Here is a 140599-nt window from a genome sequence, read left to right on the forward strand (position 1 = left end):
CCAGTTTAACTATGTTTCTTAGTGCTATGGGTTCTTGTGTTCAAAGTTCAACCTCGTGGGTGTTGATTGTATTCAACCTTTGCTGGGTATTAATTTCGAGTTTGGGTTTCACCTTGGGTTTCACCTACCCGGTTGTAAGTTAAGGGGGAAATTTAAACTCGACCGTCCATATGGATCCAATGGTTGTATTTTGTGTCCTCATTTATTCCACTCAAATAAGGTTCCTCAAGAGTATTTGTCACTCTCTCGCAACATGAGGAGAGACATGCATCAAATATTAGGGTTTAGGTTTTCACATTCATTTGTCATTCCCTCCTAGGCCTAATAACGCTCGTTTTCATCCACGTTCAGCCGTCGTCACCCTCATAGACTTGACAGCATCAAGTTACTTTTCTTCCACATTGAGTCGCTGCTATCACTCCTCCCTTCGACTCTAGGGTGCTAGCCTCATTGTTGTCTCTCTTAGATCATGGGCATTGGTTTCGTCGTTCACTTTCTTCTCGGTGTGTTAGCGTTTCTGGTGGTTGCCTTGGTATGGTGGTTTCAGCGAGTTTGCTATTGCTATTGCTATTGTGCCGACAGTCTTCAAGTCAATGGTGACTATAGTGCAAGCTGCTTCATTGGGGTCGGCGGTCACGGTGGAGGTGGCTTTTCTCACGCCCCTTCTATCGTTCGATCTGCGATCTCAAGCCTTACATTTATGAGAAGACAGCCGTTATCCAAAGATTTGGCTTGGGTGGCTCTTCACCTAGGGTCTATAGGTTTGGTCCTCCTTTCTATAGTGTTGGGCCAAGTTTTTGGCAACTAAGGTTGTTGGGTACCATCTTTTTACCTATCTTTACGGGTTCAGCTGGTTACTCTACAATGAAGACTGCTAATTCGGGCGATGTTGGTGTCCCTCTTGACAAACCTATGTAGACTGGACAAGTTGAGTCTCTTGGGTGCCTTCCTTAATGTGTTCTTGGAGCGTTGGTGGGCTTGGCATCCGGTGAATGCTCTTATGCCTAATCCTCGTGTTCAGGTTGAGTGGCTAGGCCAGTTTTGTTATTGTTGTGTGGTGTTTTCTTCGTTCTCCCCTTAGCTGATCTTTGATTCTCTTTGTGTCTCAAGGACTATGTTTTCATAAGAGGTTTCTTTGTCGGTGTTGAGATGATAAGGCGTACTTGGGGGCTTTTTTATTTTATTTTCTTTCCTGGCCTATTTGTGAGGTTAGTCTCTTTTTTTTTGTTATTCCTTGCAGATTTCTCTTCTTTCATCGCCAATTGCTATTAGAGGTGGCTGGAGATGGTGTGCTTAGTGAATGTTTTCTTTCTTCTTGGCGTATTTTGTTCTTTGTCGGATGATCTCAATGTCTTGTGGCTGTGCAAAGGACTATGATTTCATAGCAGGACTCTTTTAACAGTTGGATTATGTTGTAGTGTTCTCGTCGGAGGTCTATGTGTCAATTTGCTGTTTTATTTTATCTTGCTCTAGCATTGGTCCTGCTTGACTGTTTCAGACTCTCTTGTTAGTCAATAACATGTGTGGTACTCTTTCATACCATTGGGTTTGTCCCTTATGAAGGTTTTAACGAGGCTACTGTTTCGTGTTGTTCCATGTACGCTACTTTGATTCTATAAATGAACTTCATTTCTCCCAACAACAACAACAACAAAACAAAACAAAAATAAAAAAACAAAACAAAAGGAAAAATTACCATGGCAAGAAGTAGGCCCCATGAAATTGGGCAAGCTATAACGTTAGCGGCCAATTTAAATACCAAAAAAATTGAAAAAAAAGAAAAGAAAAAATACTAGTTCCTAAATTTTTTTTCTATAAATACCTAGCCATATTCTTCACTTCTCACGCCAAAATTCATACAAATTCATCTCCTCATATCTTATGTGAATTGTGGTTGTCATGGTAATAGGTAGGAATGCATTAACAACAAGAGATATATAGTCATATACCTATTCTTAGTATTAAAACTATAAATAAACCCTACATCATTTAATTTCTATAAACAAACCCAAAAAATGACAATTGGCCATATTGAATTTAATTTTAATTATTAAATTACTTTAATGCCCTATTGAGTGTTTTGAGCTTTTTTATGAGGTTTTGGGGTTGAGTTTGTTTTAAGAAATCAATGGCAGTTTTGTAATTTAAAATAAGTTTAAAACCTTTTTGTTATGTTATAAATGGGCTTTGGATGTATTTCTAAAGTCCATTTCATATAGGTTTTTTTTTTATATATAATTTGAGCTCCTACATTGGGTATAATAGTGAATCTCCCTAAAAACAATTGCTAGGACAAATACTATTCATGTGAATAGTAAATGCCCTTATCTTTCTTTGTCTTTTTTCATGACAAATGGGTGAAAGTGCTCTAAAAGTTACAAACTTTTTCAGATAAAAAATTACCTTGAAAAAAACAATATTGACGGATGACGAAATCAAATGTAAGAATTCAAATATAACAATGAAATCTTTTAACCACTTAACTCCAAGTAACATGTTCTATTTGTAGCTATATATGTAAGAATTCAGCTGGAACTACTTGGGTAGGACTTTTCTTTAAGGGAACATGTGGAACATACAATAATTTATCTCTGAAACACGAAAAAACCTCATTTGGTACCTTTATTTATTGATATTTTCGATATGGAAATGTAGGTGATATTAATTAACATATTCTTTTTTCTTTCCTTTCATTTTACTTGCCTTTGAGACCTTCCTAGGTTAGTTCCCATGCACGTGACCATGTGATTAAGTAATGTGATCACTACTATAATGAGCTAGTTCTATCCATGGTTCCTTTTTTTCTCTAATTTTTTAAGATACTAGAAAAACTAAAAAGTCCAATCTAACGTAATGTTGAAGATGTCTTGCTTCTCAAGTTTATTATATGGGTAATATCATAAATAAGTAACAGTAGAACTTGCATGTAACGGATGTTATATAATCTCTATTTTCTGTACGGTTACGTGATAACGAGAGAATAAGATACGAAACTTGATGCAACTAATTTTATGTGTACGCGTAGAATTTTACCATTTCAAAACTCACCTGTTAAATTAAGACCTCGTGTGCTGGCTGGAACATATAGTAGGGTTTTTTCTTGGTAAATTTTTTTATTTAGTAAATTGATAAACATCACAATATTGAGAAAATTATAATACAAGAGCCAAGCAGTAAGTCGTAATTAGATTGGAAATTGAGGATGAGCCAAGGAGTGCACCGTCACAAGTTGGTCGATTTGGTCCACTCTCCCACCGACAATGACGTTCTTCTAAATCACTTTCCCCAGATAGACAGACTATGAAATCCTCACCTTGTTTTTTGTCTCCTACCATTACATAAATTTATTCAGACAAAAAACATTAAAATACAGAACCCACCACCATTTTCTTGTCACCTTATCATCTTGTGCGCAAAAAGAGAACTGTTCCTTTCCCAGCTTATCATAGCATTGAATGGTAGGGTTGGACTAGGAGAGCACTTTCCAGTCCATGGAGCACACAAAAGAAAAGAAAAAAACAGAGAGGAAAAATTAGGGTTTCATTGAAAAATGAATCAACATTATAATATATATTATCAGATATGAATTAACACAAGGCCCTATTTAATTCACGGAACGAATTTGAGGGGAAATGACTTTTCATTTTTTAAGGGATGAAAAATGGAGATTCATTTTTCATGTTTGATAATCGTGGGAAAATAACCAAGAAATACCACTTTATTTCGTTTCACATGTTTGGTTTGTGCAAGGATATAAAACAAAATTTGTTTAATTTTCTAATTATACCTATATAAAATCAAATAAAAATATATATATTTAATGCTATATTGCAATTCTAAGTAGTTGTTGGGTTGAGATCTAGTCAATTTGGGTGCATTATAAGCTACTTCAAAATGGAGCAATGTGAATTAAGTAAGTTGACTATAGCAGTACGGGATCCTTATCTTTACCCAAATCTGAATACCATTTCCGTATCTTAGAATTATTTTGAAAATTAAATTTTTTTTAAAAAGAAAATTCCAAAGAGGAATTTTGTTTTCCCTAAATAATTAGTGTGTGGTTGAGATGGTGATTTATATTAAACATGTTTATTTACCTCACCTGAATTATTGGGTGGAAGTGCTCGGAAACCCCAACTAATCCTTAATCCCCTCACAAGTCTTGCTTAGATCATAGGATTAAATTTTGTCATTGTTGTAGTTTGTTATATATGCTTGGTTCATAAATCATCGTCACCCAAGGTTTTCAATTATTCTTATTATTTTCAAATAACTTAGTGAAATCTATCGTCACTAAAGTTGGATGTGGTGACTAGAATCTTTCACAAGATAATTTTCCTAAGTTACCCTTGTAAATGAGCAACAAATCCAACATCAATAGAGCACAAGCGTGTAGGGGCAGAGATATGTATTGGCCTAGAATAATTGTGACCTCTTGAAGCCTCATACAAAAGCATTTTGTCTCTAAAGTATATGAGTAGAAATATGACCATATAACCTTGAAACTACGGTACCCCAAAAAGAAAAGCTATTAGCTCCGCCACTGTCGGTGTGATGCTTAACACACGTATGTTATGATTCAAAAAAAAAATTGATTACCAGTATTTTTATCCTCTCTTATTTTGTGAACAAAAGTTTAGGAAGAGGGGAGGCTATCTCATCTCTAAGCCGGGACATACTAAAACCTCTTTAAGGACTTACAGAATAATTTAATATGACTTGAGAACTGTTTTTAAGATAAAAAAAATTTAAGGCCCGAGACCTCTTTTACTGCACAAGTGGATTTGTAAATTCTCATGCCCTAATTTACAAGTCAATATAGTAGACTGCTATGGTCCATCAATAATTGTTTTTTTTTTTTTCATTATAGTCTTGAACAAAACAAGCATCAATGCATGCATCATGATCTGCTGGCAATGACATTAATTTACTTTCAAAAGACAAAATGCATATGCTTATGTCTTTTGGGGCTCACAAATGCTTGGAGTTACAGATCAAAAAGTGCTACAACAACTGGCATGTATCTTTGAATATATTCTAATACAAGAATTAATTCTTAGATAGTAAAAAAAAAATATAAAAAAAAGTTACAAGGAATTGGTTTAATACATGCGTAATACGAAATCATTCTTGATCTCTTGCTGAATAAATTTCTGCATAAAATTAAACATGTGTTTGAGTACCCTAAAGCTTCTTATAGAAGGTCATTTTGGAGCATCTAGGCCTTTTTTTATATATAAAAATTCAGCAGTTAGTGATTGCTTGTGATTCGAATTGAGGAACCAACTCAGAGCTTGGTTGCTAAATAACTTAAAAAGTACACATTGTTCTTTACATGTCTTAGATTTTTGCACGTCAACTGTTCCTATTTCTTTTTCTTTTTTTGTCAAAGTTACGAAGGGGAAGGAAAAATTCACACACACACACAAGTATTATGGGGACTTTGAACCCAGAACAGCCACTTCAGAGCACACCAAAGGCCTGAACTAATCCAACTAACACCCCATCGGTCCAAACTATTTGTATTTCGACAGACAATATTGTCTAGGGATCCAACCAACTTCATTATTAGCATAGCCTCAACTCTCCCTAGTGTCAAATAATGGTATTGGATAATTTTTCTTATTGTCCTTGTGGAGGCAAATATGTAAAATTACATTGTGTAGACAGCTCTGCATCACTACAATTGTACAGGTTAATAACTCTTAGCTTCTCAGCTAAACAACCCCAGGAAAAGTGAAATTAGAAAGAAAAAGGGACCGTACGTTGAGGGACTAAAGGGGAAAAGAAAAGGAACCAACAGCCAACATCACTCTTTGTAATTTAGCAAGATCATAATATTTAGTAACGAAAAAAAAGAGAAGATTTAAGAAAAAAAAAAAAAGGTTAACAGTGAGCTTGCGTGATCATAATCTCTCACTCCATCAAGTACAGGCCATGCTTCTTGTCCCCCAATCACTTCTGCTTTAAACTCCCTATCATTCCATAACTGCAGTATATTTATCCATGTACTTCTCTTGCAAGATAGAAAATCTTACCTGAATTGTTGCCATTTTCTGAGAAAGCAGAAACTGAAAGAAATCATGCATTCCTATTCTTGGCTAATAACACAATGACATGTGTGATAATTTTTTCATTTATCATTGTGTTATTAGTCGGGGATGGCAAAACAGTGCTATTCCCGTTATAAGAAATTTTTTTTCTTAGATAAGACAAAATTTATTAATAAAGTTATAAAAATAAAAATAAAAATTCAATAGCAACCTACATGTCGAGATTAGAATTCAAAAACAAAAATGTTAGTCATGCATACCACATTATGTACCATCTCTTTAATAAAAATATGATACACAAGGTGGCCTGTCATCACAAACAAGTGGGGGGGGGGAAGTTAATAATTCCGTTGAGTTGTACAACTACCCTGTGAACAAGTGGGGTCTTAACTATTGAATCTTAATTTCTCAGAAAAAGGAAATTAATCCACAGGTTAATTTGGTACAGCTGAATTCTGTACCTTGGGACTTCATTGGGCTTATTATTGAATCCGCAAAGAAAGGCCCAATTGCTTTTAAAAACGAAGGAAGCTTTATCCCACATCGGAGAATTGTCTGTTCTACAAGTTCTTTATATCCTTGCGCTTAAGAGCCTTGTTTGTCCCTTCGGGGACATCCGATAAAATTGGAACGATACAGAGAAGATTAGCATGGCCCCTGCGCAAGGATGACACGCATAAATCGAGAAATGGTCCAAATTTTTTTGCTCTTTTTTCTGCCAAATTTTTGTGCCCTTTGAAGTCTTCGATGGTTCGGTGGCTTCGTCTTTGATCTTCCAGGTGTGAGTAAAAGTTTGAATTCAATCTACTTTGGTCTTCCAGTATTTGATGCTTCAGTGACTGAATTTTTAGTATGGAATCTTTTGTCTTGCAATTTAATCCATGTAAAAAGCTCGCCTACTAACTGTTTGATAAAATGACTCTGTTACCTTTATATCATAATGCGTGAGTGTTCCTTTGGAAGCTTCAATCTTGGTTGTGTGAGAAATTCTTATATCATAATGCTAGCAATTTAGGTTTAGGATTATAGACTGCAAGGATAGAAACACACGGCAGTGCTGCTACTTTTAAGCACTGCGAGAAACATAGTTTCTAATGCCTTGCACAAGAGTTGCGGTTTTCCACATTCGTGGTGGCGCCTCTCGTTAGGGTTTGTTCTGTCATCTAAATAGGTGCTGCTGCATTTGAGTATTTTTGTTACTTGGTTCATGGATAGCAAATCAACCCATATTTGATTGTTAGCTTGCTGTAACTTCCTCGCTGTTTGTTCACAATTAGTAATTAGGGAAGACTATTAGAGGGATGAAGTGTTGCTCTCAAGTACGTGAATTGAATGTGAATAATTTCTAAAGACCTGCCTAGATCAGTTTTAGAACATTCGTGGCGGCGCGTCTCATGTTATGGCAGTAGTTGTTTCATAAAAGGGGGGTTTTGAATAAGATGCTATCTGCTGTAAAGCAGTACGTTGTCGATTGTACTTCTGTAAAAGAAGTTGCAGATCCCAATGGTTTCCTTTGAATTTTGAGGCGAGACGAGCCTTTGGTTCTAAGGAAGACATAGGCATAAGACGAGGCAAGCAATTAAAGCAGTAAGATTGAATTCCAAGCAAAAACTTAAATGTAAAATCAGTAAGATTGAAGAAGACATAGGCATAAGAGGTGGCAGTAGTTTTTCACTTTCATAGCAGAACAGATAGTAGAGGATGTTGCTATCTAGCCTAGCCATAGAGGAAATAATTCAAAGTAAGTTAAAACAGATGATGCTCATTAGCAAACTAAATTTAAAAGGTTATTCCAATCCAAATTCAACAGATTTATTCGATATTCTTCATCGCCAGCACATCCACACCACCAGTTCAAGTTGAGTCTCAATCAGTCGACTACCTCGAGAGTTTGATAATCTTGAGTGATGGCTGCTTCCATGAGATGGTGAAGCCTGGATGTTGTGTACAAATCCAGGGATCTTGGTGCTCGTTGAAATACAGAATGTGTGGCACCACATCATCCCCGTACCCTTTGTCCCTAAACTTGCTGCGGATTGCCTCAAAATTGCTCTGTAGTGCGTCGTACTGAATGCCCCAGATGCGGCTATCAGGACGTTCTAGAAAGTTGGTGAACATAATCACCTTCTTGATCATCTGCTCTGCATTCAAGTACTCATTCACAGCCACTTCCAGAATCAAATCAAACACTTCAAAAATCCTACATTCCTCATTAAGTTGCACCCGATATCTCATAAATTCGAAGTTGGACATAAGATCATGTCCTATCAAGTCTAGCTGACATTTTCTGGCGGGGCAAGCCTTCTGGCGATGCTTTCAAGCAGAAAAATGGTGCCGGTCCGGTGCTCGTGCCCGAGTCGTGTGGAAGTGCAACACTCTGCAGGCCCGGATACCAAAAGATCCGAATTCATTTTGTCCATATCAGACTTCAAACACTCCACGAAAATATCAATAACTCGATCATGTAACAACCTATAATCCGGGTGACGATCGTACCTCTCAGGATGAAGACGCAGATGCGCAGCAGCGTCGTCATCTTGGTCGTCTGATTTCGAACAAGAACCTTGTAGAGAATTTGGACAAGGTTGTACCACCAACCCCCATGGGGGGATAGCGGACAAGAGGCAAGTTGGCAATAGAGTGGAGGTTGCGTAACAGTCTTGGGGTGGTTGTGGTGGAGCCAAAGCACGGCCGTGTCGAACTTTGTGTCAGAAAAATCGATTCAATCGAAGGTGAAGATGAGCTTGAGGGTGGTGAGGGGATTATGGGACCAGGCCAAGGGGAGCAGTTGCTCCAGTTGTGTAAGGCAGGGGTTAACATCTCTCCATTCTGGTCTGAGGGCGTTGAAGAAGAGATCAAGGCAGGGGTCACCGTAGGAGGAGGAGGGAATACTAGGCCAGAGGCTGTTGTTGTTGGCAATGTCAGCGTTGGCGTTGGAAGTAGCCATTAATCTCCTTCTTTCTATTGGTGTGGTTGGAGCTACTACTAGTTGTGAGGGTGAAGAAATGAAAATATTGCCGCCTAATTTTCGTTTGCCAACGTCATTGACAAGGTTTCGGTTTCGGTGGCATCCTCCTGCTGATCCTCCTGCTGCTACTGCTTTGTACCGATTCACACTCGTCAAACACACTTGCCCCGGCTCCACAGCTTTATTCATCCGAATCATCATCTCTCAGTGGTTGGTTGTTTGGTTGGTTGGTTGCTGGTTGAGCCTTGAGCCAGGATTAATTATAGATTTGATTATAGATTTGATGCCTGCTTGCTTGGACACCAAGGATGTTTCAGAGAGTCAGTTGTATTGTATTGATGTTTATAAAACATGTACAAGAGTCCTATGAAAATAGAGTGATATGTAAGCGATAAAATATAAGCAGATAGGCTCTCTCTCTCTCTCTCTCTCTCTCCCTCCCTCCCACCCTCCCTTCAGCCCCAGCACCCCCAACTAACTTCCTTTTTATACTTTTTCTTCTTCTTCACAATAGGTAACTTATAATTGAAAGATTGGTGACCCAACAGGAAAATTGGACTCCCCTATCGATCGAGGAGAGTGTAGGACTAAAAGAGCATCTTAAAATGATTATTCCAATGTCTTAAATATTAAATATTGTATTCAAATTAATTAATGGCAATTCTATTTGCAGCTAGCTATGATTTTAATGAAGACAAAATAAGTTGGAATGTTTGTCAAGTGGAAAATGGGACGGTTTAATTTGATGGTTGCAAAGCAAATTTGAAATTGACAATTACTTGACAGAGACTGCAGTTTGAAGACAGACGGATAGGCAAGAAATCATGGCAGGAAGGAGATTTCCAGGGGAATCGTAGGAAGGTGGCCGGCAGCACTGGGTGGAGGTGTCGGGTATGTGCCGGTTTGTGCAAGACCATCGCGGTGAAACAAACTTACCTGGTTCTGTACAAGTATATCCAATAAATACAAGGCGGTAAAAATCCCCTTAACTACGTATTTCTATCACAAAGAGTTATTGCTGTAGACTGGAAAATGTACTTTTATTTTTATTTTTTATTTTTTATCAGGAACAAAAACAAAATTTAGACTTCAATTTCTTACCACTAAACAAGTCAGCGGAAATAACCACTAAGCAGGTTATATCAAGAATAAATTAAAACTCGTCAAAATCAGAAAAGATCCCATAAAACACACAATAATCACAATCGGGCAAACTCTGCTATGCTTTTCTCAAAAATACAGATGCGAAGATCAGTCATCTCTCCGGGAACCATTTCCATGAAAACAAGTAGAAGCAAGTGACTTTTAATGATAAAGGCAATGCCTAAAAAATAAGGAAAGATAATATAACTCTGACCCATTTAAAGCCTGGTAGATGATAATATCCCTGATTTCCATGACTGGACAGAACAAAGAGTTTATTAAAATCTTATAATGGAGAATACACTGACCCTCAAACTACAGAATTTCAAAGGATATGTAAAATCTATTTCCTGACATGTAGAAGAAACAGATGTCTTAATCAGGTTTCAGATGCTACACGGACAAGTAACGCATTTCTGAATATAAGCAGCATCCCACCAGAAAGGTTTCTAATAACACAATTTCAGTACAACGCTAGCATTGTGCCTGAAAGCTCCCCACACACCCTACTTCCTGACGAAAATAGAGACTTACTACCAATAAATTGAGCACCGCAAGATATATAAGAGTGACTAATATAAACTCAAACTCATGGGTTTGAGATGATCTCACAAAGGATTAAAGCCAATAAAACTCACAAGGTTGGGCAAAAAGCCTCCTCAATGACAACTCATGCTGAAGAAAAAGAAATGCCTGGTATATAAAGAATGAACAAATAGCATCTTGGTACTCAGTTCCTTCCACATGAGGTCCATGGCTCTCCTAAGTATTTTCGAAAACGTACTTGAACCCTCCTTGGTCCAAGGTAAGGTAGAAAACCATCCAGCATTAAAGGTTCAACACATACTTGAACCATGCAGAACAACTTAAATTCCTTTTCAAGATGATAGATTTGATTAAAATAAATCCAATAAGAAACCCAAGCCAAAACCAAGTATATGAAGGATGAAATATGAATAGCTACTGCATCCCTTTTTAAAATCCAATCTACGTAATAACACTTATTCATCACACCATGACCTTTGTCTGGGTTACTACGTTGGCTTTATGGCTGAAAAGCTCAAAAATAAAAACACAGAGGCAAGAAAGTGTAAATTCTAACAATTCATCAACTCCACGTCTCAACCCTTGATTTTCTAATACAAAAAATAGGCGCTAAAATTTAGCAAAAGTATGGAGTGACAATACAGCGAAAACTTCACTTTCATGATACCAACGAAATTTATGCATGTAAAAACATCTATCACATGTCAATGATAGGTAGCAAAAATAAATGCTTGATTATATCAAATTGGCATTCACATTCTTTTGCATCTCTCAAGGGTATTCAATTGAAGCATAACTAACCCTTAATGGAAAACATGCCAAACATGTTAAAGAGCCAGTGCTGAGATACAAAAAGACATGTGGTGAAACCTAAAGATCCCCAAAGTATCAAACAAGTTTTAGAAGATGAGACTACAACATAATCCAAGAAAATAAACCAAATGAATATTCATTTAAAAGGGTCAACCAACCTCCTTAATTTTATTATGTCACTGAGACTGCGTTCATAATACAGTATTAATAAAAACCTTTGACTACAGTGTTATTTAGCAACCCAAATACTTCTAAAACTTCAGAGAAAATTTTCAATCGGTGTCCTCCACACATTTGTATTCTTAAGGTGATTTGTAGAAACGCATGGCAATCACAACTCCTGGCTCCAATGCCATGATTCAGCACTTTAACCATCCCCGCTTATGCTCTATACGACACAATTATATGAAAAATAAAAATACTAATGCACTCAATAGTTCGAGAATGTTTAGTTTAGGAACTGACACTAGAGCTTATACACAATAACAAGAACATTACACAGCCCCACCCTAAAGCATACCCCCAGTAGCCGTCCATGTAAATAGTCACATCATTTAATAGAACTTTTTTTACACATCGAGCATCATTCTAACCAAAAACTATAACAAATTTGTACCATTTATGGTCTTCAACACAGACCAATAGTCAACACTGTAAATCTGTAAGCATAACAAAATGGTTCCAGTCCAGGTGCCCATTTATGCACATAGATAACATCCAAGTCATAGAATTTCCACAAATGTATCTATCCTATTCCTACCATTTAGCTACTGATACCACTAGATAATTGAAATTATAAACACAAAAACTGTAATTAGAGGCAAGAAAAAAATGAACTATTTGAAAACATTAATCAGTTAAACATTCAAGCAATTAAAACAGCTAAATTATGAAGTGATCAAGCGTCACATGAAAAGCCCAATAAAACATCCCCAAACCCTTATTTCAACTACATATCATATCAACAACCGAAAACCCATTTCAACTCAAAAAAGAAGGATCGATCTGAGAACGAACGAACCGGCATACCCAGATCGAATTTCAGTCAGATTCAGACGACCCAGCAACAGAAAGGCCGGCCTGCTCGATCTCGAGCCGTTCGAGGGCTTTCTGGTGGGCCCAGGTCTCGATGGTGAGATCGGGCTTAGCGTTGAGGCCGACGCCAAGGATAACGATGGTGAGGAAGCTGGTGACGTAGCAAGGGAGCTCCCAGTCCTCCCATTTTCGAGTCTGGCCTGGGGACAGCGGGGTCCGGTTGAAGAGGTAACCTTTGGGTTGCTCCTCGTGGCCCGGGCTGGTCCACCGGCTCGGACCTGTGGCTGAACCGCCGCGAGTTCGGAGAGTCTGGATGAGGCGCTGGCGGAGCATTGTGGAGGCGGGTATGGTAAGACTTTCCTCCCAGCTAGAGAGAGAGAGAGAGAGAGAGAGTAGAGTGAGCTTGGTTTGCTGTCGTATTGCCTGCCTTATTAGATGGGCCTTGCAAGTATCTAAAAATAAGGGCCAGGACCAACCCAACTCCACCCACCTGGCTTGATCTCTTTGGTTCTTTAGAAATAAAAATAAATTTAAAATCTCGGTTTTTTTTTTTTTTTTTTTGGGATTTTTTGTAAGCATACGCTGGTTTGATAATTATTTCGTCTTCAATTTTCTATTTTTCTTTTTCATTTTTTGAAAACTGATAACATGTTTAATAATAGTTTTTTCGTTTTTTGTTTGAGGACAAATTTAAATCAGTTTTCAAAATGTTTTTTTTTTCTTTTTCTTTTTTTTCTCATTTATCGTTCATTAATTATACATCACTAGAATGTGTTGCACTTAAATTCTAAAATTCGGTATATGAGACCTCCAAACTTTGACTTGGCAGCTCGACTCTTGCATTCGGCCACCACTCAATCATAGCCTCAGGTAAGGACCCTCAAACCCGCCTTGAGACGTTTAAACTAAAAACTCACAAAATTCATTCTAACTTTGAATAATTCATAGCAAAATATTACAAACTTTTTCTAATGTGTACTTTCGTTCTATAGACTCAAATTCATAATTTGACACCAAGAAAAATTCCATTTTCAAGTTCAATCTTAACTTAACTAAGTCAAAATTGAAATTATAATCTCGAACTAGCCACCCAACCCAACTAGTACCGGATTGGCACCGCCGGTTGTACACCTCTACTTTCTTGTTCCTTACTTTTGTTTTTGCCTCTTCTCTCCCTGAATTCAAAGCTGGGCGCCCAAGCTTTGTTGATCAATAGTAACTTCAATCACTCATCAAATTATCCAAGAGCAGTAAATTACTATTTGGCCAGACAGGGAGTGAGAAGAAAAAAGACAAATGATGTGAAAATGCATCAAAGAAGCTATTTTCATGATGTAATACATAATTAGAACAAACAAAACAAGTTGAATCATAATATAGAAAATCATTGAGATTCTTTTCTGACAAGAAAAATAACTTACTGCTCTTTAAACAGACAGGAATTCAAGCCTCGAGAAGGCCTGCATCATTATATCTCATATATTCACAAGCTTCGGAACAAGTTCTAGCAGGAAAAACTTGTACCCCTGAGAATTCGTTCTTTCAAAATAAAGCGTTAATGATGCCTTGGTGAAATCATGTATAGGCATGAAGTGTGTAGCGGCTAGACAGCTATTTGCCTTTCTGTTTCAGTGCTGAACAAAAATATGAACTCCTCGAATGCCCCCGGTTCAATAATAGATAGTCTTCAAAAGAACTCAGAGAGTATGAAAGAGGGAATCGTGTACTTCAAATGATCTTCAACCGTTCAACCCACATAGAAACCAAAACATTCTCCTTTATGCCAATACTGAAGTATGGTTTCTCAGTTTTCTACATGTCACTCCATGTTTTTGGCCTATGGTTTCCATTTCATGTAATTGTTCCACGATGACCGAATTTTGCTTGTGTCTCATTGTTAAATCAGATATTTATATCTGTAAGAGGCAGTGCAAGAGTCTTCAAAACTCACCAGTAATCTCCACAAGAACAGGTTCCTCCGACAATGTGATGAAATCGGTTTTTATCTCTCAAAGACACTTCTCTTCCATAAATCTTTGAGACAAGTTTTGCAAAATTATGGCAATCGACACAAATTCGAAGGTTTTTTATCACACGTACAGGCACTCCTTCAGGTGTTGCAATCAGCCCAAAAGCCAAAGCCATCTTTTCACTGTGGCCTAGGAGTACTTTTTCCTTCTGCTCCTCATCCACATCATATAAAACGCAACCCAAATCAGGAACATAACCAGCTACCTGTAGTTTGACTGACAATTCTATTCACCTTTGCCGACACCTCTATGCCTTCTTGGATGGGAGCGATCACTTGCATGAAAAGTATGAAGGATTTGGTCAAGCTCAATCCAACTTCTTCCTGGCTCCTTTATCACGGCCTTCTCTACCATCAATTCCCTTACATTTCTTACACCTTCCCATCTCCCCACAGAAGCATATAAATTAGAAAGAATTACGTAATTCCCAGCATTTTCAGGTTCAATTTGTAAAAGCCGAAAACCCACAAATTCACCGATCTCAACATTTGAGTGAACCCTACAAGCACCTAAAAGTGAACCCCATATAGCAGCAGTTGGTTCAAAACGCATTTTTTTGATAAACTCAAATGCCTCTTCAACTCGACCAGCACGCCCGAGAAGATCAACAACACACCCATAGTGCTCAAGCTCTGGCTCAGTACCATTTTCCCCTTCTGCCATCTCATAAAAATATTCTAGCCCTCTATCTTCCATTCCTCCGTGACTGCAACCAGATAAAACAGCCAAAAAAGTGACACTGTCTGGTCTGACTTTATTTTCTTCTTTCATTAGTTTGAAAAGCTTAACCACCTCTTTTCCCATTCCATGCTTACTATACCCTACAAGCATTGCATTCCATGATATAACGGTTCTCTCTGGCATGCTATCAAAGATCCTTCGTGAGTAACTTAGGTTTCCACATTTAGAGTACATATCAATCAGCGAGTTCTGAAGAACCACATATGAGGGCAGTTCACGACGAAGGACGTGGTTGTGAACTTGCCTGCCAAGGTCCAATGCAGCAAGCCCTGATAATGCTGTTAACACACTAGCATAAGTGACATAGTTTGAAGTCATTCCTTCCCTCTGCAACTGACGGAATAGCTCCAAGGCCTCTTCATCAAGGCCCAGCTGGGCATAGCCAGAGATTATAGCAGTACAAGAAACAACATCCCTCTCTGGCAAGCACTCGAAAACTCCTCGGGCTTCATAGATTCTACCAGCTTTGGCATACATGTCAAGAAGTGAGCTTCCAACAAATATATGTGATTCAAACTTTGTTTTTATTATGAGAGAGTGGATTTGCCTTCCTAAGTCAAACCCCCACGCACCACCAGCACATGAAGTAAGTACTGTTGCAAAAGTGAACTCATTAGGCTCCGTACCTGCAAAGTTTACAGATAATTATCAATACAGGAAGACCCTGTTAAACAAAGAGAAAAAAGAAATCACCATGACCAAATTTTATTCTTTCTGAGGGACCATGACTAAATTCAATTAAGCAACAAAAACTGACAATTTACTCACAATACAGGCCATGTCTCAATGACCAACTTATATAAACAGGAACTAAAACCAATAATACCTGATCTTAACATCTGTAGAAAAAGATTCAAGGCTTCGGAGGCACACCCCCTCTTAGAATAAGCCGAAATCATTGCCGTCCATGACACCACATTTCGTACAGGCATTTCATCGAGCACCCGCTGTGCATCATTCAAACATTCACAGTTATTATAGAAAACGATCAACCGTGTCCTGAGGTGCATAGGCGGAAGGTAACAGGTTTTGGTCATGTGGGCATGGACTCTTTGGCCTTCCCTGAAGGCCCTTCGGTTTACACACTCGTTTAACAGCGTGTAGTAGCCTTCAAACTTCATCTCAAGGCCTTGAACGGCCATTTCCACCAAAGCTTCTCTCAGTTGACCGTTGGAGCATAGAGAATTTAAATTCTGTGAATTTGGAGGGAATGAGGTAAGGGAGAGTTGGCGGGCAAATTGGTTGGACATGGAGGAAATTACTTGATTAGCATCATAAAATAAGCTTAATTTTCTGATCATATCAATTTTAAGAGACCAGCACCTCTATTATTAACCTTCAAAATTGTTTGGACTGCTTGAAGAAGCATAATCGTCTTTTTAGCTTTTATATTTACCAAAGAAATAAAAAGAAAAATTTAAGATCTGCCACAACTCATAGAGTGGGCCCACCTAGTACTCGATATGTCCATCCTCTTGCCTATGAGTTGGATCTAGCTCTTCATACATTTGATACACTAGAGTAGTTTAGAATATCGTATTCTAAAAAAAATAAGATTGGGTTTTGACAACGTTAAATTGCCAAAAGAAGGGGCTTTTTTGGAGTGCGAGGAATGAAGCTATACTCTCAGGAGAGCAGTAATTACAACAAATTTCATGCCTTCAATCTCATAAAACTTTGAACCATACTGTATTCTTTATTCACAATGACCTGCATTCTTACAAACGGGGATACACATACACTAGAAATGAAAACATGTGGCCGGCCTTTCGTCACAAAATTTCAAATCCATCCCAAATGTACAATCAAAAGAATGACATTATTCAGTGGATCTTCCTAATCTCTCTCTCTCTCCCTCTTTCACTGGCTGTACAAACAAGCTTGAATGGAAATTAAGCAGAGATATGTTATTTACAGTTGAAGACCTGAAATCCAGAGGATCATTCCACTGCCTTAACGGTTCATCAGACCATCTCATGTTAACGTTGTCAATCACCAAGCCATCAATGTGTTCCATGATGATGCCGGCTGTGCTGTGATTAACCAGTCCCTGGCATCCTGGTCTGTAGTCTACCAACCCACCAGCGTAATTGGTCCATCTTCTGTAAGTCAGATTCAAGTTAATGAATCTCAAATCACTAAGAAGCCCCCCTTTAGAGCCTGATAAGAATACACCATTCTCAGAAGTTGAAGTGATGTTGACGAAGAGTAGGTTAGAGATTGAACCCTCTTTTGAATTTGAGTTTCGCGGACAAGTAGTCACGTAGATAGGCTCTGCTCTGCCCCACCAGGACGGGTCATAGTATCTTGTGCTGATGTTTATGTTTGAGAAGGTAATGTCACTCACATTTCCTGCACAAGGTGAATCGTCAGTAATCTCGTGACACACAGATTTATGAGAGCTTGCGAGCAATGAAAATTTCTAATGTTCGACATCACCAAGTCCAGCTGCTACTTAGTTGAACCAATTTCTTAGTCATTTTCAACTTTTTAACCTGTAAATCTTTAGTCTGAACTCTGAAGACAGACATCATACAAGCCACAGAAAGAAGAGGTTTGCTAAACAGAAGCCAGTCCCAAGAGATTAGTCTGGAACTTTTACATTCAAATTTCTAGCTTGGTTTCAAGCTATCTCATCTGTAACTTTGATAAGCAGTTTATCATATAATAATGGGATGTCATTTTTTTTTTCTTCTTCTGCACAAATAAGCGACATAAATATAACACAAGAGAAGCTAGACAAAATTATTACCTCCGTCGCGGATTTGGAATCCCAGGCCTCTATGAGAATCTACAATAGTGATGTTGTCGAACACAAGACCCTTGAAATCGAACCAACTAGCACTACCAAGTTTGATTGCAGAAGACTTTGTTCGAATCCAAGAATTTGTTACGGTTAAGTTATAGAGGGGGCCAGTGTTTGTCTTTGGACAGATAGCATCATCTCCAGTATCAATATGACATCTGGTAATGACTGTGTTATTCGAATCCTCAATATCTATTCCATCATTATTGGGTGTGTTAAAGTCTCCATAAATCGAAACATCTTGAATCAGTACGTTCTCACACTGCACAATGTGCAAGCTGCAATTATGCAATGTTTCCATCAGTTAAGTTAAAGAAATACAATAGTCAAATGATATAAATTAAATAAGAAAAAAAATAATACCAGTTAAATTTAGCTATACTATACTGAGTTATACTTGTACTTGTAACCAAACCAATTGTGGGCAATATAATTTTTTAATTTGTTTCTTTGAGATCGGTTACAATTATAATGTTTGGAAGAGGAGAAAGAGGAATTCAAGTGATGTGGTAGAAGCATATTTCAAAGGAAAATGCTAGGAAGACCACATTTATAAACTACCTTGTGTACCACCTCTCCACTTCTATTAGAGAGGTGCTATACAAGGTAATCTATAAATGTGGTCTTCCTAGCATTACTCTGTTTCAAAACTAGCAACAGTTGGGGTCATTTAAAGCAGGAACCAAATGCAATATAATTTGTAAAAAGAAAAAGAAAAAAAAAGAAAAGAAATGCACAATATAATTGTATTTAAAAAATAAAAATAAAAACAATATCTAGAGTATTTAACAGAATTTTCTCGCAGACAATGTTGACCTATCTTCATTAATCAAATGAAAGCAACAATTTGGCAAAGCTGTTAGTCAAGAGTATTGGTGAAGTATTGGAGTATGCCCACGTGTTAGAATATAAGCGGATCTTTTTATGGTTCATAAACCTAATCCATTTGTAAATTCTTTTTTCAGTGAAATTAGACGTTGCAGATAAGCTTTAAAAAGTCAGTGACAATAATTGAACCATAAAATCATGATAATTTATCCATATCCATACCTATATGTCGAGTATTGTCATTTTTTCAAACCAAATTTAGGATGAAAATGAAAATATATATTATATTATATTGGGAAAATTAGAATGCGCACCACCAGTATGCCGGCTGACGCAAGCTGAGTTTGGAGAGGTTGACATTTCGGCAATTGATGAAGCCGACGAGCCTGGGCCGGCACTCGTCGCCCAAGCAAGCACCGGTCCAGTTCCAGCTCACCATCACATTCTTCCTCTCATCGAACCGCGTCACGAACTTCAAGCCCTGACCGTCCACCACTCCACCGCCGCTGATTCCGACGTTGCTCGCGTTCTCCGCCAACACCACGTACCACTTGTTCTGCTCTTTCGGGTAGTCCTCGAGTCTCGGGCCGCCCAGGAGCGTCGCGCCTTCTTGGATGTCCAAAATGACGCCGGATTTGAGGCGGATCGTGGCGGTCAGGTACGTGCGCCCCGGAGGGAAGGTGACGTGGCAGGGGGAGAGGGCGGGGCAGCTGTCGATGGCAGATTGGATGGCGGAGGTGTCGTAATGGACGCCGTCTCCGGTGGCGCCGAAGTCGACGACGGAGATGGTGGTGGCGGAGAGGGTGTGAGGGAGTTCGATGATGGGTGACGTGGCGGGATTGGATTGGAGGGGAGGAAGTAGGAAGAGGAAGAAGAGGAGTGGGACTGTGATTGATTGGATGAGGGATGGAGGAGGAGGAGATGGAGCAGCCATTTGGAATTGGCCTGCTTTTTTGGGTTTCTGGAGTCAAAATTTACTCTGTTTGATTTTATACTGCAATGCAATGAAACAAATGGAAAATTTTAAGGAGGGTATATTCAATTTCGTTTTTAAATGATTTTAGAAGAGTTATAAAGTTGATGGAGTTTAATTAAATTTAATTGAGTTTAATGGTGTGTTTGGATAAAGGAAATAAACTTGGGATTTTGACAAAGATCAGAATTTCTAAATTGACATAAATCAATTCTCGTGTTTGGATTAAAAAACATAGAAATTTAGAAATTTCACGTGAGAAAAAACATGGAATTTGGAGATCATCAATCCCAATTTTAAATTCTATATAAAAGTCGTCATTTTTAAAAACTCAATAATTCCAACAGAGATTGAGTTTTTAAAAAAAGATAACTTTACAAATAAAGGTTAAATTCCGTGTTTTAAATCCGCCACCCAAACAAGAAACTTTACAAATTTTAGAATATTAATTTCCGTCATTTTAAATTCCATCATTTATGAAATCCTTTGTACTTTTAAATTTCATCATCCAAACGCACTGTAACTGAATTCTACAAACTCCTCGTACATTTTCACTAAATTAGTGTATAGATTTTAACTGAGTTTGTTATAGTTTTATTATTGATTTTAATGGATTTTATAGCACTCAAAACAGAAAGGATTTAGGGGTGATGACGGTGGTGGTGATGGCGATGGCGGTTTGTGGGTGATGGTGGGGGAGGTAGTGGTGGAGGAGGTGGGGGTGGTAGTGGCAGTGGTGACGGCAACGGTGGTGGTGATGGTGATGATGCTAGCAGTGGTGGTGACGGTGGGGGGTGATGGTGGGGCTGATAGTGGGGTTTGGTGGTGGTGGAGGTAGGGGTAGGGGTAAGGGTGGTGGTGATTGCGGTGATGGTGCTGGGAGTGGCAGCGATGTCGGTGGTGGTGGTGGTGGTGGTGGTGGTGGTGGCGGTGGTAACGGTGGTGACGATGACAATGACTTTGGTGGTGGTGGTGGTGGTGATGGCGGCAGCGATGTCGGTGGTGATAGTCATGATAAGACGGTGGTCGTAAAAGTGGTGAAATCATATTTTGATAATAAAAATAATATGTCTATCAAAATCTCTAAGGGAAACAAAGATTTTTCATGGCCTAAAGTTAGTCTATAATCAAACGAAATCCACCACTTTTGTATTTCCTTTAAAATCAATGAGTTTTTTAAGACACCCAAACTTTTATGAAGTCTTTTAAAGTCATGATTGAATACATCCAAATTTAAATAGAGTTTAAAAAATATGAATTGAATACACCCAGAATTGTATAGACTTCTATAAAATCGTGATTGAATACACCTGCAGTTTTAAACTTTTTAAAATTCTTTTAAAATCTAAATTGAATATACCCCTTGGGGAAACTTCCCTTCTATAATTCTCCTTGGATTCACTTTAGGTAGTAGGGTTTAGTATGGATTTATCACCCCTTTTTTTAACATGATATATACTCTAATTGAAAGAAGATCGAACTCAGGTGCAAGAAAATGAGCACAATATTCTAATCAACTTACCAACCTCACATTTTCAATTTATTATAAATTATTGATAGTGTATTATAAAGAATTCGTTGGAATTCAAAGTAATTTGGAGCTAATGAAATAGGTCAATTGCATATGTTAATTAGATCAATTGGTTAAATCAGTGTGTCTATCCCTTACATCCCAGTTTGAGCCTCCTCCCACATTAGACTAATGTGCCAATCTAATTTTTATGGCATTATTGAATCTAATTTGATACATTGAAAACGCTTTGTAGAAATAAAAACATACTATTTAGCTACATTACATCTTTTGGGAAACTGCATCAAATGACTCTAGACCAGAAATCTACATATAGATCCATCTATTTTGTCCATTTGGCTCCCTTGGAATCTCAATACCATCCTCTTGGGTTGCGTACTTTTCTTCTTTTACAAAGGAGGGCGAACAAAACTAACATTACTCTAGCTCTGGGTCTAGAAACCCTGAAAAAGTATTTAAATAGTGGATTCTCATTGGAAACAAAAGGGATCTCAAAAACATGGATCTCCCAAACTCCTTCTACAGTGGGTGTGGTGTATCCATGCTCCATTTGTTGTTTATGAAGCATGTGCAGTGCACATGCCAATTGAGTTGTAAAAAAATTAAAAGAAAACCTGCTATAACAGGTGGAGGTAATCAATTTGTTATCTGATATTTGAGTTCGCAGCTCTCCAAAACCAGAACAACTCTACTGCTGAATATTTTAGCGCGCTGCAAAAAACTCTACTGCTGAATATTGGATCTCCTCCATTGGTATCTCCTGTAGTGGTTTTCAATTGTTTCCTAAGGGTTAAAACATTAGGTATCAGTTGATTTGAAGCTTTCTAAGGTTAGTATTGAGCAATCTCAATTATCTCTTGCTAAGCCCTAACTCATCTCACCTCTTTTTTAAGTTAATTATCTTTATAGGTAAACCTTAATCCCATCTCTCTCTTGCTAAGCCCTAACTAATCTCAAGAATTTTTAAGTTAATTTCTGTTTATGGGTAAACCTTAATCTCAACTAAGTTTTGTACCAAATATGAATTGAATATTGTGTGGGTGGTAACCTTATTCTAAATTGTAAAATTTGAATGAAATTTAGTAGCATTGTAATTTTATATTTTATACAGAGAACAAGCATTGTAAAATTATGCATAAGAATTTCGTTGGATGTATAGAATATGATTTATTGGAGCACGAAAATGCAATTGCATAGGGGTTATGCAATTCATAGCCCTCTGTTTGTCAATTGGCATATGTGTTGGCATATTACTTTCCAATTGAGTTTGTTTGGTACGATTGGCGAGAATGCAATTTCATATATGGTTCAATAAAAGTCCGTTTGATAATTGGAATATGAGTAGATATGTTATTATTTTAGTTTATTCTGTATGACTGACTAATATGGAATTATATAGGGTTCATGCAATTTGTTTCTATGATTTGGCAATTGCATTTGAGTTGACATATGTTATGTGGTGAAGATTCCTCCATTGATTGGTAGGTATTTACTTAAGGTTTAAAGCACTTAGTTTGAAGTTTTGTAAGGGTAGTATTGAATAATCTCATTTTATCTCTTGATAAACCCTAACCTTTTGTAAAATTAGTATTGCGTAATATGACTTGTGTTTTGCTAAACCTTAACCTCACCTCTTTAAGTTTATTTTTGAAAACGTAATATGAATTTCATTTTTGCTGGTGGGTAACCTTATTACAAATTGTAAAATAGTCTTTATAGTCAGTAGGCTGAGAACAACCATTAAAAGTGTTTCGTGATGCCTCATAATTATATTGGATATGTAGAAGGTGATATAGTATAGCGCGAAAATACAATTGCCTAGGGGTAATACAATTTCATAGCACCTGGTTGGCAATTGATATATACATGTTATTTTTCGATTGTTTATTTGATAAGACTACTTTTTTTTTTGTTTAATATGTTGTGTTCTTGGATGTTCGAACTATGGAATGGATTGAAAGATTTAAAAAATGCTGGGTTGAAGTTAATTTCGTTCACATATTATTAAAAATGGTAAAATTTCCATGAAAGTGGATAGCATGAGAACAAGCATTGAGATTGTTTTGGATGCTTGAGAATTACGTTGAATGGGAATTTTATAATTTCATATGCAATGCGTAAGGTTCCTGCAATTTCATATCTCCTTTGGCCATTGCATATGAGTTGAAATATTATTTTTCCATTGATATGAGTTGACATGTTATTATTTGACATAGTTTGATAATTTGCATATGAGTTGACATATTATTATTTTCTATTGAGTTTATTAGATATATAAAATGTTTTTCTTGTTTAATGCAGGCTCATCATTAGTTGGAATTATAAAATGGTGAAAAAGAACAACGATGTGCATAGTAAGGGCAAAAATCCAAAAACAACAAAAGACGAGTCCAAGATGGTGATTCCTCGGAAGACGGGTTATTTTAACTTTCTGTAAGTGTTAAACAACTGTTCCAGTATTTTAAGTACTTTTTATAGGACTAACTAAATGTGAATGTTTTAAATAGGAAAATAAAGGGCCATGAAATGAAGAAACAAAAAATAGTGGACAAAGTGGATACGAAGGTGATAAATTGTAAACAATACATTTAAATAGAGACGTTACAGCTCACAACTTATAATGAAGTGATTGAATTTATTATTTTCTTCCTCAGACAAAGAAAGAAATTGCTAATATGTGGCAAAAGTTGGATGCCACTCAAAAAGCAGAGTATGATTCTAAAACACCTTCAACGAACGCCTCGAACAAGGGTTGTTTGAAGATAAGCACACGATGCAGTCCGAAGGATATCAAGGACACTATAAATGTTTTAAGCGATGAGAAAAAAGCAGCCATTGAAGAAATGGGATTTGTTTCGTTGTTGGAAATGAAGTGCGGAAAATTGTCTCATTCATTGTGTCATTTTTTAGTTGATAAATTGGATCCTGCTGAATCATCAATTGTGCTACATGGAAAAACATTTAAGATATCTGTGGATGACTTCGTGCGCATAATGGGTGTTAAGGATGGAGGAGAGGAAGTTCACTTCACCGGATCCATGGATGACCAAGACATTGTAAATATGCGAAATTCTTTTTTGGGCGGGAAGAAGCTTTTAAAAAATAATGAGTTGAAGCAGATAATGGTGGGGACAGAAGAAGCAAGTGACTTTTTCAAAGTTGGTTTTGTCATGTTTGCTCTATGCACATTGCTATGCCCAACCACTTCCGTGTATGTGAATCTAAAATATCTGCTTCCGTTAAGAGATAGCAAGGCAATAGCAAGGAAAAATTGGGCGAGTTATTCTTTGAGATTTTTATTAGACAGTGTCAGGTCATTTAAGGAGAACAATCAAGTTTACATCGGTGGTTGCTTGTTATTCCTTCAATTATTTTACCTTGATGCTATAGCTCATGGTAGCGTACTTGTGGATAGGTCTGTGCTACCACTTACTGTGTGGGGGAAAGTAGAGACCGAAAAAATGAAGAAGTGGCTACAAAAAAAAGGGGGGTTTGAAAGTGATAAGGTAGTTGTTATGAAAACTGAATATGGAGGCCTCGGAGATGATGCCAAAACAATGACTCACTTTGCTGAAGAGTTAAGTTCAATAAAAAAGGATGTGGCAACTTTGGTGGCCACTGTTGCTCGTATGGACAAATCCCTCTCCAAGATTATGTCTGAGTTATCATCAAGAAATGAAGAGAAAGAAAGAACATTGCGCACTCCATGCCCTCATTAACTGAAAGTTAAACTGAATAAGGAAGATGATAACATGTTTAATATGGGGAGTGATGGGGGACAAAAAGACCTTAGAAATGCTAAACCTCCAAAAAGTAGGGCAAACAAAGAAGATGGAACTCTCAACGAGCAAGATGACAATGGGAAAAGATTTGCAACTGTTGATAAAACTTTGGCTCCCTCTGTTGAAGTCATCCGTGAGAGAAAACATGCAAAACAACCTCATAATGAGGTATGATGAGTATTGGTTATAGCTTGTTTGTATGCGTTTTCATATTTTCACTTGTTAGTTTACATGTTTGGATGATGACAATTATCGAGCATTTGATATGCAGAAATCATTGTACTATGGATTACGTTGTATTTTTATTTGGTTTTCTCCCAATGTAATAACAAAGTTAGGTGTCCTTATTTTATGCAGATTCTTTATATTATCTAATATATATTTGTTTCAGTTATATTGATTTGTAAATGCTATTTCATAATGATTTGTGGCCACTAGGATAACGTGGGCCACAACAACGTAAAAGGTTTGTTCTTAGAGAATTATAGTTCAACTTCAACAAGGGATCCAATAGTGACTCGTACAACAGCGATTAGAATTTATCTTCTAAAAGACTTATTCATCATTGCTAGAAGGCTTACCTTTGCAGGACCAAAGTTAGCTAGCATCTATGCAAAGCCTGTCAATACTTTGGTATTATTTAAATTGTAAGGGTGATTGGTTATGTAAATTTTTTGGGTAATTATTAATTTTTTTTTTCTTGTAGTCTTTTAAATATTGGTGGATCCGCCGCTGCGGGTATATATATATATACACAACTATACATATATGTCTAAAAGACATGTATATATGTACATTATAGTATATGTATATGTAAGTATAAATATAATATAATATATACATATAATAATAATAAATAAATAAATAAATATTAATAATACTAATAATACTAATAATAATATAATATATACATCTTATACATTGGTGAGCATGAGATCAGTTAATTCTCCCTTTCCACATGGGTTTAGTAGTACCCTCCTAAGGAGGTGTTTTGGTGAGCTCGGTATTAACAATCTCATATAAGACTACGACTCGATGAAACAAACATTGTACTAAATTTAGTGAAGGCGAAGCCAAGCCAACCTTGTATAACAAACGACCTTTACTCCTCTCATATTCCAAATGAATCTGGTGAGTCGGACATAACTTAAGGTAGTCATGAGCTTTAGTTTTTTTTTTGAATAACATTTAAAGCCACATTGTAATAACTTTATGCCTTACCATAAACAATACAAATTGATATTTACAGAATGTTGTGCGAAAATATTTGTTTCAACCTAATTAATAGATTCAAATTATTCAAAGTTAAACGCGCAAGTGCACATTGTGAACAATAACGCACATATTGAAAAATAGTAAAGCGTGCAAGTAAAGGATTTTGTCCACAAAGATTGGTTGTTAACTATGTCAAATTTGTAGTTTAGCAAACACTAAGAATGGCTATATCTGACTAAATTATGAAAGTTTGATAGTGAAAACATTCTAAATTGGACAATGAAAGCGACACACAGACAATGTGTAATTGCCATTTCATGTTGCAAAATCATATTGACTGTTCAGCAATTTCCAAAGAACTCTGCCATATCATTTTTCCCATTTTTCATTTATCTTCATAATTAAGCACCTAAGCTAAATATGAAAAACAATGGAATTTATTGCATCTAACCATTCTAATCATGCAAAATCATAATAAAATATCAATATTAATGTATCAAAACTCCTACATGTAACATTAACATAGATACAAAATAACACTAATGATATATGTCATGCCAAAAGTTGGGGAAATACATGAACAATATGGTTGTAATGAATATTTCGTACATAAAACCTAAACCATATATATTGTGGAAGTACTATAATCCATGTCATTTTATTGGGGTGAATGGAACCCAAAATCTATTACGATCTCTAGGTGGCGAGGCTTGTGTGTCAAATTGTAATTCCAATACACTATACTCGGGTGTCTCAAAGGTGAAACCATCATAGGTGTAATGAGTGGAGCCACTAGACACTTCGCCACATGAGAAGCCCGAGTTAGGGGTTGTATAAGAAGAGGACAACGTCTTAGTCCCATGCACAGCACTCGAGGAGGAATAAAATGTTTTGTTCCCAACAGTTGTATCATCTTCTGGTCCAAAACTAGAAAGAATATCGCTCCTGTCACTTGTATAACCCCTTTTCCGCTTACCTCCATCACCAACAATGCGATTTGGACAGTTTCGTTTGTTGTGACCAGTAACCTTGCACTCTCCGCATTGTGGGGCCTTTTTGCCTTTGCTTCCTGTTGTTTGCTTTCCTTTTGTCTTAGCAACTATGGGGTCTCTTACAACATTATTATGGCATCCTAGATTAAGACTAGTTTGCTCATGTTGCTCCTTCCATGTCTCAACCAAAGTATTTAATCTCCCACATTCAGCCTTTAGCCTCTTGTAAGCGACTTCTGTTTGTGACCCATAAAAACAAAGCTTGTTAAAATCAGCACTTAATGACCCAAACCTAGCCATTTGAATAGTTTCGTTGGGAACATCATCCGACTTGACTACAGTTTGACTCCCACGTCTTGCATCCTTTGTCCATCTCTTCATTATTAAGGTCGGAAGTATTTCATCCATATGATCACATTTCATGACTCCAAACATATGACAACACGGAATTCCACTGGATTCAAATAATTTGCACGAACACTGCAGATGTTGCTCTTTCTTGTAGTACACTACAGTTCATTTCTCAGCGGGTCTTCCAAATTTGGAAAATGTGTAAACACGAGGATCTTCATTGTTTCTTACGGGTTGCACGAGAATTAATTTTGCCTCCTTGTTTATCTCATTTCTTATCAACTTGTAAATGTCGTGAGTGAAAATAGAAGTTGCATGTTCCTCTAGTGATCGGAGGTGCATGCGAAGGAGTGGGTGTGAATTCTTGGAATCAAAGTCATCCTTCACATTCTCATTTCTCAACCTCAATAACGGTCTTTCAATCCGTGGAATACACTCCACTAACCTCATGCCTCTGCCAATTCAATCCTTCAAGTTCTTATGCATACCCTCGACACGTTGTGTGGTGGTATTCCCACCAAAAAAATGCCCCGAGCAGTACGCTTCAGCCCATCGTTTCCGTTTACGATACATCATCTCAATCCAATCGCCTTTTAGATCATACGTATCTATCATTTGCTGCCAATGTTGTTAGAACGCCACTGGTGTCAAACCACCATGCACACAATAGCTAAACTCCCTTACTATTTCTGGGTTATTCACATTGGTGTTCACATTCCTCATGATGTGCCATGTACATAAACGATGATGTGCATCGGGAAAAACTTCATCAATTGCTACGCGCATTAGGTCATCCCCGTCCGTGACAATAGATACAGGCTTCTTGTCCTTCATAGAAGTCAAAAAAGTTCTGAGTACCCAACGATATGTATCAGCAGTCTCATTAACAAGAAATGCACAACCAAAAACTGTGGTCGCGTTATGGTTGTTTACACCAACAAACACCACTAAAGGCTTGTCATATACGTTGGTTTTGTACGTGCTATCAAGTATCACCGCATCCCCAAAGCAACAATAATCGTGTAGAGATTGAGAGTCTCTCCAAAACAAATTTGCCAATCTATTCTTCTCATCTACACTAAATATGCAAAAAAATTCCAGGTCCGCTATTGCCTTGGCATTCATGTAGCTTATTGCTGCTTGTGCATCACCATCCAATACCACTTGTCGACGCTCGAAATCCATCCTCTTATATAGATCCTTACTAGTGAACCCCACATTTATGTATCCACATGCTTGGTCAACCATATAGTCGTATGTCCTATTGGTTTTAATAGAGGCTTTTCTCATAGACATAGATTGTGCTATGTTAGATTCCGTAACACACCGGTGTGAACGAAGAAAAGGCACCTCATGTGAGTTAGCAAGTCGGTGGCTGTGCTCCTTTACAAATTTAGTGACAATATAAGCATCCTGGTTAGGACAATACTTCACAGCAAATGTAGCGTGACAATTCTCTCTAGTCTCTTTCCTTGGTGTACGAACCATATCATCTCTATTTGTCCATTTCTTTGATCTACTCCCTTCTTTTGAGCACACCCATTGTCTTCCCATCACAACCCCACCCTCGCTACGTCTTAAATGACTTCTTCTTATGCTAAAACCAATTGCAAGAGCATAGTTGCAGTAAAATCTTTCTGCTTCCTCAACTTTTGCAAACTCTCTCTCCGCTAAATCAGCAATGCTCATATTTTGGAAGTTTAACCCATCATACTCAAACTGTCTGCTTTTCTCAGTACTTTCTTCTGTTCTACTATCCAAAATATGTAAAGATGGGACATTTTCAGTTTCTTCAAGTGACTCAGCCTCTGCAAAATAACCTTCACTGTTAGGGACAGAGTTTTGGCCCTGAATTCCATTCGTTTTACTTGCTTCTGCATCCATTTCCTGAAAATAGGCAACATGTCTTTCATGGCATAATTAATATGAAAATAAATGGATACACATCAATTGCATTTAGTAGAAATATAAACATACAATTAAATCATGAAGGAAGTCCTTACTAAGAGATTCTACATTTCATAATTGTGCTCATATAATGGCGATTGCACGACAATAATGCAAATACACTGTTATGTTTGTCAATTGCAAGACTATAATGCAATTAGAAGAAACTGTTTGTCAATTGCATTGACAAAACACATATGTTCTCAAAATGTAAGAGGCTATCAATAACATGGCAATATGGATACAATAATTGCAAAATAGGACTACCTAATTGGTAATTGCATTCAAAATGACATATTGAAGTACCTCTTACATTTCCATTACCAAAAGGCAAGGCTACAAATATCATGGCATTTGCAATACAATTAAGAAATTCTATCTAATGTTTTTCAAATGAGTCACAAACTTTTCAACATTAACAATATGCCCAACATTAAAGAAGAGAAAGATATTGACATTGATCATATTGTGTTTCTTGTCTGTGAAATAACTCAAACTACAATGGTTTTCTTTTCATCAAATCAAAAACCCATTTACTTCTGCTTAGTTGCTTCCTGGGCTGCATTAATTTCTGCTTAGTTTTTCTGGTTTTCTTTTAATAACATAATTACTTGATTTCATAGAGGGAAAATTACCCATACAAATAGCTGGTTTTCTTTGAGCAGATCAATATAGCAAAATGTTATATTGCTGGTCTTTGGGAACTCAAGTGTGGACAAGGATGAACTACTATAAAGCTATTAATTTTACCTTTGCAATGGCCACTTCAATACGTTTCAGCAACAGCAACTCGTTTCCACTGGTTTTTTGTGAACCACGCAAAATGCCCAGCCACCGAAATTTAAGATCTTCTCAATTTCATCTCCAGAATCAAGAGATTCACATGTAGGGGAAGAGAGGGAGAGATGAAAGAGAAAGTGCCGTTGGTGGGATTGCCTTAGCAGCAGTTCACGATCTTCTATTCCCTTCTCCCTTTCTGTCGTTCTGTTTTTCTTTTCTTGTTTTATTTTTATTTTTGTGTTTAATTTTTATTTTATTCACTTTTACCTACACCAACCCTTTTAACAGGTTACCAGCATTCAATGGTGTGGATTTAACCCTCATCTCCACTTACCCATCCAATGGCTGATATTTTGGGCGCATGGATACACCACGCCCATTGTAGAATTTTCCCTCATTTGGGTGCCCATTGCAGCATGTCTGTCAACGGCACAATTTCTTTTCCTATAACTGTATAGAAATTAGAATAGAACAAGTGCATAAGGGCAATCTGCAACTGCTAATCAAAGGCCCGAGTTGGGCACATGGATTATGTTAGTGTTAGTCGCACAAGGCGTGCGGCCTTAGCACAGCTGTTGATGATTGCAGATCCTATAGCGAAGATCCAGCGGCTGTGATAGCATCATCGCATGCCCATGCGTTACTTAAGCTAGCACAGCTCATTCCACATTCTGTAATCGGTACAGGAATTATGAAAGAGTAAGGAAGCACTTTCAGAACCATATTAAGCTTTGTTTCAGCCCTTGTTATGTCTTAAAAAGAAAAAAAAGTGCAGAGAACTTGATGGTGCATACACTGAGACTGAACAAAGAAGTCTTCCAATAACAGTTGTTAAGCAATGGTTCATTCAATGATTTTGCAATAGGAACCAATCAAAAAGTTCAAAAAATAAGTATTTGATTGAATGACCCTCAAAGTTAGTATATATATATTTCATAAGGATAACATACCAAACCTATTTCCCTCTCTAGACAGAGGGAAATCAGGATTCATAACTGACCCTGAAAAATAGAAACGCGCCATGAATACCGAGGCATTTCCTCTACTTCCTGCTAATTGCTAAAATACTATACTTGATATATACACTTCTGCCAGTAGAACTTAATTACGTCGTCTTCACATCTCCATCTTCAAATGACTTGTCTGCAGAGTTGCTGCACAACAATAATGAAATGAAGAAGTTAAATCTCATTATTCCATGTTAAACAAATTGCACCTCATGTATATTTTTCATCAACAATATGACTGCTTCGAGTGTGAGGATAGCACACTATATCAAATTCTTGTATCAATTGAAAAGTTGGCCTGAAATGAGATATGAAAAGCACTCTGCCAATGGCAAAGGGTTTTGGAGACACATGAGGAGATGCGTGAACAATAAGACTCATATCAGTCTACCTGAATTTGCTGAAGAATCGCAACTGATAAGGGAGGTCTCTGGAGTAATGAAAGTATGAGTTTCTTCTTCCCTCCCCCAACCAGGGTGATGAGTATTGAAGTGCCATTGCTGATGATACGGTTGTCTGTTTCCATTAATTGGGACTTCTGGCCACATCAGAGGTGTAACCATATTGGCGAAGTTAGCTTCCATTAGAGATCCACTCTGAAAGTTGTGGAGGATAGCCAAATATATCAGTAAGAGCATCTCCAAGGGAGATGTCAAATACCAAACATCAAATTTAAATTTGATGGCTGATGTGGCAATTTGACATTTACACAGTTTTACAATCCACCCGATATGTCAAATAAATAATTATTGTAACAATCAAATCATTTAAGATAAAGAAGAAAAAAAGGAAAAAAGGAAAACAATAAATAAAAGTAACAGCCAACTATCTTTTAAAAATAATAAAATATTCATTTGACATCTTGCTTTTGGGATGTCAAAAATAACATCTCAACCTCCAGCCTTCATTCCACATCAGCTTTGACACATCGGTTGGAGTGATGTGAGATGTTATTTCTAGCCGTTAAATGTCTATGTGGCACTTTTGACACATCGGTTGGAGATGCTCTAATATGCAATCAATATGACACTAACTTAAGGGTCGAACTTGCTCCATGAATTAGTGTAGCCTATCAATTACCACAATTCTACTTCAAACAAAGAGAAAAAGAAGAAGGAAACAAAACTCATTCATGGAACCCCAATTGCAGTGGTCCCACTAAATGTAAACAACCTTTAGATTGCCTGGTTGCTGATTGTAACTGACAATTATCTATCATAATCTAAAAACCATTCAAAATAAATAAATAAAAGTAGCCAGGTAGTAGACAGAAATAGGGGCCTCCAAAACTCATCCACTGGCCTGACATTTGATCGCTGAGTAGCGTCATTTAATATTTGGCTAGCAGTCTTTAATGATGCAAACCCAAAAACAGCATAAAACTGTTTGCTAATCTACACTGCCATTGTTAAGTATATGATTAATGGTCAAACCATGAAGTGACTAACAAGTCTAATATTTTTGCATAACTTGCAAATGATGGCAACAGGCCCCTAAGCAGCCAGGTATGCATCCACACCCCCGAAAATAATACTGAACCACTGATAAAACACGAGGACGCCTCAGTAGCTTCTCAATTTCAAAATAGAATAGTATTTAAAGGAGCTGCGTGATACTTACTTCAGCAGCCAATATACTATCAAGGTTGAAATCAATTCTTGGGTTGACTGCCGCAAGTCTCATTGATAAGAACTGAAACAAATGAAATTTTACCAGAATCAGAACATGGCAGTAAAAGATAGTTGGAAATAACCAGTATGATAACTTCATTCCCTAGGATTGCTTGACTTCTCTCTGGCTTTGTAACTAAAAGAGGGGGATAACTAAAGCATCTAAAAGTAGCTAAAACCAAAATAGATGTATGCACGGACAGGATGAAGAGTCTAGATCCATAATGATGGAGAACTACTTGGCAAATAATTTCAGACTTTCAGGGGGTAAAACTTTCTTAGACCTTTGGCAAATGGAAATGCTATACCGGGAAAAAAGCACTGAAACAAATCAGATAGTCCCAATTTTACATGAATTTTTTTAAGCTAGGGATTTTAGAGGACATATCCAACTGTTAAATCACATATCCCTGGATACATTTCCACTAGCCCACGTACGGTGAAGAAGAACCCATCAGTTAGTTGAAGCTTTATTCAAAGGAACAAAGGAATAAAGGATTCTCCAACCAAATTCTTCAAGTCATGCCTTTTCATTTCAGTGCTAAAACTATTACTTAAGATGTATGAGATGTGCAACAGGTCTGACCTCAACTTGACGTTGTAGGGACTGCACGTGATTGATGATTTCATCCAGAACCAGTGCCGTGCCTGAAATCTGCAAAGCAAAATTGTTTTAGGTAGTGATTCTGGAAGTGGTAAGAGTGATATTTATAAGAAGATGCACGCAAATATTCAAATGATTCAAGGTATTCGTTAAAGAACATTTAACAGAAAAAGTTTGCTCAACATACTCAACCCAACAAGATGGAACGAATTCTGTAAATGGGAGAGCCCTCTCATGATTGAAATATCAACTCCTCATGTAAAATTTAAACCCATAAAGAAAAGTTGGATATCTATTATTTTCTTTGTTATATTCATTGTAAAGAGAATTTACAGATCAGACCAAACTTAGATAGCACATAACAAGAGTAAATAGTTTTTTATAATTTTAAAAAAAAAAAGTCAGATATCTAAGAAACGGCACAATCAGAATCTCAAACCAATATCCAGTGATGGATTCACATTTCCCATTTTTCAAAAGCATTGTCATCATGTCAGTTTGAACTACCAAAGAATTTGCATGAACAATGGGATGAAGTGAGGATTGACATTTGAGGATTGACATTTGAAACTTGAATATTTTGATAGCAAGATGCAGACGCAATTGGCGGTCGTAAATATGGATGCATGTCAAGAACAATCAATCAAAAATACACTCTTTATAAGAAACATTTGACCTTTCCGCAAAGTAAATATCAAGATGGGGTTAACTATACTGATCTTAGGCCTCCATCAATAAAATTTTATCACTATCCCTCAGCTTCCAGCAGAGTACAGCTCAATGGATCCATTGCAATGTGATTTCCTTTAATTGAATTAGAAAGCTGGTAGCAATTAAGTCCAGTTATTTTTTTTTATTCATTCAACCTACGTCCCAAGAAAGGGTAATTTGCAGATTTTTCTTCTAACAATTTTCTCCTGGACACTCTGAGGTCATTTCACAAACTATCCCAGAAAGGCCCAAAAAACTTGCCATCAGCATGAAGGAATCTTGGGAAGCTTAGATCTCTGGTTAAGCTCAATCAAGTGAAATTGCTAGTGGACTCTCACATCAATACACATACATCATGCTCCACGCAGTTAGGTGAGGGCAGTTTGTTAAAGGAGGTTTTCTTTTGTCTTCCTTTTTCCGTCATCCAAGTAAGGATGGATACCAAACTCGTTAGAGATTGATAGTACTATGCGCCCTCAGAAGAGGGTTTAACATTTAACTTGTGCCTGGCCCACCGTGGCTGATGGGAGATGCCGATGGGATGGGATGGGACCCACAAATACCTAAATCTGTAATTCTATTCTACATGCCCACTATCTTATGTGGGTCTCTCTGCCCCCAAGCCAAGCACCACAACCTCAGTCCAGCTAGCTTTACCCCATGACAATGTCTTTCTCTATGAGGGTATATCCGTCATTTAAAACAATACTCAGCTATTTTATAATTAATAGATATCTCCTTAGTCTAATTTGGAAATACAGCAAATATGGCCATGGCAGTGAGCCTGCGCGATAACTCAAGTTCGAATATTGTTCCATGTAAATTAGTTCGAATCTCGTTTCCGTAAATTAGATTAATTTAGAGTAAATTTTGCTTATATAAACCTAAAAATAAAAAATTTGGAAATACAATTGTCATTTGACAAAAAAAAATGTACAAATTATTTCTAAAAGAAATTGCCTGATAAAAATAAAAGAAATTATTTTTTGGTGCAGAAATTAAATAAAAATCTAGATGACAAAATTAACCCTTAAAAAGGACTCCTCACCAAACCCAGTACAACCCCCACCACTACCACCTTTTCTTTTTCCCAATTGTCCTCCAACTTATTGAAGAAGAAAAAAAAAAGTTGTATTCATTAAAAAAATTAAACTGCAGTGAAATTACGGAAATACCACTGGCACAAGCCAGCAAGCCCTTTTCTTGGTCGAAAAGCAAAGCACTTTTGTGAAAAAGTTGACGAGGACAAAACCGTTATTAAAGAACATAATCCGAAGACATGATTGCACTTTTTCAAGAGACAATAGAGACATAAATTCAATTATATAATCCCCAAAATCTAAATCAACCAATTAATCCAAAGATTAAGATCTCACAAAAGTTAATCAAACCTTATTGCATCCTGGGACCAGCTCCTGCAGCAGCTTCATCCTCGCATTAATCTTCTCTCTCCTCGCCTGCAAAATCCCAACAAAAAATAATTTTAAAAAAGTACAAGTGATGTTGAATTTCTTAATTAGCAGAAAATATTTAATTATGAGTTTAAGTTTAATCAAAGACATTACTCGCTCTGCTAAGCTATGGTTGTCTGTGGCTTGCCCACGCCGAGCACGAACATGAACATAGGGAACCTTGTTGGCGTCTTCTTTGATTTCGCTCTTGCTCTTCTTCGTCGAGACCTTAACCTGAATTTCACAGAGTGAGGGATTGAATTCAGTTCGTGTTTCACTTTGAAAATTCAGCAAAATCACGAAAAGGGGAAAAAGTAAACCCTAGAAACCCTAATTGATCGGACTAGTACCTTCTTCTCTCGCTCCTTTCTCTTCGCCGAGGACCTCTGGTTGTTCTTGGTCGCGTCAAGCGTCAGCTGGGATGAGTTCGGGTTCGAATCGGTCTCGACCGGCTCGGTCTTCACCTTCTCCAAATCCGCGCCGGAGTTGGACGGTATGGAGCTTGTCTCCGGGGAGCCCTCTCCGGCAAAGATCGAGAACTTGGCGGCGCGTTCGATTAAGGCGGGGTTTGTAGGGAAGGTGAGGCTGGAATTGAAAGGGTGTTGGACGCGCACCTCTCCGGAGATGGCCACCGGAGTCGGAGTAGAGTTGGCCTCCGGCGAGAGGTGGAGGAGCTCCATGGCTTGAGTCGGCGGAAGTTCTAGAAGCGCCGTGAAGGAGCTGGCGTTCTCCGGTGGCACGGCCATGAGTCGGTGGATTTCTTCTCGGAATTGGAGGGACTCGAACTCGGGTCCTGGTAAAATGGATCCGGGTACGGTTGCTCCGGTTGGGTCCATGGGTTGCTGGGAAATTGGGCGGCAAATTGAACCAAAACAGAGCTCAATTCTGAGCTAATTTCTCAAAATTCTGAGCTCAAACAAAGAGTGGTTGTGTTAATTAAGCAAAACACAGTAACTGGATTAAGGTTTTGAAACGAACTGTGCAATTTCGAGAGCGAAATGAGTGAGAAAGAGAGAGGAGGGAACAGGAAGCAAATGTGGGCAAAATGGCCAAATGGATAGATAGAAATATATATAGAGAGAGAGAGAGAGAGAGAGAGAGATAGCTATGGCGGTCAAAATGTTTCTGTGTTTTTCTCTGAGAGAGAGAGAGAGAGAGAGAGAGAGTGTTGGTTTTATGAAGAGAGATTACTTCTCAACCATTTGAAGTATAGAGAAAGCAACTTCGCTTGTTTTGGGCGTCCTGTTTAATTATACGGGTATTTGTTACCTCCATTTGTACAGTTCGTTGAGAGCTGAGTTGAGGTGAGAGAGAGAGAGAGGTAAAAGGAGGAAATGAACAATGGGGACCACCACCCTATGGCAAACGCTGCCTCCATTTTTTTTCCTTTTTCGTTGTTTTTAAAGTTTTACCTTTTAACTATTTTTTTCTCTCTTTTGCACTTTTAATTGATATTGTACATGCATTTCATTTTCATCTAACATCTTCTTGATAATAGAAAGGTCTTGCTGGTCACGGAGACCAGTGCCAGTGACGATTCACTTGATTCGCGGTGTGTTTGGTGTCTAGAATTGAATTAGATTGAAAGAAGAAACGGAGACCAACTTTGCGGAGAAAATTTGGAAGTTGGCATCCAAATTTGAAAACTTATCATTCTTTCATGACTAAGTCATCATCTACTTTTAATTTGGACAAAATTTGGAAGTTGGCATCCTCCGTTTCTTACTTCAGTATACTTGAATTTAGCGAGCTATCTAACATATATCTCATGATTATTCATATTCTTGTCAAATATAATATTTGAAAGAATATTGTGTGTTAGTCAGTCACCTAATTTAGTAAATGAAGGTTAATATCTTACGCATATTACAACGAAAACAAAGAAAATTAAACCAATAATGATACTTAAGTCCTCACTTGTTAACACAGTCTCATCCTTACAACTTTTTATGAGAAAAAGTAGCATAAACATTACAGTCAAACGACAACGATACCTTACGTAGTTTAGACTATTAATTATATTTTAAAAAAAAGTCAACGACACTTCTAACAACTAGAGAAGATGTATGTTCAAATTTAAGTAGTAACATATAATTTTGAGTCCAAGAAAGAAGCATGAGAATGTCCCGTATTCGTAGTCGCATCCGCAACAAAATCAGCCTCCTTGATGATACATGTTTATATCATTGATTGGCCAATCTTTTAATCACATGAAAAATAAATAAATAAATAAATAAAATGTTTAGAATGGGGTTTCCGTTGGGCCGTAAAGTTGATATTAGAATCTGTTCATAGGGGGCGCGGCGGGGACCCCCCGCGAAGCAAAGGCCCGACAGAGTTAGTAACAGCGAGAAGATGACCCGTCATTTTCTTGCATTTATAATTATTTAGACCCAACAATAATAATTATTATTATTATGCCCCAATTGTCCATCCACACACAATTTATTTACACAACTAGCAAAGCAGTAGCCTTCCTCCTAACTAGTCAACGTAGAGGGGGCGAGTCAAACTGACTCACTCAGTAAATTATTTACTGCTTGCTTGGCTTTTTTTGTTTTTTTATTTTATGTACGAGCAATACTGAGATAGGAAAATTGAATCTAAAATTTTCGGGTGTATGGATAAATGCTCTGAACTGTTTAAGATACAAGTCCTTTTTTAGTTGGTTTTTTTGGTGCAAAAATATTAGGCCTGACATTTGTGTCTACTTAGGGCCGTAGGCTACTCGGTTTTCCAACATCATCTCCCTTTTGCTGCTCTAAGAAGTTAAAGTGCTCTTGGAATATCATATGAGATTATGTTTAAATTGCTTTATTGCCTCCTAATTTTGATATGTTTGGGAGAATCTATAATATGTCACAATCTAGTGATAATGATGTAATTATTGTGTTTTGTTTATTGATATTGTGATTTCGTTCAAATAACAATGCTTTATTTTCCAACTAACATGATATTGTTCTGTTAAATTTTCTATCATGGTTGATTTTCAATGTAATTATACGTTGTGCACATCAAGTGTGACATAAGTTCGGAAATAAAAGTTGAAACTTTAAGCATTTTTCATCTTTGCTAAAAAGAACAAAAGTTTGGGAAACAAAAGGACAATGTTACACATAAAAATATGCCATACACATTACTTTTGTAGAAAAAAACAATACCATAACTTTGATTCATCGCATTCACATTTCATATTCCATCTTCAATAAATGTGATATTCACTTAATTTGATTATTCACACTTCTATTCAATATGTGATCTATCAGTAGATGAGTCAATTTTCTGAATTGGAAGAGCTAAATTTGAAAAATGGGTTGAAAATTTGACTATAACGTGATCAATAAATATTGTACATAATAGTCTTTTTCGTATAAGAAAAAAAAAAGAATATTGTTTTTTTTTAGGACATTACTTATTGAGAGGGACGATAGTATACTAAACTCACACACACTACACCGATGCTAGAACTCGAACCCAGAATCTTGCCTAGGAATTAATTACTCTAAACCACTACACTGAAAAAATATATATATATATTGTTTTTTTTAGGACATTTCTTATTGAGAAAGACGATAGTATACTAAACTCACACATACTACACTGATGCTAGAACTCGAACCCAGAATCTTGCCTAAAAAATTAATTACTCCAAACCACTACACTAGTATATCGTTTGCTGGATATTATTTTTTAATTGTTTTACTTTGTGCCTCCATTCACATGGAAAGAGTTTGTACTTTACACGATTGGATTAAGCAAATGGAAAGCAATCTAACACCAACAATGAGTGGTTGTGATCAGATCAACGGCTAATCTTATCTTTATGTCTTGCAAGAGATCTAAGTGGTGGGGTTCATTGGCCGTGGATGATCCAACATTAGAACACAGAAGCGACTTCATAGCCGTTGATTAAATTTACAGCATATATACAGGCAGGCCCAACCCAGGCATCATTATGTGTTTTGGTCCATAAGTTCAAAATTTTAGTTTGGGCCCATACTAGCTTCCTTAGGCTCTCTCTCATTCAGGCTTTTCTGAACCCCTACCCAAATTAAATTAATAAAGAAAAGGTTTTCTGATTTATCACTGTCAAGTTAGGCCTAGTCTGAAAGAAAACGCAATTAATTTTTGGGAGATTTATTATTATACTCAATATAGAAATTCAAATTATATAAAAATCATATATGAAATGGACTTTAGAAACACACTCAAAGTCAATTTATAATATAATAAAGAGACTTTGAATTTCCTATAAATTACAAAACTACCATCAATTTCTTTTCTTTTTTTTCTTATCAAAGGAGGGATTTCATTAGCAACTGAAAACAGACATACAACCCAAGTAATCAACAAGTGAGGGAGCTATATGTGGCTTCATTAAAACTTTGCTATAAAACTCCAAGGGGAAAATCCGGTTTTAAAAAAAAAAGAGTACCACAGCGCTTTCCGTAAAAAAAAAAAATTCAAACCTCAACCTTATCAAAAGCTAATGTAGACGCCCACACAAACCTACGGCCTTCTCTCAACCCAAATTGTGCCAATAGATGAGCCACATTGTTCCCTTGCCGCGGCTAGTGGATCACTTCCAACAACTCACAAGTCACCAACAAACGCCGTACATCTTCCACAAGATTCCTTAGATTGCTCCGCCACTCCTCCCGCTCTTACAATTCCTTAAAACAAGCCCAATTCCAAAATCTCATTAAAAAAATTCAAAACACTCAATAGGATATTAAAATAATTTAATAATCAAAATTAAATTCAAACCAGATAAAAAATTGTTGCATTATTTGGTCTAAAAAATTTTATGTATCTAGTATTATTGAATAGTTTTTGTCCATTGGTCGGCGTCTAGGTCTGCAAAACACTTAAGACTCTATGTTGGTCATGTCATCAGCCACAATTGTACAAATAATTCATTTGATTCAAGTAGTAACTTATAGTTAATGACAATCATTTAATATATGAAGCGTTAATGGTTTCGTAGGAGCTTATTGTAAGTCAATTGAGAAATACTTGACCAGTACCCCAGTTGCTTAGACCATGGCAGGGCTTGAGCCATGCCTTTTTTCAGTGCCTCCAAAGGAAATTAATTGCTTTTAAGCTTTGTGCAAGTTGACTTGAACACAGAGTCTATGGCTGTTGGACTGTGGTCCATATTTTCATATTCAATGCCCTTCAAAACTTTTTAATTTCAACTGGTGGTTCTATTCTACCTCAACTGAATTTGTTTTTGAGCATAGAACGGTCAAAAAAGGTTACCTTTGATCTTTGTAGTTTGTCTCTGTTTCATTTTTGGTCTTTGTAGTTTTAATAAGGTCAATTGTGCCCTTGTAGTTTCATAATTGTAGTAATTGAATGACAAGTCGAGAATTTCGTCAATTTATTTCACGGAGTTAGGGATATTTCCGTCCATTTTTGACATTTATCTCACTCTTAGATTATCCTCAATCCAAGCCCTCGACAAATTTCCCCAAATCTTACAACATGAACCCAAGTTTGGGAAAAGTCCTAAATGGAAATTCACATTTTCGCACCTTAACATGAAATAGGGAGTTTCTACTTGGCCATGATGTTTAAATGACATAAATGGATGAAAATACCTTTGATCCCGTGAAATAAATTGACTACAATTGTGAAACTATAAGGGCACAATTGACCGAATTGAAACTACAAGGACCAAAAGTGAAAAAGAGGCAAAATACAGAGACCAAAAATGACTTTTGACCAAGAATAAATGGTCACACACTACAATGGCCTAATAGACCAAATCAGTTGTGGATTTTTATCTCAAAATGTCTCGGAGTAAAGAGTACTTCTCCAAAATAGGATCATAGGATCATATGGCTACTCTCGCATCCATGACTTGTATCAAGCCACACAACTCCAACCATTTGAGATTACTTGCTTCCATAATCCATTTGTGTGATTATCACATCCATACAAATAATGAAGGTGAATCTGTTTTTAACCCATGACTGAGCCCTAGAGGAAGTGAGATGGGGAACAACAAAACATAGAGACCAGAAAAATGTCAGTTCGATTATGGCGTATGTATGTACTTGAACTTCTGTAGGTTTTTGTGTCCTCAACAATCATGCAACATTGAAATAAACAGTCTCAACAACAGCCCTACCATATTTAATGTATGTGGGCTTGTTCTTCAACAGAGTTTGTGTTCTCACGGTATTCCTCTTTATTTATTTATTTTTAAATTTTCAAGATGCGCTTAAGACTCAAATTACATGAACTGTTCATATTTGCAAGTAATGATTGATGTTCGGGATAAGATGTTGTACGATAAACATGAATTAACATGTCAAGCACCATGATTGCCATTATGATTTGTGTTTGGTCATCCATATATGCAATTTGAAAATGACTAATTTTTTTTTAAAAGAGTATTGCGCTTCCTATTTGTAATTTTGTTCTTAACTTGATCATGAATTGGTCATGATTTGTTAGGGAAATCTATTGACCAAATAACTTGATCATAAATTTGATTCAAATTTAGGTTTATTTATTATTAACCACTAACAAATAAGATATTGACCTGTACGCATAATTTGATGAACATATCCAAACTCTACTGTTTGTGCAAAACTTTTGTTTTTTAAATTGTGTAGATTTATAGACAATTTATTGTCCGGTACTAGAATTTCGACAAATGATTCTACTAATTCGTGCATTATAATATGAGTGAATGACAAGTTTTTGTAGTTTATGATATAATATTAACAAAAACATATGTATTAAAACATTAAAATAAATTTAAAATTTTCTAATTTGTTATAAAAATAACCTGGAATATGTACGAATATTGAGCTACATGTAAAGTAGATGAGACACAGCATTTAACGAGGTTCGGCTATGCCTACGTCCTCGGAGAGCAGCAGCAGTAACTTTTCACTATATAAAATAATATGGCTACAACTTTTAGTGTTTACAATATGTGTGCTCACTGAATTTTCTCTCTAGGAGAATTTCTCTCTGCTCTCTCTTTCCTCTTTCTTCCTTCTCTTCCTCTTATCTCTTTCCTCTCTTTGTTTCTTTCCGTTTCCCTTTCTTTTCTTTTCTCTTTTCCCTTCTTTCTTTCCTCTTTTCTCTTCTCTTCTATCTCTATCTTCTTTCTCTGATGTGGTCTTATTTATAGGCTGAGAAAGGATACCCGTGAGTGTACCCGTGAGTGTGCAAGTGATAAGCTTCCAAAATATTTTGCTTAATTTCTTTGTGGGCCCCATACATGTGGGCTCCACATGTTTATTCTTTACAACACTCCCCCTTGGAGACCACATGTCCCTAGATTGGTTGCCTCATTAAAATCTTGCTTGGAGAAAACCTAGTAAGGTAGAGAACTGATGGAAGGAAGAAAGAAGAGTACAACAATCTGTATAGCATATTTCTAGATGCTCCCCCTGATTAATATCTCCCCCTGATGTCTTCATGACTATTTTTTGGAGTGAGAATCTTTCGAAGTGAGTGGAGGATGTAGCCATTAACAATTCTCGTAGTTGAGTAAGTAAATATATTTCCAGTGAGCTATTTCTATGTAAATCATAGAAATTTTCAGAGTCCGCGTTTCTAACAAAACTTGAGCTATTTGTAAGTTCACTTGAAAGAATATGCCCGTACAAGGTGTTATGCGGAGATAGCATCAAATATACCTCACATCATTCCAAAATGATGGTGATGGAGTTGAGCCCTATCTGAAAAATATGATGTCCGGTCGAATATACTTCCGAAAATCATTAAAGTGTCCAACGGATAATCCTCATAAAAATGCTTCAATACTTTCTTAGTATAAGCAAGAATCTCATTGGCATAATGCTCGATCCTTAAGTCGAGACAAATATTTCTTGAACTCTTGAGAAGCTTTAATGTGTTGCAAACACATTATAATCAATATACTCACTGATGTAATTTATGTACATTAATATTGAGTACAAATTTTGTGCTTCAGGCACATGTCATTCAGGGACTTGCTTCATGCAATTTCAATCCTTTCAAGGATTTTGTTTAAAGGGATTAAACTTTATGACACATTATATAGCTTTAACCCAGCTATTTATACATCTTTAGGGAATCACTTCAGGTGATATGCTCTGTGCATTTAATAACCCTTAAAGATAACATGTTGGTCTCCGTAAATGTGCAATAAAGGGGCACAATTGAATCTATAAATATGGAGAAAACCCAACATTCCTTGTTTCTGCCAGAAACATTGTGTCATACAAAGTAGGTATATTCCCTTTTATTCCGAACACCCAAGTATAACATTCAGTATTAACAAATTTTGGGGTTCGTACTGTGGGTTGTTCCTTCACGTTCATTATTATCTATAATGGAATTACCTCATTCCATTTTGGCCAATGATATTGTCGACATTTAATAATTGAACGTGGTTCCAATCAATACAGCCCATTGATGATTTGAGTAGCTACTCCAAAATCAAAATTTGTCATTCATCAATTTATGATCCCACCATTCTCATTTGCATGCGCATACATCAATTATAAGCATTTCTTTGCTTTTGGGTACCCAAGCCACTGCAGGGGGCTTTTATTATGTGAGAATGTGGATTATAACCTCCAATGGAGCGTTATTTTATAGTAGGGCGTGGATAATCTCCATTTAGGGAGTTAGAACATTTAGAACCCATATATCTGTCATGTTGCAGGCATGCCACAGATTAATACATACATGTCAATTAATTTATGGGACTTTAACCCATACAATTTGCTACGCATTAGGCGTGCACAATATCAATATTGACATGTCAAAGGATTGTCCTTTCGGGACTTCAATCCACATCATTTGCTACGCAACAGGCGTGCATCATATTGATCACTGCTATACCCATATTCTGTTCTTATGGGACTTTAATCTGTGCAGTGTATTATCAATGTATCCAACTTGCAATCTGTAAAATTTACATTAATAATTCATGGATACATACAAGCCATTCTTTTGGAACGGACTTATCTCCCCATTTGGTTACCTTTCAAGATAAAATATCAAATAGGTATATAAGCATAAAATAACACAAGTATTGCTTACATCCTTAGGTGGGAGAAACTTTTCTCAAGTATCATTCAAGCTCATATCGGCCCAGTAAATATAATGTAGCGCTTGATGATCTAGTTATATCCTGCAAGAGCAAAAATCACAACTCTTTTGCCTCTGTCAAAACAAATAGCCCTCATAGTTAGGATTACTTCATGGATTCATTCTTCAGATGTTCATTCTAAAGAAATAAAATCTCTTATGAACAGAGAGTTATAAAAAGAGAAAAAATGCAAAAATAATGTGATATTGATTGCAAGAGAAGGTAAGCAATCAAGGAAGGAAGCTGGTGGGAGCAGACAATAAGCTCTCATATCTCCTAGTCTAGAAGGACTTCCGGAGATTAGAGCATAAGATCGCCTTCACAGTTTCCTGATGTAGCGGAAACGTGATCAGGGATAGTCTTGCTTCCTGAATGGATGATCAGAGATAGTCTTGCTTCTCGGGCATATTGAGTGCTCATTGATAAGAAAAATAAGTAGATATCGCATCACTAGGTATGGAGTAAACTGGATGTCTTCTGCAAAGAAAATTTCGTTAGTAACACATTTATACACAAATACAATGAATAGATAGAACCGGTGAATTTCAAATTAACCATAGGAAAATTGCGAGATTCTTGGGATACTTTTGAAAAAGTAGCTCCGTAAAATCCGTAAAGCAAGATCAGCTTTGACGAAAATAATACTTGAAAACGCCGAAAGTGCCGACAGGCATTATCAGAGGCCACGTGAAGTTTTGGACTCTGGGAAAGAAAAAGATATTATGGGGATCCGAGAAGATATTGGGATCCTGAAAAACTATAGCCATATTTCCTCCTATAGATATTGCCTTTGCAAAACTTGATTGGAGCAACTGCGTTTCAACTTAACTTCCTTCATTTTCTGAAACTTTAGTTTTTCTAAGACTTTCTTCAAAACCTTCTTAAAAATGGCTTCCTCTTCTTCCTGCCCAAATTATTTCAATTTAAATGATACTCCCACAACAACCAGTGACGCCCAAGTTTGGCGTCCATCCTTTGTATCCAAAAATCGTCATCTCACAGTTAATGATTCTGTGATGATGAATGATGCTACTGCTGTCATAGTAGCTAGGAACTCCAATGGATGAAATGTTGTTGACAGGGAGATCAGAGGAAGAGGCTGTTGATGACTCAATGGCTTTTAGCATTCAGAGTGCTGCTTCTGTTTCTAACATGGCTGATCGTTTGCGTGCCAGAGCAAACGAGGTTGAGAGGTTAACAACTGAAAATTCGTCTCTCCAAAGAATGCTTCATGAGTCTCAACAGGAGGTTGAGAAACTTAAAGGAGAGAATAATGCCTTGTTGAAACTAGTGAGTTCGTACTCTGTTGATACACTGAGAAGGCTAGACATGCTGCAGGTCTCCAATGAAAGAATTTTGGGAGACCACGAGAAGCTCATGGCTAAGTTTAAGAGGCGTCGTCCTCTTCCTTCAGAGGCTTCCAGAACATAATGTAATTTTATAGATTTTACAGGGCCTGCACCTTCATTGCAGGTGGAAAAAATCTATCTGTTGTATGTTCCTGTAATAATAATTGCGCACATTTTTAAACTTGCACCTGTGGTTTTTACGTCTTTTCAAAATGACGGTTTGGAACCTTGTGCCTTATAGGTTCAAATAACCACATCGACTCTCCCAAATTTCATATTTCAACGTATGAAACTTTTGGCCTGGGCTAAACACAAACCTCAGAATTTATTCACCCTTTTCAAATGGACATGAAATATGAATTGAGTAAAAGCCATGCTAATATCTTATATATTTGGGTTCATGAGCTTCCGGCCCAGATATAACAAAATATGTGGGGAGCCTCAATTCATCATTCTCTTATGCCAAAGAAATATGTGGCGTACCACAATTTGCAATAATACCTCAAGGGTTGTCCTCTCAACACTTAGATTTTGAACCTCAAGCCAAAATCACATGTTCCAAAATCACATGTTCTCATGGTATGGACATTTTTATAATTTTCTGTACATATTTCTGGACTTCAAGCCCTTACATAATTGTTCATATCTTGAGGAACTTCTGACATCTCATTTAATTGCTCATCCATGAGTTTAAGGAACTGCAGGTTCCCTTTTGTATATAGTGACGGTTTACCCAAAATGGTTAATATTTATGCATACGTCACTATTCATGTGAATAGTACTATTCATCAAGTCATGAATACGTATCTATTCATGTGTACAGTACATCTGCCAGTACAGTTATCATCCATGTGTACGGCACTATGAACCAATACGGTACTGTTACATCATTAAGGAACTCTAGGTCCTTATTTACATGTCAGGGATCAAGGACCCTTAAGTCCAATCACATGTTTACAAATACAGTACCGGAGAGACTGCCAGCTCTCATATTAATATCATCATCAAGGATCTTCAAGTCCTGATGTAATTGTATGATGAGGATCAAGGAACTTCTGGTCCTGATCTGCATACTGTAAAAACTCATCATACAGCACAATTAATCCATAAAATAAATTGCTGGTAAATAAATTACTGGTATGGACGATAAACCCGCACCATACTTTAAATAAATGTAAATGTGCGGTAAAATAAATTCATAAATTAAATTGCTTGCTGTATGGACGTTAATCCCGCACCATACCTTAAATAAAATTAAATGTGCGGTAAATTAAATTCGTAAAGTAAACGTGCTTGTATGGGCACTAATTCTGCTCCATACATTTAAATAAAAGTAAAGGCGTGGACGATAAACCCGCACCACCCTTTTTAAATAGATACTGTTGTATGGGTAATAAATCTACACCATACAGTAAATAATGTACAGTAAATTAATAATTTGCGAACGTGCTTGTATGGGCACTAATTCTGCTCCATACATAAAAGCAAAGGCGTGGACGATAAACCCGCACCACCCTTTAAATATTGCCGTATGGGTAATAAACCTACACTATACCATAAATAAAATAAATGTGGGGATAAAAACCTCCACCTAATATATATGAAGTGCATAATATATTATATAGTGTGGGCAATATAACTGCGCCACTATTCAAGATATAATAGATGGGTTTTAAGATCACACCATCATTTTATTACAATAATTTGTGTTACAACGCGATGGGTAAAAATTACACCACCATAAAATAACAGGACAGATTAAACAACATAGAAATTACAAATTACGTTACAAAAAAGTAAATTAAACAAGCATGGATTAAACAACATAGAAATTGTGAGAACACAAAAAAGAAAGTTTGCATGTCGTTGTAGTAGTAAAGTGAGAGTAGACATATGACAGAGAGGAGACAGAGAAGTAACCACATAGTGTTGAGTTGAAAGATTTCAGAAATAAAAGGAGAGACTATCGTGCTGATAACGTGTTATAAAAATAACCTGGAATATGTACGAATATTGAGCTATACGTAAAGTAGATGAGACACAGCATTTAACGAGGTTCGGCTATGCCTACGTCCTCGGAGGGCAGCAGCAGTAACTTTTCACTATATAAAATAATATGGCTACAACTTTTAGTGTTTACAATATGTGTGCTCACTGAATTTTCTCTCTAGGAGAATTTCTCTCTGCTCTCTCTTTCCTCTTTCTTCCTTCTCTTCCTCTTGTCTCTTTCCTCTTCTCTCTTTCCTCTCTTCTCTTTCCTCTCTTTGTTTCTTTCCGTTTCCCTTTCTTTTCTTTTCTCTTTTCCCTTCTTTCTTTCCTCTTTTCTCTTCTCTTCTATCTCTATCTTCTTTCTCTGATGTGGTCTTATTTATAGGCTGAGAAAGGATACCTGTGAGTGTACCCGTGAGTGTGCAGGTGATAAGCTTCCAAAATATTTTGCTTAATTTCTTTGTGGGCCCCATACATGTGGGCTCCACATGTTTATTCTTTACAACATAATTGATTATATTATAAACATACAAAACAAATAATAATAATAATAAAATGAATTTATGCAACGTATATGTCAAATATCTTTTCATACAACATTGCACGGCTTGTCATGTCTATTTGTATGGAACAATATTGTCACATCTTATATCTAATGCACAACAATCTTCCACATGCATTTGGATCTATTTATATGTCCCGAATGGAGAAATTGGCTTTTCAGAAACACAAAATTGCAATTTGAGAAGCTCTATAGTGATTATCAGATTCCCTTTCCCTTTTTAGTTGATAATGATAGTTCTTGTATTCTCCCTAATTCTAATGCGAGTCCAACCAAAACTAAATACATAAAATGTTAAAATGCTCCCTAAGTACCACTGTTACTGTGGCAATCGACCCAAATGTCAACATTCTCACTTTTGATATTGTTTATCATTATGCTTTGTGTCGACCAGGAAACAAAAGAAAATGTGGAACTAGAAAAGTTAGACGATATTAACTATACTAACCAATGGAGTTTTGACACTTATCAAATTTCAATGGAGTTTTCACACTTGTCAAATTCTAGCAATATTGACAAAGTTTCAACAAAAAAGGAAAAAAAACAAAACAATTTGATATGTGTCAAAAACACGTTGGTTGTAAGGAGGGGCTCCTCCTCAATTTTAAGAAGCCAAGCTTTTTCCATATTGATATAACATGACTATTTGTTACACTATAGTTTTATGGAACATACTTCTATTCTTACAATGTAAGTAGGAGCTCCTAGATTCCTGTCAATAATAATGTGACATATGCATAAGTTTTTCTCTTTATATTTTTGATGAATTATTTTTACATCAGTCCCGATCTCTTGGACCACAGGAGTCCAAGAGATTGTGGTCACCCACTGTTGGATATTAATCCAATGGTTCAAAAAAGTTTTTTAAAAGGAGTGCAAGAGTGAGTGAACCGTTGGAAAAAATCTCTTGAACCCCTGTAGTCTAAGAGATCAGGATACATTTTTACATATGTGACATAGCATGTAATAACAACCACAAATCAAATTCATAATTTTTTTTAAAATATTTTCATTTGATACAAATAGTTTAGTTGGATCTTTCCCCTTTATTTTTCACAAAGAATAAAAATAAAAATAGAATAACATCACTGAGACTAAAACCTGGGCCTTGTACTAAGGGATATGCACTAGAAACCATCTCCACCAAATACATTTTTGTGTTGATGTATTGCATGCCTGAGTATATATAAAGTTTTTATAATATTAATATAATACAAATTAAAAAAATATTCAAAACCCTAAAAAATCGGGGCCCTGTGTAGTGGTAGTACCACTTGCACCATATCAAAGCCGCCCCTAGCTAGTTTGTATTTCTCTTTCTGGCCAAAAACCAACAATAATATGTGATTCACAAATGCTTTGTTAGTTTCTATGTTTGCCACGCAGTCCCTTGTTATTCACAAATGCTTCTTCCTGATAAGGCCCACAGGCTACAGCAGATCTTGCTATTAATAATGAGAAAAACTTAGTTGCAATCGAATAGCACTGTTTTGTTATTTTTAATAAATAATATTATATTATAGAAAAGTATTATCACACGTGTCATAGCGTTATTGATCGAAAATAACAAAATAGTGATATTCTCGTTTTGTGTGGCTTTCTCATTAACAATGTTCGATGCAAGGGACTGATTAATTAATTAAGATGTGCTTGAATGTGACCCTTCATTCTTTTATTAACGAATCTCAAAAGTAATTGTTTTGATATATTCAATAAATTAAAAATTATAAAATTTGGCATACATCTCTAACAAGATGAAACCAAAGTTATAATTGTGACCTAAATAGAATAGAGTTATAAGTTTGGAATTCCATCCCATGCTCAGAACCGTTTAATTTTTAGGTTTTTTTTTTTTTTTTTTAAGGAATATCAATGTTAAAAATGGGGCAAAGCGAAATAGTTTACTAATTTGATTATCAGCATTTTCTTTTCAATTGACCCTTAAAGGAAAACCCAAAATATAGATATTTCCAATTGTTGAATTACTTTGTAGAGTATAGGCCTATAAAAGATGTGTGCATTTTTACTTTTATTTTTCAAATAAGGGCAGACTTACTAGAGGACTGACTCAACATATACAAATGTACAAAATGTAAACTTATATTACACGTAACTATTATGGGCTTGTTTGAAAGTGATTCTAAATAGGCCAAACAACACTTTTATGGAAAATCACTTCTCAATATAATCATTGGAAGTGGTTTCAAGTGACTTCAAGTGATTTTATAGAGAAGTACATGAGAGGTGCTTTTACTCAGAATAATTTAAAATCACTTAGGGCCTGTTTGGAAATGTTTCTGGAATGGCCAAAAGCGCTTTCTGATAACTAAAAGCGCTTCTGACATCTTTTGGTAGAAAAATTTAGAAGCGCTTCTGGGTCATAGAAGCGCCTTATGGAGAAGCGCCTGCTATGTGCTTCTTCAAGAAGCACTCCCAAGTGCTTTTTCACGAAGCACTTTAATTTTTTTATGAAAATTCTAAATTTTTATAATAAAAGCGCTTTTGTTAGAAGCGCACTTATGAGCAAAAGTATTTCCTAGAGAAGCAGTCCCAAACGAGCCCTTAAAGTGATTATATGGAGAAACACATGGGAGGTGCTTCTTCCCAAAAATGATTATGGCATATTTAGAATCACTCCCAAACGAAGTAAATAAGATTCACCCTTTTCTATAAGGTATAGATTCATAACAACCACTAGTTTGTACTACACCACAACACTAATAAAGCTTTTGTCGTCTTAATAGTTGCAACATTTAAAAAGAAAAAGAAAAATTGTTTCTCGCACACTATGCATGGTCTTCACAAGAGTATGTATATTTTTTACCCATAATGATAAATTGCTCAGGTGACTCAATATCCATGGTCGCTTCCACACCCCAGAGACAATTGGGAAAGAACAACTCATTAAGAAACAAAATGAAAAGGGGGACAATTGGCATTTGGAATTAGATAGATTGTTGACATTGATTTGCAGATGGCGTGGAAAAGTTGACCAAATTTGACAAAAACGTTTGCATTTGGAATTTTGGGGTTTGGACCACAGAAGATTTTGAAAGCAACCCACATATGAAAGATGGAAAAATGATGCTAAAACGCACGAGAATGTCCACCTCACTGGGCATTCGTCTGTGTGAAGTCCACGTGAAGATGGCCCTTAGAAGGCCTATTTAGAGCAGCATTTATTTGACAATTTAGAATGTCTTTTCTGACTTAGATTAGAGGAAGATTGCTTGCATCATTCACACTTGGTAGGAACACAAGAAGTTTTCTTTGTGCTAGTTCTAAAAACATGTCTGCCAACGGGTCCATAGCTCAGTGATAAGCGCATTTACTTGCATATCAATGGTTTCATGTTCGAACCCTAATGACACCTCCCCTCCCCTCCCCTTCCCTTCCAAACTTTGACAAAATAAATAAAAGTTGTAAATCAGGTCTACAACATTTCCTATAGAAACCGTATAAGATACTGGGTCTAAACCCTACTGTAGGCTGTGAATCGCAAGCACAAATTCAAAGATATAACTTGTCTCGTCAATGATTCAAAAAACAGCCTGACAACATAAGGGTTTAGGGCCTAATTCAAGTGGGGGCCGCCCCCCTGGTGGTTGGGGGCCCACCTGAGAGGCCATTTTCCAAACCAAATTCTTGAATGAAATAACTCATAACCCCAATCCAAAAGGCATGTAAGTCTAAGAGCACTTGTAAAAATGTCTCCATCATAAGCATACCACAGAATAAGGTGAATCATAAACTGCTTTGCTGCAGTAAATTCAAATTTTACTAATGGAAATAACATAAATGCAACACTGAAAGTGATTTTCAAAGAGCAAATAAACAAGGCCTACACAATGAAAGGTGCAAAGCACGAGCTGCACAAAATCTAAAGGCCATACTGAAGGTGATAGCAAGCAACAACCAAGACATGACCATTAAATATTTGGATAACATAACCCTATATGGTGTGGATATTATGAGGTTGTTGATGGATGGAACATTATAGTCCAGAACCAGCTCACATAAATCATAAATGCTAAATAAATTGTGAAAATTCTATGATCCTTAATTTTCAATATGCTAGTTGGCTAAAGCAGATGTGTTCCTCACTATGCATTCGAGTTCGAATCCCCCTCCCCGTTGTTTAGATTAGTTTAAACTAGAATAACACTTATATTTTTTAAAAAAATTGCTCAACTACAAATGCAACATCAATCTAACATGCACCAATGCACTCTGCATTGGTTTAGAAAGAGAGGAAAAAGAGAAAAGGGCTAAGAATTGTTTCTCAGGAATTTCTAAAACAATTCAAATTACTTTTCATCCCTTTACCTTGGAAATTTTGAGATCACGAAAAACAATGAACCAAACAAATCTTCAAGTGCAGCTTGTGAATCTAAAAGTGAGTTCATTTTATGTCGGAGGTCAGCGTTGAAGCCTATACCGCAACACATGGAAGCATGTAAGCAAAGGCTTGTGGAAATATTTTTCCCCAACAGCTAGAAGACAGCACATGACTTTGGCTCCACATACTTTTCTTTCAGTTACCCCAACAGTCCTTTTGCGTAAATTAGCAAGAACACAGGGCTGGTACATCGGACGGTCAGATGTTGTCCAGCCGACGGGCCCACTTGATGGTGACCACTGACCATCCTGATTAAGACCCACTTTTCTGTAGCTCAAAATACGCTTTAATGATGCTGGGCCCAGTTCAAAAACAGGAAGACAACTATGGTCAAGTCTAGGGCCCGAAAAGGACCCAACATGCTAAAAGTCACGGACCAATGGGGTGTAGGGTACTCTATAATCCGTGGTTAAAAATTTCCCATCAGGGTGGAGCCCACTGAGAATAAGGAGCCCGCTGGACTTGATAATGTTTTTAGGTGGGCCTAATCAATACATTATTAGTATCTTTTGATTGTACAAAGAAAGGCAGGCTGTTGTCAAGCTGCCTACCGTATGTCTGGTCTGTCAAGCTGTTGAGTAGAGGACATGGGGCCCATTTTGATGCGTTTGTCATTTCAGAGCTCGGTTTGGTATGGAGCCTTCCAACTTTGCCAATTTCAGCTGGGCTGGACGCTCTAGCAATCTCTGAAAGCCCTAACAATACACATCAAAGTTTGGGTCTAACAACTAAAGCCCAAATCATTAATCATGGTAGCCCTCTAAAATATCACATAGGCTATTTCAACCTAGAACCTAGAATTACAAGCACAGAGTTTTCTCTGCATTACATGAGAAAATCTTAGGTGCAACCGGTGATAGAGAAGTTTTTCTCGCATTACAGGGCCTAGAGTTGTGGGGTGGTTAAAAGAGGAAGAAAGGTGCATTTACAATAGATATAAGTTCAACATTTAGCTGAACACAAAACTTAAAATTTCAAACATTCACTAATATGGCAGCAAGGATAGCAATGGTGCATGATTTGACACTAGGGTGTCCTATGAACTAGGAGTGTTGGAAGCCAGGTTCTGCGGTCATTTTCTTCACACACAGAAATGTGTTGTGTACCATTTTTTAGATGCAAAGATTGACCATAAAAGATTCTACATCTGTGACTACACCTTAGCATGAAGCATTTTGTATAGAACACTCACTCTATTAGGGTAGATAATGAATGGATGAACATGGATATACTTTTAAAGCCATTATACATTAAATGACATATCTGAACCTGGGTCATGATTAAAGTACTCAAGACAATTGAATTAACAACTATACCATTAATCCCGAAAATAAGGTACAATCTACTTTGATCGAAGAAAAAAAAAGGGTACAATCTACAAGGATTTCTCATATCTATCAGTCACGAGGAATACTTCAGATATCAAAACAACAAAGGGGTATGGCTGTTCACTGAATCATTTTACCATTTGAGCTCTAGATTGACTATTCCCCTGAGCTAGAATTCATCTTTTAGTACAGATAACAAACATGGAAAACGAACTTACAATGAATGGCTTTTATATAACTGTCAGGCAGTGAGCAATCAAAATATATTCACAGCATGTTCCTCACTAGTCAAAGAGTTGAAAGCAGCTATTGTAATCCTGCAAATTAGGATTTTTTTATCAGCATTCGATAACGATAAGTCACTGAGGGAGGCAAAAGAAGCAACTACCGACCACAAATGTTGCCTCCAGATAAACTGATGAAGAAAGAAAATAGAAGGCTTAACAAAATCAATTTCAAGATGTTGAGTATCTTTTGGTGCTTATGGCACAAACAAAACAGTAGAGCTTTTTGAAGGGGTAGAACATTCCTAAAGGAGCACCAATTTTTAGATGGGGTAGAACATTCCTAAAGGAGCACCAATTTTTAGATGGCGCTTTTGAGTGGACAAAGAAAACTCACTCTCTCTCTCTCTCTCTCTCTCTCTCTCTCTCTCTCTCTCTCTCTCTCTCTCTCTCTCTCTCTCTTTTAAGAGCATAGCTGTGTGTGATGTCCTCATTGACATTATTTAAGAAAACCCTTCTTATCTTTGAAAATAAATTCCTCCCATGAACAATGAAATGTAAATAATTTCACCAACTGAAGAAAGTTAGATGCAAAATGAAAGCAAGTGTGCATCGAGTTTTCAGTGAACTTTGCATACTGCTTATACAAAATTATCCACAATTTCATCAATAAGCAAGTATTCTCCTTTATTTGATGTAAATCAGATTATTAAAATATTTGATTCAGGCTCTTGAAAGACAGCCTATTGTAAAGAGGTGTTTATTACAATTTGATCGATAACAAGGAATCCTGTGTGTTGAATAAGACATATTCACTAATGGGTGGATATCACATTTCAGAAGCTTAATGTCCTTTCTTTTTTGTCCAGGGAGATGATCAAGTTCTTGGTAGAAGTCAATACATTCAAGTAAAAGACAATGAAACTAGATACCATGGTTGCGGGGTCATCAAGAAATCTTAAACACATCACCACTATATAAAGAGCAACTTGTAAAAGTAATCCATATCATGATAAAAGAAATAGAGAAAACTCAGTTGAGAAATTTTTGCAAGCTAATATGAACAAAGGAATAAGTTAATCCTTCATGTTATCAGGTGCTAAACTATCTCAAATAAGTGAAAGATATGGGATTTAGGAATATTATTCAAACTAGATTACAAAGCGTTGGTTCTAGAATTCTAGAAAAGAGGCACGAAGGTCAAATTCTTCAGATCCGGACCTCGGAAATAATATTCCAGAGATGGCCAGTCTATACCCAAACAGCAAGAAACACTTAATTAGAAATAATGAAATAATAGATAAAGCAAATAGCAAAATTCATTCCACTACAGAAGATAACAAAGACCTGTCTATTTATACAGTAAAGAACAAACCTGACAATGATGATAGCGAGGAGAGAAAAGTAAAAACCAAGTTTGACAAGCCGGCACTTCTTCTCAGTATTAAGAACCCTGAAGACTTCAGTGACATCAATAAGATGCTGCTGTTTTACAAACCTGAATTATAGGAACAGGATGGTTATGCAGTCAGGAATGCAATTTCAACCCAGCCCCAACACAAACGTACCAACACTCCAAGACATGCATATGGGCACACATGTAATATGATGAACTATAAGCCAAAACGAAAGCGAATTTGTAGTGGGTCAATCAATTATTTCCATTCTTTCGTGTTTGACCACTCATTTTAACTACAACAGCAGATCAAAAGTTATAATCATCACAAGACCAAAAACCAAAAACCGTCCCAAGTTGTCACTGCTAATAGCATGTAGCAGAAGAGATGTTTCCCGAATATATTTTAGTGTGTATATGCGAATACACATACAAAAATTCCTACTATTAGGACAGGAAATCAGTGGAGAGGAACAATGATAATGGCTTTGGCTTTTTTGTTATCATTTTGTGAAATTAAATACATCAATCCAATCAAAATTTCCAGATATGAGATCAATGAATTTTAAAGGAAAGAGCAAAGGCTATAGAGTTTCATTCATTCTTCTAAATGGTCATCCACAGATCACATCATGCCGATGTGAAGAGGGCAGATAATGAAAATAAATAGGCAAGTTAAAAGTAACGAAGTCCTTCTGGTCACCATCCCTGTGCTCTTTCCAAAAGAACTTTAAAATATAACAGTGACTTTATTGATGAAAAATAGTGTCAAATAAAGTATGTCAAATCAGCTGATTATTGAATTCAAAAGAAAAAGCAATGCAGTTCAACCACATTCTTAAAGGCATAATATTGCAATGGTTGGTTACTATTTAGGACAGAAGTTGTTACCTTTAAATTCAATCATAGAAGTAATCTATGTTTTAGTCTATAGTTGCACGCTACTTCTAGTTTTAAACACCTTAGCTTCTCATAAGCAAGATAGGCTTAGTGAATGGATCCTCATAAGCCTAGTAAGGCTATTTGTCACAATTTCAAAATGGAAGAATTCCAATCATGTTCAAAAAGTTAACTAGATCTTGATTATCGTTCCCATGTGCATTCATATGAGTTAACCAAATTGTATCAGAAGCATTATATTGAGAAATAGCATTGCATAATTTTAACAATCTATTGCAATCATTTGCATATTTAAATGACAAGTAACACTTACAACATCACAATATAGCAAGTAATGGGGACTGTAATCAGGAACATGAACCAATGCTGTGTCACGAGGAAAAGCGCACAGAAGACTATATGCACTACAAACTCAGGGACAACCAATTGATTGATGCGAGATGATAATTCGTAAGGGTTGATATAGTCAGCCTCCAAATCCGTTAGCATCACGTACTACAAAATACATATGAGAAGAAAAATTAAAGTTAGTGGTGTTTCACGTCAACATAAATATGAATTACATTAATGCTGCCAATTACAAGCAACTATGCTACGGAAAATTCAGGCTATGAGAACGAAACTAGCAACATAAGAACAACATATCCTTAAGAGCTCATTGTAGAAAAAGAGAACTAGTTCAACACAATCATCAACATTTTTTTACAATAGGCAGCATAAATTAAATTCAAACAACCCCAGCGCTCCAACCCACAAATACAAAAAAGAATTTCTTCTATCTGTATCACAAATTTTCCACTGATTTTGTCTGTATTTATTCATATTAATAACTAGTAATGTGAGGCAGTCTCCTTATGCAATATGGTCAAGTTGTCTAAACTCTAGCTCTAAAACTAAAAAGAAAAACAGAGCCATTGATTAGCAAAAGTATGCAATCCAAATGCATAGCAACTATGAACCGCTGTTTGGAAGCAGAGAAACCAGTAGGAAACTAAGACAGAAAGTTTCAAAACCCTCAAAAATGTCCATTTGCCCATGAAAATTCAGCGCAAGTACCTTACAGATCTCAGTAAAGCTCTTCGTTCCAGCGTTAACAAAACAAAGCCAAAAGGCCCAAGAAAAGAAAAATTAAGAAAAAGGAGAAGCAACGGTGCTAGGGTTTAAAAGTGGCGACATTATTAAGGTTTTAGAGATTAATGATAAAATACCTGGTAAAGGCTTGAGGCGAAGAGGGCAAGGTCGATGCAGAAGCAGATAAGCCAATAGATCAAATCCCAAGCCATGCTCAACGAGTCGACGACACCACGGAGACGGAGGTTTGGCGAGTATTGAGTAGGAGATTCTAGTCTCTCTATGGTGCTGTTCTCAAGTTATGCGCCATTTTCAACTGGCCTTTTTCAAATTACTCTTAAAAATATTTTGACAAAAAAGAAATACTATACGAACCGTTTGGTTCACGGAATAAATTTGAGGGACGGAATGGAAGATTCACGTTTGTTAATGCCAGGAAATATTACTATATTTTTTTTCACATATTTGTTTTGAATAGAAATGGAAAACGAAGTTTGTATAATTTTCCAATAATACCTATATTAAATCAAATAAAAAAATACATTTAATGATATATTGTAATTCTAAATCATTAATGGGAACAAAATGATCATAAAAAAATGTGTATCTAATATTGGCTCATTTTTCTAAACTTTCTCATGAGGAGGAAAAACCCATATGCCAAGCAACCATTTCTCATACATGGACCTATCAAACATTGAAAAGCAATGGATTTTCCATCTCCAAACATCATTTCTCATGAACCAAACAGGGCCAAAGTCTAGAAAATAATACTTTGTATCTCCTTGATTTCCAAGTAATATTTCATTCCCTTTGTAACATTTTTTTAACTCATATTGTACCAACTTTAAATATTAAAGAAAAACAAATTGTATCCAAAAGGAAGTAACAAATAATGTGCAAACATCCATACAGCTGGTAGTTGGCAGTTGGGTGCCACGAGTAAAAGTCTTTCCACTTCAAGATTGTGGATCTGCTCTAGCTCTGATAATGAGAGTTAAGCTTTAGTTCATCCAAAAAAAAATATGCAAGGAAGTTTACTCATTTCTCAAGGTCTCGGTTCGATTTTTCTTTTGGTTATATCATTTCTATTAGAGATAAAAATAGAGAGCTGATTTTTCCACTTCTCTTTTATCCACTTACACTCATTTTGTTAGAAATTGTACGTTTTCACTCCTCTTTTATCCACTTACATTCCTTTTTTTTTGTTATAATTATAAAAAAAAAAACTAAATAAAACCCCCTAAATTATATGGTCATTTTCAAGTTCATACTCAACTTTAGAGACATTTATAAGTACATACTCAAACTCTCAAAAACCCTACAATTTACCCCATCTGTTAGCCAAATCGTTAATTAATCTGTTAAATGCTAATATGGCAAAAGTGAAACCTATTTTTTAATTGACATGGACTCCACATAAGAAATAAAATTAACAAAAAATTCTTTTGTTGTTTAAATTAATTTAACAATAAAAATATAGTTAAAATAAATTAAAATCCAACACCACCCTCCTCTAACACCAAAACCTAACAACCACCGCCCCTTCCCCACCAGCTCACTCTTCAGCTCCGGCGATATCCAAACCCCACCCCACTGCAACAACCAACCAATTAACCCCTCCCAGATTTAACCTCCACAGCCCCTAAATCCCTCAATCATTCATAGGCAAATCTAAAATCCAAATCCCCAAATCCCTCTGAGCATATAAGTTCAATATGGTGTCGTATTGGCGGCAAGTGACTGGGTTCCAAGACGGCCACGAGACTCGTATTCGAAGCCGGCCATGAGTTCTAGCACCATCGGATGCCTTTGATTGCTTCCAATTCCACGAGATTTATGGAGAACTCAATGAGGGTTTGATAAAGTTTCAGCTTCTCTATTTGATTTCAAGGGTTTTCCCATAGGTTAGAGACAGAGATGACAGAGAGAGTAAGAGACGAAGAGAGTCTGAGACCTCCACCGCTATCAGATCTCTTTCCCCATAAAGCTTTTGCTTACTCAAATCCAATGTTTCAAGCTTCATCAAACCTCTAAATAGTCGCAGGAACGCCTCCTGAAAACCCACAGTTGCTCAAATTTAAAACCTACAAGCTCCTCAACTCCCCAACATTAATCTCACTAGAAAACTTGCTATTGCTCAGGTTCAAAATAGTCAAGTTGGTTAGCTGCATCAAGAGTCATCTGGAACTTTGCCAGTTAGATTATTGTTGCTCAAATTCAATGATTCGAGCTCTGAAATTGCCCCCAAACTCGACAAAATGGCACAGGCAAAAAAATTCCCTCCCAAATAGAACACCTTCAAGCTTCTAATTCCTTCCCAAAAGGAAGGAACTTGACCCCAAAATCTGCTTCCTTCAACATCAAGAACCTATAGCAAACTGCATATTACAATCCCACCAGGAAGCTCACCACTCAGCGAGTTATTCGCCAACCTCATTTCTTCTTTCACCTCCAGCAGCTTCATATCACAACTATAGTCCAAATCCAAACACTGATTCGTTTCTAGGAATAACTCACCCAATATCAAATTCGAAATCTCCATCAAGGTCCGTCAAGGAAGAATCTGGGCTTTACGATTTGGCAGCAAAGACGGGTTTTTCTGATATGCGTGAAGTCGATTCCAATATGTGGCTATGTGCAGGTTTTTCGGGAATAATATGGGTTGTGGTCATTGTCAATGTCAGAGAGGATTGAGGGAGAAGGAGGTGGTTGGATATATATATATATATATATATATATATTTTTTTTTTTTTTTGCTGGATTGGACCTGTGGGGAGGAGGGGTTGGAGGTTAGGTTGGAAGGTAGGGGGATATCGGAGAAGATGCGTTTTTTTTTTTCTTTCGGTTTTTAGATTTTTTATTTCATTTTATTGTTTTTCATTTATTTTATTTCTTATGGAGTCCACGTCAATTAAAAAAGAGTGGTGATTTCCTCACTCCAATTTTATCCACTTACACTCTATTTTATAACTAAAAAAGGAGTGTAAGTGGATAAAATTGGAGTGGGGAAATCATTACCCTTAAAAAATAGGTCCTATAAATGCCACATAAGCATTTGACAGATTCACTAACGGTTTGGCTAACGAAAGGTTTTCGGGAGTTTGAATATGTACTCGTAAATGTCTATAAAGTTGGGTATGAACATGAAAATGACCCTATAATTTTGGGGGTTTTATGTAGTTTTCTTAAAAAATATTTAAAAAAATAAAAGGGAGTATAAGTATTAAAAAAATTATTTGAAAAAGTTTCCTTTCCTTCTTGTATTCCTTTCCACTCCCTATTGGAAATGTGTTAATCCTTTTTTTTTTGGGAGACTTTGGAAAAGCCCAAAGGAGAGAGAAAATTTTTAAAAGAAGCCAAAATAGACAAAGTTGCCCTTATTTTTTTTTTGATTTCCTAAGGAAACCTTTACATTTGCATGTCTTTGGTTTGAAAGTTGAGAGGTTTTTCTGTCTTTTTTGAAAAAGCTTTGGCTTTTTCCAAAAGTGAAAGTTTTTTTATGGGTAAAACCTAAATTTACTTTTTTTTTTTGGGTCGATATCAAGTTTCATTAACATAGCAAGTTAAGACCGTTATATCAAAATGACTCAGAAAAAATGAGCTCAAACAAATGCAACACAAAAGTAATAAAATCCACAACAGACATAACACTCACAAAATACATAAAAATACCTCAAAGAGCCTGAAGAAATTCCCTAATAATGTGTGGTAAGAGATATGCAGAGAAGAAGAGAGTTACCTTGTGTCGGAGGTGGTCGGAGATGGTGGTGGCGCTCTTTGTAGGGAAAATCGAAGAGATATGGAGGTGGTTGGAGGTGGCAGTTGTTTGTAGTAAAAATTAGTCAAATTTTTAATACAGCGTCAAAATTGTACAAAATTAAAATGTTATTTAAAATATAATTATTCTTCTTCTTTGTTTGGAAAAATCTAATTATTTTTAAAATGTGAAGACATCAAATAATGGATTATGGTAATGTATAGGTAATTTTTTTATGACGGGGTCCACCTCTTTATAGGATCAAACTCTGGAAGTGTAAACTCACTATATATTTGATGGACGTTTGATCACTACATTTTTTTTGTCAAAGACTTGTAGATGCTGCTAGAGAATAACCAATAATACTCCTAATGACACCCTCACCCATTTATTCCCAGCAACCAACAACAGGCACGATGAGCTTGTGGCTCTTTCAACAAACATCTATTGGTCTAAACTTTGCCTCCAACTAGAGCAACAACAATACTAAATTGAAGACAAATAGTGCACATGTAAAATACTAAAATCACTAATAGTGCAACAACAATAGTGCACAACCATAACCATATGATATCTAATTACTAAATTACTAAATATTTGTTTAATACTTCAAAACAAAAACTCAAAATACGATGACGATTAAACCCCTGTAATTCAAATAAAGAAAGGAATAAATAGCTGAATCAAATTGTATACTCAAAATCAATGTTGTTGGCATGAGTTGGGTGTGCTCAAACAGATAAGTTAAACACAGATAGGAAGTTTCAGTTTCACATTTCATCAGATCATTGAGTTAGAATGCGGGCTAATTTTGATCTCCGAATGTAGCCTAGATGCCTCAGATCATTGAGTTAGAATGCGGGGTAAGTATAATACTGGACAGAGTCACAGATATACAGCAAAATGTTGAGATAGAGATCTACATCTTGTATCAGCTACAATAATTTTAGAATAACTATATTAATATTTTTTTTAAATCCACAACAAAATTTAGTTGTTGCGTTACATGTCAAAGTCGCATTCTAGTCGCATTCTAGACAAGAATATAAACTTCATAAATCCAATTGTAAATGCTGAGAGTTTAGATTTATGTGGTCTTGAAGTTTTTTGCATGCTAGAATTGCATGCTTGATTCGTACTTTTAGTTATTCTGGTACGATTCTCCATGATGGATATAGTTTCATCATTCAGGTATCCATATATGATTGATTCTTCCTCTATGTCCATATATGACGAAACTATATCCATCATGGAAGAGGCGATCATATCCATCATGGACAATTGTGCCACTATAACTAAAAGTACAGATCAATCACATCCCAATCTTCGACGTTTTAGAGAGATCTTGAGTAATCTAGCATGTAACAAAATTTATGCGCTAAAACATGAATTTTGTTTGCATTGGATGCATCTTTTACCCATTTGATAGTTGAAACTCACTGTTTGAATGCGGTCCAGATGATTAATTATGAGGGTGAGTGTATGGCAGCTGAAGGGGGTTTGGTGGAGGAGATCTATTGGCTAAGACACCAACGTTTCCATTTCAATGTGAAATATGTTCCTCAGTGTGCTAATACAACGGCTCATCCGATTGCTCAGTATAGTATATGGGAACAAGATCTTGCTTTCTTGTTTAAGTCAGGACTGTTGTGGCTAAAAGAGTGTATCCAACATGATAGCTCTACTTTTTAGTTCCATGTTATTTGTATTATGCATGTGTGGTACTTTTTCCTACTCGGATTTTGACCCTCGTGGTTTTCGCCGGGAAGGTTTTAGCGAGGCCATATTTATTCATGATGTATGTTACCTATTTGATTTGAGTTAATGAAATAGCTCTTTCCCAAAAAAAAAGAAAAAGGAAAAAGGTAACTATTAAATTTATGTGGATTTTTTAAAAACTAATATATTCAATGGAATACTCTAAAATCATATTAGCTGATTCATAATGTAGATCCATATCTCAATAACTTCTTTCTGAAAGCAATGACAGAGTTGTTCAACTTCATTATTGATAAGATTCTTGACATGAACTTCATGCGTGAAGTTAATTTTGTTGTGGATATTTTTTTAATATTAATATATTTATTTAAAATCATTGTAGCTGATGCAGGACATAGATCTTTATCTCAATGACTTCTCCCTGAAAGCAATGACAAAGTGGTTAAACTTCACGATGGATATCATATGGTTATTCACTAGTATGGTTAGATATCATATGGATATCATTGCAACTGGCGGTAAACTCTAGGAGTAATGTATTGTCATTTTATGTATCAAAAACAAGTTTAATGATAGAAGGACCAAACCCTATGTTTTGGAGGTGAGTAATTGTCATTTAAATTTGTTCGTCATTTATTTACCTCAATCAAGAGAAATTGAAACATCACACATGAAGTTCATGTCAACACTCATATCCATAGTAAAGTTTAACAACTCTTTCATCGCTTTTGGGAAGAAGTTGTTGTGATAGGGATCTACATTCTGTATCAATTACAATGATTTTAGAATAATCCTTGAAATATATTAATATTAAAAAAAATCCATAACAAAATTTAGCTGTTACCTTACTTGTCAAGGTCGCGTTCCAAGCAAGAATAAAAGCTCCATGGCTCCAATTGTAAACTCTATGAGTTTAGATACATGTAATCCTGAATTTTGTTGCATGCTAGATTACTTAGTTCCTCTCTGAAGCGTGGACGATTAGGATGTTCTTGATCCTTAATCATTTTGGCACGATTGTCCATGATGGATATAGTTTCATCAGTCATAGAGCTGATAAGATAGGACATGTTGGGGTGGATTCGACATAGATATGTGCTTCTTGGGGCAGATTAGGATGTGGTTTTATTCTATTGAAATATCTCCAGAATTGGATGCAACTGGTGGTAAACTCTATGAGTAATGTATTGCCATTTTATGTACCAAAAATAAATTTTATAGGAAAACCAAACCCTAAGTTTTGGAGGTAATTAATTGACATTTAAAAGTGTTCGTTATATATTTATCTCAACCAAGAGAAATTGGAATTTCACGTATAAAGTTCATGTCAACTCTTGTATCCATAATAAAGTTTAACAACTCAATCATCGCTTTCTGGAAGAAGTCGTTGCAATAGGGATATGCATTCTGCATCAACAACAATGATTTTAGAATAATGCTTTAAATATGTTGTTTAAGCAACCATGGTTGGAAGCAAGCGCACGAGACCACTATCCAAAAGCGTCCTTAAGGAGACGCACGACAATTACAAATAAAGCGTTCTCTAGAAGACGCATGTTAAACAGACCACTGTCCAAAAGAGTCCTCAGAGAGACGCATGGCGATTACAAATGAAGCGTCCTCCAGGAAGCACAGGTCAAACAGACCACTGTCCAAAAGCTTCTTGAGAGAGACGTTGGAAAACTACAAATGAAGTGTCCTTCGGGAGACGCAGGTCAAACATACCACTGTCCAAAATTGTCCTCAAAGAGACGTAGGGCAATTACAAATCAAGTGTCCTTCGGGAGGCGTAGGTCAAACAGACCACTGTCCAAAAGTGTCCTCATAGAGACGATAGGCAATTACAAATAAAGCGTCTTTCGAGAGACGCATGCTAATTAGGCCACATCTAAAGGCAACCAAGGTGTCAGCAGGTCATTTAGGTAGTTCAAAAGACTCAATGCAAATTGAAGTTAAAGAAATAATTGAAGTTTCATAGCAAAAGTGACCAACTAGCTAGAGTTCAAGAAAAGAAAGATAGTCAACCGAGACTAATTATTGCAAAAAGAAAAACAAGTTACAAAGCTTGAAAAGATAAAGGAGTCTTCATCTACTGCAAAATTCCGACAGGCGACCTTTGATTAGCAATCTCCTTAGCTTCTGCTTGATTAACTACGCTCTTTGCAGCTCCACCCTTCTCAACTACATGCTTATTAAATGCAATCATCTGCTTAATAGCTCTAGTTGCCTGCTCCCAACCTCTGTCACCAATTCATCAATTGCGACCTACCTGGCATCATCATCCTCTGCGTCAAGCTCATCAGCCATTGTCTCATTAGCTACTTGCTCTTTGGTTGCCTTTATGTCCACAACATTGATCTGCTCATCTTGAGCAAGAGGCATGTCAGGGTAAAATAACTCGATATCTTCATCTTCAATGGAATGGCAAAGAACAACCCCACTTTTGCAATCTAAGTAGCCCAGCTTGTATGCGTCGATGACAGTCTTAGACTTGGATTGTTCAATAGCTTTGCGGTAGACATCGAACTTAACCAGTAGCTTTTCATAACTTTAGGTTATGTCGACGTTCAGAAGAGTTGAGTTCGCTATCTTTTTTAGCAACTCTTTAGCCCAACTAGACTCTTCTTCATTTTAGACATCTTTGTTTCATGGCATTTTAGCCCGTTGTTGAGTGGGCCGGGCTTGGGCTTGGGTGTCTAAAGCCTGGCTAGGCCCGTTTGAGTCCAAGAAAGCCCGGCCTAGCCCGCCCATAAAAGTCCAGCCCACGGGCTCACATACATATAAATAAATATATATAAAAATCCAAGTTAAATGAAATATGGAGAAAATCATTATTTATTATCATTGTAAGAACTAAAAAAATTAAGTATGAGATAAAATATAATTTTATTAATATGAGGTTGTATAACTATATCTTTATATTTCTGGAAAAAAAAAAAAGAGAACTATGAAGTTATGAACAAAGAAAAAAATGGAGACATAAACATATAGACAAATGTAAATAAAGAACTATGAAAAAAGAGAAAACATGGAAACACACCAAAACATAGAAAAATATATATATATTAAAAAAAAGACAATATAAAGTAGGCCCATTTAGGCCCGGCCCAACCCGGCTCAATAGGCTTTTTCAAGCTTGGCCTATGGGCTAGGCTTGGGCTTTGAATTTTCAAAAAAACCTGGCCTGTTATTTTCTCTCTCCTCTTTAAAGCCCGGCCCTGCCCAGCTCGGCCCATTGATGAGGCCTAGTTTGAGCTACAAACCCCTTGTATTTATTTACTTATTTTTTTTTTAAAAGGTGTAGTTGGCATTTTCAAAAAGTATTGTATACTCCTTTTATATTTTCTTCTTAGTCTCATTTTATAGTGAAATATTCAAATCTACACATTACTAATGATAAAAGGCTCTCAATAGTTCTTAAATGCTAATATAATTGAAGCTAGATTTTAAATTTGCATTAGTGAAATAAAAATAAACAATAAACAATGAGTGGTTAATTGTATTTATAACAGCTCCCAAATTTATTTTTTTATTTTTAGCAAACCTCTAAAGTGAAAAATGTCCCAAATTTTTATGAAGAAAAAAGAAAATGTCCCAAAATCCCAAAAGTGAAATATATATATAGATTCCCAAAAAAAGAAGAAGGAGGTACAACAAAAAAGAAAAAAGAAGGAAACGAAAACCTTCACAAAACCCTCTTTTGGGTTCCTCTAAGGCCCCGTTTGGTTTATGGAAAAGGAGGTTTGGGAATGAGAATTTAATTGCTTTACCATGTTTGGTAAGTCCAGACATAAAAAATGGTTGCTTGACACATGAGAAAGTAGGAGGGAAAGTGAAACCCTCCTCTTAGCTTGAGTTTTATTTTCCCTCATCATTAGAAAGTTTGGGAAAATGAGTCAACATTCAATGCACAATTTTCATAACTATTTTGTCCCTATGAACAATTTGTAATTACAACGTATCACTAAATACATTTTTTTATTTGATTTAATATGGGTATAATTGAAAAATTATACAAACTTTATTTTTCATTCTTACTCAAAACAAATATGGGAAAGAAAATAAAGTAAAATCGCCCAGTTACTTTCTTCACATTACCAAACGTTGGAAATGAAACTTTCATTCCCATTTATTAGGAAATTACATGAGAAGTGGTTCCTCAAATCCATTATGTTAACCAAACGAGGCAACGGCTCTAAGAACTGAGATACATACAATGATTTAATGCTCTTTCAAGCAAGACTCTCTGTGAACAATCAGATGTAAACGCCCAAACGCCATGAAGCTGCAATCTTTGAACAAAGGATATGCAATCCGAACTCTCAGTCCCAAACCTAATGGCTCCGCAAAGCTGAAAATCCCAAAAACCATTCGATCATGCGCTACAAAACAGGACCTTCGAGGCCAATCCGTCGCTGTGAGCTATTTCATTCCCTTCTCTTATTGCTTTGAGTTATTGCACTTCCATACGCCAACCAAAGTTGGTTTTTGCAGATTATCGGTTTGGGAAAATCTGGGAGAGCTGCGGCCAGGCTTGCTCTGGCCAGAGGCGCTTCAGTTTTAGCCTTTGACCAGAATCCGAACTTTGGTCTTTTAGAGGTATTCCCATGAACCCATTTGTCCCATTTGTAACTGGGTTTACATCATAAACAAGGAAAGTCATGCATAGTTTTAGTAGTTAAAGTGCTAATTTTTTTGCAGCAAGATCCGATTTTTGGGAGGCTTGGTAATGATAATGGTGGATTGAGGACAATTTTGGGCCAATTTGATGGAGAGCTACTTCATAATGCGGACAGGGTGGTCGTGTCCCCTGGAGTTCCCCTACAAAACTATGGTCTTTCCTCTTTGTTGCAGTTGGTGAGTAGTAGTGTTTATAAGTTATATGTTAATTGTTAGTGCATTTAAATCTTTTGAGAATACAAAAATTTTATTTGCTTTATATGGCGTAACATTCTTTTGTCATACTTGTATTGGTTGTGAATTGGTGTTGTAATCCATTTTCATGAATTAATGCAAAGGCATTGGAAATGATTCTTAGAGATATAAGCGGCCTCATTTAGTTGTGGTCCTTGTGGACAATTCTTCTTTTCTAACTACTATTCTTGAGATTTTGTCATGTTTTTTTTTTGTTTGTGAACATTTTGGTGTTTTTTTTTCCCGTCAAAATGCAGGGAAAGCAGGTGATGTCTGAGTTGGATTTTGCTGCCGAAATTCTCCCAAAAAGTATCAAGATTTTAGCAGTGACAGGGACTAATGGAAAATCAACTGTTGTCACTTTTGCTGGGCAGGTTACACATCTTTTTTTAATGCTTATTCATGGTAATTTTAGTAGTAAATGTCTCATATTGTTGCTGATGGCAACATAATCTGAACCAAATTGCTGTTCGAATGAATTCCTTAATCAAAGCCCAAATGAAAAATGACCAATGAGAAAAATGAAGTGCTGACGTTTTGTGAAATTCACTACTTATCAACCAAAATATGTTCCCCCAATATCCAAATTCCAAAAAATGGATGAATAATTAAAACTGAAAAAAATGCCTGTATAATTTATAAAATTTAAGATAAAGCTGTCTTTAGAATCGCTTCCAACTTGTATTGCTTTCAATTGACATAATTTCCTGTCTGTTGTCTATAGAAGCTGCGTATCCATGTAAAGTATCTTGAAATTGCTAGGATAAATCTATTTTCTTAAATCGTGAATTTATCCGGTTGTAAAATGGAGTTCCACATTCTATCAATTAATATTCTTTTACTCATTTGAAGGTAGATGCTTAGCCATTTTGGCATCGAGACATTTGTGGGGGGTAACCTTGGGAGTCCACTCTCAGAGGCTGCTTTCCAATGCTTACAGCCACATTCTTTAAAACCCAAGTTTAAGGTAAGTCCAATTGTTTGGTTTGCATTCTCTTCCGGTGCCATATTATTTATGAAAGTGACTTTTGCAATAGCATAGTTGAAAATAATTGATCAACTATGAATTTGTTTGGTCAACTTGAAAGTGTTTGATGCCCAGAGGAGACATGTCATAGGCATATAAAGATGTTGCTACATTTTTCCAGGTTGCAGTTGTGGAGGTTAGCAGTTATCAAATGGAGATTCCTAACAAATATTTCTGCCCTTCTGTAAGTGGTCTTTGAAAGTTCGCTTTGTCTTGGCCCTGTCAGCTTCAGTAGTGTTTCATAGTTTCCTCTTCCAATACTATAGGCTTTTTTTGTAGGTTGCTGTGGTGTTGAACCTTACACCTGATCATCTAGAAAGGCACAGGACAATGAGAGATTATGCAGTGACTAAATGCCGGTTATTTCTTCACATGACTGATGCCAAGCTTGGGCTTCTTTGTTTTGGTATGTACTTTTCATTTTCTGGGTAAATGTATTTACTTCCCTTTAGATATAGGAAAAAGTTGAGAGCATGCAAGAAAAGAGAGCTTGTATGGTTGGGTTGGACATTGCATCAAAGGCATACTGGTTAAACACCCGTTTTGTTGATAGCAATATTAATTTAAGAATGGGAAACAACGTGTGAGGTTGAATGCTTACATTTTTCTCTTTTTGACGAGAAACAAATTCTTAGATTTATTATAGCTAACTTTTAGTAAAAGGGAAATTATTAGGTTCCTGATTAAAATGATCCCAACCTGGAAGATATATATGGATGTTGACACCTAGATTGAACCTTGATCAGGACAATTCTACCTTTTTTTTTCTTGAGAAATCTACTACTAGAAATGTTATTGGGATGACTTCTCATTCCAATGAGCTGTGGACTTGGTGATACTTAAGATGGTCTCCCAAGTCCATTGGGCCTCATGTCAGAGATTGGGAATGCAAGTAGGTCAAGGTAGATCAAGTTCATTTCAGGTAGATTGTCATGTGCTGATGTTTACATCCAAAGATAAAAGTCATAACTGCTTCAAGTGCCATGAATAACAACAAATGAGCTATTTAATTCCATACAGTTTGTTGGTTTAAGAACTATTGACATCCCTGTGAGTCAAATTTTATATGTTTCTATCTGGTTATCGAACATCTTTTTAAAAAATGAAGCATGAACCTTATCAAATACTGCATACGATTTTTAGAACCAAGTTTAAAATGAAAAAGATGTGATGATGAGAGCCTTTTGAGTTGGTCTCACCTTATCCTTATTCACTCTACTGTCTGTATATAAATCTGTGATTTAGGTGATACTCATGTAGTTACTTATATGAGATTCGGTATGTCTCAACAGATTTTCTCGCAATCCATTTTAGGAAACCAGTACTTGAATGAAGCAATTATGGAAAGCATGAATGAACTTAATCTTGCTTGGATAGGAGCCACTCCAGGTGTAAAAGTAAGAATTACTTAGTATTGCCATTTTATTTATAAAAAACTATGAAATTTTCTAGGAAAAGCCTATTTAGTAACATCTCTGATGTTAATTGTGGTAATATATATGGAAAGATTGATATGGAGGCAAAAATTGCAAGCTTTGAAGTGCCTGCATTGGGAGTCAATTCACAACTGCAATTGGGTGCAATGAACACAATTGGGATACACAACTATCACAATGCTGCAGTGGCTGCTCTGTCTGTTGTTGGACTGAATGTTGGACTTGATATTGAAGACATTGGTCCAAGTATTGAAAAATTAAGGGCACCACCTCATCGTATGCAAATTGGTAAGCTGAAACAGATGCATCTCTATAAGTAGTGAATTATTTGTTTTCTGTAAGCATATTCAGCTTAGTGCCTTGTTCTTTTGTCATTCTCTTTTGATTGGAAATTATAAAATCAATTATTTCGAGCATACCTTTTTTTTTTTTCGGCCTTGGGATCAGATTTGGAAGAAAAAGAGTAGATTCCCTTTTGTGACCAATAGCCCATCCTTGATCCAAGCTGAGTTTTGCATTCCTTGTTCACTAGTTCAGTGTTGTTTGTTATGCAGTATGCAAGGATATCCATGGAGTAACTTGGGTTGATGACAGTAAGGCAACAAATGTTGAAGCAACTTACGCAGGACTAATGGGTCTAAAGAGACAAAAGTCTCTGATTCTACTCGGGGGCCTTGCAAAGGTTACAATTAAATGCTTGTCGTAAATGCTGCTTTAATCCTTATAATTGCTCAGTTGCCTTTGTTTCTTTTACATACATGGAAAGCTTAGAGAATGCTTTTGCATTCACCACAATTGTCAAGTGGAAAGAAAAGATAGAAAAGCTTATTGGAATGAGATTAATGGCTGAACTGAGACATCTTTTATAATAACAAAAAAATAATAATTATTTGGCTAATGATTGTGCATGTTGATGTTTAAACCAACTTGTACATTTAATTCCATTGAGATCCAGAATCTGACTTACATTCTGTTATGTTTCATCTAAAATTCATGTGACAAATCCCTGTTTTGTGGTGCTTGTCAAATTCTTATTTAAGAAAGCGTTATATAAGTCAAAATGGTTAGTGTATGTGCTATTGGTGCTGCACTGTCAGCATTTTACAATAATTTCTCCTGTTCCTAACATTTTACTCTTCTCATTCTGTGACGAGTTTGGTTTATATATGAGTGAAAGAATTACATTAGATTTCATTTATTTGAATGGAGTAAGTCTGCTTTCTTTATGAAGTCAAAGTACCTTTCTCTTAGATGTGGCCTTCAATTTTATTTTATTTTTTATCAAACACACATGTCAATGTATTACAATTTTCTTCTGGTTCGAGCTATAGATTTTTGAATTGAGAGTTTGTGCATCTCTCCGGGACCATCACATGGCAAGTGTCCAAGGCCATGATTTTATGCATACCATGATATTGTTTTTCTTGTTTTTGCAGGTGTTAGATGGACAAAAGTCTAATGGTTTTGAACAATTGATAGAACCTTTGAAGTACCATAGATGTGTAATCACTGTATATCATCTTTTCCTCTTCATTTATACTTACACATATCACTGCTTATGTCTTCATATTTTACTTACACATATCACTGCTTATGTCTTCATATTTTGTATTAGTTTTCCAATATCAGATTATGGTCTACCTGTATCTGTAATTTTTCCTAGCCAACTAATTCCAAATTTCTGGCATACTAATGCTATCTGTTCATAAATGTCTCCAAGTTTGGTTCTTCCGGAATGCTGATTCAGAAGACATTGTCTGAAAATGGTCTTAGCATTCCCTGTATCAGAGCAGTAAATCTGAAGGGCGCAGTCAGCTGGGCTAGGAGGATGGCAGAACATGGTATGTTCCATCATTGCTATAAACTGCCACAAAATCTGTTTCCATGTCTTTTACATGCACATCCACGCTGCCTTTTAGGAACTTTAATATTGTGTAATAGCGTATTAGCAGGTTCCCAATGAAATTTCTAAAGTCACTGCTTTGCTGGAGCATTGTTTGAAGAGTTGCTTCAATTTTGAAATTGTTTCAGTATAAAGTCAAAACATTATATTTGGATATAACTGAGTTTCCTCCTCCATTTTAAGTTACAAAATGAACCACAAGAAACAATATTTGGTGTGGAAATTATCAAGGATTTCTATTGATCCCCAACATGTACCCTCCCTTGTTAAAAACTCCCCTTCAAGTTTTTCTCTACATATTATAATTTTGGCGACACAAAGATAAGGAACTTATTTAATTTATTTTCTCATTATTGCAGGGGACACTATTGTACTAAGTCCAGGTTGTGCAAGCTTTGATGAATTTAGAAATTTTGAGCATAGAGGAATGTTTTTCCAGGAGCTGGCCTTCTCATCATGTTAACTTCTAATTCACTTATTTATCCGAGTCACATAAAAATGTGGAAGATGAAGCTTCTTTTAAATTAAAATGTAAATTTTCGAAAAGGATCAACGCTGGTTAGGCAAGTTGGCCAAGGCAGTGAGCTTGCCCCTTGCACCCAATGTTTCGAATCCCTCCCTATAAATTAGTTTAATTTATAGTAATTTAGATTATCACTTGTAGTTATAACAAAATCAAAAGATATTAATTTCCTTTTTCATTTAATATATTTATTACGTTAGTGCATTTTATTTTGAAATTATTGTTGAGAATGAGCGTTATCTTAAAATAATAGTGATGAAACTTGCATGGTTGTCAAAATGCATTCCATACTCTAAACCTCAATTGACAGGTTGCTGTTGAACCTCTGCGTCTTGAAAGAAAAACATCTCCTAATGATGTTTGCAAGAACTCCGAAAAAATAATGTTTCGGTCTTGACCCTCAAATCCTTACCGTCAATAATATTGTTACACATGTTATTGTTTTATATTTTGTCATTATTTTTAATATTAGAATGATTGTTTGGTTGTTGAGTTCTTTTTTTTAAATACAAGCGATAGTGCATTTGGACGAGGAAAATAAGCTTGGGATTTTGACAAAACTCAGAATTTTTAAATTGACATGAATCAATTCTGGTGTTTGGATCAAAAAAATATAGAAATTTAGAAATTCCGCTTGGAAAAAAACATGGAATTTGGAGATCATAAATTTCAAGTTTAAATTCTATCTAAAAGTCGTCATTTCTAAAATCCCAAGAGAGATTGAGTTTTAAAAAAAGACAACTTTACAAATAAAGGTTAAATTCTGTGTTTTAAATTCGTCATTTATGAAATCCTTTGTACTTTTAAATTTCCTCATCCAAACGCACTGAGGTTGTTGAGTTTTTAAATGTAAGAAGATAATGCTTGTTTGGTTGCATGTTCAGTAAATTTGATTAAAATTACACATGTAATAATGTAATTAGATCACGGGAAATTAAGAATGGGAAGGTCATGACTGGTCGCGACATCTCTAAACCCTTTGAAAATTAGGCAAATATGTGTAGTCTCTAAACTAAAGCCAACCCAATCCAACATCAACAATATCATATGCACACAAAAAAACAATATATGCATTTGGCTTAAGCAAATGACAAAAGAGAGGATAAGTAAATACATAAAGAGGTATTCTAATCATATGCAGTAAAGATGGCAGATGCTTTGGCAAATATTGGACATAAGTATGATCAGTCACATATATGGTTCACTAATTTTCCCTTTAATGTAGTTTGTAAAATTAAAGTTGATATCCGGTACTGAAATGCTTCGAAGATAAGTTTTCATTTTAAAAAGGAAAAGAAAAGAAAAGTGAAGATGAAAAAGCCCAAATCAAAGTCACAAGCTACAATCAGCCCAAGTAGTCAGATCCGACCCGTTTAGGATCTCTAAAGAGAAACACAAATGAGATGAGAAGTGACAAGTAGCACAGGATTAAGCAAACTTGAATGACACAAAGCGTAGAAGAAGCTTACGGATTATAAGCACAAAAGAAGAAGCAAAAACCTTTTGGAACAATTTCTTATCTATATATCCATTGCTTCTTCATTGCGTAATGTCTTTTATTTATTTGTTGGGTTCATTGCTCTGCTGCACTGAAACGTGATTTTGATGCAGGTATATATCTTTGCTTCCAGACCCTTCCTTCCTCTTCCAGAGAATTCTCATATACTTATTATACTTCTATATATATAAAGCTATGCTCTAAAATAATTTTCTTCTTTATGCAGGTGAGTTCCAATTTCCACAGGTATTGCCTTCCAGTTTTTACTTTATTTATTCAAATCCTTCTTCACAATATAAGCATTTTGTTTTCTTCTTGTTGTGTGTTTACCATCTTGCATTTTTTGCCTTCAGCCTCAGGTTCCTCCAAAGCTAATTGCAATTTGAAGCTTATATGAACAATATAAATTTGGGTTTATATATATATATATATATATTTATTTATTTATTTATTTATTTTAAAAAAAAATCTTGATTTTCATGAGTGTCTGTATGTTGGGTTACGGGCTATGGTGATTGACTGAGGACAAGTGTTTGTTGGCTGCCTTAATTGCATAATGTTGGCTTGTAGGATTGGTTGGTGAGATTTTAGAGGATTTTGCCTGGTGATTTCTAATTTCCATAGTTGAGAGTATTTTTTATTGATGGAACAGAGTATGCTTGGTTATTCTTATTAGGATATAAGATGTGGGCTGTGGGGGTTTCAAGTTCCTTCACTTGTGTTTGTTGTATTGTGTGTGAATATTGTTATGAGCACTGAATTCTTATTTTACGTTATGCCTGTATATTGCTTAGCCTTTAAATTTATTTGTTTAGTATGATTGAAATGAAGGTAGTCTAATTTCACTAAAAAAACTGGAATTTTCTGACTCATAGTAGTGTATTTAAGAGAGGAGCAGAAGATATGTAGATTGGAGACTTATCATATATTGTCATTTAGATTTATGCATAGCTTCTAAACATTAGTAATAGTTGGCGTGCATCCTAGAAGTTTAATTGTTGGGAACAGCTATGAACCGAAAAACTTTGTCATGGAATTGAAGCAGAGTTCAGGTGTTCAAATCTTGCAATTGCAACCTCCCAGTCCATGTGTTAGGCTTTCTAGTGGTGGGAATTGGCCAATGCATACAGGACGGATAGTGTTATGCTTGTCCCAGGTTCTTTACAAGCAGGTTGTTGTTTTGGTGTGAAAACTGTCATTACTAAAGGCTCAAAAATTGGGTCAATAGGAGTTTCTAACTTAGTGTTAGGAATTGATTTACAAGAGAAATGTTAGTTCAGAAGTTAAGCTGGTACATAAGCATAATGACCTATCCCTTGTGTATTTCTCGTCTGATGTCTCACTGATTGTTTAGTAGCTTATATTTCATATTTGAAAATCTTTTACCCTTTTTTTATTCTTTCTATAACACGTATTTTACTGGTAGGGAGGATCTCTGTTGATGTGAAATGGCATGAAGGTAAATCTTGATTATCAAGGTAATTTGATGTTTTACATAACTTTGGTTTCATTGCTTCCTTTTTATGTATTTATTTCTTCTTATTTGTCATTGGCTTCCGTTGTTGGGGTTAACAAACCTAATTATACTGAGATTTTAGAGCGTTGGGTTGATAATTGAGACAACAGAGCCGCAATTTAATTTATTATTTCGCTGGTCTTCTGGTTTTCACAAGAACCAAATGCTAAATATCGCTTCATAGCATCAAGAGGAGATCCTTATTCTCATTCAACCTGAGATTTTTTGATACTAAAGTTCTGGCCTTAAGAGAAACATTGATAATATGCAGAGATGAAACTGTCAATTGACAATAGCCAGGTGTCTTGCAATTTACGTAGAATCTATTCTCATTAGGCGAATGTCTCCATGATTCTTGTAAAAGATTAAAAATAATAACAATAAAATTCTTGTAGAAGCTTGACTGAGTAAACCTTTACCCATTTAATAAAAGGAGTATGTGCAGTCCTAAATAATAAAAAACCTTTGGCTGTTGGGTTTTATGTTGCTGATATTTAACTCTCCTCTGCCTTTCTAGATTGATTTAAATTGTAAAAGTAGTAGTTCTGTAAATGGATAGGTTTCCATTCAATTATGAAATGATGCTAATGTGCAAATGGCATTCTTCTTGTGCCTTAGGTTTTGTTAACACGATTGTTTGTCCTCCCATCAACCATTCTCCAAAGAATGTGGTCTGCCTGAGTGGCTGTACCCAAATACAGATGGGGAGTAAGATCTGTAGTGTGGTGTCACGAGGAGCATCCAGTTCATGTTGTAAAGGTCTGCAGACAGGGAAAACAGGGACAAAAATTTTCAGTTTGCCTCTCTCCAAGAATCGTCCAACCAATATTGGCCAAACATCCCATGGAAACTGTTTCAGGTTTTTCTTCTCCAAGGATTCACGGTCATTAACTGTTAATGCTGGAGGACCTAATAAAGGAAGTCTTGAAATATCATTGGCATGTCGGGGTATGAATACCAGGCTTTTGGTTCCAAGACAAGGAATGCTTCCCAAAATCAAGTGTAATGTGGGCCCAGTATCTTGGCCACAGGGATGTGCCTCTGCTGGTTTAATATTTGGATTGTTGGTCTGTAATTGTTCAGGACCAGCACATGCTGAAGCAGCTCACAGGGAGGATGAGGAAGATGACAATGATTTATCATATGTGAAATTCTCACGTGGGAAAAAAGTTTACACTGACTACTCTATTATTGGTGAGCACATGGTCTTCCTAGTTTTCGTAATGTCTTTTATTGATAATGAAAACCGTAATTTGTAGCTGGTGTTTAACTGCTTCTATTTTTGATACTACTTAGTGCATAGTGTAACTTCTCCACATCCACAGGAATACCTGGAGATGGGAGGTGCTTATTCCGCTCTGTTGCTCATGGGGCTTATTTACGAGCTGGGAAAGCAGCTCCTGCAGAGAGCCTTCAGAGAGAATTAGCAGATGACTTGAGAGCTCGGGTAAATCTTTGTTTTCTATTATTCTGGTAGTGAGTTCAAATTTTCTTTCATTCTTTAAAAGAAAGAAAAAAGAAATGGCGATTGTTTTTATAATTCATTCATTGGGTAGAGTTGCTTTTAATTTTTGGTTTCCCTACTCTAAACCTCGCTTGTATACATAATATTCAAGCTTTTTACCTCTTCCCACCCACCCTGCTGGGCCTGCCCATGCACTTTCTAAGCCAAAGCCTAGGCCTAAAAAATAATTATAGAATCTTGATAATATATTGTCTAATTTTGTGCATGTCTTCACAAAGGAGGCACATGGGGTATAGGGAAATGTAATGCCGTTCACATTATTTGCAATAATTTGCGTTAACAGGCCCCTGATTTGTTGGCTTGTCAAATTTTTAGGTTGCAGATGAGTTTATCAAAAGGAGGGAAGAGACAGAATGGTGAGTTTTCTGATTGTGAGAACAACAAACATTTTGACAACCTTGTATGCTCAATCACATTTTCTTATATTATACTAAAAGAATTGTGTGTCATAATCTTGAATAAGGATATAGGGAGGATTATATATGATGGGCAACTCACAATTTTATGGATTTGATTGGGTAAAGTGATGGCATTAGGGACTTAGTTTGAGTTGATTCTTGGATTGACATATATAAACGAGCTAAGATGTAATGCCTTTAGAAAATGAAATATTGAAACCCTAGATGCTTCCCGAGCTAAGATGTAACTCCTTTAGACATAGAAATATTGAAACCCTAGATGCCCCGCCCTCTTGTTCTTCTTTGTCCTCTCCCTCTTTTTTTTCTCTCTTTTTCCCTCCCTTTCTTTCTCCCCCTCTTCTATTTTCCCATTCGTAATTAATATATGAAGCAAATCACGGAAGCAAGTTCCAAATGAATAATCCTTACTTATGCGGTGAAGACCCATGGATGGACCTCATGGTGGTTTTGTGCTTGGCCAAAAACTTAAGTTGCATAATTTTTTAAGTTAGTTGTGCCTATGTATGGGTGGTGACTTAGTTACTTTAGAATCGGATAGCTGGTAGTTGTAGGACCAGACCATGTGACATTCATCTTGCCCAATTGGCAGTGATCTTATGAGGACATGTTTCAAAAAATTTGTTGATAGACTTGTATTTGATGTCTTTATACAGGTTTGTTGAAGGTGATTTTGACACGTATGTTTCCCAAATAAGAAGGCCACATGTATGGGGAGGTGAGCCTGAATTGTTCATGGCTTCACATGTTCTCAAGTAAGTCGTCTCTTCGTGTGCGTGTGCGTGTGTGTGCCAGTGTAATTATAGAAATGTTGATATAGTAAAAACCCTATAACCATACAAAACATAGTTTACCCTTTATACAATTTTGTTATATTACATATTGTTTTATTGTTGGGCATTGAAATGATGTAACACTTGATCACTGCAGGATGCCAATCACAGTGTACATGTATGATGAAAAGGCTGGTGGGTTGATAACCATTGCTGAGTATGGGCAAGAATATGGAAAGGAAAATCCCATCAAAGTTCTCTACCACGGGTTTGGCCATTACGATGCCTTGCGTATTCCCGGAAAGAATGGTGGTAGATCTAGGCTTTAGCATATGCTCCATGATGTATTTGACAAAAAGTGGGATGAATAATATCTTTGAAATAATAATCCAACTCAACACCATGTACATGTGCATCTTATGTTGTACTGAAGGACTTCTTTTCTTGGTTTTAAAGGAGACTTTGAAGAACTTTACTTTCATGATTGTTAATACATTATGACTGTTAATACAATTTTGTGCTAGATTTATATTCCACTTTTTATTCTACATTACTGCACTGTAGTGAATTACATTCCTCATTGTCATTAGACTTTTGCACCCCAATTACACACATCAACAAAAGAGCCTATCTCATAGATTTCATCATCATATTCATGCCAGAATAAGCAGATTTGAATAGACATGATAAAATAAATAAATAAAAGTTATAATTTTAAAATTTGAGTTTTGAGTTTTGTTTCATGAGAAAATTGGGTGTGCATTATTTAGAGGCAAAATCAGGGGTGTGCACAAAATTTTCCAAGAAAAAATATAATAGGAATTTGGGACTTCAAATTAGGGAGTGGCAAAGTTCCTAATGAGACCTTGGTATGAGAAATACTACTTGTGTATCTTCCATTTTCTCTTCTTCTTTTTTTTTTTTTTTTTTATATTTATTTTTTTATTTTTTATTTAAGGTGTATGGGTTTAGGATTATTTTTATTTTTTTTCTAAAATATTTGAGTTTAGAATTTAAGGTTTAGGATTTATGGTATAAGGTCAATTCCGACTCCAAATTTTCTGGGAATCTGGGCCTCCAAATAATCTGAGAATCTGGGCCTCCAAACAGAGAGCCCAAACCGAATTATAACGAGTCTTTTTTCTTTTTCTTTTTTCCGGGCACAAAATATGACGAGTTTATTTCAACGTGTGCCTTAACCTCCCTAAAACCCCTCTTCCTCTTTCTCTGCTGCCGCTGCTGCACCACTTTGTGGTCTTCCCTCCATCTCTGAGTCTCACCCTTCCTTCCATCTCAGTCATCATCTTGCTCGGTAATTATTTTCTTATTACTTTTCTTTGAGTTTTAGTATTAAATTAAACGAAATGCATCGGCTGTAGTTGATTGGCATTAATTTGATATATCGTTATTTACTTTTTCTGTTTGAGCTTTCTAGATAGTATGTGTGTGAGGGTTGAGTCTCAAATTTGGCCTGCTTGAAATGACTGCCCTGGCTTTTTATTTGATTATTTATGTTGAATTTGGAAATTTCCAGCTTCACTAAGGTCTCTGTTTTTGCTATGATTCAGTTTAAACATGTTCTATTTGATTTCATCTGTAAGTTTAATGGTTAATGTTTTAATTGCTCTGAAAAACTGGATTGGTTTCAATGGCAATTCTTAGTCTTTGTATATGTTTTTTTGTAGCAACAAAACGAATCATCTAGTCCAAGGTCGGATTGGGTTTATTGAAAAACCTACCAACCGTCGTACAGGCCTAGAGAAATAAGTGCGTGCATGAAGTAGGCACCAGTTATTCGCTGCATAAAGTGAGAGAAAGAGGGAAGTGATAAAGGAATGGAGATAAATTTGGGGCAATTGGCGTTTGACATTGATTTTCATCCATCACAGCAGTTGGTGACTACAGGTCTTATCAACGGAGAACTTCATTTGTACCGATACACATCTGATTCCATACCTGAAAGGTCAATATTTTCTGAAGTTCTCTTTTTTAATTTCTCTCTATTACTCGTTTGAGTTCTTATATAAGATGATGATGATATTAGGGTGTTGCAAGTTCAAGCACACAGTGAATCTTGCAGAGCTGCTCGGTTCATCAACAATGGCCATGGTATTCTTAAGTGTTAGTTATTTGATATTGTTATTGTACCATAACTAGTTGTGCTAATAAGAAGCTACTTATGGATGATATTAGCCATTTTGACGGGGTCTCCCGACTGCTCAATTCTTGCAACCGATGTGGAAACTGGTGCTGCTGTTGCTCGCCTCGAAGATGCTCATGGGTCTCTCTCTGTTCTGTTATCAGTCAGTTCTCAAGATTGCTCATTTTAGTCATAATCTGAACATTACCTTCATCTGATGCAGGTGTGCAGTCAATAAGCTTATCAACTTGACGGAGTCTACGGTTGCCTCTGGAGATGACGAAGGCTGTATTAAGGTCATTTTGTGTTACTTGTGCTTCCTTTTCTGTTGTTTTTACTGTTTTTTTCATTTGTTTGACGTTTTTTATTGTGCAGGTGTGGGATACCAGACAACAATCTTGCTGCAATTCTTTCAAAGTTCATGAAGAGTACATTTCTGATATGACTTTTGCAGCTGATTCCATGAAACTCCTGGGAACTAGGTATTCCCTACTTGCCCTTTTATTTTTTTGGTATTCCCTTTACTCTGCAAATGCAATACCATCACAAGTTGTTTATTTATATTTATTCTTTTGCATTGTTAAGTGGAGATGGGACTCTTTCTGTTTGCAATCTTCGAAGAAATAAAGTAAGGGTTTTCTTTGTGAAACTGTCATAAGATACAAGCTCAATGCTCATAGTGGATTCCTAAAACATTTTTAATTTAACTTGTTGGTTCTACGGTTATGACAGGTGCAAGCTCAATCTGAATTTTCAGAAGAGGAGCTACTGTCTGTGGTTATCATGAAGGTTGCATTGCTTTCTCCTTTCTCTTTAAGCTCTTCTAGTAATTTTATGGTTTCATCAAAATCATATAAATTTCCCTCTTGCTTTTCTTCTCCTTTTTTTTTTTTATCAAGCCTCTTTTTCGTTTTTTTCATGTGGTCAGAATGGTCGGAAAGTTGTTTGCAGCTCACACATTGGGAATCTATTATTGTATTCATGGGGGTGTTTCAATGATTGCAGGTATATTATTATAATTTTTAACCATGTATGAAAAACTGAAAATTGCAATTGATGGGTAACCAAGTTTGTTAGAGATTCTGTCTTTAATCATGATAGAAAGACTTTCAATTTTATAACTCTTCTCTCTCTCTCTCTCTCTCTCTCTCTCTCTCTCTCCCCCTCTCCCACCACTGATTTTCCCTTATGGATGATCCTTTGAATTCCAGTGATCGGTTTGTTGATCTCTCTCCCAATTCTGTTGATGTTTTGCTGAAGGTGAGTAGGTCATTTATCTATTTTACCTCTGTTGGAATTTAATTCTTCTAAGAGTTTGTTTGTTGAAGCATTTTTAAATTTCTTGGGTCAGCTTGATGAAGATAGGTTGATCACTGGATCTGAGACTGGACTTATCAGGTGAAATTTCGTGCAGAATCAATTAATTATAATTTCTTTGTTTTTATTAACTTTTTTAACATTAAGGTTAATTTCCAACAAATTTCTTTCAGCCTAGTAGGCATATTACCCAACAGAGTCATCCAACCAATTGCGGAGCACTCAGAATATCCTGTTGAGGGTCTTGGTAATGCATTCTTTTCTTTTCTAGAGGATTGAGTAATCGAAGTGTATTTCTTTATTCCATTTTTCTCGTTGTTTTGAGGAAGATTGAGGTTTTTCTAATGGATAATTATTCACAGAAAAGCCGTTATGGTGATAGACTCATTTATAACGACCATACAAGTAGTGCTTTTTAACATGTATGGTCTATTGATGATCTTAGTTGACTGTGGCCTCATTGTTGAATCTTTACCATCAACCAAAAATCAAATTTTCTTATCTGTTTTATATATTTATTAAATTTATACTCTAGCCGTGTAGGTCTCTCCTTGAATCTGCAACTTATCTCCTTAGGTTGTGGTTGGTTGACAAGCTGTCTTGTTTGGTTTTGTAGCCTTTTCCCATGATAAAAAGTTTCTGGGCAGTATAGCACATGATCAGATGTTGAAGGTCTCTCTCTCTCTCTCAACTTTGCTTATATTCTGTAGCCTGGGAAGTAAAGAATTGTGAAGTAACCTTGTTTCTTTAATACATTATCTTTTGTGAAAAATTGCTTTTATCTCTTAGTCACCTTTATGGCTTCTTGCTTACAAAGTTTTTAACTCTATATGTGTAATAGTTTTCAACATACTTTCTGGTGATATGTATTCTCAGTGGTTTTATGATTTCACTCTTGACAATCGTTTCATGCAGCTATGGGATATGGATGACTTATTGCAAGGTTCTACAAAGACTTTAAAGCATCAAGCAGCTGTGGAAGACAGTGATAGTGATGAGATGGATATGGATAATAATCCTCCGAAGTCAAAGAAAGGTATTTACTCTTATTTAATAAAAAAAACTATCTTGCATCCTCCATAGATGCCCTGGCCCTGGACATAGTCGCGAGTTTTGGAAGAACTACCCTTAAGCTTTCATATATGGCCGTCACATTATTTAGAGATTTTTAAGCTAACATAACTGGCAAATGATTGATTCTTTTGCATCATGTTGGGTCTCACTTTGTTGCCGCTTTCTTAGAAAAACTAAATTGATCAGAATCTTTTTAAACAAAGTAAACAGTTTTTAAATCTTTCATAAGGATCTAATAAAATAAGATTTTCCTGGACTCCTTTTTAAAATCAGAATTATCCCCTCTTTCTAATTGGTTTGTGGAAAGAAAAAAAAAGAAAGAAGAGAGGTTCTTTGCAGGCTACTGGTCCAGGCGGTTAGGTTTGCCACTACTTTTATGACTCAAGAAAAGCAAATTCAAAGTACTCATTCCATTCAAAGAGCAAATTCAGTCCAGTGCAAGCAATTTAGTCCGATTGTTTCCAAATGCTGTGTAAAACCACAGCGGTCAGAGCCTACTAATGTGTGCCTTTTGCATGCTGAGTGCCTAAAGGAATAAAGCATGGATCAAATATTTGATTATGTTGTGGCTCAAAACCAATGACAATATCATATTATTGAAAGCATTCTTCTGGGTTGTAATTAATTGATGTTACAATCTTTGCAGGGACAAAGAGGAAAAATGCAAGCAAAGATCACGTTTCGAGCAGTTCAAACAATTTTTTTGCTGATTTACAGATGGATGGTTGAATGCGATGTGTTCAACTTTGGTACAACATTTTCGTCGAGGAACAAGTGCCTAATGCTATACCTGTTAATCATCATTCTCGTGCTTTAGGGGATTGTAGAATTTGCAGTTTTTGTTTTTGTTTTCTTTTATGATGTGAGGTAGGGCTGCTAAAAATGTTTTTCACTTGCAGATTGGCAGCGTCCATAAGTAATTTATGGTATTTCACCCGTTAGCTTGGTAGCACTGGTTTTCAGCTTTTCCAAATGAAAGTTCGGGTTTCAAAACAAATTGACCCAACCTGGGACGAATTCGGGCTAGGCTTGGGTTGCCCAGCTTTATCCATTTTGCAACCTCAGCCCATGGGCTCGATCCAACACCAACCTATTTTACAAAGGAAAGTTTGCACAAATATTCATTGGGTGTCTTGGGGTTTTGAACTTCTGTTCAGATGAATGAAGGTGGAAGAGCTTAACCAATTAATCTACACTCCATTGGCGCATATTTTACAATGTTAACATTCCTTTTATTCAGAAAGGACAATATGTTGACTCATTCCAAAACTAAGCAAATTACTAAACAAGTTACTTACCCTCCAAAGTTGCAACTAAGAAAAATAATGCACAAGAAAGGATGGGGTGTTCAAAACGTTTAGACTAGGGTATGAGGAGTAATTGTTTTTGCTGGGTAACTACTTAATCATCCGAAAATGTATGCATATTTTGTACTAGAAATTTTTTTTTTTAGAGGCAAGGCCTCAACATAACCCAATGCATTCATAGCAGGAGGCCAAATTATGAGATATGTTATAAGCCCGGTCCAAATCATAGAGTGGATTTCGTCTATCATAAATGGTGGAGCCCAATGACTCTGAAGCCCAACCCACGTGGAAATGGCTTCGTGCTGAGTATCTAAGCAGAAACTGTAATGATGGGTTATAGTGAGTGGTTATAATGGGGGGTCCTTAATAGCTATCAGATCAATTGCAAAGCTATCATTAGACGATCAGATTGAATCCCTCATTGTATCTAAGATGCTTCGTAATTCAAATCTTTTTCATTCTCCTTCCTTTAAAATTATATATATATATATTTTTTTTAAATAAACGATAATCTAAACTACATGAAGGGGGTTTCTGAGACGCACACACAACTGATGTCATGTTCATGACATAAATTTGCTTTCTAAATTTGATTTTCTTTTTTTCAAGTGAAAAAATGTTCATAAAAAAAAAATAACTCGAGAAAATTAATGGTAAAATAAATCGAGGTTATGGTTAAATAATAAATGAACTTGGATTTGAAGGAAAAAATAATTAAGATCTAGTATGTAGAGGAAAACTGTTTGAGACCTTTGTGTTTTTGTCTCCTCGTATAAAACAAAGGGACGGATACAGTGTGGAGAAGGAAGCTACAGAATCCCACTATCAATTTGAATCTCAAAACTTCTGATGGACTTTACATAAATAGCCTTGGTTAGTGGACACTGAAAAGTGAGTCACAAGCAAGCATGCTTGCACCTGCATGTGTAAATTGTGTCCTTGTCAAATGATTTTCTGACACCCTCCCTAAATTACAAACCAGTCCTCACAAAAACATTTTTTGGGAAATTTATTGGCTAGTAGTACCATGGTAGAAATACCAAGTGAACATAAAATTATGTATATCAATTTCTTTCTAAGAAAATTTGTGGTCAATTTGAAATGCCCTTTGTACAATTAATATCACAGGATGTTTTCCATTTTGGAGTGTGAAGATCGGTAGTCGAAACTAGATGAGAATGAGTTTTTTACACACACTACTAAGATATTAAGAGAGTTCGAACTTGAGACTCTGATCTAAGTTAATACTTTTTTTAAATATTTTTTTTAGTATTGTGGCTATGAATTTGAATTTGAGGAAAATGGATAAAGTCGGTGCCATGCCATTACGTCGTTTTGAAAATAAAATAAAGGCCATAATAAGAAGAACAGTACGAAAGAAAAACAGATTGAATTATCCATTTCGGTTGGTTTATAATAAGCAATCAATCTAAAATTCAGCTCGGTGCTTGTTTTGTTTTGAATTAACAAATTTTAATCACGTTTTGTTTTTTTGTTATAAAGGGATTGGAAATTGTCATGACCTGCATGTTAAACCAATTCAAAATAATCCAAGCTTCATAAGTGACCAAAATATTGTACAGAAATAACAAATATAAAAATAAGCAAATTAGATTAAATATTATGCTCAGTCTCTCAGTGCATAAACAGCTTAATTGCTCAGACAAAATTCAAACCTCCTCGAGTTCTCCCCCCACCAAACCAAACCACTCTCCACAATTCAAACTCACCCACTTCTTCTTCTTCTTCCTCCTTCTTCTTTGTAATCACTCAGCTTCTTCATCAACTCCTCTGCTGTAAAAACAGAGCACCATATGAACCAGTAGAGAGAGACACACTGGCATTTTTTAATTTCCCAACAATTACATAAATAAAGATGCTTCTTTTTCTACACATTGCTTTGCTTCTTCTCATTGCTGAAGTTGTGCTGTGTCTCAACCCAGATGGTCTCTCCCTCCTCGCCCTCAAATCCGCAATCGAAACCGACCCCACCCGCGTCCTCGACTCCTGGTTCGACTCCGACCCGACCCCCTGCCACTGGCACGGCGTCGTTTGCACCCGCAACCGAGTCACTGACCTCTTACTCAGCGACAAAGGCTTCTCCGGCTACATTCCCTCCGAACTCGGCCACCTCGACTCGCTCAAGCGACTCAGTCTGTCCAGAAACAACTTCTCCAAGCTCATCCCGGCCCACCTCTTCAACGCCACCAACCTCATTTCTCTGGACCTCTCTCGAAACTCCTTCGTCGGCCCAGTCCCGGCCCAAATCGAAGCCCTCAAAGCCCTAAAACACCTCGATTTGTCTTCTAATTTCCTCAACGGCTCCCTCCCCGAGTCTCTCGCCGAGCTCCCGTCCCTCGCCGGAACCCTTAACCTCTCGTACAACAAATTTTCAGGCGAGGTTCCGGCGTCATACGGACGGCTTCCGGTGCTAGTGAGCCTGGACCTCCGGCACAACAATCTCACTGGAAAAGTGCCTCAGGTGGGATCGCTTGTGAACCAGGGCCCCACCGCGTTCTCCGGCAACCCTAGCCTCTGCGGGTTTCCGTTGGAGATTCCGTGCCCGGAAGCTCAAAACCCGAACGCCTCCAAAAGCGGAGCCGAGGACGTTCAAAAGCCTCTCAACACCGACCCGAGCTTGGTGAATGGGGTCGAGGAAAGAGAAAATCGGAGAGGTGGGTCGGTGACGGTACCGATCATTTCAGGCCTTTCAGTGGTGATCGGGGCCGTCTCGATTTCGGTGTGGCTGCTTCGGATAAGAAGGAGGGCCAAGGAGGTCAAAACGGTAAGAGAGAAAGTGGAAAAGGCGGTGGTGGTTGTTGAGGACGAGGGGGAGGGGCAAAATGGTAAATTCGTGGTGCTGGACGAGGGGTTTGGGTTGGAATTAGAGGATTTATTGAGGGCATCGGCGTACGTGGTGGGGAAGAGCAGGAGTGGGATTACGTACAGGGTCGTCGCCGGGAGTGCTGGGAAGGGATACGGTGCGGCGCCGGCAGTTGTGGCCGTGAGGAGGCTGAGCGAGGGTGATGCCACGTGGCGGTTCAAGGAGTTTGAGGCTGAGGTGGAGGCCATAGGGAAGGTAGTCCACCCGAATATTGTACGCTTGAGAGCATATTATTATGCGAATGATGAGAAACTTCTGGTCACTGATTTCATTCGCAATGGCAGCTTGTACAATGCACTCCACGGTAATTTTTCCTTCCTTTGTTGGGTTTTTTAATTTTCAAATATTTTAAGTATTTTTGGGACGGTTAAATTTTTTGTGTGTTTAGGTAGTCTATTTATTTTTAATTTTATTCGTAAAGAGGCGAATTCAAATTTAGACACTTTTAATTTGTAAATGTTGAGCAAAATTGTACACTAGATCAAGTGCTAGTTGGTTAAACGCATTCTTCTTAAGTTAGAAAAGAATTGATTTATGTTGGTTACATACCAAGGTCAAAGCATGTTTTATGGTCAATAGAATTACACATACAAATTATTTATGTCACATTTCTGTGCTATTATTTTAATCGTTCATTTCATTCCATTCCGTTCTTTGTGCTGTTCTTTAGAAAACAACAAATTGGTAAATCAATTAGGTTTCATTACCTTATAAAACACTCAGATCATGATATCATGGGTCCCAAAAAGCTTTTAGGTTGCCACATGCAATTAATCATTTCATGTTTGCTACCCAGCATTTGAGTTCACTTTTTATTTTGGCTTTTCCATTGGATTTGAAATCATTGTATCTTCACATGCATGCATAACAATGATTTCTTTTTGTTCATATTACTTGATGCCCCATGAGACCCCAAATTAATATTTCCAAAGCAATGGTTGAATACATGGTCCTCATTATAATTTTGATTTTGTTTCTTTGCTATTGTTTTGAGGTGATGGTTTTATATTCAGTTGGGTAGACATGTATGGTTTTATAATATGTGTTGGCTCTTTGTGCTGCTTGTACGCTGAAAGGCATGTTACCTAGACATTTATTCACCCTTCAGAGCTACTCTGGTGGCCCCTACTAATCTGTCTGCTTAAATTCAAAGTTATTTAAGACTTCATCATAATGACTGACAGTTGCAGAGTTTTTCCATGCATATGCAATCACAAGCAAATTAGCAGAAAAACTTACTTATAACGGGAATAACACTGTTTTGCTATCCTGTTCAATAACACAATGACAATGAAAGCCTGGAAAAACAGTTTTGATTTTATTATAATTCAAAACTGCCTGCACAGATCTACTGCATGTTAATTCTGATTCAGAAATGCACATTTTCAATTGTGTTGCCATGTTAAAATAAAAGAAGAAATTTTACATTATTTCTCCTTTCTTCCAGAATCTCTTTCTCATTTGCAAATTCTGTTCTCATTTTGTGTCCTTTTGGTGTATATTGCAAAGATGCACCATTTAACTGATGAAGATTTACCTCCAAGTTTTGTAACTGCTCTTTTTAGTTGGCAATATTCTCAAACTTTTGTGGTCATATAATTTATTGCAGGGGTACCATCCACTTCTTTGCCTCCATTACCATGGACAGCAAGGTTAAAAATTGCTCAGGGGACCGCGAGGGGATTGATGTACATACATGAACACAGCCCTCGAAAGTATGTTCATGGAAACATTAAATCAACAAAAATACTTCTCAATGATGATCTCCAACCTTACATATCAGGGTTCGGATTGGTGCGCCTTATGTTGGGGACCTCAAAGTTCACCACTTCAGCATCCAGAAAACACAACTCAAGCCAATGCATTGGAGCCTCTGGTTTGACTGTTTCAACTTCCTCAACCATTTACTTAGCGCCCGAGGCTCGAATTTCTGGCAGCAAGTTCACTCAGAAATGTGACGTGTACTCTTTTGGGGTTGTGCTCTTGGAGATCTTAACTGGCAGGTTGCCAGACGAAGGGCTCGAAAATGGTGGTAAGGGACTTGAGAGTCTAGTCAGGAAGACGTTCAGAGATGAGCGCCCCTTGTCCGAGATTATAGACCCTGTACTTCTGCAAGAGGTTTATGCAAAGAAGCAAGTTGTTGAAGCCTTTCACATTGCCCTTAATTGCACCGAACTTGACCCTGAACTGCGTCCAAGGATGAAAACTGTTTCAGAGAGTCTCGATCGCATTAAATTGCGATGTTAAGAACAGAAACTTAGCTGACCGCTCATCTGGAATTGGTTTTGGTGCTGACAATGGTCTCGCATGGGTGTTTCAATGTAGGTTTTTGTCTATTAGATTGTCAGAAAATCCATTAGCTTGATGGGTTAGATGTATTATATGGGTTCTCTAGTTGAATGCTAATGTTTGAAGATGAGTTCAATAGAGACAGGCATGTATTCGAGTTTGACAACATTCTGGTGGGATTAGGAGGAGAAGAGAGGCTGTTTTCTTTTTCTCTTCTTTAAGACATGTTCTTGCCCTATTCTCATCATATTGTCGCAATTCTCCTTTTGCTCTGGTGGTTGGAATTTCTAATGGCTAATGTTGAATAGTATCTCTGTTTCTTTGAAGTTAACCTGTGCCAAGTGGTCAATGCTCTTATTTTGGCCTTAGAATTTATGATTGAAATTGAGTCCAAGCCACCTCTTATAAGTCCTATTTTTCTAGGGTGAGTTTATAATACATGATATATTACACTGTTGTCCAATTTAATAAATGTCATATCTTTTGTTTTAGTTTACTAAATAGCGGCCAAAACATTAGTTCAATTTAATTGAAAAAGTCTAATCTAGACGGAGCTACCAATCGAGACCAAGATTTACAAATTTTACATGGCTAAGAGATTATTACAATGCAATGGGCTCAGATAAGTTATTAGAAAATAGTAGGCTACATGTGGCAGAATCAGTTACAATTGGTTGAGACCGTTGCCTTCAACCATATTCAGCTGGACAATGGAAAATCTGGTTGATGTGACAGTCATTCTATTAGCAGACGGGGTTGCACTTTCAGAATGTTTGCTAATATGGGCCTGGATCGTAGGAGCTGACAGAATTAACCCAAACTGCTTTGCTTCTAACTAGTCGTCTAATGTAGGAGAAAAACTTAGTTGCAATAGGGATATTATTGTTTTGCTATTCCCGATCAATAATGCTATGTTACGTGAAAGTGTTATCACGTATTTCATAACATTATTAACCGAAGATAATAAAATAGTGCTATTCCTATCTCATGAAAGTCTTTCTTCCAACGCAGCCATACTTGTTTGTTGTAACTTGCAAGTTGCAACTTAGAGGCTATATCTGACGAGGCCCAAAAGCTCTGTAAATATCAGTGTATTGATGCAGGAATGAAAGCCCATGTTCATTATCTGAGGGAAGCCCGTGCATAATATGCTTAACATGTGTACAATTTGTCTGGTGGTGACATTTTCTGTTTGTGCAATAATAACGTGTCTGGCTAAAGTTTAGCAAAAGATAGGGGTGCATAAAAACTTATCCAAACAGGTCAAATCAAGTCAATTCGATACGATTTGATTCGATTTTTATACTACAAAACTGTAATTTTAGAACGAATTAAACTATATATGTCATACACATTGATATCAACTATTCAATACTGAAAAATAAAATTCCTAAATTATTCGAATTTGATGGCATCGCTCTCGACATTTTTCAATCCAAACCATGTATAAATATTGTTCCAATTTTAACCGTCTAGGTCTAATAACTAGGTTGAGTTAGGTCCAATGGATTCATAAGTGTTGGATTTGAACTTAATTCGATGCAATTAGGAGTCCTATGGAACACCTTTTTTTTTTTTTTTCTTTTCAAAAGAATGGAATACTTATATTTGAATAGTAGATTATTATTGTTTTTTTTTTATATAAGACGATTAAAGCAAATTGGAATGAGGGCGCCCATAACAAAAGTGGAGGTAACAAAGAATCTTTATAATAAAGGCAGCACCAAATCTTATGGATTCCCTAAATAGAAATTGCTTTCTATATATCCTCAACAAGACGGGGGAATCATTAAATGAAAGTGGGCCCTTAACTTTAAGTGATTTAATTGCCATATTTCGTTCATGCCTCTTTTGGGTCCCACCATTCACTCCCAAAAGCAATAAAAAGAAAAGTGATTTTCCAGCAATACATTAGGCAAACTCTGCTTATATTAGAAGCCCTGTTTAAGAAATTGGCTTTTTCTCGTGGGGGCGAGGGTGTTTGTGTTGAAAAGTTAAAAAAATAAAGGGTTTTGGTTATTTTTGGTTCTTATAGTTTATTATTTTTATCATTGGTCCTTATGATTTTAATTTGATCAATTTTGTCTCTATAGTTTCAATTCTGAACAATTTAAAGATAACTCTAAATTTTTTTGTCAAATTACTCTAATACGGAGGGGCATTTCTATCCAACTTACAGCCCCTCCACCACCACCCGCATAAAAACCTAGCATCCCCTACCCAACCACCTTCTCTCATCCCTTCTCCCCCTCCTCCTCCTCCTCCTCCTCCTCCTCCTCCTAACTCAACCCACTCCTTTTCCAATAGCCACGACCCAATCACCCCACAATCACCTTATCCCCTCCCTCCACACTCCTTTTCCAATAGCCACGACCCAATCACCCCACAATCACCTTATCCCCTCCCTCCACAACCACCTTTTCTCCTAACTATCTATCTCTCTCCTAAAACTTCTTATTATTAACTCAAGATAAAGTGGGGACTTAAAAGCATAAGAAAAGCTACATTAGGAAGTTGCTTGAGTGGCTAGGGAGTAGTTGTGGAGGGGATACAAGATTGGACTGAAATGTCCCTCCATATTAAAGTAATTTGACAAAAAAATTGAAAATTGTCTTTGAATTGCTCGGAATTGAAACTACATGGACAACATTGATCAAATTGAAATGATAAGGACTAAAGTAATAAAAGTACAAATTATAAGGACCAAAAATAATTTTTTCCAGAAAAGAAAAAGAAAAACTAAGGGCAAACCCCTTGAACCAAATGCGATATCACGTGGCTTTGTTGCCCTCCACACAAACATGAACCCTATGGCCTTTGCTTTTATTTATTTATTAAATTCTTTTTAAATTATCAGAGCTTTCAATGTGGGAAGGGGCCTCAAGGCATCGTCTTGTATCTCTCACTGTCAATTGTCGTTTTTTATTTGACTTTTTTAATTTGGGTTGGTTTACTTTCTTTCTTCTTTGATCACAGGTACCACGAGACAAAGCAGAAGGACCACAAATAACTCACAAAAAGTTGATGGCTTAATTCAACTTTATTAAGCCAAGTTTACTAATCTAATAAGAAGATTTTGATTTCATCCCACAAGTACTTCGTGAAATTGTGGTCTTTCATATCGTAGGATCCAGATGCTCTACTACTATTCTAATTTTGAATTTATTTTATTTTAAACATCATCTTATATTATACAAAAATATAAAGATTACTGTATTATATTTAGTTTTGGAATTTAACTGCAATGATCCTTGAACTTATACGAGTTTTATTTTGATCTTCAATTCTTGCACGTGTTTTAATTTAGTTATTTAAGTAAAAAAAAACATTTGTTGGTTTTTTTTAAAGGATTGTTGTATCTAAATTATTAGTTTTACCTCTCAATTTGACCAAATGTGAAGAAATAACTAAATTGGAACACGTGCGAGATCTGGAGGACCAAAATAAAACTAGGTATAAATTTAGGGATCATTACGGTAAAATTAAAAAAAATAAAAAAGAAAACCCTTGAATTTTACTAGCAAAATGAAAAGTCCACAGAATAATTATTTAAAAAAATATATAAGGATTATGCATGTGATAATTCTAGTTAGGTGGTCACTGCACCTCGTGGATTCGATTCCACATTGAGTATCCATATCGATTGGTAATTGTCTTTTGTCAAGACAAAAGAAAATGATTTCATTCATTTTGACAATAATTCTTGCTGGCTACTTATAGCTTGAATTCATGTTTGTATTGGAAGTTGCTGAAATCATAGCCTCCAACCTAAACTTTATGCCAAAAACAATCATGTTCGTACATAAGATTTCCATCTATTTTTTCAATTTCCTTTTAATAGGCAGTTGCATTTTGGCGTCGGATCTCCACATGCGTTTCAGCATCGGATTTCCACCACAATCCTTTTTGCATTTTCTTTATGTTTGGAATAAGTTACAGAGACTCTTTGGGTTGTCTGTGTAGTTTTCAGCTCTCCTTTTGTGAGAGCTTTTCACCTCTCATTTGTGAGAGCTTTTCACCTCTCATTTGTGAGAGATTTTCATCTCTCTTTTGTGAGAGATTTTCGTCTCTATTTTGTGAGAGCTTTTCATCTCTCCTTTGTGAGAGCTTTTCATCTCTCCTTTGTGAGAGCTTTTCATCTCTCCTTTGTGAGAGTTTTATTTGTATTGTTATGGCTTGATTTTTTCAAGCTTTATCTCTATTTGATTATTCTGAGTTTGCAATCTTAGTTGGGATGCCTATGCCAAAATTTCTTCGATCTTGAGTGATTGTTAGTGGAAGCGCACCATATTATTTTAATTTTGATGTTAGACCGCTCCGTTATTGTAATGGTCCTTATTTGTATTGTTATGGCTTGATTTTTTCAAACTTTATCTCTGTTTGATTATTCTGAGTTTGCAATCTTAATTGGGATGCCTATGCCAGAGTTTCTTCGATCTTGAGTGATTGTTAGTGGAGGCGCACCAAATTATTTTAATTTTGATGTTAGACCACTCCGTTATTGTAATGGTCCTTTATAGCTAGTGACTTTTTTTGACTAAATTATAAACGCAATCCTAAAATTTCTCAAAAAAAAAGAAAGAAAAGTTTTGTGCGCCATATTAAGTCACTTAGTGATGTAGATATGAAAGTTTCCTTTGTTTTACATATAACTAATTTGGATCAATTACGTTTTGCATCTCTATGGCTTGAGGTGAGTGAGAGTTGGTTCATGGCCTCTAAAAACTAACAAAAGCAACCCCTAAAGTTACAAATAGTATAATCAACATTATACATTGATAAAAAGTTTAAAGTAATGCTAGAAAGATCATATTTGTATAGAGAAAAAAAAAATCATTACATTAAAAAAAGAACGATAATTTTTTTTAAAAAAAATTGATTACAAAATAACATAAGAACAAAAACAAGGACACAACCCCAAAATTTATATTAGGGTTAGTCATTTATTCTTTTAAACAAAACAAAAAAAGGGCAACAAATTTTCAATCTTCTCAATCCCATGCACCAAAATAGGTTAGTGTGTTATATCACTAACATTTCTTAGTGCATGTACATCTCAGCCTGAAGCCAGGACATTTGCCTCCCATGAAGCCCTCTTTTTGGCAAGCCTCTGCACATCTGCTTGATCGTAAGCAAAATCCCTTGAATTTCGTGCTCAGAGACTCACAAGTCCTTGACTCCTCCTTTGTTGCGACCTTGCCCTCAGCAACCATTGGACCCGTCCCTGCCAAACATTCATCGATAAAAATTAACGAGAGAAGGTGGATTCAAACTTGAAACATCTTCTAGCATTGGAAAGAAATATACCACTAATCAAATATAAAAATAAAATTAAAATGAGGAAAGAGAGAGATACCAATAGCCCCAAGGAGCAAGACGAGGATGAAGACAGTTGAAAACATACGTCTAGATCCCTCCATCTTGATTTTTGTGTATGTACGTGCACGTGTGTGAAACAGAAAGATAGACGGAGGGATGTTGAATGTTGATTCAAGATGCCTTGATTCATAGGTGAACCTTCCAAGGCCCTTTATATAGAGTTGTTATGAAGCAAATTAAGTACATTTCCGTAAAGGGCGGTATGGTGAGAAATAGAGAGTGGATGGAAATTTAACATTTGTTATTATCACCTAACACTTAATTAGCCCATTTTGTGCCTACATGGATGATAAACCTAAATTAACATATCAATTTTTTTTTTTGGGTAACTAAATTAACATGTCATATGGACCTCAAATAAGAACTTCTAGAAAATCTTTAACCTTCTATTTAACCCTTTTTTTTTTTGTTGGACATATTCTATTTAACCTTCTAGTATAGGTGATGTGTCAACTCTTCTTTTTTTTAGATGGATGTGTCAACTCTTTAATCATTTGTAATTTGACGCACAAAAGTGCCAGAGGGAATGCTAGCAACCTTCTCTCTAACCTTCTCCTTTGAACCTTCTTCATTTTCCTCATGACATGACATGTGTTACTTTTCTTATACTTAAAACAATGTCATCAATGCATCACACAATATAATTTTTATTTTCCAAGTTTACCCTTATTAAATGTTTTGGATTTTTTGTTTCCTTTATTTATTCTTTTTTTAAAAAACTATTTTACAACCTTGTTAAAAAAAATTAAATAAGATAAAACGTCAGCTTTTTTTGAAAAAAAAAAATGTATGTTTTTTTTTTTTTCAAGCTCTGTTTGTTTGATAAACACAAAAGAATTTAGACCACTATTGATTGATACTTAACCATACTCGATGGATGATTCTTTTGCCCTAAAACAGTCAAATTTGTCTAAGGTGGAAGCTACACATGTGATGTTTACATAGCCATTGCAATGACCAATAGAAACAAAGAGAAAATAGGAGTTTCATTTCTCTAGAGAGAAAAAAAAAAAGAAGTTTTTTTTTAAAATAAAAAAAAATTGACGTTTTTTTTATTTATTTAATTTTTTAATACATTGAGTATCCATATCGATTGGTAATTATCTTTTGTCAAGACAATAGAAAATGATTTAATTTTTACAATAGTTCTTGCATGCTAATCAATTACCATATCCGAATAAAATGACATAATATATTCTTGCTGGCTGCTTATAGCTTGCATTCATGTTTGTATTGGACTCGACTCACAAAGATTCAGAAGTTTTTAAACCAAAAGGAAATTGAAGAAATAGATGGAAATCTAATGTACGAACATGATTGTTTTTGGCATAAAGTTTAGGTTGGAGGCTATGATTTCAGCAACTTCCTTTTGTCACCAACAAATATAGAAAAGGGTGGGGAAAAGTAATTAAATGAGGCACTTCAAAATAATGGGCCTTTTTTTTGTTTGTTTTTTAATCAAAGGACAAGTCGATTTTAATAATGCTTGAATATGTACAGTAGGTTTTTTTGTTTTGTTTTGTTTTTATTTTTTATTTTTTGAAAAATTAGCGATAATTGTATTCAATAATTAGATACAAAGATCAAATACTAATAAAATGGTTAATATAAAGATGTATGCACAATCAAATACTAATAAAATGGTTAATATAAAGATGTATGCACAATAACCGCAAAGGGTTAATCCATATAGAAGAGGATACACCCGCGACATCGCACAACTTGTATCTCCACTAATAGCCCTAAAAGACCAATACATTTTAATGTAATAGTCACATGCCTGAGCAAATCAAACATGTAATAAAATGCCCAAAATTACAAATACAACGACAACTAACTCTCACCAGCAGAGACTAAAACACAAATAAACACCCAACTATCATAAACCATAATTATTAATTAATTGTGATTCGAGGCATGCAACAGTTTGGTTTCCGTATTTTAAAAAAGTAGGAAAACGACCCTTCAAATTATAATTTATTACACTATTGGCCTTTGGGGAATGCTAACAACCTTCTCTCTAACCTTCTCCTTTGAACTTTCTCCATTTTCCTCATGACATGACATATGTCACTTTTCTTAAACTTAAAACAATGTCATCATCAATGCAAAGGACCCACTAGTGTAGTGGTTTGGAGTATTTACTCTCTCAGGCAAGATCCTGGGTTCGAGTCCTAACATCCGTGTAGTGTGTGTGAGTTTAATATGCTATCACCCCTCTCAATAGAAAAGGTTCTATAAATAATAAAAAATTAAAAAAATTAAGAAAAAAAAACAATGTCATCAATGCATCACACAATATAATTTTTATTTTCCAAGTTTACCCTTATTAAATTTATTATTATTATTATTTTTTACAACAACCTTGTTAAAAAATTAAATAAATAAATAAAAAGCCAAATTTTTTTTTTAATTTTTAAAAGACGTCTTTTTTTTTTCTCTCTAGAGAAATGAAATTTCTATTTTCTCTTTGTTTCTATTGGTCATTGCAATGGCTATGTAAACATCACATGTGCAGCTTTCGCCTTAGACATATTTGACTGTTTTAGGGCAAAAGAATCATCCTTCGAGCATGGTTAAGTATCAATCAATAGTGGTCTAAATTCTTTTGTGTTTATAAAACAAATAGAGCTTGAAAAGAAAAACATAGATTTTTTTTCAAAAAAAGCTGACGTTTTTTCTTATTTAATTTTTTTTTAAAAGGTTGTAAAATAGTTTTTTAAAAAAAAGAATAAATGAAGGGAAAAAAAATCCAATACATTGAATAAGGGTAAATTTGAAAAATAAAAAGTAGTTTGTGTGATGCATTAATGACATTGTTTTAAGTGTAATGAAATTGACACATATCCTGAGAAGAAGAGAGAATGTCCAAAAGAGAATGTTAGAGAGAAGGTTGCTAGCATTCCCTCTGACACTTTTATGCGTCAAATTACAAATGATTAAAGAGTTGACACATCCATCTAAAAAAAAGAAGAGTTGACACATCACCTATACTAGAAGGTTAAATAGAATATGTCCAACAACAAAAAAGATTAAATAGAAGGTTACATATTTTCTAGAAGTTCTTATTTGAGGTCCATATGACATGTTAATTTAGTTACCCAAAAAAAAAAAAGATATGTTAATTTAGGTTTATCATCCATGTAGGCACAAAATGGGCTAATTAAGTGTTAGGTGATAATAACAAATGTTAAATTTCCATCCACTCTCTATTTTTCACCATGTACCGCCCTTCACGGAAATGTACTTAATTTGCTTCATAACAACTCCATATAAAAGGCCTTGGAAGGTTCACCTATGAATCAAGGCATCTTGAATCAACATTCAACATCCCTCCGTCTATCTTTCTGTTTCACACACGTGCACGTACACACACAAAAATAAAGATGGAGGGATCTAGACGTATGTTTTCAACTGTCTTCATCCTCATCCTCCTCCTTGTGGCTATTGGTATCTCTCTCTTTCCTCATTTTAATTTTAATTTTATATTTGATTAGTGGTATATTTCTTTCCAATGCTAAAAGATGTTTCCAGTTTGAATCCACCTTCTCTCGTTAATTTTTATCGATGAATGTTTGGCAGAGACAGGTCCAATGGTTGCTGAGGGCAAGGTCGCAACAAAGGAGGAGTCAAGGACTTGTGAGTCTCTGAGCACGAAATTCAAGGGATTTTGCTTACGATCAAGCAGATGTGCAGAGGCTTGCCAAAAAGAGGGCTTCATGGGAGGCAAATGTCCTGGCTTCAGGCTGAGATGTACATGCACTAAGAAATGTTAGTGATATAACACACTAACTTATTTTGGTGCGTGAGATTGAGAAGATTGAAAATTTATTGCCCTTTTTTTGTTTTGTTTAAAAGAATAAATGACTAACCCTAATATAAATTTTGGGGTTGTGTCCTTGTTTTTGTTCTTATGTTATTTTGTAATCAATAAAAAATATATATATATCGTTCTTTTTTTAATGTAATGATATATTTCTTTTCTCTATACAAATGTGATCTTTCTAGCATTACTTTAAACTTTTTACCATTGTATAATGTTGATTATACTATTTGTAACTTTAGGGGCTGCTTTTGTTAGTTTTTAGAGGCCATGAACCCACTCTCACTCACCTCAAGCCACAGAGATGCAAAACGTAATTTATCCAAATTAGTTATATGTAAAACAATAGAAACTTTCATATCTACATCACTAAGTGACTTAATATGGCGCACAAAACTTTTTTTTTTTTGTGATGAAATTTTAGGATTGCATTTATAATTTAGCCAAAAAAAAGCCACTAGCTATAAAGGGCCATTACAATAACAAAGCGGTCCAACATCAAAATTAAAACAATCTGGTGCGCCTCCACTAACAATCACTCAAGATCGAACAAACTCTGGCATAGGCATCCCAACTAAGATTGCAAACTCAGAATAATTAAACAGAGATAAAGCTTGAAAAAATCAAGCCATAACAATACAAATAAAACTCTCACAAAGGAGAGATGAAAAGCTCTCACAAAAGAGAGATGAAATCTCTCACAAATGAGAGGTGAAAAGCTCTCACAAAAGAAGAGCTAAAAACTACACAGACAACCAAAGAGTCTCTGTGACTTATTCCGAACATAAAGAAACCGCAAAAAAGATGGTGGTGGAGATCCGATGCCGAAACACATGTGGAGATCTGACGTCGAGGCGCAGCCGCCTGTGCTGGTTGGAGGAAAATCATAACAAAACGAAGACAAACAGGGAAAATCTTTTGTCTCTGAAAATGAGGGGGGAGAAGAGAGGGAGGAAAAGAAGAGGGGAGAGAGGAGGAAGAATAGTGGCTTCCTCCCTTGTCAAAGTGAACTTGTCATTTTCTTATTGGTTCTTAGTGTGTTAAAATTTTATAAGAAGAAATTAGTCATTAGAAAATGATAAGTGACTATTTTGGGTTAAAGCCCTTTTTTTTTTTTTTTTTTTTTGGGATTTAACTACAACAATCCTTGAACTTATATGAGTTCAAATTTAGTTAATTCAGTATAATAATTAAAAAAATTGTTTGTTTTTTTAAAGATTATTGTATCCAAATTATTAGTTTTGCCCCTCAGTTTTACCAAATTTGAAAAAATAACTAAATTGAAACATGCACGAGATCTGAAGGACCAAAATAAAACTAGATATAAATTTAGGAATCATTGCAGTTAAAAAAACCCTTGAATTTTACTAGCAAAATGAAAAGCCAAGAGAATAATTACGAAAAATATATATATAAAGATTATGCATGTGATATTTCTAGTTAGGTGGTCACTGCACGTAGTGGATTAGATTCCACATTGAATATCCATATCGATTGGTAATTATCTGTTGTCAAGGCAATAGAAAATGATTTAATTTTTACAATAGTTCTTGCATGCTAATCAATTACCATATCCGAATAAAATGACATAATATATTCTTGCTGGCGACTTATAGTTTGCATTCATGTTTGTAATGGACTCGACTCACAAAGATTCAGAAGCTTTTTAAACCAAAAGGAAATTGAAGAAATAAAAGGAAATCTTGTTTTGGCATAAAGTTTAGGTTGGAGGCTATGATTTCAGCAACTTCCTTTTGTTACCAACAAATACAGAAATACAGAAAAGGGTGGGGGAAAGTAATTAAACGAGGCACTTCAAAATAAAATAAAAAATATATATGTATATATATATATATATATCAAGGGGCAAGTCCATTTAAATAATGCTTGAATATGTACTGTTAAGTTTTCTTTTTGAAAATTAGTGATAATTGTATTCAATAATTCGACACAAAGATCAAATACTCATAAAGGGTTAGTATAAAGTTGTATGCACAGTAATTGCAGATGGTTAATTCATATATAAGATGATACACTGGTGACATTGCACAACTTGTATCTCCACTAATAGTCCTAAAAGACCAAATATATTTCGATGTAACAGTCACATGCCTGAGCAAATCAGACATGTAATACAACGCCCAAAATTACAAATACAATGACAATCAACTCTCACAAGTAGAGACTAAAACACAAATAAACACCCAACTCACAAAGAGTTGTTGGTTTCAGTATTTTAAAAAGTAGGAAAATTACCCTTAAAATTATAAATTATTACACTATTGGCCCTTTTGTGCGTCAAATTACAAATGATTAAAAAGTTGACATATCCATATGAAAAAAGAAAAATTGACACAGCACCTATACTAGAAGGTTAAATCTGTCCAACAAATAAAAAGTTAAATAGAAGGTTAAAATTTTTCTATAAGTTCTTATTTGTTGTCCATATGACATGTTCATTTAGGTTTATCATCCATGTCCGCATAAAATGGGCTAATTAAGTGTTAGGTAAAAATAACAAAGGTTAAATTTCCCTCCACTCTCTATTTTTCATAGGTGTACCGCTCTTTACGGAAATGCTCTTAATTTGCTTCATAACAACTCTATATAAAAGGCGTTGGATGGTTAACCTTTGAATCAAGGCATCTTGAATCAACATTCAACATCCCTCTGTCTGTGTTTTTGTTTCACACGCGTGCACGTACACACACAAAAATCAAGATGGAGGGATCCAAACGTATGTTTTCAATTGTCTTCATCCTCGTCCTGCTCTTTGTGGCTATTGGTATCTCTCTCTTTCCTCATTTTAATTTCATCTTTATATTTGATTAGTGATATATTTCTTTCCAATGCTGAAAGACGTTTCAAGTTTGAATCCACCTTCTCTCATTCATTTTTATCGATGAATCTTTGGCAGGGACGGGTCCAATGGTTGCTGAGGGCAAGGTCGAAACAAAGGAGACGTCAAGGACTTGTGAGTCTTTGAGCACGAAATTCAAGGGACCTTGCATCCGATCAAGCAACTGTGCAAATATTTGCGAAGAAGAAGGCTTCAAGGGAGGCAAATGTGTTGGCTTCAGGCTGAGATGTACGTGCACTAAGAATTGTTAGTGATATAACACACAAACTTATTTTGGTGCATGGGATTGAGATGAATGAAAATTTTTTACCCTTTTTTTCGTTTTGTTTAAGAGAATAAATGACTAACCCTAATATAAATTTTGGGGTTGTGTCTGTGTTTTTGTTCTTATGCGCTAACAGTGCGTGAGTTATTTTGTAATCAATAAAATCAAAAAATAATATCGTTCATTTCTTAATGTAATGATACTTTTTTTCTCTCTACACAAATGTACTCTTTCTAGCATTACTTTAAACTTTTTACCAATGCGTAATGTTGATTATACTATTTGTAACTTTAGGGGCTGCTTTTGTTAGTTTTTAGAGGCCATGAACCAACTCTCACTCACCTCAAGCCACAGATATGCGAAACGTAATTGATCCAAATTAGTTATATGTACAACAATGGAAACTTTCATATCCACATCACTAATTGACTTAATATGGCGCACAAAACTCTTTTTTTTTTGTTTTTTTTTTTTTGTTTTTGTGGAGAAATTTTAGGATTGCATTTATAATTTAGTCAAAAAAAAGCCACTAGCTATAAAGGGCCATTACAATAACGGAGCGGTCTAACATCAAAATTAAAACAATCTGGTCCGCCTCCACTAACAATCACTTAGGATCGAAGAAACTCTGGCATAGGCATCCCAATTAAGATTGCAAACTCAGAATAATCAAACAGAGTTAAAGCTTGAAAAAATCAAGCCATAACAATACAAATAAAACTCTCACAAAGGAGAGATGAAAAGCTCTCACAAAAGAGAGATGATAATCTCTCACAAATGAGAGGTGAAAAGCTCTCACAAAAGGAGAGCTGAAAACTACACAGACAACCCAGAGAGTTTCTGTGACTTATTTCGAACATAAAGAAACCGCAAAGAAGATGGTGGTGGAGATCCGATGCCGAAATGCATGTGGCGATCCAACGCCGAGACGCAGTCACCTGTGATGGTTGGAGGAAAATCATAACAAAACGAAGACAAACAGGGAAAACCTTTTGTCTCTGAATATGAGGGAAGAGAAGAGAGGGAGGAAGAGAAGAGGGGAGAGAGGAGGAAGAATAGTGGCTTCCTCCCTCGTCAAAGTGAACTTGTCATTTTCTTATTGGTTCTTAGTGTGTTAAAATTTTATAAGAAGAAATTAGTCATTAGAAAATGATAAGTGACTATTTTGGGTTAAAGCCCTTTTTTCTTTTTCTATTTTGGGATTTAACTACAACGATCCTCGAACTTATACGAGTTCACATTTAGTTAATTCAGTATAATAATTAAAAAAATTGTTTGTTTTTTAAAGATTATTGTATCCAAATTATTAGTTTTACCCCTCAGTTTTACCAAATTTGAAAAAATAACTAAATTGAAACATGCACGAGATCTGAAGGACCAAAATAAAACTAGATATAAATTTAGGGATCATTGCAGTTAAAAAAACCTTTGAATTTTACTAGCAAAATGAAAAGCCAAAAGAATAATTACGAAAAATATATATATAAAGATTATGCATGTGATATTTCTAGTTAGGTGGTCACTGCACGTAGTGGATTAGATTCCACATTGAATATCCATATCAATTGGTAATTATCTTTTGTCAAGACAATAGAAAATGATTTAATTTTTACAATAGTTCTTGCATGCTAATCAATTACCATATCCGAATAAAATGACATAATATATTCTTGCTGGCGACTTATAGTTTGCATTCATGTTTGTAATGGACTCGACTCACAAAGATTCAGAAGCTTTTTAAACCAAAAGGAAAATGAAGAAATAGAAGGAAATCTTGTATAGGAACATGATTGTTTTGGCATAAAGTTTAGGTTGGAGGCTATGATTTCAGCAACTTCCTTTTGTTACCAACAAATACAGAAATACAGAAAAGGGTGGGGGAAAGTAATTAAAGGAGGCATTTCAAAATAATAGTGCTTTTAAAATATATATATATATATATATATATCAAGGGGCAAGTCCATTTAAATAATGCTTGAATATGTACTGTTAAGTTTTCTTTTTGAAAATTTGTGATAATTGTATTCAATAATTCGACACAAAGATCAAATACTCATAAAGGGTTAGTATAAAGTTGTATGCACAGTAATTGCAGATGGTTAATTCATATATAAGAGGATACACTGGTGACATTGCACAATTTGTATCTCCACTAATAGTCCTAAAAGACCAAATATATTTCGATGTAACAGTCACATGCCTGAGCAAATCAGACATGTAATACAACGCCCAAAATTACAAATACAACGACAATCAACTCTTACAAGTAGAGACTAAAACACAAATAAACACCCAACTCACAAAGAGTTGTTGGTTTCAGTATTTTAAAAAGTAGGAAAATTACCCTTAAAATTATAAATTATTACACTATTGGCCCTTTTGTGCGTCAAATTACAAATGATTAAAAAGTTGACATATCCATATGAAAAAAGAAAAATTGACACATCACCTATACTAGAAGGTTAAATCTGTCCAACAAATAAAAGGTTAAATAGAAGGTTAAAATTTTTCTATAAGTTCTTATTTGTTGTCCATATGACATGTTCATTTAGGTTTATCATCCATGTCCGCATAAAATGGGCTAATTAAGTGTTAGGTAAAAATAACAAAGGTTAAATTTCCCTCCGCTCTCTATTTTTCATAGGTGTACCGCTCTTTACGGAAATGCTCTTAATTTGCTTCATAACAACTCTATATAAAAGGCGTTGGATGGTTAACCTTTGAATCAAGGCATCTTGAATCAACATTCAACATCCCTCTGTCTGTGTTTTTGTTTCATACGCGTGCACGTACACACACAAAAATCAAGATGGAGGGATCCAAACGTATGTTTTCAACTGTCTTCATCCTCGTCCTGCTCTTCGTGGCTATTGGTATCTCTCTCTTTCCTCATTTTAATTTCATCTTTATATTTGATTAGTGATATATTTCTTTCCAATGCTGAAAGACGTTTCAAGTTTGAATCCACCTTCTCTCATTCATTTTTATCGATGAATCTTTGGCAGGGACGGGTCCAATGGTTGCTGAGGGCAAGGTCGAAACAAAGGAGACGTCCAGGACTTGTGAGTCTTTGAGCACGAAATTCAAGGGACCTTGCATCCGATCAAGCAACTGTGCAAATATTTGCGAAGAAGAAGGCTTCAAGGGAGGCAAATGTGTTGGCTTCAGGCTGAGATGTACGTGCACTAAGAATTGTTAGTGATATAACACACTAACTTATTTTGGTGCATGGGATTGAGATGAATGAAAATTTTTTACCCTTTTTTTCGTTTTGTTTAAGAGAATAAATGACTAACCCTAATATAAATTTTGGGGTTGTGTCTGTGTTTTTGTTCTTATGCGCTAACAGTGCGTGAGTTATTTTGTAATCAATAAAATAAAAAAATAATATCGTTCATTTCTTAATGTAATGATACTTTTTTTCTCTCTACACAAATGTACTCTTTCTAGCATTACTTTAAACTTTTTACCAATGCGTAATGTTGATTATACTATTTGTAACTTTAGGGGCTGCTTTTGTTAGTTTTTAGAGGCCATGAACCAACTCTCACTCACCTCAAGCCACAGATATGCGAAACGTAATTGATCCAAATTAGTTATATGTACAACAATGGAAACTTTCATATCCACATCACTAATTGACTTAATATGGCGCACAAAACTCTTTTTTTTTTGTTTTTTTTTTTTTGTTTTTGTGGAGAAATTTTAGGATTGCATTTATAATTTAGTCAAAAAAAAGCCACTAGCTATAAAGGGCCATTACAATAACGGAGCGGTCTAACATCAAAATTAAAACAATCTGGTCCGCCTCCACTAACAATCACTTAGGATCGAAGAAACTCTGGCATAGGCATCCCAATTAAGATTGCAAACTCAGAATAATCAAACAGAGTTAAAGCTTGAAAAAATCAAGCCATAACAATACAAATAAAACTCTCACAAAGGAGAGATGAAAAGCTCTCACAAAAGAGAGATGATAATCTCTCACAAATGAGAGGTGAAAAGCTCTCACAAAAGGAGAGCTGAAAACTACACAGACAACCCAGAGAGTTTCTGTGACTTATTTCGAACATAAAGAAACCGCAAAGAAGATGGTGGTGGAGATCCGATGCCGAAATGCATGTGGCGATCCAACGCCGAGACGCAGTCACCTGTGATGGTTGGAGGAAAATCATAACAAAACGAAGACAAACAGGGAAAACCTTTTGTCTCTGAATATGAGGGAAGAGAAGAGAGGGAGGAAGAGAAGAGGGGAGAGAGGAGGAAGAATAGTGGCTTCCTCCCTCGTCAAAGTGAACTTGTCATTTTCTTATTGGTTCTTAGTGTGTTAAAATTTTATAAGAAGAAATTAGTCATTAGAAAATGATAAGTGACTATTTTGGGTTAAAGCCCTTTTTTCTTTTTCTATTTTGGGATTTAACTACAACGATCCTCGAACTTATACGAGTTCACATTTAGTTAATTCAGTATAATAATTAAAAAAATTGTTTGTTTTTTAAAGATTATTGTATCCAAATTATTAGTTTTACCCCTCAGTTTTACCAAATTTGAAAAAATAACTAAATTGAAACATGCACGAGATCTGAAGGACCAAAATAAAACTAGATATAAATTTAGGGATCATTGCAGTTAAAAAAACCTTTGAATTTTACTAGCAAAATGAAAAGCCAAAAGAATAATTACGAAAAATATATATATAAAGATTATGCATGTGATATTTCTAGTTAGGTGGTCACTGCACGTAGTGGATTAGATTCCACATTGAATATCCATATCAATTGGTAATTATCTTTTGTCAAGACAATAGAAAATGATTTAATTTTTACAATAGTTCTTGCATGCTAATCAATTACCATATCCGAATAAAATGACATAATATATTCTTGCTGGCGACTTATAGTTTGCATTCATGTTTGTAATGGACTCGACTCACAAAGATTCAGAAGCTTTTTAAACCAAAAGGAAAATGAAGAAATAGAAGGAAATCTTGTATAGGAACATGATTGTTTTGGCATAAAGTTTAGGTTGGAGGCTATGATTTCAGCAACTTCCTTTTGTTACCAACAAATACAGAAATACAGAAAAGGGTGGGGGAAAGTAATTAAAGGAGGCATTTCAAAATAATAGTGCTTTTAAAATATATATATATATATATATATATATCAAGGGGCAAGTCCATTTAAATAATGCTTGAATATGTACTGTTAAGTTTTCTTTTTGAAAATTTGTGATAATTGTATTCAATAATTCGACACAAAGATCAAATACTCATAAAGGGTTAGTATAAAGTTGTATGCACAGTAATTGCAGATGGTTAATTCATATATAAGAGGATACACTGGTGACATTGCACAATTTGTATCTCCACTAATAGTCCTAAAAGACCAAATATATTTCGATGTAACAGTCACATGCCTGAGCAAATCAGACATGTAATACAACGCCCAAAATTACAAATACAACGACAATCAACTCTTACAAGTAGAGACTAAAACACAAATAAACACCCAACTCACAAAGAGTTGTTGGTTTCAGTATTTTAAAAAGTAGGAAAATTACCCTTAAAATTATAAATTATTACACTATTGGCCCTTTTGTGCGTCAAATTACAAATGATTAAAAAGTTGACATATCCATATGAAAAAAGAAAAATTGACACATCACCTATACTAGAAGGTTAAATCTGTCCAACAAATAAAAGGTTAAATAGAAGGTTAAAATTTTTCTATAAGTTCTTATTTGTTGTCCATATGACATGTTCATTTAGGTTTATCATCCATGTCCGCATAAAATGGGCTAATTAAGTGTTAGGTAAAAATAACAAAGGTTAAATTTCCCTCCACTCTCTATTTTTCATAGGTGTACCGCTCTTTACGGAAATGCTCTTAATTTGCTTCATAACAACTCTATATAAAAGGCGTTGGATGGTTAACCTTTGAATCAAGGCATCTTGAATCAACATTCAACATCCCTCTGTCTGTGTTTTTGTTTCACACGCGTGCACGTACACACACAAAAATCAAGATGGAGGGATCCAAACGTATGTTTTCAACTGTCTTCATCCTCGTCCTGCTCTTTGTGGCTATTGGTATCTCTCTCTTTCCTCATTTTAATTTCATCTTTATATTTGATTAGTGATATATTTCTTTCCAATGCTGAAAGACGTTTCAAGTTTGAATCCACCTTCTCTCATTCATTTTTATCGATGAATCTTTGGCAGGGACGGGTCCAATGGTTGCTGAGGGCAAGGTCGAAACAAAGGAGACGTCCAGGACTTGTGAGTCTTTGAGCACGAAATTCAAGGGACCTTGCATCCGATCAAGCAACTGTGCAAATATTTGCGAAGAAGAAGGCTTCAAGGGAGGCAAATGTGTTGGCTTCAGGCTGAGATGTACGTGCACTAAGAATTGTTAGTGATATAACACACTAACTTATTTTGGTGCATGGGATTGAGATGAATGAAAATTTTTTACCCTTTTTTTCGTTTTGTTTAAGAGAATAAATGACTAACCCTAATATAAATTTTGGGGTTGTGTCTGTGTTTTTGTTCTTATGCGCTAACAGTGCGTGAGTTATTTTGTAATCAATAAAATAAAAAAATAATATCGTTCATTTCTTAATGTAATGATACTTTTTTTCTCTCTACACAAATGTACTCTTTCTAGCATTACTTTAAACTTTTTACCAATGCGTAATGTTGATTATACTATTTGTAACTTTAGGGGCTGCTTTTGTTAGTTTTTAGAGGCCATGAACCAACTCTCACTCACCTCAAGCCACAGATATGCGAAACGTAATTGATCCAAATTAGTTATATGTACAACAATGGAAACTTTCATATCCACATCACTAAGTGACTTAATATGGCGCACAAAACTCTTTTTTTTTTGTTTTTTTTTTGTTTTTGTGGAGAAATTTTAGGATTGCATTTATAATTTAGTCAAAAAAAAGCCACTAGCTATAAAGGGCCATTACAATAACGGAGCGGTCTAACATCAAAATTAAAACAATCTGGTCCGCCTCCACTAACAATCACTTAGGATCGAAGAAACTCTGGCATAGGCATCCCAACTAAGATTGCAAACTCAGAATAATCAAACAGAGTTAAAGCTTGAAAAAATCAAGCCATAACAATACAAATAAAACTCTCACAAAGGAGAGATGAAAAGCTCTCACAAAAGAGAGATGATAATCTCTCACAAATGAGAGGTGAAAAGCTCTCACAAAAGGAGAGCTGAAAACTACACAGACAACCCAGAGAGTTTCTGTGACTTATTTCGAACATAAAGAAACCGCAAAGAAGATGGTGGTGGAGATCCGATGCCGAAATGCATGTGGAGATCCAACGCCGAGACGCAGTCACCTGTGATGGTTGGAGGAAAATCATAACAAAACGAAGACAAACAGGGAAAACCTTTTGTCTCTGAATATGAGGGAAGAGAAGAGAGGGACACAACTAAAAAAAAGCAAAAAGACGACGGTAAATCACCGTCGTGTATTGGGTTTTTCAATGGTCGTGGAATCCACCGTCATCTTTTCCCTCATAAACCACGACGCTAAATAACCGTCGTTGTTAAAATATACAACGTCATCAACAAATACAAAACGACGTCTTTGTACTGCAAAAAGATCTAAAAAAAGCAATCGAGGATGATAATAGACGACCAGCTCTCTAAAAAAACCGTCGTTAAAAAGGAAAAATATGACACATATTAACAGAACAAGGCCGCAAGATAGACATACAACGACGAAAATACAAATACGACGACGTTAAATATAATTTTCACGACAATAAAAAATATGACGTCTTTAAATACATTAGAAGACGACGTTATTGATACCTACTACGTCGCATATATAAAAACAACCGTCGTAAAATTAATTTTCCACTTCGATTTTTCGATAAAAGATGACGTGGAAATAGTTGTCAGTGTCATTATTTACGACGTATATGTTTATATAGTAGACGTTGAAAAACTAAACAACGTCGGTTACAAATATATGAGAGTCGTATTACAAAATTTATACGTCCTATTTTCAGAAACAAACAACGACGATAAATATTAGACGTTGTTAAATAAAACAACGTCGGAAAAAAATAAAAACAGACGTGTTTAGTCTGCTAAAGTTCTAGAAAATAGTCGAGGATGAGAATAGACGACCAACTCAAAAAAATCACCGTCGTTAAAAAGGAAAAATATGACACATATTAAAAGAACAAGGCCGCAAGATATACATACAACGACGACAACTAAAATACTACGCCGTTAAATATAATTTACCCGACAAGAAAAAATATGACGTCTTTAAATACATGAGAAGACGACGTTATTGAAATCTACTACGTCTCTTATTTACAAAAAATCGTCGTGAAATAAATTTTCCACTTCGATTTTTCTAAAAAAGATGACGTGGAAATAGTTGTCAGTGTCATTATTTACGACGTATACATTTATATAGTCGACGTTGTATTTATATGTATTCATTACTCACGACGCACTTAATAATATAGACGACGTTGAACTTCTAAACAACGTCGGTTCCAAATAAATGAGAGCCGTATTACAGAACATATAGACGGCGTAGATTATGATGAGAGCCGTATTACAAATAACGTCGTTTAATTGTTATTAGACGGCGGTTATAATGAATTTCCGTTGGAATTCATTTCGTTCCTCTTCGTTTATAAAAGAACTTGCGACGTGGAAAATGTATGATGACGTCGTATTTTTTAACGTTCAGATTATATATCTCGTTTTTTAGACGTCGTTATTATGGGATTGGAGTCGTGTTATTTTGAATTACATGGCGGTTCTTAATCCTTCCCTGACGTGATATCCTGGATAATTGCTTCACAATAGCGTCGTGGTTCTTCATTGTTACGTTGCTTTAAGACGTCGGTAAATATGCTGAATAAATGGTTCACCATAACATCGTGTTTTATTTGAACAGACGTTGTTTTTTATGCAGAATATAATGATGTAATCTGGATCCAGTATTTTTTGCACTGATTGTTTTGTGGCCAAAACCTGTATAATGAAAGTGAAGAAATCACATTACAATATATTATAAAATGAATGTCATACACTGCCAATTACATAAGCATCATTCAATCCATATATCTTCACACCCACCTCGAATATTTTGAGCACCTAACTCACCCACCAGTTCATCAAATGTGTCAACATTTGGCATCCCTCTAGTAAATGGCTCACACTCAATTATCACATCACCTAAGACTTCATCACCAATAACATCATTATATTCTCTATTAGGCATTGATAACACTACCGACCAACCACGATGCATCGGGTCGTCAACAAAAAATATTTGTTTGACTTGAGAAGCCAAAACAAATTGGTCATTCCTATGTCCAATTTTACTCAAATCTACAAGGGTAAATCCAAGTTCGTCGACTACAAGACCAGAACTATCTATCCAATCACACCTAAAGACTGGGATTGTAAACTTTTGGTAGTCAAGGTCCCAAATTTCTTGAATGACACCATAGAAACCCATATTTGAGAGAATTGGGTTTTTATCCTTGGCACTAGCAACTTGCATGGTATGTGCAAGTAAATAAACTCCACTATTTTGAGTTGTCCGCACATCATCTTGTGCCTTGATATTGAATTTAATACCTTTAATAAGATAGCTCCTATATAATGGCACTGCCATGTTTGGACCAGCTGCTAGCCACCTTAAATTTTCTGATACGCCATTATTGTCTTCCTCAAGTTCACTTTGAACCTGCAAATTAATCAAATCTTAATTCAATCTAACAAAGAAATAAGAAGAAAATTAAAAGAGAAATATGTTATTCAACAACATATACCTTGAAGCGTAGCCATTGAATGAAAGTGCTATTGTGCTTATCCTGCAGCCACTTTGTTCTCTTTCTAAATTTTGGATAAGCAGTCTTGATGTGGATCATATGTTGCCTACATGACACGAAAAATTCAAGCATTACGGTCCCAAATATATAAGATAAACATAAGAAATAATTTAAAATGGAAACTTAAAGAATAAAACTCATACGTACTCGATATAAGGTAGGACTTCCTCCGTATTCTCCAAGACATATAGATGTGCTTGATTCAACAGGTCCTGATCAACTACGCTCACTGTGCAACCTGATAATGGCTTTGAAACTCCCATCTTTTGGCTTGAAGGCACTCCAACTGTACTAACATCAGATAAATGCTGAGTACAAAACTCTACCGATTCTTCAGCTATATACCGCTCAGTAATGCAACCTTCGGGACGAGTACGATTCTGAACATACCCCTTCACACTTTCATATATCTTTCAAACGGATACATCCACCTAAAATATACTGGCCCACATAGACGAACTTCTCTGACAAGATGTACTACTAGATGAACCATGATATCAAAGAATGAAGGGGGAAAGTACTTCTCAAGCAAACACAGAGTAACTACTACATCTTCTTCCAACTTATCTAGCTTGGAAACATCAACAGTCTTTGCACATATAGCATTGAAGAAGAAGCACAAACGAGTTATTGCATACCTTGCAGGCTTCTCCAAAACAGAACGAATTGCCACAGGGAGCAATTGTTGCATTAAGGTATGACAATCATGTGATTTAAGGCCAAGAAGTCTTGAATCTTGTAAAGATACAAGATTTTTAATATTTGAAGAATAACCTTCAGGGACCTTCATACCATAGAAAGAATTGCAAACCTCTCTCTTCTCTGCTCTTGACAAATTCCAAGGCCCAGGAGGCAAACGAGTACGTCTTTCTCCATACTCGGGTTGCAAATCAGTTTTGACCCCCATGTTCAATAAATCTAATCGAGCAGCAATCCCATCTTTATTTTTTCCAGGGATCTCCAGCAATGTACCAATGATACTATCGCAAACATTCTTCTCAATGTGCATAACATCTAGGGCATGCCTCACAGGAAGGTATTTCCAATACTCGAGATCAAAGAATATTGATTTCTTCTTCCAACAAACTCTGTCACCATTTTCAACCATATGCAGCACTTCTTCTCCGGTTAATGGCTCGGGAGGTATGCCATATTCAGGTTTCCCATTAAAAGCTGCACGTTGCCTCCTATATGGATGATTGATTGGTAACCATTTTCTATGCCCAATGTAACAAATTTTGTGGCCATTTTTCAACCTGTGACTAGGTGTATCATCGCCGCATATTGGACAACCTTTATATCCTTTAACAACACAACCAGATAAGTTTCCATAGGCGGGGAAATCATTAATTGTCCACATTAATGCAGCTCTGAGTGTAAAGTATTCTCCATTATGTGCATCATACACTCCTCTAATCCCAACCCACAAGGATTTTAAATCATCAATCAAAGGCTCCAAGTAGACGTCTATATCATTTCCGGGTTGTTTAGGACCGGAAATCAATAAGGTTAACATCATGAACTTTCGTTTCATGCACAGCCATGGAGGGAGATTATATGTAACTAAGATAACCGGCCAACAACTATATCTGCTACTTAGAGAACTGTGGGGATTGAATCCATCAGATGAAAGAGCCAATCTCAAGTTTCTCGCCTCATTACCAAACTCAGGCCATTTATCATCAAGAAGTTTCCAAGACGGGGAATCTGCCGGATGAGACATCTGACCGTCAATTGATTTTCTAGAAGCATGCCACCAAGTCAAACTCTTAGCTGTCTCATGTGATTGAAACATCCTTTTAAACCTTGAAATTGGGGGAAAATACCACACCACCTTCGCTGGCACACCCTCTTTCAAGATTGAATCTTTGCCTTCCTTCCACCTTGAGATACCACAAGTAGGACAATTAGTTGAATCCTCATACTCCTTCCTATACAAGATGCAATCATTGGGGCATGCGTGCATTTTCTCATAACTAGCCCCAATGCACACAAAGTCTTTTTAGCCTCATACATGGAGGTTGGTATTGTATTTCCTTCTGGAAGCAAATCGCCTTGAAGTATCAATAATTCTGTAAAACAGACATCACTCATCCCATGTTTTGCCTTCAAATTATACAACTTCACTAATGCCGATAACTTCGTGTACTTTCTACAACCAGGGTACACTGGTTGATCTCCATCCCCAATCACATTGGCAAACTCATACGGATCCGAACCAAAATCACCAAAATCATTATCATCCATATCAATTTCTTCAGACACAAAACTGTACCTACTATGGCCATCATCTTCTTCAACATTTCTACTAGCATTAGTAGTTGCTTCCCAAGGTTCTCCGTGAAATGTCCAATTCTTATAGCTTTGGTCAATTCCATTAAAGTATAAGTGATCCCTTATAATTCCAACCCCAAACAACTTCAAATTAACACATTTAACACATGGACAACGGATATGTGTTGTAGTTAGAAGATTTTCTACAGCAAAGTTCAAAAATGCTTCCACCCCAAATTCATATGCCTTCGATCTTCTATCCGAGTGCATCCATGACTTATCCATCTCCGACACTATAACCTATGATCTATAATAAATTGAAAATACAGGCAATGACCATCACTATAGCAGATTATACAATGATCTAATCGCAAGTAATACACAACAGAGACGACGGGTTTTAAACAAAAACAGACGTATTTGGCATATATAGACGACGGATTTTCAACAGACGTCGTCTATTATAAGTAATACAAACGACGGTTTATGAAAAAACCGTCGTGTATAAGTAATACAACGACGGTAGTTTAAAAAAACCGTCGTGTAATCGTCGTCGTATGCCTTAAAATTCGTCGTGTCTCAGTTTATTTTCAAGAACACAAAACCCATTAAGAACACAACATATATATGAAACCAAGCAAGAAACCAACATATACATGAAACCAAGCATGAAAACAATAAATCCATTCCCAATTCAACATAACATAGGGTGATTAAAAGATACGACAAAATTAAATCCATTCCCAATTCAACATAACAGATAATGTAATCCATGAACCCATTAAACAGAAAATCCATGAACCCATACCTATAAGCACATTATTAACAGATCGCAAAGCATACACATAAAACCCTTTAACAAAATAACCTAATATCATTCAATGAATTTACAAGGGGAAGATAGGGTTTGTACTTACAGGTTGGACGAGCTCACAGATTCGACGGAGCCTGGAGAGTGCAACTTTTAATTAGAGCAGAAGTGAGAGAGCGAAATGTTATGTCGCGCGAAATCTGAAAATTTTAGGTTTCAGGGTTCGAAGTATAAGAATAAGAGCCAAATCTAAAAAAATTTAGGTCGCGCGAAAATTTTTAGAGCTCGCGCGTTTTAAAACGTCGAAAGAAAAACCAAGGCGAAAGTTCTACAAGTACCGACGTAAATTTAATATTCCACGACGGAAACTTCATTTTTCGGATTAAGAACGTAAGGCCGTTCATTTTTCGGATTAATTTTAAATTTATTTTGAATTTTTTATATAACGACGACTGAAAAACCACGTCGGTGTTAAGAAATTAAAGACGTTGTAAATTATATAAACCGACTTACATATTAAAATGACGTCGTTTAAAGCGTAAACCATGTCGTATGTTTTACTGTACGACGTAAAATATGTATTCCACGACGCAACCACCGTCGTTAAAAATTAATACCCTAAACCCATAAAACTAAATTATACAATTTAAAAAATTAAGTTTATAAAAGGTTTTATGGTTTTAAAGCCTAACATATACCCTAGACTACCCAAAAATTATACTTTAAAAATAAACCCCAATAAATAACAACCCTAATCTCTAAACCCTAGACTCTAAACCCTAAACCATAAAACTAGAAGTGATTTTATGACTCATCAAAACAATTTTGTTTTGGATGGTCATTTTAAATTTTTGTTATTCAAAATGAATTTTTTCAAGGTTTATGTGGAAGAAAATATATCAATGACTTCATAGGAGTTGACTTTTCAATTTTCTGATTTATTTTAAATTTATTTTGAATATTTTGATATAAAAATAATAAAATATTCTTACCACAACAACAAACCACGTCGGTGTTAATAAATTGTAGACGTTGTAAATTGTAATAGACTACTAAGTCGTTAAAATGACGTCGTTAAAATGAGAAACCATGGCGGCTATTTAACTATACGACGTAAAATATATATTCCACGACTTAACCGCTGTCGTTACATAAACGTCGTCGATGATACCCTGAACCCTTAAGAAATTGAAGATGTTGTAAACCATAAACGACTCAATTGTTCAAAGAACGTCGTCTAACTATATTTTTACGTCGTATTTGTTTAAAACACGAAACAACAAAATACGACGGTTTTTGACTTTATTAGGTCGTTGGAAAAGTATTACACGTCGGTTAAGCAATTTGTATGTTTGTTTTTTTTTTAATTTAAGAAAACCTCAACAAATTTTTACATTACATATTATAGAGAAAATTTGTACATTATACATAAATATCAAGTGTTCAATAATTGCCCTGTTTAATAATTTGGAAAACAAACTCTGCCCATTCATTCCGGACTTCATCAATGGCTTCTTGGGGGTATGAAGCTTCCTGGTTTCCCTTGGCATACTGCATAAACAATGACTATTAGGGTTTATAAATAAAAAGAAATTCAATCACAGACGACGATATTTTTCATAACCGACGTAGTATATCCATTCAACGACGTTAATTTTACATGACCGTCGTTGATAATACAAAAAACGACGTTAAATGTATGAAGGTAATTTCTTCTTACCTTATACTCAAACCCCAAGGAAGGATCCATGATGATGTCCCTCATGAAGCGCATCACATAATACCCGCATTCGACATTGCTGGGTTACTTTGGTGTGCCTGAGAGAGTTTTCCAAATTACATTTTTACGTCCTGCTCGGGCTATGTGGGTATTATATATTTTTAAAGCACTGTTCACGATGTTTTTCGCCTCTTCGTCGACCACACGATGACCTGGCAGAGGATCCAGAAAATAGACGGTCTCCTTCTTTGCTCTTACAATCAGCAAGATCCAATGACGGCTGCACAAAATTAATATAAAAACGACGGTTATTTACAAAAACGACGTATTATAGTATTTCACACGACGAAATAAAGTAGATAACGACGACATTATATATTTATCACGACGATAAATAAATACCGACGTGGTTAGTAGTTTCAAATGACTAAATAAAATAAAACACCGACGTGGTTAGTTTATAAGCTGTCATTTATTGAAAATCATAAAAACAAAATCCTAAGGAGACTAACCCTGGATTGTAAGGCATCATGAAAATCTGTTCACCGTTTGTCTTCTGAAGTCGATCTGCTACCAGTCGTGATCTTTCAGTTATTGTGCCAGAGTTGGCACTAACTGTAGCAGGGTCGATAAAGCCAACCATGCTGCACATATTGGCTTGTTTCAAAACATCGTGTAAGTACCTAAATACATAAAATAATATAAACAAGTCAGCACAAAAAAACACGACGGTTATGTATAAAAAAACGACGTATTATAATATTTTACACGACGTACTGAAATAGATGAGGACGTTATAATATATTTATCACGACGGTAGTTAGTTAAGACGACGTGGTTAGTTAGTTAAGACGACTCAATATATAAACCAACGAGGTATTATTTTAGAAGTACAAACCTCATATATACAACCAATACAGTAGCTCCAATTTCTTCCATGCCTGCAAATTGTGTAATATCTTCAGGCAGGAGGAAGGTATCGCGCTCACCACCAAACACCTCCTTATCAATTGTAAATTGGAGTGTCTTATCCTCAGGCAGGAGTGTCGTTTCCACAAAACGACAAAGGGTTTTTAAAGAAGATGGCGCCTCCATATTTGAATAATCACCAACTTCAATAACCTGTTTAAAGAAATAAAAAAAATGACGTGGTAATTCAATAAAGACGACGGTTTAAGGAATAAAACGTCATCTTAAAAGTATTTAAACGACGGTGAAAAAACTGTCGTGGTAATTCAATAAAGACGACGGTTTTATGAATAAAGCGTCGTTTGAAACCATTTAAACGACGGTGCAAAAACCGTTGTTTAAATATTTTATTACGCCTTAAAAAAATTCCGCCGTCTAAGTTGTAAACAAACGACGGATTAAATAAAAATATCGACGTCTGAAATTTTGAAAAACAAATAAAAAAGGCAAAGTTATGTGAACATACCTTGTCGTCATGCTTTTCTTCATCTTCTTTCTCCTTTTCTTCTTCCTTCTCTTCATCTCTTTTTTCTTCTTCCTTCTCTTCATCTGGCTGATGTTTCCCCATTTTGGCAGTATCATCCTCCAAATGTAGGGACCTCACATCACCTCCAGAGCAGCTAGCTTTGTCAGACATTGGATTTTTGGGGCTTTGGCTAATTCTTGGTTTAAGCATGCTTGGATCAAAATTGGGAATTAATTGGGAAAGCTGACTCAGGAAATGCTCCCTCTCAGCCTCTACCAATTGTTTTGTCCTAGCCTCCATCCTTAAGGCCTCTTCCCTTGCCTTAGCCTCCATCTTTTTAGTCTCTTCTTGAAGGAGAACTCTTAAACTGTCCTTCAAACGGTCGTCAAAGCTCACCCTCTGTGGTTTGGGCAAATTGAAATATTGCCTTGGGGAAACACCAGCACCAACTCCCCTCACCCTGCCTGGATGCTCGGGGCCCAAAGCCATGGTCAGCACATCATTGCTGCCATCTACTCTGACTTTGCCTTCCGAGACTTGTTTCTGCAATTCATCCTAAAACAAAGATAAACAAAAAAACACACGACGGTTATTTATGTACAAACGACGTATTATATAATTTCACACGACGCAATAACGTATAAACCGACGTTATTATAACTTATCACGACGGTAGTTATACCGACGTGGTTATTTATTTAAAACGACGAAATGAATAAACAACCGACGTCTTATGCTATAATTAAAGAAAACAGAGTAGTGATTCCTATTTAGACCGTTAACGACGTTTTTAAAAAAGTTTCAACGTGGTAATATCATTCACACGACGCGAAAATGAACCACCGACGTCTTATGCTATAATTACAGAAAACATAGTAGTGATTCCTATTTAGACCTTTAACGACGTTTTTAAAAACTTTTCGACGTGGTAATATCATTCACACGACGAAAAATATAACATACGACGTAATAAGAATAATTCACAGTTTAATAAAAATTTAAAACAGAGTGATAGTAGGCTTACAATTAATTTTGCTTTCTCTGCCACCTTTGGATCAGGGATGTTACCATGTTTGTCCTGTCTAGCTCTCTTCCATAAGGTAGATCGATCAATTTCTACCCCAGGCATGGTTTCCTCCAATTGATCCTCCAATCCAGCATATCCTTTTCGAGACAATCGATGATTGTACTCGAGTTTCTCCCTAATCTGTGCATGTTGAGAATGCACAGACTCAAAATCTTTGGATAGCCTTGAAGCTACAAAGGAATCCCATTGTGCTTTCTCTATGAATTTATATGTTTCAGGGGGTTGGCTTAATTTCACCCTGTCATTGGTGTATAGAAGGATATAATGCCTCGTTAGTGTAGACTTGAAATCCTTCCATTTCTTGGCAGCAGAAGCTAAAACAGAGGTCTTGCCCCCTTGGCCTACGACAAAAGCCATGTCAACTGCTTCCCAAATCTGCTCCTTTATATCCTTGGGGATTTGGGACCATTTCTTGTCCACAAGTGGGATCCTGGAGCGTGCCAACACACCAATATACGACTGCATCTCAATATGTGCTTGGCCAACACCTTTCCCCCTTTTATTGTACTCAACAATTGGCCTCAGTTTCTGAAGCTTTCTCTTCACAACACGAGGCATTGTGCTCATACCTCGACCAGTCTTTGAATCATCAGAGATTGTTGTCTGGCTGGTTGGTTCTGTCTCAGCAGATGATGAAGCAAACTTCATCTTCTTCGAAGACTTCATCTCCTTCGAAGACTTGTCTTGAGGAGCTACCATTCCAAGCTTCTTGGAGCCAGAATCCTTAGTTTGTTGTTGAGAAACCATTTTAACAGACAAAACTGCAAGTGAAAATATTTCAGGAAAACATTAAGAACACAAACGACGGTATTAAAAAAATACGACGTATGATATGATTTTAGACGACGCAATGAAATAATCTCAGACGTAATAAATGTTTAAAACCATTATTTATATAACGTCGTGGTATATATGTTCACACGACGTCAATAGTAATACACCGTCGTAGTAAAACTATTATTTATATAACGTCGTGGTATTTATGTTCATACGACGTCAATAGTAATACACCGTCGTGGTATTAATATTCACACGACGTAAAACAATAAGATATTTTGTCGTCTATATTAGATACCAACCCTAGTTTCTTTTTCTTTATATTTTATCAAATAAGGGAAAAACAAAAACCATTGTTCAGAGAAATCAAACCTGCAATTAAACAAGCATATAAAAAAAGACTATTATTTTAAAAACAACTTTGTCAATTTTCAGACGACGCTAGAACAACTGACGAACCGTCGTGGTCTACCGTCGTCTTATTTAGTTGAGGTAGTTGTCTTCAAAGTTGGAAACTTTCCCTCTTTGTCTGTATATTTTATCAAACTTGGAAAGAAGTAAGATGATTTTGGCCAGAAAAAAGGTAAAAAGATTTTTCAAACAAAAAACGTATGAGCATGCAAAACAGTAACCAAAATAGTGAAAATGAAAGCTTACCTTTTGCGTGCAATGAAAGCAAGAGGAAGATGATCGATGTTTAAGTTCAGAGACGACGAAGAAGACGAGAGGAAGACGATGAGAAACTCTGACAATGCTCTGACAAGGAAAAAAGACGAAAAGGTTTCTCTGGGAGATTGAAATTTTTAATCGGTTTGGAAACAGTGCATGTGTAAGTCGAAAAGTTGCTTACATATAAAACCATTTCAAAAAAATAATACGGCGGTTACATTTAACTACGTCGTTTTTAACTAACACGACGCAATATTTTTCGTTCGACGTGGAATCATTTCATTTAACGTCGTTAGGTTTAATATAACCGACGTGGATTTTAATTTTTAAATTATGAATAGAATTTTTTTTCCCGTGACCTTTCAGTTTATTTTTCAATTACAGTGCGTTATAAATAGAGTTTTTTTTCCGGAGGAAATTTAAAACGAAGGAAATTAATATTCTGCAATATGTAAAGTTTCTTTTTTGGATGACAGATTTAAATAAAATAAGAATATAAAAACAACGAATGTGTAAGTCAAGTAGACGAAAAGTTGCTTACATATAAAACCATTTCAAAAAAATAATACGGCGGTTACATATAACTACGACGTATAAAGTACAAAATACGACGGTAAATTTAACTTCGGACGTGGTAAATAAATACGACAGTAGTGTTGTAGGTACCGTCGTAGTAAACTCAAAAATTAAAGTACATAAGTAATAACTCGCGTCATGGTAGATTATTTAAGACGTCGTGATTATTAATGTACCGACGTGGAGTTCTGTAATATACGTCAGTAATACCGACGTTGATTTTACAATTTAAACGGCGATTTTTTGGTAAGGACCGCCGTTGGTTTTAAAAATTTATTCTATAAATTTGTCGCTTTCATTCATTTTCGCGGTTTACATTTAGGGTTCCAAGTTCTTCCTCTCTCAGAGACACTGTCTCTCACATCTCAAAGACAATAATTTGGATGTCTTTCTCAAAGAGAAATTGAGCTTACATTTAGGCTAGTTGACAAGAAGAAGCTTGTCAACTAGCCTTCTCACTTCCTTGATCAAGCCTGATAGGACACTTAGTGCTTCTGAATACTCCTTGCTTTCCATCAAAAGAGATGCAAGCCTGGCCTCCACTCGCTGTCGAAGGAAAGTTCGCTTCTCAGGGAAATCTGAAGATCAGATGTGCCTGATCCTCTGCTTGATTTTTTTGACTAAGAAGATCCGTCAGATTTGTGATAGCCTCTTCCTTTATCCGTAGAGCTTCAGAAGAAGAAGATGGGTTTCAAGAATGCGATAAAGAATAGAAATTGCTTCAGATGGCCTCTAAAGCATGAGCAATCGAATCAGTAGTTGCTGGGAGATATGATGAAGACATTGTCAATGCTTTGAACTATACAAGTCCTGCAGAAAGATGAAGGACCAAACTGTTAAAGAAACTGAAATAACGGTGGTTTTCTGTTCTACCGTCGTCTTTTCTCGTCGTCTATATTAAGGTAAGATGGCGGTAGATTTATAATTACCGACGTAGATTATTTTGTTAAACGTCGTTAAGTGTACTACAACCGACGTGGATTTTATTTTTAAATTATAAATAGAGTTTTTTTTCCCGAATTCTTTCAGTTTTAGTTTTCAATTACAAAGCGTGATAAATAGATTTTTCTTTCCTGAGGAAATTTAAAATGAGGGAAATTAATGTTCTAGAATTTGTAAACTAACACGACGCAATATTACTAACCCGAGGAAATTATAAATAGATTTTGCTTTCCCGAAGAAATTTTAAATTAATTCAGTTTGAAACAACGACGGTTTTTTGTTATGCCGTCGTTTTTAACTAACACGACGCAATATTTGTTTTGCGACGTGGAATCTTTTCATTTAACGTCGTTAGGTTTAATATAACCGACGTGGATTTGAATTTTTAAATTATGAATAGAATTTTTTTTCCCGTGACCTTTCAGTTTATTTTTCAATTACAGTGCGTTATAAATAGAGTTTTTTTTTTCCGGAGGAAATTTAAAATGAAGGAAATTAATGTTCTGGAATATGTAAAGTTTCTTTTTTGGATGACAGATTTAAATAAAGAAAGAATACAAAAACAACGACTGTTTTTGTATTACTGTCGTCGTTTTTCGTCGTCTTAAGTAAGACTAAGACGACGTAATATATTTGTTGAGCGATGTTGATTTGTTTTTTAAACGTCGTTAGGTATAATATAACCGTCGTTGAAAATTGTCTCTCTGATTGCAAATTTGCAACGACGTTAGGTATAATATTTGTAGATACACAAACGCACACACATCATCAACTTCCAAAAAATTGTCTCTCTGATTGCAAATCTGTGTCATCTGTTAAGATTATGATGTGGAACAGAGTTCCATCTGGTAAGATTTCGTAACCCTTGGGATCTCAGACAAATCTGATTATGTCGGCGGTCTTCTATATAAACCGTCGTGGTTATTTCAATTCTTGTCATTAAGTAGATCTACCGACTAGGATAAGAAAATCAAAGAAAAAAATTGTTAACAAAAATTCTTATTAAGACGACGGTTTAAATTAAAGGTACGACGTATAAAATGAATAAATACGACGTTAAATTTTATTGTACGATTTAAAGATAACGTCGTAGAACTATACGAGAATGACGTCGATATATTTATATTTTCCGTCGTTGTACATTAATTTAATACGGCGATATTTTGTATTTTAAAGCCGTGGATTTGTTTGTAATTATACGGCGTCTTGTACGAAAACCTCGTCGTGTTATTTTATGAGTAAAAACGGCGGTTTTTATTGAAATCGTCGTCTTTACTTTCTACGTCGGTCGATTCATAACTTCTGCCGTTCTTTGTTGGCATTGATTTTACACTGCGGAAATCTGTTTCAAATAGACGTCGGTTGTTTAATTAGGTACGTCGTTGTTTTTGAATAGCCATTTGAATCTCCATTTTTTAGTTGTCTAAGGTTGTATTACACGACGGTGTTTTTAGAACCGTCGTCTTTTTAAAAACCACGACGGTTTTCACTTAGACCGTCGTTGTTTTCTGGTCGTCTTTTTCACTTTTTGTAGTAGTGGGAGGAAGAGAAGAGGGGAGAGAGGAGGAAGAATAGTGGCTTCCTCCCTCGTCAAAGTGAACTTGTCATTTTCTTATTGGTTCTTAGTGTGTTAAAATTTTATAAGAAGAAATTAGTCATTAAAAAATGATAAGTGACTATTTTGGGTTAAAGCCCTTTTTTTTTTTTTTTTTTGGGATTTAACTACAACGATCCTTGAACTTATACGAGTTCAAATTTAGTTAATTCAGTATAATAATTAAAAAAATTGTTTATTTTTTTAAAGATTATTGTATCCAAATTATTAGTTTTACCCCTCAGTTTTATCAAATTTGAAAAAATAACTAAATTGAAACATGCACGAGATCTGAAGGACCAAAATAAAGCGAGATATAAATTTAGGGATCATTGCAGTTAAAAAAACCCTTGAATTTTACTAGCAAAATGAAAAGCCAAGAGAATAATTACGAAAAATATATATATAAAGATTATGCATGTGATATTTCTAGTTAGGTGGTCACTGCACGTAGTGGATTAGATTCCACATTGAATATCCATATCAATTGGTAATTATCTTTTGTCAAGACAATAGAAAATGATTTAATTTTTACAATAGTTCTTGCATGCTAATCAATTACCATATCCGAATAAAGTGACATAATATATTCTTGCTGGCGACTTATAGTTTGCATTCATGTTTGTATTGGACTCGACTCACAAAGATTCAGATGCTTTTTAAACCAAAAGGAAATTGAAGAAATAGAAGGAAATCTTGTATAGGAACATGATTGTTTTGGCATAAAGTTTAGGTTGGAGGCTATGATTTCAGCAACTTCCTTTTGTTACCAACAAATACAGAAAAGGGTGGGGGAAAGTAATTAAAGGAGGCACTTCAAAATAATGGGGCTTTTAAAAAAAAAAAAAAATATATATATATATATATATATATATCAAGGGGCAAGTCCATTTAAATAATGCTTGAATATGTACTGTTAAGTTTTCTTTTTGAAAATTAGTGATAATTGTATTCAATAATTGGACACAAAGATCAAATACTCATAAAGGGTTAGTATAAAGATGTATGCACAGTAATTGCAGAGGGTTAATCCATATATAAGAGGATACAATGGCGACATTGCACAGCTTGTATCTCCACTAATAGCCCTAAAAGACCAAATATATTTCAATGTAACAGTCACATGCCTGAGCAAATCAGACATGTAATACAACGCCCAAAATTACAAATACAACGACAACTAACTCTCACAAGTAGAGACTAAAACACAAATAAACACCCAACTCACAAAGAGTTGTTGGTTTCAGTATTTTAAAAAGTAGGAAAATTACCCTTAAAATTATAAATTATTACACTATTGGCCTTTTTGAACGTCAAATTTCAAATGATTAAAAAGTTGACATATCCATATGAAAAAAGAAAAATTGACACATCACCTATACTAGAAGGTTAAATAGAATCTGTCCAACAAATAAAAGGTTAAATAGAAGGTTAAAGATTTTCTATAAGTTCTTATTTGTTGTCCATATGACATGTTCATTCAGGTTTGTCATCCATGTCCGCATAAAACGGGCTAATTAAGTGTTAGGTAAAAATAACAAAGGTTAAATTTCCCTCCACTCTCTATTTTTCATAGGTGTACCGCTCTTTACGGAAATGCTCTTAATTTGCTTCATAACAACTCTATATAAAAGGCGTTGGATGGTTAACCTTTGAATCAAGGCATCTTGAATCAACATTCAACATCCCTCTGTCTGTGTTTTTGTTTCACACGCGTGCACGTACACACACAAAAATCAAGATGGAGGGATCCAAACGTATGTTTTCAACTGTCTTCATCCTCGTCCTGCTCTTTGTGGCTATTGGTATCTCTCTCTTTCCTCATTTTAATTTCATCTTTATATTTGATTAGTGATATATTTCTTTCCAATGCTGAAAGACGTTTCAAGTTTGAATCCACCTTCTCTCATTCATTTTTATCGATGAATCTTTGGCAGGGACGGGTCCAATGGTTGCTGAGGGCAAGGTCGAAACAAAGGAGACGTCGAGGACTTGTGAGTCTTTGAGCACGAAATTCAAGGGACCTTGCATCCGATCAAGCAACTGTGCAAATATTTGCGAAGAAGAAGGCTTCAAGGGAGGCAAATGTGTTGGCTTCAGGCTGAGATGTACGTGCACTAAGAATTGTTAGTGATATAACACACTAACTTATTTTGGTGCATGGGATTGAGATGAATGAAAATTTTTTACCCTTTTTTTCGTTTTGTTTAAGAGAATAAATGACTAACCCTAATATAAATTTTGGGGTTGTGTCTGTGTTTTTGTTCTTATGCGCTAACAGTGCGTGAGTTATTTTGTAATCAATAAAAAAAAAATATATCGTTCATTTCTTAATGTAATGATACTTTTTTTTCGCTATACAAATGTGAATTTTCTAGCATTACTTTAAACTTTTTACCAATGCGTAATATTGATTATACTATTTGTAACTTTAGGGGCTGCTTTTGTTAGTTTTTAGAGGCCATGAACCAACTCTCACTCACCTCAAGCCACAGAGATGCAGAATGTAATTGATCCAAATTAGTTATATGTACAACAATGGAAACTTTCATATCCACATCACTAAGTGACTTAATATGGCGCACACAACTTCTTTTATTTCTTTTTTCTTTTTCTTTTTTGGTCGAGAAATTTTAGGATTGCCTTTATAATTTATCCCAAAAAAGCCACTAGCTATAAAGGGCCATTGCAATAACGGAGCAGTCTAACATCAAAATTAAAACAATCTGGTCCGCCTCCACTAACAATCATGAGGATCGAAGAAACTCTGGCATATGCATCCCAACTAAGATTGCAAACTCAGAATAATCAAACAGAGATAAAGCTTGAAAAAATCAAGCCATAACAACACAAATAAAACTCTCACAAAGGAGAGATGAAAAGCTCTCACAAAAGAGAGATGAAAATCTCTTACAAGTGAGAGGTGAAAAGCTCTCACAAAAAGAGAGCTGAAAACTACATAGATAACTCAAAGAGTCTCTGTGACTTATTCCGAACATAAAGAAACCGCAAAAAGGATGGTGGTTGAGATCCGATGCCGAAACGCATGTGGAGATCCAACGCCGAGACGCAGCCGCTTGTGATGGTTGGAGGAAAATCATAACAAAACGAAGACAAACAGGGAAAACCTTTTGTCTCTGAATATGAGGGGAGAGAAGAGAGGGAGGAAGAGAAGAGGGGAGAGAGGAGGAAGAATAGTGGCTTGCTCCCTCGTCAAAGTGAACTTGTCATTTTCTTATTGGTTCTTAGTGTGTTAAAATTTTATAAGAAGCAATTAGTCATTAGAAAATGATAAGTGACTATTTTTGGGTTTTTTTTTCTCCCAATAGGCTCTAAGAAATTTCGTGTATATCCATGTTAGAATGGGTCTACTTGTGGAAAGCCCTTTTTTTTTTTGGGATTTAACTACGACGATCCTTGAGCTTATACGAGTTTCATTTTGGTCCATCAATTCTTGCACGAGTTCTAATTTAGTTAATTCAGTATAATAATAAAAAAATTGTTTGTTTTTTAAAGATTATTGTATTTAAATTATTAGTTTTACCCCTCAGTTTTACCGAATTTGAAAAAAAAACTAAATTGGAACACGTACGAGATTTGAAGGACCAAAATAAAACTAGATATAAATTTAGGGATCATTGCAGTTAAAAAAACCCTTGAATTTTACTAGCAAAATGAAAAGCCAAGAGAATAATTATGAAAAATATATATAAAGATTAGGCATGTGATATTTCTAGTTAGGTGGTCACTGCACCTAGTGGATTAGATTCCACATTGAGTATCCATATCGATTGGTAATTATCTTTTGTCAAGACAATAGAAAATGATTTAATTTTTACAATAGTTCTTGCATGCTAATCAATTACCATATCCGAATAAAATGACATAATATATTCTTGCTGGCGACTTATAGTTTGCATTCATGTTTGTAATGGACTCGACTCACAAAGATTCAGAAGCTTTTTAAACCAAAAGGAAATAGAAGAAATAGAAGGAAATCTTATATAGGAACATGATTGTTTTGGCATAAAGTTTAGGTTGGAGGCTATGATTTCAGCAACTTCCTTTTGTTACCAACAAATAAAGAAAAGGGTGGGGGAAAGTAATTAAAGGAGGCACTTCAAAATAATGGGGCTTTTAAAATATATATATATATATATATATATATCAAGGGGCAAGTCCATTTAAATAATGCTTGAATATGTACTGTTAAGTTTTCTTTTTGAAAATTAGTGATAATTGTATTCAATAATTGGACATAAAGATCAAATACTCATAAAGGGTTAGTATAAAGATGTATGCACAGTAACTGCAGAGGGTTAATCCATATATAAGAGGATACATTGGCGACATTGCACAACTTGTATCTCCACTAATAGCCCTAAAAGACCGAATATATTTCAATGTAACAGTCACATGCCTGAGCAAATCAGACATGTAATACAACGCCCAAAATTACAAATACAACGACAACTAACTCTCAGAAGTAGAGACTAAAACACAAATAAACACCCAACTCACAAAGAGTTGTTGGTTTCAGTATTTTAAAAAGTAGGAAAATTACCCTTAAAATTATAAATTATTACACTATTGGCCCTTTTGAACGTCAAATTACAAATAATTAAAAAGTTGACATATCCATATAAAAAAAGAAGAATTGACACATCACCTATACTAGAAGGTTAAATAGAATCTGTCCAACAAATAAAAGGTTAAATAGAAGGTTAAAGATTTTCTATAAGTTCTTATTTGTTGTCCATATGACATGTTCATTCAGGTTTATCATCCATGTCCGCATAAAATGGGCTAATTAAGTGTTAGGTAAAAATAACAAAGGTTAAATTTCTCTCCACTCTCTATTTTTCACCGGTGTACCGCCCTTTACGGAAATGCTCTTAATTTGCTTCATAACAACTCTTTATAAAAGGCGTTGGAAGGTTACCCTTTGAATCAAGGCATCTTGAATCAACATTCAACATCCCTCTGTCTGTGTTTTTGTTTCACACGCGTGCACGTACACACACAAAAATCAAGATGGAGGGATCCAGACGTATGTTTTCAACTGTCTTCATCCTCGTCCTGCTCCTTGTGGCTATTGGTATCTCTCTCTTTCCTGATTTTAATTTCATCTTTATATTTGATTAGTGATATATTTCTTTCCAATGCTGAAAGACGTTTCAAGTTTGAATCCACCTTCTCTCATTCATTTTTATCGATGAATCTTTGGTAGGGACGGGTCCAATGGTTGCTGAGGGCAAGGTCGAAACAAAGGAGACGTCGAGGACTTGTGAGTCTTTGAGCACGAAATTCAAGGGACCTTGCTTCCGATCAAGCAACTGTGCAAATATTTGCGAAAAAGAAGGCTTCAAGGGAGGCAAATGTGTTGGCTTCAGGCTGAGATGTACGTGCACTAAGAATTGTTAGTGATATAACACACTAACTTATTTTGGTGCATGGGATTGAGATGAATGAAATTTATTACCCTTTTTTTCGTTTTGTTTAAGAGAACAAATGACTAACCCTAATATAAATTTTGGGGTTGTGTCCGTGTTTTTGTCTTATGCGCTAACAGTGCGTGAGTTATTTTGTAATCAATAAAATAAAAAATAATATCGTTCATTTCTCAATGTAATGATACTTTTTTTTTCTCTCTATAAAATTGTGATCTTTCTAGCATTACTTTAAACTTTTTACCGATGCGTAATGTTGATTATACTATTTGCAACTTTAGGGGCTGCTTTTGTTAGTTTTTAGAGGCCATGAACCAACTCTCACTCACCTCAAGCCACAGAGATGCGAAACGTAATTGATCCAAATTAGTTATATGTACAACAATGGAAACTTTCATATCCACATCACTAAGTGACTTAATATGGCGTAAAAACTATTCTTTTGTGGATATTTATTCAAAAACTCATTTTAATATGACATATTATACAAAAATTCATATAGAGCCTATTTGGAAAGAAAACCCCAAATTTAGTCACTTGTCATTTTCTTATTGGTTCTTAGTGTGTTAAAATTTTATGAGAACTAATTAGTCATTAGAAAATGACAAGTGACTATTTTTGGGTTTTTCTTTCCAAATAGACTTTTAAGGAATTTCTCGTATATAATATGTCATGTTAGAATGGGCCCACTTGTGGAAAGCCAATTTTTTACCCATGTCACAGAGAAAAACTTACCTATATCGAGGATATCATAGTGGCGCTATCCCGAGCCAATCACCCATTGCTGTGTGTTTTAACTTTTTGACATGGCAATGCGTGATAGACTTGGATACCGCTACAGTGACATTCCCGTTACATGTAAGTTCTTCTCCATGTCACAAAGTGATTTTATAATCTGAATCATGTACTTTTACGTGCCCTTCAAAAAATCATTCTTAAAAACAAAAGAATAGCCAAATTATAAATAAAAAAGAAAAAACCGCTTTTTTTGTCTGAAATTTTACTAAGATGCTCTATCTTCTAGTATCTTGGCCTTTTCAACCAAAAAAAAAAACTAAAATTCATATATGTTCAGTGGTCATGTCGTCATTAGATTAGACACACAGAAGAATAAATTCTCCTTTGATTTTTTCTTTAGTAATGCTCTTTCTCTAATTATATAGTAGTAGGTTTTGGTCGACAACAATGCAGAAAATATTCCAAATTACGACCCCAAGAAAAAAAAAAAGAATAATTTAATTATAATTATAATTTTTTAAAGCCAACGATAAAACCAAATGAAGAAAGAAAGAACATGCATTTAACAGACAAGAGAGGTAGTTTTTTTTGGAAAGGCGGCGTCTGGGGTTTTAGAGGCAAAAGCCAAAGCCAGAAAACGACGAGAAGAATCAGATGCATCCTGAATCTGATGCTCACGGGACGAAAGATGACTTCACAGCGTACCAGAAGTTATGCCCTTCTTATCCTCGCCACCAGCCATCGCTCGCTGCCGTAGCTCTCACCACAACTTGACACTATTCTTCAGGCACTATTTAGCAAATTATATAATTATTTCTCTCTTATTTCTCTCCATGATGTCAACTATTTTACACCAAACCCTAATCCGTACACATTCGAAATTGACGTCATATTTATCTAAAAAGTTCTTCATAGTGGAAGAATTTCTCAATTATTGTTCAATTTTAAGGGTCAATTATTATCTATTAGCAGTATTCTTGTGTCGAAGCTATTTCGGCTAACCGGACATATCATGACTGTTAAAATGACTAGCATTTTCAAGGGACCTCCGAGTCGGCAATGTTGGATCCCACCCACTTTTGTGATAAAATATGAAATTTAATCTTTGTTGGGACCAACACAATTATACATTGTTGTATTGCCTAGTCACTTGAAGTGACCAAAAGAATGTGTTTTTCACCCCCTAACCTAGCAAAGATAGATACCTCCACATCCAGCGCCGCATAATCTTCACCATTCCAATCCTCTCAATGTTGTCCCTTAGTTGTCCTCCAATTGGTTCCTGCTCCCTTCTAGGTGTATCGATGAGTTCGAATCTGGTGGATTTATGACTTCTCAATTTGGTGTCGTCCATCAATATGACCTTCTCTTCTCTCCTCTCGAATTGGCCTCAACTTTTGGTTATAGTTGATGCATATATCTTGGAAGATGTGTAGAGCTACGACACTGTCACGGCTTGAGTGCTTGCACCACCTTCTTCTTGTTTCATGGTTATGTTTGTTTTGCTTTATAGCTGTTTTGGGAGTTGTTGGTTTATGGTGGCAGATTTGTGGTGTTCATATTTTTCTGTTGTTTTTGTTGCTGTATTGTTATGTTGTCTTCAATTCGATTAATTTTTGTCAATTTTAATTTTGTTTATCTGTTGATATCATTGTCTGGGATAGTCTTGGTGCCCCTATTTATATGGTATTGTGGAGTACTTTTGAGCTTCCTTACTAGGTTGCTTTGTTTTGTTGTATTTGTATGCCAACCTTTTTCGGGTGAGTTTTTAGAATGAAATTCATTGTTCGACCAAAAGAAATAACTCACTTGAAGTGACCAACTTTTTCAATAAGGCAAATATGTAAGCAACATGCCACTTAAATTGTTAAAATACAAATTAAATGATGTGTTACAAGAAATTATTCAAAATATATACACATTTATTAGAAAAAGACATATTTTATCGTTATTCTAAATTATAAATACTTGAATAGCATTTGCAGTTTTTTTATATAAGCGATCGTCTAAACTACATATGAAAGGTGTTTTTCACACACATTAAACCAAGATGTCATTTGACTTAGAACACGAGACCTTTAATATACAAATAAATATTAATTTTCACTAGGCTAGACCTATAAGGTGGAAGTCAATATCAGTACACTTGCCCTTTAGATTTCCTAACTTTGGGAATCAATATTCCAAATCAATGCTTCTTTTATTGGTGTGTGTTAATTAAAACTGAAAATCACTAGGTATGTAAAATCAAGGATAATGATTATATAAATAACAAAAAGAGGAAACCCGAAAGTGCCATGTACAAAAGTAGCAAAGGGCAATTTAGCAAAAGAAGCAAAAAAGAGAGCGTTTGGTGGTGAGAGTGAGACTTAATACTAGAGAGATCGATAGCTCTCTGTACTTTTCCATTGGCCGCATCCCAACTCGTATCACAAGCAAGAAGTTAAATTCACTGCTCTCTCTCTCTCCTTCCCTTTCCTTCTCTCTCCAGCTCAAGATCTTCCTAGCTTTCGGTGCTATGAAAAGCTAATCTGAGGCTGCAGGCAATCTCTCTCTCCTCGCTTCATAATAGCCTCTGCATCTTTCTCTCTCTGTTTTCCACAGACAACACAGACCTCAAGGTTCCGTTTAATTACGGGCCTGTTTATCTTCTAGCTAAGGTTTCTGTCTCTCAGTGGCTTACGCTTCGGTCAAGCTTAGCTTTTCCATTCGGTTGCTTCTTCTACAAGATCTTATCCCACTCTGCTTAAAATTTAAGCTGAAATTTTGCTCCGGAAAGTGAAAGAAACAAAAAAGGAAGGAAAAAAATTCCGAGAATTTTCTCGGAAAAGCTACGTGAGCAGTGTATGTATAATGGTCCTCCAGCATCAAATTCTAGCACGAGCCCATTAATTCAAATCCCACAGTGGCAAACAGAGCAACCACCATTCATGGATTCAAATACCCATCAGAACTTGCACTCCCAAGAGCACCAAACTCACCAACCCAATTCTGGGTTACTGAGATTTCGCTCTGCTCCGAGCTCACTGCTGGCAAATTTCAACGAGAACAGCGATTTGGGTCTCATTGGTAAAAACCCAATTGAGGGTTCTGAGTCAGAGAGATTGTTTTCTAGATTTGCGAATTACACCCACACCAACGACTCGGATTCTTGGCCGTCGAGTTTTCAAGAGTTGGACGACAAGTCTACGGTGACGGCGACGGAGGCGGCGGTGACGGAGAGCCGTATGAGCTCACAGCAGCAGGGCTATTCTGGGCTCCCTCCTCATTATCCGAGACAGAGCTCGTTCAATGGCTCGTATGGGTTGGTGGGTTCGGCTGCAATGAATCATCACACTCAACCCAAGGCCGTTCACTCGAATCTTGTTCGACAAAGTAGCTCCCCTGCTGGGCTTTTCTCCAACTGCTCTGTTCAAAATGGTAATCTTTTTTATGCTCTCTTTCATTAGCTTATGATTACATGTCATTGTGTAATTTGAGTTGTTTAAAGATTTCCATTTTATTATTAGGTTATAGGTATTGAACTTCGATTTGGGAAGCTCATTTGCATTTTGGTTGAGTTGAGAGAAGATATTAACAAACGAGAAACAAAAAGAGTAAGAGATTGGATATAATTTGGAGGAGTGATATTAACCTCTACTAGGCAGAGTGCATTAGGCTCATCTTGTTAAGATTTCAGAGAGAAAGACCTGCGGACTTTACATTCTTTAACACATTTTTTGTGCTGAAAATTTAGCATCCCTATGGTTAATCTTATGGGAAATAATCGGTTGTGAGTTCAACTTCGAAGTGTGCTAACGGAGTTGAGGAAATTACTTTAATCATAAGATGTACTATTATGGACAACACTGATCTAGGATCCTCATAGTATTGGGAAAATTAGTCCTAATTAACAGCTGATAGATCACAATTAGCAAGGTACATTAAATAATTGAATATCTTAAAAGAAAAGTTCAGGCTATGCCACCATTAAAGGTACAGGAAACGATGGACTGAATGGTACTAATGGAGAACTAAGTCCATGCACAGACAGCTTGGAGATTGCAATGCTGATACTCGATTTTATGGTACAGGATTCCAATTCGGAACTTGGAATGATTCATCAAATTTTGCTGAAAATTTAGGTGGCATGCGAAGAGACCAAGATAATGACGGGAAGTTATTTTCTGTTCCTCAGGTACTAACTTGCGTTTGTGGTTGAATTTCCTCAAATTTTTTATGCATATTTAACTCATTCTGAATAATTTTCATGCTTAGAATGGAGAGCTTGAAAACCGGATTCATTTACTATCCCACCACCTGAGTTTACCTAAAACATCAGCAGAAATTGCCATGGAAAAGTTCTTGCAACTCCAAGATTCTGTGCCTTGTAAAGTTAGAGCAAAGCGAGGTTGTGCCACTCATCCCCGAAGCATTGCAGAAAGAGTAAATATTTTCCTATATCCATAGCCAGTTAAAATCTTTTGTTAGTGAGAAAAAGATTTTTTTCATACATAGTAACTTGGTATGTTCACCGTATCACTTAAAATTTTGATTTTTCTTCTTGGTCTTTGCTCCAAAAAAGAACATTCTCTATTTACTGAATGAAGTATTTGTGGCTTTACCCATGAATTTAAAGATGACAGTTGTGGGGTAATTTATTTACAGGTTAGAAGAACACGGATCAGTGAACGAATGAGGAAACTACAAGAGCTTGTCCCAAACATGGACAAGGTAGAATTTGATACAAGCATTTTACCCTCAGATCTATTGTCTACTTATCCTTGGAAACTCATGGCATTTCATATTTTTTTTATAAATTTCTTGGCAGCAAACCAACACAGCAGACATGCTAGATTTGGCTGTTGAGTATATTAAAGACCTTCAGAAGCAGTTCAAGGTATGAGAGAACTTAAATCAAGAGTGTCTGCATTGTGGACAAGCATCTGTTTTTAATCACAAACGTGTATTCTTTTGCAGACTCTTAGCGACGTTCGAGCGAACTGCAAGTGTTTAAACATGCAGAAGAAGCCGGTTTCGAATCAGATTGTTTGACGTGCTTTTCTGTACAGGAAACCAGGAGAGTGATGGGGGGAAAGTGGATTGAAACCACATAATATTTTCTTTTTAAGCAGTGAACATCAAGTAGAAAGTAAAAAAGAGATAGAAGGTATTGTAGTTTTTAGTGGGTTTGATGTAGAAGGTTGGTAGATTTTCCACCACAACATGGAGAGGGGACCAGGCCTTGTAAGCTAGGAAGCTTTTGATTCCCAATTACACAGTATATGAAATAAACATAAAAGAAAGTACATGACATGTTCTAATAATCAAGTCCTTTAAATTTGTCATTTTATATTGAGTGTCTTTTGTTTTGAATACAAGTGATAGTCTAAATAGAAATGGATTTTCTCACACACTCGCTACTAAAGTGTCATGTGGATTTGAACTTGAGACCACTAGACTGCAAGTCAATGTTCTTTTTTACTAGATTAAACCACATTGGCATTTTCTATTTAGCGAGACGGACAGAACATAGACATTTCTATTTCAGGCTGACTTTAGCTGCTTGCTTTGTTTTAATACTTCCGAGTCCGACAAGAAATATATCGAAGAATTGATTATCCAACTTATCCAGCAAAGGAAAAAACAAAGTTTAGCACAGTCAATGTGGTGAAGAAGGGTTAGTTTATGGTAATAAATTGGTTTCCTGTACGAGATCTTTGAATTCTCAAGGCATCTCTATGATCGTGGATACCTTTAATTATTGATGCCAACCACATATTTATGATCTGAAGACTTTTTTTTCGTAGTTTTTTCTTTTTTGGTTACAGATATATATATATTTTTGCTTTTGCAGCTGAACCTTATCCTGTCTTCAAAAGGTAAGCTCAGCACTAGATATTAAGCAGTTAGCAAAACAAAATTGCAGTATCAAAGCCCATGATCTCACCATCTTGTTTGTCCTTTTTTGGAAGATACTTATATGAAACTGGAATAATTGCATATTGCTATTTTTATCTAGTAATAATATAACATGTTTGATAATTTTTTTACGTGACATAATTTTATTGATTGAAAATAGTAAAATAGTGCTATTTCCGATGCAACCAAATTTTTTTCGTATTTTGGGGGTTTTATAATTGAAGAGGACGTAGGAGGCCTTGCAATGCGTAGACCATGGACCATGAATACTAGGGAGGCTCGTCGGCACTGTGAAAGGAAATGTAGTTTGTGTTGGAAGATATTGACTTTTATTATTTCCCAAACTATAGCTATAAAATACTCAATCACTTCCAACATTTTTTTTTTTCAATAATACTATGGACAACAACTTAATCACATAAATTTCTATGTCAATTTATGTAGCATGTGACATAATGTTGGCGTTACAAAGTCAAGTTCATAATAGAATAATGTGTCTATTATTGGTGGTCGTCATCTAGAGAATAATGAGATTTTTTATGGGCAGCGCGTCATGTTTGATGTTGCTCTCTCTCTCTCTCTCTCTCTCTCTCTCTCTCAACTGCTTCTAAATGAAGGGCCGAGATTTAATGGTTGTTGACATCTAACAGCCCAAATTAAACCAGATTTCAAAAATTTAGAAACTCACCCTTGTAGCACAAGAAAATAATTTCCATCCCATTTATTCTACCAGAAATGTAAATGGAGATGAAAATTAAGCTTTACGTCCCCAAAATTGCATCTCCCATGGGGAGGTGTTCTAATTTTTGTAGACTCTCATGAATGATAAAACCCCTGCATGGGAGACTAATTAGCAAACAAAAACATTGGTGGTTGGTCAGCCACAAAAAAATGTTTTATGATCTTTATTTTTTATATTTTTAACAGGATCTAGATCCAAAGTCTACCAATTCCTCACTCCACCCTAATGCCATCGAAAGTTAGAGCTTAGAGGCAAATGTTGGGTGATTGAACCAAACTAAGATTTTGATGTGCAGTAGATGTGTGTTAGGGCAGTCGACTATGACAATGAGTCTGCTTCCTTCCGCTTAAATTCGAATTCTCATCTCGTAAATTAATAGGGAGATTCACTATTATACCCAATATGGGGGCCAAAATTATAAAAATACCCTATATAAAATGGACTTTAGAAACACACCCAAAGTCCATTTACAACATAACAAAAAAGCTTTTAACTTCTTATAAATTACAAAACTGCCATCAATTTCTTAAAACAAGCCCAACCCCAAAATCTCATAAAAATACCCAAAGCACTCAATAGGGCATCAAAGTAATTTAATAATTAATATTAAATTCAATAAGGCCAGCTATCATTTTTTGGGTTTTTTTTGGGTTTGTTTATAGGAATTCAATTGTGTAGGGTTTATTTATAATATTAGTGCTAGAAATGGGTATATCACTAAATATCTCATTAAATTAATTTAGAGTAATTTAGATTATCATTTGTATAAATAGAAAATTATGTTGTTGTTTGTTTCTAGGGCATTAGCCAGAATGTCACACATGGCGCCCACGGGCCCTACCTATCAAACACACGATCCAGATCTCACCATTTGTACCAAAACTGTTGTACCGGCAAGTACACTCAAAACTATTCTCACAGTGAACTTGTAAAACCGTTAATGGGACCCGGACTAGCCGATGGTTTCCCCGCCTCTAACTCCTCTCTCCCTCCCCTTCTCCACAAATGACCAAACCACCATGTCCAGCTCCTAACAAACTCTCCTCTTCCTTTCAAACCCTAATTTTACCACATTTCCCATTCTCTCCCTCTCTGTTTCAGTAATTCTCCAAACATACCCCAATTCCAGCTCTGCTGCAGCACAAGCTTTTCATGTCCAACAAAATGCACCCACATGGTTGATCTGAAAAATTCACATTGTTTCAATTTTTTTTTTATGTTCCAAATTGTGGGTTTGAGAAGCAATCTGGTGTGGTTTGATCACGGTGAGGATGTCGAATTTGTACGGAGATTACAATCAGAAAATTGATTATGTGTTCAAAGTGGTGTTGATTGGAGACTCCGCGGTTGGAAAAACACAGCTGCTCGCGCGCTTTGCTAGAAATGAGTTCAGTGTGGACTCGAAAGCCACAATCGGGGTCGAATTTCAGACGAAAACTCTTGTTCTCGATCACAAGACGGTGAAGGCGCAGATTTGGGACACTGCTGGCCAAGAAAGGTGCACCATTGTCTCCAATAACTTTTCTTGTTTCATTTTTGGAAAATGATGAAAATTTTGCTTAATTATTATTTGGAGATCATCTAGGATATCTTGTTGCACAAGGCATACCCATTAAATGGATGGTAACAATAAAGGATCTGTATTTCTAGTTGGAGGGCTCCACTTGTGTTTGTTTTGGAATTGCTGTTCCATTTGTTCTTAAACAAAAATGTTTACCAATCAATAAAACAGAAGATGCTGCAGGATGAGCAGATTTCAAGGATTTGATCTAATGTCTGGTCTGGAAATATGAATACTATCTTTGTGGGGAGGCCTCGGTTTTTCGAAAGCATATGAAATAGAATGGTGCTGCATTTAAGGTTGCACACAGCAATGATGTAGAGACACAAAACAGGTGTTTAGCTTGACGGCATCATATGTGAGTTCAGAAATTTGAGATGAAATACAGTTTTTAAGGATTTGAAGTTGCATAGTTGTTGGGGTTCTCTGCTGTGCTACCTTGAATTTATCTCGTGGCCACCAGATGCCATTGATGGATTGCAATATAACATCCCCACCTCATTCCAGCCAGCAAGATCTTCTTTATCAGTGATGATCTTATGCATCTCATCAAGCTAATGGTGGTGTAGACAGAGGTCTGCCACCTCAGGAGCTGCATTTGCTCTTCCATCTTCACCTTCATGTACAACCCTCCAAACACATCTGCATTCTGTCCCCTTATTATCTCTTCGCTGTTGATTCCTCCACTCATCATTCTTGATCACCTTTCCTTCACCTAGCATCCATTTCCTTCTGACTTAATTAAAGATGAATGACTGATTTTTTGGAAACTTGCACACCGAAAACAAATCATAATTTCGATCTAGTTTGTTACTTGTTAGGGACTCTACGAATGCACTCTGTGTGGACAGAATGAGATCTCACCGGGTTACATCTCATTGATTGCTTATTTAGGATACATTTCTTGCTACAATCTGGTCTCAGTGGTTTCCAATGTAGGTGTACTATATGGACATGGGAAGCGCTTATCGTCTTTGAAGGAGAATCTTTTATGTGACAGCTTCAAATGGATATTATCAATATACTTTGTGATTCTGTGAAAATTAGAATTTGTGAATGAAGCTGCTTTTGTATGAAATGTAGAACTTTTAGACTCTTTTTGGTTTCCTTTTGGGAAACATAGAATTGTGAAACCTCAAAATGTCCTAATAAGTGACAGCTTGGACTGAGTAATTGCAAGAAATCACTGTAACATTTGTTGTTTGCCAAAATACAAAGAGTGCTTTCCGTCTTTGATTATAATTTATGGCCTCTAGAACTCATCCCCTTGATTATCTCTTCAGGTACAGAGCTGTCACGAGTGCCTACTACCGAGGCGCAGTCGGAGCAATGCTGGTTTATGACATGACAAAGCGCCAATCATTTGATCACATGGCTAGGTGGTTGGAGGAATTAAGGGGCCATGCTGATAAGAACATTGTTATTATGCTCATCGGCAACAAATGCGACTTGGGAAGTCTCCGAGCAGTGCCAACTGAAGATGCACAGGAGTTTGCTCAAAGAGAGAACCTATTTTTTATGGAGACATCTGCTCTTGAAGCCACCAATGTCGAAACCGCCTTCTTGATGATTTTAATGGAGATATACCGGATAATGAGCAAGAAGACCCTCGCTTCCAATGATCAAGATGGTGGAGATTCAGGGCTTCTAAAGGGAACTGCGATTATCGTTCCTAGTCCAGAGTCGGATGCCTCCAGGAAGGGGGGCTGCTGCTTTTCCTCCTAATTTTATCAAACTTTTATTTTCAATTTTTTTGAGGCTTAATTTCCAGAAAACAG

General features: G+C 35.9%; 19 protein-coding genes and 1 long non-coding RNA gene across 24 annotated transcripts in view; 14 read left to right on the forward strand and 6 right to left on the reverse strand.

Annotated features, from left to right (window-relative positions):
- LOC18770967 lies at window positions 6613-12962 on the forward strand. Its single transcript, XR_002272559.1, has 2 exons — window positions 6613-6832; window positions 9695-12962. It is a non-coding gene; the product is annotated as an uncharacterized LOC18770967 (long non-coding RNA).
- On the reverse strand, window positions 13800-16670 carry LOC18769817 (putative pentatricopeptide repeat-containing protein At3g13770, mitochondrial). The gene is given in 3 exon segments (XM_020567891.1): window positions 13800-14814; window positions 14817-15955; window positions 16156-16670. Coding segments are annotated over 3 exon segments (1923 nt in total). The 5' UTR covers window positions 16631-16670; the 3' UTR covers window positions 13800-14505.
- On the reverse strand, window positions 16971-20027 carry LOC18770307 (polygalacturonase ADPG2). The gene is made up of 3 exons (XM_020568329.1): window positions 19278-20027; window positions 18082-18413; window positions 16971-17681 (listed from the first exon to the last, which is right to left on the reverse strand). The coding sequence occupies exons 1-3, from the start codon at window positions 19895-19897 to the stop codon at window positions 17149-17151; spliced, it is 1485 nt and encodes a 494-aa protein (XP_020423918.1). The 5' UTR covers window positions 19898-20027; the 3' UTR covers window positions 16971-17148.
- LOC18769154 lies at window positions 22094-25599 on the forward strand. Of its 2 annotated transcripts, none has more exons than XM_020568331.1 (4): window positions 22094-22296; window positions 23769-23900; window positions 23975-24032; window positions 24122-25599. In XM_020568331.1, the coding sequence occupies exons 2-4, from the start codon at window positions 23794-23796 to the stop codon at window positions 25184-25186; spliced, it is 1230 nt and encodes a 409-aa protein (XP_020423920.1). In that variant the 5' UTR covers window positions 22094-22296; window positions 23769-23793; the 3' UTR covers window positions 25187-25599. The 2 variants fall into 2 exon arrangements, with proteins under 2 accessions (XP_020423920.1, XP_020423919.1); XM_020568330.1 differs by lacking the exon at window positions 22094-22296 and adding an exon at window positions 22871-22948.
- On the reverse strand, window positions 28438-29691 carry LOC18771443 (protein FAR1-RELATED SEQUENCE 5). The gene has a single exon (XM_020568966.1). It carries the CDS (start codon window positions 29689-29691, stop codon window positions 28438-28440), a length of 1254 nt encoding a protein of 417 aa, XP_020424555.1.
- On the reverse strand, window positions 31357-37536 carry LOC18770545 (transcription factor bHLH48). Its single transcript, XM_007204840.2, has 7 exons — window positions 36328-37536; window positions 36092-36211; window positions 35918-35983; window positions 33798-33866; window positions 33162-33233; window positions 31933-32137; window positions 31357-31688 (listed from the first exon to the last, which is right to left on the reverse strand). Exons 1-7 carry the CDS (start codon window positions 36811-36813, stop codon window positions 31651-31653), a joined length of 1056 nt encoding a protein of 351 aa, XP_007204902.1. The 5' UTR covers window positions 36814-37536; the 3' UTR covers window positions 31357-31650.
- On the reverse strand, window positions 54663-58650 carry LOC18771902 (protein cornichon homolog 1). 2 transcript variants are annotated; one of them, XM_020567604.1, is made up of 4 exons: window positions 58439-58650; window positions 57544-57725; window positions 56310-56432; window positions 54663-55027 (listed from the first exon to the last, which is right to left on the reverse strand). In XM_020567604.1, the coding sequence occupies exons 1-4, from the start codon at window positions 58511-58513 to the stop codon at window positions 54967-54969; spliced, it is 441 nt and encodes a 146-aa protein (XP_020423193.1). In that variant the 5' UTR covers window positions 58514-58650; the 3' UTR covers window positions 54663-54966. The 2 variants fall into 2 exon arrangements, with proteins under 2 accessions (XP_020423193.1, XP_020423192.1); XM_020567603.1 differs by lacking the exon at window positions 54663-55027 and adding an exon at window positions 55924-56185.
- On the forward strand, window positions 67936-73792 carry LOC18769776 (UDP-N-acetylmuramoylalanine--D-glutamate ligase). Its single transcript, XM_007204317.2, has 13 exons — window positions 67936-68197; window positions 68275-68379; window positions 68482-68637; window positions 68952-69068; window positions 69551-69661; window positions 69843-69905; window positions 70001-70127; window positions 71036-71118; window positions 71229-71445; window positions 71712-71839; window positions 72594-72668; window positions 72878-72998; window positions 73420-73792. The coding sequence occupies exons 1-13, from the start codon at window positions 68060-68062 to the stop codon at window positions 73521-73523; spliced, it is 1545 nt and encodes a 514-aa protein (XP_007204379.1). The 5' UTR covers window positions 67936-68059; the 3' UTR covers window positions 73524-73792.
- On the forward strand, window positions 74915-79847 carry LOC18771394 (OTU domain-containing protein At3g57810). Of its 3 annotated transcripts, XM_020569256.1 has the most exons (9): window positions 74988-75194; window positions 75308-75327; window positions 76508-76559; window positions 77216-77545; window positions 77681-77791; window positions 77923-78044; window positions 78438-78478; window positions 79195-79293; window positions 79469-79847. In XM_020569256.1, exons 3-9 carry the CDS (start codon window positions 76535-76537, stop codon window positions 79638-79640), a joined length of 900 nt encoding a protein of 299 aa, XP_020424845.1. In that variant the 5' UTR covers window positions 74988-75194; window positions 75308-75327; window positions 76508-76534; the 3' UTR covers window positions 79641-79847. The 3 variants fall into 3 exon arrangements, with proteins under 3 accessions (XP_007202322.1, XP_020424845.1, XP_020424844.1); XM_007202260.2 differs by having other exon boundaries at window positions 74915-75194; window positions 77216-77791; XM_020569255.1 differs by lacking the exon at window positions 75308-75327 and having other exon boundaries at window positions 77216-77791.
- Window positions 80363-84791, forward strand: LOC18769396 (WD repeat-containing protein 55). The gene is made up of 15 exons (XM_007202204.2): window positions 80363-80623; window positions 80997-81274; window positions 81356-81420; window positions 81505-81592; window positions 81675-81747; window positions 81827-81933; window positions 82037-82079; window positions 82184-82240; window positions 82380-82456; window positions 82663-82711; window positions 82803-82849; window positions 82942-83015; window positions 83385-83440; window positions 83684-83804; window positions 84489-84791. The coding sequence occupies exons 2-15, from the start codon at window positions 81147-81149 to the stop codon at window positions 84569-84571; spliced, it is 1068 nt and encodes a 355-aa protein (XP_007202266.1). The 5' UTR covers window positions 80363-80623; window positions 80997-81146; the 3' UTR covers window positions 84572-84791.
- On the forward strand, window positions 86647-90648 carry LOC18769345 (receptor protein kinase-like protein ZAR1). The gene is made up of 2 exons (XM_020569169.1): window positions 86647-88337; window positions 89643-90648. The coding sequence occupies exons 1-2, from the start codon at window positions 87026-87028 to the stop codon at window positions 90278-90280; spliced, it is 1950 nt and encodes a 649-aa protein (XP_020424758.1). The 5' UTR covers window positions 86647-87025; the 3' UTR covers window positions 90281-90648.
- On the reverse strand, window positions 95077-95809 carry LOC18771253 (defensin Ec-AMP-D1). The gene is made up of 2 exons (XM_007202747.2): window positions 95679-95809; window positions 95077-95546 (listed from the first exon to the last, which is right to left on the reverse strand). Exons 1-2 carry the CDS (start codon window positions 95740-95742, stop codon window positions 95353-95355), a joined length of 258 nt encoding a protein of 85 aa, XP_007202809.1. The 5' UTR covers window positions 95743-95809; the 3' UTR covers window positions 95077-95352.
- LOC18769843 (defensin Ec-AMP-D1) lies at window positions 98641-99627 on the forward strand. The gene is made up of 2 exons (XM_007203185.2): window positions 98641-99151; window positions 99284-99627. The coding sequence occupies exons 1-2, from the start codon at window positions 99088-99090 to the stop codon at window positions 99475-99477; spliced, it is 258 nt and encodes an 85-aa protein (XP_007203247.1). The 5' UTR covers window positions 98641-99087; the 3' UTR covers window positions 99478-99627.
- LOC18770280 (defensin Ec-AMP-D2) lies at window positions 102177-102643 on the forward strand. The gene is made up of 2 exons (XM_007202801.2): window positions 102177-102309; window positions 102442-102643. Exons 1-2 carry the CDS (start codon window positions 102246-102248, stop codon window positions 102633-102635), a joined length of 258 nt encoding a protein of 85 aa, XP_007202863.1. The 5' UTR covers window positions 102177-102245; the 3' UTR covers window positions 102636-102643.
- LOC18769896 (defensin Ec-AMP-D2) lies at window positions 105390-105856 on the forward strand. Its single transcript, XM_007202872.2, has 2 exons — window positions 105390-105522; window positions 105655-105856. Exons 1-2 carry the CDS (start codon window positions 105459-105461, stop codon window positions 105846-105848), a joined length of 258 nt encoding a protein of 85 aa, XP_007202934.1. The 5' UTR covers window positions 105390-105458; the 3' UTR covers window positions 105849-105856.
- LOC18769967 (defensin Ec-AMP-D2) lies at window positions 108605-109071 on the forward strand. Its single transcript, XM_007203006.2, has 2 exons — window positions 108605-108737; window positions 108870-109071. The coding sequence occupies exons 1-2, from the start codon at window positions 108674-108676 to the stop codon at window positions 109061-109063; spliced, it is 258 nt and encodes an 85-aa protein (XP_007203068.1). The 5' UTR covers window positions 108605-108673; the 3' UTR covers window positions 109064-109071.
- On the forward strand, window positions 126102-126568 carry LOC18771003 (defensin Ec-AMP-D2). Its single transcript, XM_007202881.2, has 2 exons — window positions 126102-126234; window positions 126367-126568. The coding sequence occupies exons 1-2, from the start codon at window positions 126171-126173 to the stop codon at window positions 126558-126560; spliced, it is 258 nt and encodes an 85-aa protein (XP_007202943.1). The 5' UTR covers window positions 126102-126170; the 3' UTR covers window positions 126561-126568.
- On the forward strand, window positions 129395-129861 carry LOC18769976 (defensin Ec-AMP-D2). Its single transcript, XM_007203225.2, has 2 exons — window positions 129395-129527; window positions 129660-129861. Exons 1-2 carry the CDS (start codon window positions 129464-129466, stop codon window positions 129851-129853), a joined length of 258 nt encoding a protein of 85 aa, XP_007203287.1. The 5' UTR covers window positions 129395-129463; the 3' UTR covers window positions 129854-129861.
- On the forward strand, window positions 133464-135972 carry LOC18770320 (transcription factor bHLH130). The gene is made up of 6 exons (XM_020568470.1): window positions 133464-134037; window positions 134691-134794; window positions 134875-135042; window positions 135265-135330; window positions 135428-135496; window positions 135577-135972. Exons 1-6 carry the CDS (start codon window positions 133464-133466, stop codon window positions 135649-135651), a joined length of 1056 nt encoding a protein of 351 aa, XP_020424059.1. The 3' UTR covers window positions 135652-135972.
- The window catches only part of LOC18770354 (ras-related protein RABA4d), a 2574-nt gene continuing 133 nt past the window's right edge, over window positions 138159-140599 (forward strand). Inside the window, exons 1-2 of the mRNA XM_007203941.2 lie at window positions 138159-138758; window positions 140105-140599. The exon at window positions 140105-140599 is cut by the window's right edge and continues 133 nt beyond it. Of these exons, the coding sequence (XP_007204003.1) occupies window positions 138532-138758; window positions 140105-140546 (669 nt within the window). The 5' untranslated portion in view covers window positions 138159-138531 and the 3' untranslated portion in view covers window positions 140547-140599. The remainder of the gene's footprint in view (window positions 138759-140104) is intronic.

This window comes from Prunus persica, chromosome G7 (assembly GCF_000346465.2).
Source record: "Prunus persica cultivar Lovell chromosome G7, Prunus_persica_NCBIv2, whole genome shotgun sequence".
Lineage (NCBI taxonomy): Eukaryota > Viridiplantae > Streptophyta > Magnoliopsida > Rosales > Rosaceae > Prunus > Prunus persica.

Coding starts and splice junctions, on each gene's coding strand:
- LOC18770545 (XM_007204840.2), bottom strand. CDS start 36,813: ATGGACCCAACCGGAGCAACCGTACCCGGATCCATTTTACCAGGACCC. Junction 35,984..36,091: donor ACCATAGCTTAGCAGAGCGA/GTAATGTCTTTG, acceptor GGGATTTTGCAG/GCGAGGAGAGAGAAGATTAA. Junction 33,234..33,797: donor CCCTACAACGTCAAGTTGAG/GTCAGACCTGTT, acceptor CATTTGTTTCAG/TTCTTATCAATGAGACTTGC.
- LOC18771253 (XM_007202747.2), bottom strand. CDS start 95,742: ATGGAGGGATCTAGACGTATGTTTTCAACTGTCTTCATCCTCGTCTTG. Junction 95,547..95,678: donor CTTGCTCCTTGGGGCTATTG/GTATCTCTCTCT, acceptor AATGTTTGGCAG/GGACGGGTCCAATGGTTGCT.
- LOC18769896 (XM_007202872.2), top strand. CDS start 105,459: ATGGAGGGATCCAAACGTATGTTTTCAACTGTCTTCATCCTCGTCCTG. Junction 105,523..105,654: donor CCTGCTCTTCGTGGCTATTG/GTATCTCTCTCT, acceptor AATCTTTGGCAG/GGACGGGTCCAATGGTTGCT.
- LOC18771394 (XM_007202260.2), top strand. CDS start 76,535: ATGAAGGTAAATCTTGATTATCAAG. Junction 76,560..77,215: donor GGTAAATCTTGATTATCAAG/GTAATTTGATGT, acceptor CTTGTGCCTTAG/GTTTTGTTAACACGATTGTT. Junction 79,294..79,468: donor ATGGCTTCACATGTTCTCAA/GTAAGTCGTCTC, acceptor TGATCACTGCAG/GATGCCAATCACAGTGTACA.
- LOC18770320 (XM_020568470.1), top strand. CDS start 133,464: ATGTATAATGGTCCTCCAGCATCAAATTCTAGCACGAGCCCATTAATT. Junction 134,795..134,874: donor AGTTATTTTCTGTTCCTCAG/GTACTAACTTGC, acceptor TTTCATGCTTAG/AATGGAGAGCTTGAAAACCG. Junction 135,043..135,264: donor CCCGAAGCATTGCAGAAAGA/GTAAATATTTTC, acceptor ATTTATTTACAG/GTTAGAAGAACACGGATCAG.
- LOC18769345 (XM_020569169.1), top strand. CDS start 87,026: ATGCTTCTTTTTCTACACATTGCTTTGCTTCTTCTCATTGCTGAAGTT. Junction 88,338..89,642: donor CTTGTACAATGCACTCCACG/GTAATTTTTCCT, acceptor AATTTATTGCAG/GGGTACCATCCACTTCTTTG.
- LOC18770280 (XM_007202801.2), top strand. CDS start 102,246: ATGGAGGGATCCAAACGTATGTTTTCAATTGTCTTCATCCTCGTCCTG. Junction 102,310..102,441: donor CCTGCTCTTTGTGGCTATTG/GTATCTCTCTCT, acceptor AATCTTTGGCAG/GGACGGGTCCAATGGTTGCT.
- LOC18769843 (XM_007203185.2), top strand. CDS start 99,088: ATGGAGGGATCTAGACGTATGTTTTCAACTGTCTTCATCCTCATCCTC. Junction 99,152..99,283: donor CCTCCTCCTTGTGGCTATTG/GTATCTCTCTCT, acceptor AATGTTTGGCAG/AGACAGGTCCAATGGTTGCT.
- LOC18770307 (XM_020568329.1), bottom strand. CDS start 19,897: ATGGCTGCTCCATCTCCTCCTCCTCCATCCCTCATCCAATCAATCACA. Junction 18,414..19,277: donor CGTCAGCCGGCATACTGGTG/GTGCGCATTCTA, acceptor GCATAATTGCAG/CTTGCACATTGTGCAGTGTG. Junction 17,682..18,081: donor ATTCCAAATCCGCGACGGAG/GTAATAATTTTG, acceptor CACCTTGTGCAG/GAAATGTGAGTGACATTACC.
- LOC18769976 (XM_007203225.2), top strand. CDS start 129,464: ATGGAGGGATCCAGACGTATGTTTTCAACTGTCTTCATCCTCGTCCTG. Junction 129,528..129,659: donor CCTGCTCCTTGTGGCTATTG/GTATCTCTCTCT, acceptor AATCTTTGGTAG/GGACGGGTCCAATGGTTGCT.
- LOC18771902 (XM_020567603.1), bottom strand. CDS start 58,513: ATGGCTTGGGATTTGATCTATTGGCTTATCTGCTTCTGCATCGACCTT. Junction 56,433..57,543: donor ACTTGCTATATTGTGATGTT/GTAAGTGTTACT, acceptor CCTATAATTCAG/GTTTGTAAAACAGCAGCATC. Junction 56,186..56,309: donor CTCGCTATCATCATTGTCAG/GTTTGTTCTTTA, acceptor GTTTGGGTATAG/ACTGGCCATCTCTGGAATAT.
- LOC18769396 (XM_007202204.2), top strand. CDS start 81,147: ATGGAGATAAATTTGGGGCAATTGGCGTTTGACATTGATTTTCATCCA. Junction 81,934..82,036: donor ATGAAACTCCTGGGAACTAG/GTATTCCCTACT, acceptor TGCATTGTTAAG/TGGAGATGGGACTCTTTCTG. Junction 83,441..83,683: donor CACATGATCAGATGTTGAAG/GTCTCTCTCTCT, acceptor CGTTTCATGCAG/CTATGGGATATGGATGACTT.
- LOC18771443 (XM_020568966.1), bottom strand. CDS start 29,691: ATGGATGCAGAAGCAAGTAAAACGAATGGAATTCAGGGCCAAAACTCT.
- LOC18769154 (XM_020568330.1), top strand. CDS start 22,917: ATGTTATGTGGTGAAGATTCCTCCATTGATTG. Junction 22,949..23,768: donor GAAGATTCCTCCATTGATTG/GTAGGTATTTAC, acceptor TGTTTAATGCAG/GCTCATCATTAGTTGGAATT. Junction 23,901..23,974: donor ACGGGTTATTTTAACTTTCT/GTAAGTGTTAAA, acceptor TGTTTTAAATAG/GAAAATAAAGGGCCATGAAA.
- LOC18769776 (XM_007204317.2), top strand. CDS start 68,060: ATGAAGCTGCAATCTTTGAACAAAGGATATGCAATCCGAACTCTCAGT. Junction 68,198..68,274: donor TTCGAGGCCAATCCGTCGCT/GTGAGCTATTTC, acceptor TGGTTTTTGCAG/ATTATCGGTTTGGGAAAATC. Junction 72,999..73,419: donor TAGGAGGATGGCAGAACATG/GTATGTTCCATC, acceptor TCATTATTGCAG/GGGACACTATTGTACTAAGT.
- LOC18769967 (XM_007203006.2), top strand. CDS start 108,674: ATGGAGGGATCCAAACGTATGTTTTCAACTGTCTTCATCCTCGTCCTG. Junction 108,738..108,869: donor CCTGCTCTTTGTGGCTATTG/GTATCTCTCTCT, acceptor AATCTTTGGCAG/GGACGGGTCCAATGGTTGCT.
- LOC18771003 (XM_007202881.2), top strand. CDS start 126,171: ATGGAGGGATCCAAACGTATGTTTTCAACTGTCTTCATCCTCGTCCTG. Junction 126,235..126,366: donor CCTGCTCTTTGTGGCTATTG/GTATCTCTCTCT, acceptor AATCTTTGGCAG/GGACGGGTCCAATGGTTGCT.